At 39.7% G+C, this 120,591-nt stretch overlaps 3 protein-coding genes and 1 non-coding gene across 7 annotated transcripts; 3 read left to right on the top strand and 1 right to left on the bottom strand.

Annotated features, from left to right (window-relative positions):
- Positions 1 to 3,644: 3,644 nt before the first annotated feature.
- LOC139747627 (c-Myc-binding protein-like) lies at positions 3,645 to 45,717 on the bottom strand. Of its 3 annotated transcripts, none has more exons than XM_071660116.1 (4): positions 45,614 to 45,714; positions 43,298 to 43,486; positions 40,049 to 40,209; positions 3,645 to 3,784 (listed from the first exon to the last, which is right to left on the bottom strand). In XM_071660116.1, the coding sequence occupies exons 1-3, from the start codon at positions 45,635 to 45,637 to the stop codon at positions 40,060 to 40,062; spliced, it is 363 nt and encodes a 120-aa protein (XP_071516217.1). In that variant the 5' UTR covers positions 45,638 to 45,714; the 3' UTR covers positions 3,645 to 3,784; positions 40,049 to 40,059. The 3 variants fall into 3 exon arrangements, with proteins under 3 accessions (XP_071516217.1, XP_071516218.1, XP_071516216.1); XM_071660117.1 differs by lacking the exon at positions 3,645 to 3,784 and adding an exon at positions 8,777 to 10,262 and having other exon boundaries at positions 45,669 to 45,717; XM_071660115.1 differs by lacking the exon at positions 3,645 to 3,784 and adding an exon at positions 8,777 to 10,262.
- Positions 45,718 to 49,589: 3,872 nt separating this feature from the next.
- Positions 49,590 to 60,718, top strand: Bin1 (histone deacetylase complex subunit SAP18). Its single transcript, XM_071660301.1, has 4 exons — positions 49,590 to 49,741; positions 52,619 to 52,725; positions 55,783 to 55,977; positions 58,709 to 60,718. Exons 1-4 carry the CDS (start codon positions 49,670 to 49,672, stop codon positions 58,788 to 58,790), a joined length of 456 nt encoding a protein of 151 aa, XP_071516402.1. The 5' UTR covers positions 49,590 to 49,669; the 3' UTR covers positions 58,791 to 60,718.
- LOC139747722 (small Cajal body-specific RNA 8) lies at positions 57,187 to 57,313 on the top strand. The gene has a single exon (XR_011712447.1). It is a non-coding gene; the product is annotated as a small Cajal body-specific RNA 8 (non-coding RNA).
- Positions 60,719 to 75,038: 14,320 nt separating the features above from the next.
- LOC139747671 (uncharacterized) lies at positions 75,039 to 113,019 on the top strand. 2 transcript variants are annotated; one of them, XM_071660245.1, is made up of 9 exons: positions 75,039 to 75,251; positions 78,979 to 79,148; positions 80,256 to 80,345; positions 80,886 to 81,029; positions 87,818 to 87,925; positions 91,539 to 91,703; positions 98,440 to 98,548; positions 104,435 to 104,667; positions 110,798 to 113,019. In XM_071660245.1, the coding sequence occupies exons 1-9, from the start codon at positions 75,092 to 75,094 to the stop codon at positions 112,094 to 112,096; spliced, it is 2,478 nt and encodes an 825-aa protein (XP_071516346.1). In that variant the 5' UTR covers positions 75,039 to 75,091; the 3' UTR covers positions 112,097 to 113,019. The 2 variants fall into 2 exon arrangements, with proteins under 2 accessions (XP_071516346.1, XP_071516347.1); XM_071660246.1 differs by lacking the exon at positions 78,979 to 79,148 and having other exon boundaries at positions 75,113 to 75,251; positions 110,798 to 112,757.
- Positions 113,020 to 120,591: the final 7,572 nt, after the last annotated feature.

Below are 120,591 nucleotides of genomic sequence, written 5' to 3'. Positions count from 1 at the left end.
CTAACACAAACAGTGAAAAGTGATAGCACAAAATTTCTTACCAATTTCAAATATATGGGACAAATGCAATAGCAACCTCAAATGTCTAAAAGCATTGCCAGAATGATGTCACACACTATTATTTATAAAAGTGGTATAAAAAAGTGCATTCTGAAAAAGTTGAGGTAAAGTCATTTTAACTGCATGGGCCCGCTTGCACCAATTTTATTAGTGGGCACTATATTTACATATGGACTAATACATTTCATTTTCCCCTGCTATGCTGAGGGATGGGTTATTTCCTCCTCTCTGTGGTAAGAGTTAACTTCTACAAGTTTTCTATGTTCAGTGGAGCCAGACACACAAGTCCCAGAATCAGAAGATAACCTAAACTGATCTCATCACATAAGGGAAACAGTTGAAAAAGACAGGTTTCCAAAGCAGTAGAGTTTCTTTAAGAAGAAAGCCTGGTAGGCTGAAAATGCCATGATACATCTGATTTTGCAAAAAAAAAAATGATGCAGGCAGCCTGTCCTTATGTCCTTTGAGTCAATACTGGAAATGAAGCAGACGTCATTTCCTGGAAAGGACCATCAATGAGAAGAGAGAAACTATTGTCAACTGCATTTGGAAAAGTGTGTGAAAGGAGAAAGTTGAGAGTAAATGTGAATAAGAGCATGGTTATTAGGTTCAGTAGGGTTAAGGGACAAGTTAATTGGGAGGTAAGTTTGAATGGAGAAAAAATGGAGGAAGTGAAATGTTTTAGATATCTGGTTGTGGACTTAGCAGCGGATGGAACAATGTAAGTGGAAGTGAGTCACAGGGTTGGGTAGGGGGTGAAGGTTCTTGGAGTGATGAATAATGTGTAGCAGAGGACGTTATCTTGGAGAGCAAAAATGGGTATGTCTGAAGGAATAGTAGTTCCAACAATCTTTTATGGCTGCAAGGCATGGGTTATAGTTAGGGTTGTACAGAGGAGGGTGGATGTATTGGAAATGAAATGTTTAAGGACAATATGTCGTAAGAGGTGGTTAGATTAAGTAATGTAAGGGTAAGAGAGATGTGTGGAAATAAAAAGAGTAAGGTTGAGAAAGCAGAAGAGGGTGTGTTGAAATGGTTTGGACATATGGATTGAATAAGTGAGGAAAGATTGATAAAGAGGATATATGTGTCAGAGGTGGAGGGAACAAGGAGAAGCATGAAACCAAATTGGAGGTGGAAGGATGGAGTGAAAAAGATTTTGAGTGATTGGGGTCTGAACATACAGGAGGGTGAGAGGCATGCAAAGAATAGAAAGAATTGGAAAAATGTGGTATACCAGGATCGACATGCTGTCCATGGACTGACCCAGGGCATATGAAGTGTCTGGGATAAACCATGGAAAGGTCTGTGGGGCCTGGATGTGTATAGATAGCTGTGGTTTAGGTGCATTACACACGACAGCTAGAGACTGTGTGTGAACGAATGGGGCCTTTTGGCTGTACTCCTGGCACTAACTACTGAAGCAGGAGATAGCAATGCTGTTTTCCTTTGGAGCGGGGTAGCGACAGGGATGGATAAAGGCAAGCAAGTATGAATATGTACATGTGTTTGTTTGTAACATCTGCGTATGTTACATATATGTGTGTATGTGGGCACTGATATACATATATGTGTGTATATGAGTGAATGGGTCATTCTTCATCTGTTTCCTGGCGCTACCTCACTGACACGGGAAACCGATTATGTATTATAAATTATAAATAATTTGTTTATGGATGGGGTTGTTACATAGGTGAATGGAAGAGTTTTGGAGAGAGAGGCAAGTATGCAGTCTGTTGTGGATGAGAAAGCTTGGGAAGTGAGTCAGTTGTTGTTCGCTGATGATACAGCACTGGTGGCTGATTCGGGTGAGAAACTGCAGAAGCTGGTGACTGAGTTTGGTAAAGTGTGTGAAAGAAGAAAGCTGAGAGTAAATGTGAATAAGAGCAAGGTTAATAGGTACAGTAGGTACAGTAGGGAGGTAAGTTTGAATAGAGGAAAACTGGAGGAAGTGAAGTGTATTAGATATCTGGGAGTAGATTTGGCAGCAGATGTTGAAATGTGTAGGTATGTATATGTGCGTGTGTGGACATGTATGTACATACATGTGTATGTGGGTGGATTGGGCCATTCTTTCGTCTGTTTCCTTGCACTACCTCACTAACGCGGGAGACATCAACAAAGCAAAATATATAAAATAATAAATATATATACATGATTTTTTCATTATACTTAATCATTTTTTCCTGCGTCAGTGAGGTAGTGCCAGGAAACAGACAAAGAATGGCTCATCCACTCATAGGGACATATATATACATAAATGCCCATAAACACACATATACATACATTAACACACACATACATTTACATATATACACATGTACATATTCATACTTTCTTGCCTTCATCCATTCCTACCACTGCCCTGCCAGACTGAAAATAGAGTCGCTACCCCTGCTTGAGTGAGGTAGCGCCAGGAAAACAGAAAATGAAGGCAACATTCTTTCACACTCAGTCTCTAGCTGTCATGTGTAATGCTTTGAAACCACAGCTCCCTATCCACATCCAGGAACCACAGACATTTCCATGCTTCACCCTAGATGCTTCGCATGCAGTGGTTTAGTCCACTGACAGCATGTTGACCCAAATATACCACACCGTTTTAATTCACTTTGTTCCTTGCATGCCTTTCACCCTCCTGTATGTTCAGGCCCCAATCACTCAAAATCTTTTTAACTCCATCTTTCCACCTCCAATTTAGTCTCCTGCTTCTCCTTGTTCCCTTCACCTCTGACACATATATCCTCTTTGTCAATCTTTCCTCACTCATTCTCTCCATACATCCAAACCATTCCAATATACCCTCTTTTGCTCTCTCAACCACACTCTTTTTATTTCCACACATCTCTCTTACCCTTTCATTACTTACTTGATCAAACCACCTCACACCAAATAACGTCCTCAAACATTTAATTTCCAACACATCCCCACTCCTCCGTACAACCCTATCTATAGCCCATGGCTCGCAACCATATAACACTGTTGGAACTACCATTCCTTCAAACATACCTATTTTTGCTCTTCAAGATAACATTCTCTCCCTCCATATATTCTTCATTGCTCCCAGAACCTTCACCTCCTCCCACACCCTGTGACTCAATTCCACTTCCATGGTTCCATCTGCTGCTAAGCTCACTCCCAGATATCTAAAACACTTCACTTCCTCCAATTTTTCTCCATTCATACTTACATCCCAGTGGTGCTAGCAAAATTAGCATTAGAAAATAAGTGTCAAGCTAAGTCTCAGTAACATTTGAAATAGTGTTATAAATAACTTTATCAGTATTGTGGTCATAAAACATCCAAAGATGAACACAGTCAACTATTTTTATTTCATATTTAAATACAAAAATATTTTTTCAACTGATTTAATAACTTTAGACAACTCTAGCAAACAATGAGGTGGTGACTGTCTGAGGAATGATGATTTCAAATTTATGAAAAAATTAAATGGCCATGTCCTATTACAGAATACACGAAAGTTTCTGATTGACTGATCTTTTCCTTTGTAGCTATTCTTTTTAATTACTCTTGCAATAAATCCATTAATATGCATTCCATCATCTTAAGCAGTCCAGTGTTAGATTACTTAGCATTTGGTACATAACTGTATATCAAGGGTAGTATCACCTAGTTACATTCATATCAAATACACCTCCTCTGCTAAACACACAGTAGTTCTTGCAGAATCTCCTAAGACTTCCCTGTTCTTGTATAACCCCATCTGTAATCATTGGCATCAACTGAACTTTAACAAGTTTATAAAGTATACTTAAACATAAATCAAAAATGCCTAAAAGAAAAAGTGTGTTGATGAAGAACTTACATCTGCACCATAACAGCATGCAATTCTAGGGAACTTTTATCTTAAAATGCAAGCTACTCTCGTAAGTTTTAAACAATATAAATTGGTTGAGCCATGAAAAGCAAAAACCTGGACTTGTGTATCACTCCCCCTATCCTCTACCCAGAACACAGAACAATAGTTATTCAAAGTGAAATCCAATATATTCTTTCCAAGAAGGGAGTGGAATGGCTGGGAAACATCTCTTTTACCGAGCTCACACATTATTACCAGTGAAGTACATAGTTCTCACATCAATTCCATATATTTCACAAGACATGAGAGCCTGGGAACTAGCAAATCACTAATATAATGGGAAGACAGTGCTTAATAACCTTATCATATAAAATACCACTAGCAAAATCTCACCCTCATTAAGATTCTAAATCCAGGAAAATAAGATATTCAAGGACATCAGTCCCAAAACCATTCAGTATTTGAACTCTTACAGTATGTAAACAAACTGAGGAATATAAACCTAAACCTGGAGGCAACCCAAAATATGCATGTCAAGCTGGAAACAAAATCCAGTGAAGAGATTAGGAAATGAATCATAGTACTCTGTAAAATCAAAGCCAACAAACAAAGTGCCTGTACTACACAAAACAGCACCAATTTCTAAACCAGCTTACAGTTCAATGAGTACAGCATTCATCAGAAGACAGCAATAAAACATCACAGTTATAACACAGACCCTACATAATGCAACATTATGCCTTTTCTTTTTTTGCAGATTCATATCAAAATCAAAACTGTTGGTTCAAAAGATATTAAAGAATTCTTCAATCTACTTAATTTTGAGGTAATAATAAACAAACAGAATTACTGACTGTGTGACATGAGGTGTTTAACAAGCAAGCGGAATAACAGCTCCTCTCACATCTCAGCTTTGCAGACCATATGAAATACCTTGAAGTCCTTTAATAAGTTGGAAAGACCTAGTCAACTTCATCAAACAGGATAAAATTTCAGAATGTATATGAATGAGTATGAGGCTGTATGAAATTTATTCATCCCATGTAAATAAAAAAGAGGAAGATATTTGTATTACCGTAATAACAATACAAAGCTAACGCCGCCATGGCAGAGATGCAAGCAAGTAACATATAATTAGCTACATCTTTCTAGTCTGTCCTAACACCTAGCTGCTACATTAGCATGTCTTACTTAGTGCAGGAGAAAATATACTCTGCTTCACTAGAGTTAAAATCTGGACAAATCTAAACAGGATCAAGAAACTGCAAACTGACTGACTGACCACAGTACTCTCATACAAATGACCCTTAAAGGTATGTTGACAATTACATAAGTCTTAGCCCTTTCAACAGAAGGCAAGTGATACAACTGCTCTAATATACAGTCAAGATAGGAAGCAGAAGAATACAGTACAAGAAAGTAGAAGAATACAGTACAAAGATTGTTTACAGCAACATTAATGGGCTCATCCTTTTCTTGCATTCTCATCTCTTCCTCAGACTAACTTATCAGACACTGGAATGTGCCAGTGCTTAAAGAATAATGGTGAGAAGTAAAAATAAGATTACGATCCCATGACTATTTGGAAACCCAACTCTTATCTCACGTCACAATAGCTCATATATGAGTGGAAAAGCAGTAAAAAGATCAAGATATGCTCTTCATAACCAAACATTTACAGAAAAGAGTATAACCTATTTATCTATCTCATCAATTTCCCGAAGGTGGGTCAAAGGAAGATTGTCACGGATTATGAAACCTTTACAACTATCAACTTAAAATATGATACTATGATACTCTCTCCTAAAGAAATGAGAATAAAAGGCATGTATGATTTCAGCTAATTTTGAGCAAAATAAAAAATCCTGAACAGGAATTCTATAATCTTTTAAAAATATACTCCAGTGCATGTTTATGGAGAAAGTGATGAGACCAATTTGATGACTCCCTCACCATGCCATGTTCAGGGATATCTATTTTCTTATAGAGAATCTCTTGCTGCACAAAATACATAACATCTTCTGTTCAATGCCACTAAACTGAGTATAAGACTGTATATATATATATATATATATATATATATGAGTCAAATGACGTTTTGTCTTAGCCCAATATGGACATTCTTATCAATATCAGTTTCATTAAACAAACATGATGATTATGACCACTTCAAGAAAACACTTAAATCACTATAAAGAGACAGATACACATAGGCCTCAATTTAAGCAATTTTTGACACTAAGTAACCCACAATACCCATTCAAGCCACCTAGTTCAAGTTATTCGTAACACCTGGACAATTCATGGTTGACACGATACAAAGAGGTAGTTCAGGACTCCACCCGGATGTAATTACGCAGTGTATGAGAGATCAACTCTGGCGAGGCTATATCACATCACTGGAGAAATAGGTGTAAAAATTTCATCAAAGAATTTCTCATTCCAGAAGGATTCCATCATTTCCCAGCTCCTGATTGGAGAAGTTTTGAAGGTACATGAGTCCTACAAAAGGCATCCTAAGGTTGCATGATCAATTACGCTAAGAAGGAGCAAAAATTGCAAAGCTTGATTAAAAACACAGGACAAGATTTATGAATAATGTGTTGAAAGACACAACACTATTTGGGAGGGCAAAAATGGGTATGTTTGAAGGAACATATGGATGCAAAACATGGGCTATAGATAAGGCTGTGCGGAGGAGGTTGGATATGTCGGAAATTAAATGTTCAAGGACAATTTGTGGTGTGAGGAGGTTTGATTAAGTAAGTATTGAGAGGGAGGAGAGACGTGTGATAACAAAAAGTGTGGTTAAGACAGCGAAAAAGGGTGTGCTGAAATGGTTTGGTCATATGGAGAGAATGATTGGAGAAAGGTTGACAAAGAGTATATATGTCAGAAGTGAAGGGGAAAAGGAGAATGGGGATACCATACTGGAGATGGAAGGATGAAGTGAGAGAGATTTTGAGTGACTGGGGCCTGAACATGTTGGAGGATGAAAGGCATGCATGGGATAGAGCTATATTGGAATGATGTGGTGTCACTGGACTGAAACAAGGAATGTTAGGTGTCTGGAAAGGTCAGTGGAGTCTGGTTGTGAATAGGGAGCTGTGGTTTTGGTGCATTACACATGACAGTTAGAGAATGGATACAAGTAGTTGTGCCTTTCTTTGTCTGTTCTTGGTGCTACTCATTAATGCAGGAAACGGCAGTCAAGTACAGAAAAATTATCCTTTTTGTCCCTAATGAGTTTATAATGACTGCTAACAAAACTTTCAATCAGTCTGGGACTTCTTTATGCCATTGCTAACAAGAGTATAGTACAGTCCAACATCATCCAAATACCCCTTCTTATACAACTTGTAACTTAGTTTCCACTCACAGAAAACAGAACTGAGCTCTGGAAATTAAACAAAAACTCAAAGCTAAAAGAGGACTTCTTCAAAACATCAAATATTTGCTTCTAAAGTGAGAAACATTATAACACATCACTATTAGTTTGCAGTATGAGTTAACTGCATTAAGGAAACCAAACAACTCTGCTGGAAAAACAGTAATTAATGCTGTCTCCAAAAGTAACACACATAACTTGTATGTTATAATCATCCACATGTGAGATGCATAAAAATGCTTATCTATTATCTATTCAAGGAACCTTCAGTTCAGATGATATTTCTTTCAAGGAAATAACAGGGTGTACACCATCAAGAGCTAAAAATCAGCCAAGCGTTTAAAAGATACGTTTCACCCTTTAAGGATAAATCATGGAAATTCAGGTTGGTCTCCAAAGTGTAAGTTTATCAAAAAATTCAAAAAATACTTTAGGAAATATAAAGTACAAAACAAATCTAGTAAATAAACCATATTTGTCATTGTACAGCCATTTAAATTTGGCATGAGCTCCAGGGCCATACCTTTACCCATCACGTTATAAGGGTAAATAGTACTCAAGGATTCTTTCCTTGTTCTAACTGTAGCTTCCTGTGACATAAGGCATCTCTTCATAATAATAAAGCTCGCTTTCCTATATAAATGGTACTGGAATAAGCAACCCTTAAAAATACCTGTACAGCTAGAGTCCTGACACTGTCAACCATAATAAATTAATAATGATATATAGGTAACTAACACTAGGATTTTTTCCCCCGCTAATCACAGTTACTTTCGACATTAAACAAACCTTCACTTCGATAAAGCACAGCTGGTTTACATATGAGTAGGGGAGGCAATCCATTCAAGTAGGCTGGAGTCCCAACACCCAAAAGTGTAAAAGCAGAGGCCCTAGTGGGTTAAAGATTCCTTCACAAGAAAAAGTACAGTAAATCACCTTAATACTCTCAACTACAAAAGAAACATATTTCTTTATATATGGATGATGGAATAATATGCTTATATAAAGGTGAAAATGAAGAAGAAACAAGTCACTTTCTTGACAAACAAGCCAACACTAAAACTGTCTGGAAGTACTCTTTTCCAGCATTTTATAAATTTTCAAAAATTATAAGTAAGTAGTTAAGAGCAGTCTTGAAAATCTCAAAGTATAATCAGAATCTAATATGATGATTAAATCAGAGACTAGCCGAGAATGGAATGCCTTCATGAGAGGTCTCAACATCAATAAATACATAATCACTCAAAAAATCCAGCTCATACAATAACATCCTATTTCAAGAATCTTAGGTTAGGCCATGCAAATTTCAAGTTGAATCTCCTTTCATTATTGTGAATTAACATTTGAATTTACAGTAGTTAGGTTCAAAATACTTGACTCCAAAACCTCTGGAGCAAAAAAACTTTTAAGCACTGTTGCATAAGCAGCTGGTTTGGATAATGGCTCGGACAATAAACCCAATAAATCTTAGGCATGCAACCCTAGCAAGGGGAACAAATCAAATGAACTTTCAGTTTAAGACTTTAATTTTCATACATAAAAAAAAGTCTTACCCTTGCATGACTTGTGGCATTGATACCTGTAACCTGTTTATAACCTATGATGTAATGCATCTCTCTTAATAAAAAAAAAAACATCGAAAAGAAGGCAGATACAAACATGAAACATTTCATTCGACTGTGAGTGTGAAGGTCATATGTTCAATCATTCCATAAACAGTTACATTATAACAATGAAAATCTATCTAAATGCTTATTCTAAAATATTCCTCTAGGTAAGGAAACCAAAAAGGAATGATTCATTGGAAAGGACTAAAACATGAGATCAAAATTATTTCAGTCAAAGACTGTCAAGAAAAAGATTAAAGGTCAAGCCATGAGTAAATGATGGCCTGTACGAGACTACATGCTTCTTTAATCATAGACGGATGGAGTGGAAGACCCACTAAAGAACATAACTGGCTGTGAAGTCTACAAAACTGCATGGCAGCCAGAAATGACATAATTACAGTGAAGTATACAGGCTATTAGGAGACCTGTATCAACCTCAATTCTATTCAATGTGATAAACATGTCCTATGTTATTTTCAAAGGACCAACACTATATTCTGAATCAGGTATGTTGGGCTAGTCATAAGAAGCCAAAGTTCCATGTGCAGCAACAAAATCTGCAACCAATGAAGACACAGTTTTGACATGAGACTTTTCACAATACATCCATTTATATCTATCACATGACTTTGCCTCTCATTACATCTATCACATGACTGCTTCTCATTATATCTATCACTTGATTTTGCCTCTCTGTTGAATAATAAGACTTGGAATAACATTGAAGAATATCACAAAACATTGGCATATGCCAAGGGGTGATTTCCTTGTTTTCTAGGTAAACATTTTCTTATATTGTAATGACGACCCATCATGTTTGCCTCACAATTTGGCATCTTAAGCCTTTTAAGGCCTTGTACAATATGAATCACCAATATTATGAATTCTGGGCAGAGATCAGGTGTGGTGACTTAAGCATAACTGTCAAACATTTTCCACTAGTTCAACCTTCAGACTGGTTAAATCTTAATTGGTAGAGTATATCCCATTCAGAACTTCTCATATAAACTTCTTTTCTTTTTTCCAGCTAATATCCTTGGATTGGGCAGTAAATTATATCTTACCCAATAATTCAGTACTGCATGTAAAACCAATCATAAGCCTTGTATGGAAAAAAAAATCCCAAAAGCATAAGGCTGCCCTTATCCTTGAATGCTAGCTTTGAAAATATTACCTAATACAAACCCAAATACTCAGTCCAAAATCAACTTAAGTCAATATAACACTTTACAATCAAAATAATTACTTAATGAAATAGAAGCACCCAATTTCAATACTGTATTGCAATCAAGGCAGATTTTGTTAATCTAATTCACCTAAAATCTGATGACTGTCCAATTCCATCACACAGCTTAAGGTAAGTCACGTTACAGCAATGGTGAACCTGTAATATAGAAAGATTCTCATTAAATCCTTGCTTTAAGGGAAGCCTGACTGGATATTTACCATATTCAAAACTGATGATCAAGCAGATTATCACTAGCATAATTTGGGCAATAAACCTTTCTAAAGTTTATCCACATCCCGGAGGCTGGATATGACACTATATCTTCCTTGATTGCTGACTGGAAGGACGCTCAAGAATTAGGACCAGCATATGTTTATGGGTTCTTGGAGATGCAACGAGGAAGAAAATGGGAGGAAAACAGAAGGATATGAGGGTCACAAGTCCTAGGGCTAACATAAGTGCTCTAACTATCACACTCCTATTAGGAAAATAGTGTCCACAAAAGCCTTCTCTGCTCCCATAAATTTATACAGGCGAACATGGCTATGGTTTACTGTGGATACAAGCATATGATGCTCTCAGGGTGAAATCATCATCTGGTCACTGAGATTATAATGTTTCTAATGGTGTGAGCACCGTAACATGCCTCAGATCTATCTTGAAGGTAGGATGTTCTTTCTTTATGCCTCATTCTATCCTGAAGGAAGGATGTTCTTTCTTTAATCTTCCAAGCTGCCACTTCATTTTGAGAAATCTGCTTCTGGGCACTGTATTTCAACCTGTCCTTCAAGGTGGTTGCCTCTTACTTCTATAAGTAGGAGAAAACCAGATCAGGTGGCTGCTTTCTGCAACATCTTATCAGTGCCTCACCTTATTCAGAAGATCAAGACCCTGTGGAACCAAAACATGGGCCTAGAAAAATTCACAGACCTTACTAGATCCATGTCCAGACATTGGCATATGGTAATCAAGGACAAAAGAGAAATGACCTGGTAATAATATGTAAGTGTGACATCACCATTAAAAATGTATGGAGAAGCAGACAAGGATTTTTTTGAGAACACTATCTACATTAAGTGAATCCTTAAGTAAATGCTGTTTCTCTTATACATGACTATGCAAATTACAAATATACACTTACGACTGAAAGAAAGATGTGGTAAAAAAAAATGAAACAAGTAAAAGTACCAAACAAGATGACTAATTTCAATTCAAATGACAAGCCTGACAAAGATCCCAGCTCATTAGCAGCTAATACCAATACTGCCCATGACAAATTACCACGCTACAGGCAGATAAATCTAAACAATCATGTTTCTACAGTTTGCTCAATCTTTTGTCGTTCACTTAAAGAAAAAATATTTTGGCCAACAAGGGCGAGATGTAGGTACAGCACAAGAACTTTATGAAAAACATTTTTCTAAAATATACTTTGGAGATGCCAGCACAAATGTATGCTTCCCAGTCACATAAACCCTCAATACTTATGTCCTAAAAACAAGCAAAAAAAAATGGTAGTGTATGCAAGAAAAAAATTCAGTACAGTGCCAATTCTATATAACTAACAAGCAAGCTATGGGTAGAGTCACATGGTGACAAGGTAATCAGTCATAAAAAACAATGACACTACAAATTCATTCTTTTAAATAACTGCATATTTTATCTAAAGAAGCTGTTCAAAAAATCACCAACCTGTCACCCATGTCATCATTCAATTAATGCAAACATTTCCTGTGAAAAAACTGACCCTTTTGACAAATCAAAAGAATCATTAAACCCAAAAGAAGGTTACAGGAGCCTTCAAATTCCATAACTTAAAAGACCAAAATAAAAGTCTACAGTAACCATTTTGCTGAACTATTTATATCTATTTATCTATACTTTGTCGCTGTCTCCCGCATTAGTGAGGCAGCGCAAGGAAACAGACGAAAGAATGGCCCAACCCACCCAAATACAAATGTATATACATACACGTCCATACAAGCACATATACATACCTATACATTTCAACGTATACATACATATACATACAAAGACATATACATATATACATATGTACATAATTCATACTTGCTGCCCTTATTCATTCCTGCTGCCACCTCGTCACACATGAAATGACAACCCCCCCCCCCCCCCACACACACACACACACACACACACACACACACACACACACACACACACACACACATGAGGTAACGCTAGGAAAAGACAACAAAGGCCACATTCGTTCACAATCTCTAGCTGTCATACAGAATGCACTGAAACCACAGCTCCCTTTCCTCATCCAGGCCCCACAAAACTTTCCAGTGTAAAACATATCTTACACTGCATCTGCAGCAATGGACATACATAAATTAGACTGCATATTACTCATCTATACCAGGTTCACAAAGAAACTCGTAATATGGTACAGGTTCAATTACACAAATTAATTTTTTCTTGAAAAAAGCCACACATATCTTGCATATTCTATCATTCCTATTGAAACTGGATACATCAATTGCTTGAAGCACTCACATTTCTCAAAAACACCTAAAACCTGTGTTCAGAGTGTTAAAATGAACACAGCTATCATCAGTGAAACTTAATTCTATATTTTGCACACTGGTGGTATGTTTAGTAAAACTAACATATCCATGGTCAACTCCAGCTTCATACACAAGATTACTTCACTGCCCTGTATATAAAAAACGATCTTACCGGCATCTTCTTTTGAAATATTTCTAGTCCTAAACAATTCACTAATTATAAATAAAGACCTCTTATCCTTGTACCTTCAATTACTTTACCGTGTATCCTCATCAACCAATCATTTGAAGGCATTCTGTAATGCTATACAATCATAAAATCTTCATGCATGCATCTTCCTATGTCTTTCAATAACCACAAATCTTTCTCCTCTTCATTCTCTAGTTATTCTCTTCACAGTAACCATACTATGGAGGGACTGAAGTTTCAGGCAGGTGTATGTCTTTGCAGAAGAGTGTTTAAGCCCAGACTGAGAGTGTGATTGTTTGGTGCTTGTCGGGTCATTAAGACATGCAAGTGTTTTTTCAAAGTCATGTTCGCTGGAAGAGGGGTATCTGTAAGTATAGGCAGCTAAAGTGAAAATCATTGGAAAGCACTGTATTTCTATATGAGGAATAGTGGCTGGTTAAGATGTGGTTTCAGTGAGAGGGGTCACATGCTGTTGTAAAGACATAAGTACTGAGAATGTTGACATGGGATTATACTACAAGTATTCTTATTACACTGTGCAAAGGTTAAGGGTTTGTGATTATAAAACAACCTTGGATGGTTCTCTGTGCTCCATTCTGTATGGTTTGTAGTTTTGTTATGTATAGATTTGTGAGGGTGGATGACCAGACATGTAATATGAACTTTAGGGTGAACTGTCTGCAGAGGATATGTAAGAACTCTTACTTTTCTAAAGATGGTGCTGATACGTGTTCTGAGGGTGTTTTGTTTTTTATGGCCTATATTGTGATGTTTATAATGTTAAGAGTGAATGTTATGTGCATTGTATGTGATATCTATTACAAGCAGAGACAGTTTTGAATCTTCATAATACGAGAAACAAAATAAATGGCACTTGATAGAAAGATTAGTTCAACATCAGAGCTTGAATAAGAAATTTTGATATTGCAGTTTAATATTTTCAGTGATGAGACTTATGCTGTGGCGACCCCCTTGTTTACGGAGGGGTGGTTAGGGACGTAAATATAAGAGCTAAGGAGAGAGGGGCAAGTATGCAGTCTGTTAGGGATGAGAGGGCCCGGGAAGTGAGTCAGCTGTTGTTAGCTGATGATAAAGCTCTTGCTTGCCTTCAACCATTCCTGTCGCTACCCCACCCCACAAGAAACAGCATCACTACCCCCTGCTTCAAGCGTAGCACCAGGAACACAGACAAAAAAAAGGCAACATTCACTCACACTCATTCTCTAGCTGTATATGTAATGCAACAAAACCACAGCTCCATATCCATATCCAAGCCCCACAGACCTTTCCATGTTTTACCCCAGATATTTCATATGTCCTGTTTCAGTCCATTGAAAGCACGTAAACCCTGGTACACCACATCCTTCTAATTCACTCTATTCCTTGCACACCTCTCACCCTCCTGTATGTTCAGGCCCCGATCACTCAAAATCTTTTTCACTCCATCCTTTCACGCCCAATTTGGTCTCCCACTTTTCCTTGTTCCCTCTACCTCCTGACATATATATCCTCTTTGTCAATCTTTCCTCACTCATTCTCTCCATATGTCCAAACCATTTCAACACACTCTCTTCTGCTCTCTTAACCACACTTTTTATTACCACACATCTCTCTTATCCTTTCATTACTTACTTGATCAAACCACCTCACACCACATGTCCTCAAACATTTCATTTCTAACACATCCACCCTCCTCCATACAACCCTAACTAAAGCTCATGCCTCACAACCATATAACAATGCTGGAGCTACTATTCCTTCAAACACACCCATTTTTGCTCTCCGAGATAATGTTCTCTCCTTTCACACAGTCTTCATCACTCCCAGAACCTTTGCCCCCTCCACCACCTTATGACTCACTTCCGCTTCCATAGTTCCATTCACTGCTAAGTCGACTCCCAGATATCTAAAACACTTCACTTCCTCCAATTTTTCTCCATTCAAACGTACACCCCAATTAACTTGTCCCTCACCCCTACTGAACCTTATAACCTTGCTTTTATTCACATTTACTCTCAATTTTCTCCTTTCACATATTTTTTCCAAACACAGTCATCAAATTCTGCAGTTTCTCACATGAATCAGCCACCTGAGCTGTATCCTCAGCAAACAAGTCCTCTCATCCCCAACAGACTGCATACTCGCCCCTTTTTCCAAAACTCTTGCACTTACCTCCCTAACCACCCCATCAATACACAAGTCAAACAACAATGGAGACATCATACATCCCTGCCACAAACTGACATTCAGTGGTAACCAATCACTATCCTCTCTTCCTATTCGTACACATCCTTGGTAAAAACTTTTCACTGCTTCTAGCAACTTACCTCCCACTCCATATACTCTAAAAACCTTCCTGATGAAGATACAAAATGGTCAAGGCTTGTTGCATATGCAGAAAAGCTTCCCTAAACAATTTGGCAAAAAAATGGAAATTGTCTCTTCTAACGAACACCAATGATCCACCATTCAAAAACTTACTCGCATATGATTTGCAAACATAAGTATACGAAATGGGAAGGGTGTGTCTACTTTGAAAACAAACATGATTATATCCCAAAGAGAGGACTGCTGCATTTCTAACAGGAGTCAAAACAGTGATACTAGGGAGAATACTAAGAGGATCAAGGGGTTCAACATCTTAAGTGATGAAAACTTCCAAAACGTATAACACTGATAGAGGAATGGAGGATATGTTGCAGAAAAACAAAAATACAGAACTTGAGTCAGCCTAGAGACGTAAACATAACTAGAATCTGTACAGCACATTCTAATACATATTAGTAAAATGTTAAGTTTAGAACAAATAAGGAAAAAGTGCAGCAAGTATATTCCAAGCAACTGGGCACCTGCCCTTCGCATGACCAGGGTTGGGAACCCAAATTCTTAACGATGAATTCCCATGAAAGGTGCATGTGACCTCAACTATAAAAGACATGCTAGCAACCATCTACAACTAGATATACCAACTTTTATGTCTAAACAAATTGGAAAGAGGGTAAATGATAACTGGAAGGATTTATTTATTCATCTATCATACCTGATCGCCATTTCCCACATCAGCGAGGTGGTGCCAGGAAACAGACAAAGAATGACCCATCCACTCATTATCTATTTATCTATCTATTTATTTTGCTTTGTCTCTGTCTCCCGTGTTAGTGAAGTAGCGCAAGGGAACAGACGAAAGAAGTGGCCCAACCCACCCACATACACATGTATATACACATACATGTACTACATATACATATCAACACATACACATACAGATACATATTCATATATACACATGTACATATTCACACTTACCTGCTTTCAATCCATTCTCGGCACCACCCTGCCCTACAGGAAATAGCATTGCTGCCCCCACTTCAGTGAGATAGTGCCAAGAAAAATGACAAAAATGGCTACATTTGTTCACACTTCACTTCCTCCAGCTTTTCTGCATTCAAACTTACCTCCCAACTGACTTGTCCCTCAACCCTACCGTACCTAATAACCTTGCTCTTATTCACATTTACTCTCAGCTTTCTTCTTTCACACACTTTACCAAACTCAGTCACCAGCTTCTGCAGTTTCTCACCTGAATCAGCCAGCAGCCCTGTATCATCAGCGAACAACAACTGACTCACTTCCCAAGCTCTCTCATCCACAACAGACTGCATACTTGCCCCTCTTTCCAAAACTCTTGCATTTACCTCCCTAACAATCCACTCATATACACACATATATACATAAATGCCTATACACATACATGTACATACATATACATATCAACATATACACATACAGATACATATTCATATATACACATGTACATATTCACACTTACCTGCTTTCAATCCATTCTCGGCACCACCCTGCCCTACAGGAAATAGCATTGCTGCCCCCACTTCAGTGAGGTAGTGCCAAGAAAAATGACAAAAATGGCTACATTTGTTCACATACAGTCTCAAGCTGTCATGTGTAAAGCACCAAAACCACAGCACCCTATCCACATCCAAGCCCCATAGACCTTTCCGTGGTTTACCCCAGACGTTTCACATGCCCTGGTTCAGTCCACTGACAACAAGTCAACCCCAGTATACCACATAGTTCCAATTTACTCTTTTCTTTGCACGCCTCTCACCCTCCTGTATGTTCAGGTTCCGATCACCCAAAATCTTTTTCACTCCAACCTTTCACACCCAGTTTGGTCTCCTGCTTCTCCTTTTTCCCTCCACCTCTGCCACATAAATCCTATTTGTCAACCTTTCCTCACTCATTCTCCCCATATGTACAAACTATTTCAACACACTCTTCTGCTCTCTCAACCACACTCTTTTTACTACCGGACATCTCTCTTATCCTTCCATTACTTACTTGATCAAACCACCTCACACCACACACAGTCCTCAAACGTTTAATTTCCAACACATCCACCCTCCTCCGCACAACTCAATCTATATAGCCCATGCCTTGCAACCATGTAATATTGTTGGAACTAATGTTCCTTCAAACATACCCATTTTTTGCTCTCAGAGATAACATTCTCAACTGGAAGGAATCTTGGCATTTATTTCAAAAATGCAAAACTTTATCATTTCGCTCTGATGGAGTGAGAGATATGATAACAGGATTATCAGACTGCAAATATGGATATGCAAGGAGAGGTATGGGAAATTATAAAAAAAATTTGCAGTTTTGATGATCATTTTCACATGTGTAAGCACTAATGGATGATAATTTGCAAATATATATGCAGTAAGACACAGCATTCATGCAAAATATATTCATAATAACTGTAATAAGATCGTGCATATGTACCATGCAATATAAGGGATGAAAAACTGAAGGATACTTTTAGGGGTGGATTTGAAAGTAGATGAAAAAGTAGATCTAAAGGAGAAACTTACTGTGATGAGTGATATAGATGGATGGGTGAGGAACAGAATAGAAGGGAAGACAGGATTGTATGAGACCACACATGGTGTGAGAGAGCAGTCTGAAATAAATGTGGAAGTGCATAAGGCTGTACAATGTAACCATGACTGACAGTTTAACATTCAAATTAATAAGGCATGATGTACCATGAGAGCACTGTGGGGTGATCGTGATATCCAAATGAACTATAGAAGTGGATGGAAGCTATCACAGATGTTGTACACAAAATGATGCTTTCCTAACAGATGAAACATGAGGTGCTGGTTTGAATAGTAGATCACTTAAACTGTGTGTGAAAGGAGGGAATGGTGAAAATAAAAAGTAGGAGCAAGAGGAAACAAGACAAGAGTTATCATAGTTTAACAAGATATGGACAGCAGAGTTCAACATTAGTCTGGATAAGAAAGAATTACAAGCTGTTCATGATATCATGTGTCTGAGCCTGATAATCATTAAGGACTGTATTGGGAATGATAAAGTTGAGAAGGGGGGAAGAATTGGAGATGCAATAAGAGCCCCAGTGAATAGAAGGATATGTATTATGAGCAACAACTCAGATGATAGAATGCTTGTTCCATTTTTAATATAAAGCAGTTAAAGGTCTTGTTTTTGAAGGTCTAGATAAAAAAAAGGCATTGTATTTGGAAGATCAACATACTGTGGTGGTGATTCAAAATAAAGACGTGGCAAAGAAAGGTGGGAAGAAGAAATCAATAGAAGAAACCATGGATGAAAGCCTTTCAAAATGACAAGCCATATAAGACGTAAGGCACAAAATAAGCTGATAAAGATCTAAATATGGTTGCAGGTACAAAAAGAAAGGTAGACCAAACAGATGCAGATACTGAATTGTTAATAGTAAGAAATATATACTTGGATGGCACAGATAATTTTTGATTGTTATGTCCTGGAGGCAAGTTATGTTTACATAAATTGAGAGTATGAATGAGTGAACTGAAAGACAGTATGCACTTGACTAATCTTGTGCAAATGGAACTGAGTGAAGTCTACCATGATATAGACAAACATATAAAACAAAATGTCATCTAGCAAAATGAAGGACATTAACCCTTTGGCCATGAATTACACCTACAACACAAATCCACAATTTTCCTTCTCACTACAGAATGTGACTACAGTCCACAGACATATGGAAACAATTTGTATGACCTTAGTGGTTTGTTGACCCTTCCTCAACCAGGATATGGAGCCAGGGCCCCATGAGGTGCTGCCCCAACTCAGAGGTTAATTCAAACCATCCACATAAATAACGACTCAATCAACTGACCACTGCCAACAATTTCAGGGAAAATCTATGAATCTTATGACATGTATTTCCCACGCATCACAGAAGGCAAAGAAGGCTGTAAAGCCTCCCCACCTTCTATTCAAATTTCTAAAAGTGGAAACAGAAGGAATCAAGTGGAAAGTGCTCATCCTCCTTGAAGGCTCAGATTGGTGGTGGTGGTGGTGGTGGTGGGGGGCTCTGAATGTGTGTGGACGTAAAAAGATGAGAAGAAAGGAGAGATAGGTACTACGTTTGTAGAAAGAACCCTAGACATTCTGGCTCTGAGTGAAACGAAGCTCTAGGGTAAAGGGAAAGAGTGGTTTGGAAAAGTCTTGGGAGTAAAGTCAGGGGTTGGTGAAAGGGCAAGAGCTAAGATAGGAGTAGCTCTACTGAAGCAGGAGTTATGGGAGTCTGTGACAGAGTGTAAGAAAGTAAATTCTAGATTGATGCGGATAAAACTAAAAGTGGATGGAGAACAACGTATGATTATTGGTGCTTATGCACGTGGTCATGAGAAGAAAGATCATGAAAAGCAAGTATTTCGGGAGAAGCAGTGCGAGTGTGTCAGCAGCTTTGGTGCAAGGGACCAGGTACCAGTGATGGGGGATCTAAATGCAAAGGTGATTAACGCAGCAGCTGAGGGTATGATTGGTGTACATGGGGTATTCAATACCGTAAATGGAAATGGTGAAGAGCTTGTGGATTTGTGTGCCAAAAAAGGACTGGTGATTGTGAATACCTGGTTTAAAAAGACAGAAAAATAAGTACACATATGTGAGTAAAAGAGATTGTCAAAGAGCATTATTAGATTACGAGTTAATTGATAGGAGTGTAAAACAGACTTCTGAATGTTAATGTGCTGAGAGGGGCAGCTGGTGGGAAGTCTGATCACTATCTTGTGGAAAAGAAGATAAAGATTTGTAGAGATTTTCAAAAAAGAAGAGAAAATGTTGGGGAGAAGAAAGTGGTGAGAGTAGGTGAGCTTGGAAAGGACACTTGTGTGAGGAAGTACTAGGAGAGACCGAGAGTAGAATGGCAAAAGATGAGAGCAAATGACATGAGGGGAGTGAGTGAGGAATGGGATGTATCTAGGGAATCAGTGATGCCAGGTGCAAAAGATGCATGTGGCATGAGAGAGGTGGGAGGTGGGCAGATTAGAAAGGGTTGTGAGTGGTGGGATGACGTTGTTAGTGAGAGAGAAAACAGAGGTGTTTCGATGATACTTACAAGGAAGGAGTGCAAATGACTGGGAGATGTATAAAAGAAAGCAGCAGGTCAAGAAGAAGCTGCAAGGGTTTAAAGACAAGGCAAGTGAGTGTTGAAGTGAGAGAGTATCATTAAACTTTAGGAAGAATAACAAGATGTTTTGAAAGGAGGTAAATAATGTACATAAGACAAGAGAACAAATTGGAACATAGGTGAAGGGGGCAAGAAGGAAATAATGACAGATAGTGAAGAGAAGGAGATGGAGTGAGTATTTTGAAGGTTTCTTGAATGAGCTCCATGATAGAAGGGCAGATGTAGGGTGTTTTGGTCAGGATGGTGTGCGAAGTGAGAGAGAGTCAGGGAGAATGGTTTGGATAAGAGAGAAGAGAAGTGAAAGCTTTTAGATGAAATCCAGCAAATCAGTGGGTTTGGACGGTATTGCAGTTGAATTTATTAAGAAAGGGTGTGACTGTGTTGTTAGTTGGTTGGTAAGGATATTCAATGTATGTGTGGATGATGGTGAAGTGCCTGAGGATTGGCGGAATGCATGCAGTGTCACTGTACAACGGCAAAGGGGATAAAGGTGAGTGTTCAAACTACACAGGAATAAGCTTGTCAAGTATTCCTAGGAAATTGCACATGAAGATACTGATTGAGAGGGTGAAGGCATGTAGAGAGCATCAGATTGGGAAAAAGCAGTGTGAATTTAGAAGTGGTAAAGGATGTGTGGATCAGGTGTTTGCTTTAAGAATGTGTGTGAAAAATACTTAGAAAAACATATGGATTTGTATGTAGGATTTATGGATCTGGAGAAGGGATATGATAGGGTTGATAGAGATACTTTGAGGAAGGTCTTAAGAGTATATGGTGTGGGAGATAAGCTGCTAGAAGCAGTGAGAATTTTCATCAAGGATGTAAGGCATGTGTACAAGTAGAAAGGGAGGAGAGTGACTGGTTCCCAGTGAAGGCCTGTCTGCGGGAGAGGTGTATGATGTCCACATGATTGTTTAATTTATGGATGGGGTGGTTTTGGAGATAAATGCAAGAGTTTTGAGGAAAGAGAGAGAGAGAGGGGGGGGGGGGGGGAGAGAGAGTAAGTATGCAGTCTGTTGGGGATAAGAGGGCCTGGGAAGCAAGTCAGTTGCTGTTCGCCAATGATACAGCACTGGTGGCTGATTCAAAAGAGTAAACTGCAGAGTTGGTGACTGAGTTTGGAAGAGTGTAAGAAAGGAAAAAGTTGAGAGTAAATGTGATGCACTGTACATGCCTTCACCCTTTTGGATGTTAATGTGCTGAGACGTGCAACTGGAGGGATGTCTGATCATTATCTTGTAGAGGCAAAGGTGAAGATTTGTAGAGGTTTTCAGAAAAGAAGAGAGAATGTTGGGGTAAAGAGAGTGGTGAGAGTAAGTGAGCTTGGGAAGGAGACGTGTGTGAAGAAGTACCAGGAGAGACTGAGTACAGAATGGAAAAAGGTGAGAACAAAGGACGTAAGGGGAGTGGGGAAGGAATGGGATGTATTCAGGGAAGCAGTGATGGCTTGTGCAAAAGATGCTTGTGGCATGAGAAGCGTGGGAGGTGGGCAGTTTAGAAAGGGTAGTGAGTGGTGGGATGAAGAAGTAAGATTATTGGTGAAAGAGAAGAGAGAGGCATTTGGACAATTTTTACTGGGAAATAATGCAAATGACTGGGAGATGTATAATAGAAAGAGGCAAAAGGTCAAAAGAAAGGTGCAAGAGGCAAAAAAGAGGGCAAATGAGAGTTGGGGTGAGAATCATTAAATTCTAGGGAGAATAAAAAGATGTTTTTGTTCGCTGATGATACAGCACTGGTAACTGATTCATGTGAGAAACTGCAGAAGCTGGTGACTGAGTTTGGTAAAGTGTGTGAAAGAAGAAAGTTAAATAAGAGCAAGGTTATTAGGTACAGTAGGGTTGAGGGTCAAGTCAATTGGGAGGTAAGTTTGAAAGGAGAAAAACTGGAGGAAGTAAAGTGTTTTAGATATCTGGGAGTGGATCTGGCAGCAGATGGAACCATGGAAGCAGAAGTGAATCATAGGGTGGGGGAGGGGGTGAAAATTCTGGGAGCCTTGAAGAACGTTTGGAAGTCAAGAACATTACCTCGGAAAGCAAAAATGGGCATGTTTGAAGGAATAGTGGTCCCAACGATGCTGTATGGCTGCGAGGTGTGGGCTATGGGTAGAGTTGTGTGCAGGAGGGTGGATGTGCTGGAAATGAGATGTTTGAGGACAATATGTGGTGTGAGGTGGTTTGATCGAGTAAGTAATATGAGGGTAAGAGAGATGTGTGGTAATAAAAAGAGTGTGGTTGAGAGAGCAGAAGAGGGTGTTTTGAAATGGTTAGGTCACATGGAGAGAACAAGTGAGGAAAGATTGACCAAGAGGATATATGTGTCAGAGGTGGAGGGAACGAGGAGAAGTGGGAGACCAAACTGGAGGTGGAAAGATGGAGTGAAAAAGATTTTGAGTGATCGGGGCCTGAACATGCAAGAGGGTGAAAGGCGTGCAAGGAATAGAGTGAATTGGAACGATGTGGTATACCAGGGTTGGCATACTGTCAATGGATTGAACCAGGGCATATGAAGCGTCTGGGGTTAACCATGGAAAGTTGTGTGGGGCCTGGATGTGAAAAGGGATCTGTGGTTTCGGTGCATTATTACATGACAGCTAGAGACTGAGTGTGAACGAATGGGGCCTTTGTTGTCTTTTCCTAGCGCTACCTCACACACATGAGGGGGGAGGGGGTTGTTATTCCATGTGTGGCAAGGTGGCGATGGGAATAAAAAAAAGGCAGACAGTATGACTTATGTACATGTGTATATATGTATATGTCTGTGTATGTATATATATATGTGTACATTGAGATGTATAAGTATGTATATTTGCGTGTGTGGACATGTATGTATATACATGTGTATGTGGGTGGGTTGGGCCATTCTTTTGTCTGTTTCCATGTGCTACCTCGCTAATGCAGGAGACAGCGACAAAGCAAAATAATAATAATAATAAAAGAAAAGATGTTTTGGAAGGAGGTAAATAAAGTGCATAAGACAAGGGAACAAATGGGAACTTCAGTGAAGGGGCTAATGGGGAGGTGATAACAAGTAGTGATGATGTGAGAAGGAGATGGAGTGAGTATTTTGAAGGTTTGTTAAATGTGTTTGATGATAGAGTGGCAGATATAGGGTGTTTTGGTCGAGGTGGTGTGCAAAGTCAGAGGGTTAGGGAGAATGATTTGGTAAACAGAGAAGAGGTAGTAAAAGCTTTGCGGAAGATGAAAGCTGGCAAGACAGTGGGTTTGGATGGTACCGCAGCGGAATTTATTAAAAAAGGGGGTGACTGTATTGTTGGCTGGTTGGTGAGGTTATTCAATGTATGCATGACTCATGGTGAGGTGTCTGAGGATTTGGCGGAATGCTTGCATAGTGCCATTGTACAAAGGCAAAGGGGATAAAAGCGAGTGCTCAAATTATACAGGTATAAGTTTGTTGAGTATTCCTGGGAAATTATATGGGAGGGTATTGACTGGTTGATTGAGATACACTTATGTATATCTCTCGTTTTAAACCAGCTATTCCCAATCACCAGTCCTTTTTCAGCACATAAATCTACAAGCTCTTCACCATTTCCATTTACAACACTGACCACCCCATCTACGTCAATTATTCCCTCAACTGCCACATTACTCACCTTTGCATTCAAATCACCCATCACTATAACCCGGTCTTGTGCATCAAAGCTACTAACACAATCACTCAGCTGCTCCCAAATCACTTGCCTCTCGTGATCTTTCTTCTCATGCCCAGGTGCATATGCACCAATAATCACCCATCTCTCTCCATCCACTTTCAGTTTTACCCATATCAATCTAGAGTTTACTTTCTTACACTCTATCACATACTCCCACCACTCCTGTTTCAGGAGTAGCGCTACTCCTTGCCTTGCTCTCGTCCTCTCACTAACCCCTGACTTTACTCCCAAGACATTCCCAAACCACTCTTCCCCTTTACCCTTGAGCTTCGTTTCACTCAGAGCCAAAACATCCAGGTTCCTTTCCTCAAACATACTACCTATCTCTCCTTTTTTCTCATCTTGGTTACATCCACACACATTTAGATACACCAATCTGAGCCTTTGAGGAGGATGAGCACTCCCTGCGTGACTCCTTCTTCTGTTTCCCCTTTTAGAAAGTTAACATACAAGGAGGGGAGGGTTTCTAGCCCCCCCATCCCCTTTAGTTGCCTTCTATGACACGTGAGGAATGCGTAGGAAGTATCTTTTTACCCTATCCCCAGGGATATACATTTATTCTTTTTTTTTTTTTGCCGGTCTCCCACGTTTGCGAGGTAGCGCAAGGATACAGACGAAAGAAATGGCCCAACCCACCCCCATACACATGCCTTGATTCAATCCACTGACAGCACGTCAACCCCGGTATACCACATCGCTCCAATTCACTCTATTCTTTGCCCTCCTTTCACCCTCCTGCATGTTCAGGCCCCAATCACACAAAATCTTTTTCACTCCATCTTTCCACCTCCAATTTGGTCTCCCTCTTCTCCTCGTTCCCTCCATCTCCGACACATATATCCTCTTGGTCAATCTTTCCTCACTCATTCTCTCCATGTGACCAAACCATTTCAAAACACCCTCTTCTGCTCTCTCAACCACGCTCTTTTTATTTCCACACATCTCTCTTACCCTTACGTTACTTACTCGATCAAACCACCTCACACCACACATTGTCCTCAAACATCTCATTTCCAGCACATCCAACCTCCTGCACACAACTCTATCCATAGTCCACGCCTCGCAACCATACAACATTGTTGGAACCACTATTCCTTCAAACATACCCATTTTTGCTTTCCGAGATAATGTTCTCGACTTCCACACATTCTTCAAGGCTCCAAGAATTTTCGCCCCCTCCCCCACCCTATGATCCACTTCCGCTTCCATGGTTCCATCCGCTACCAGATCCACTCTCAGATATCTAAAACACTTCACTTCCTCCAGTTTTTCTCCATTCAAACTCACCTCCCAATTGAATTGACCCTCAACCCTACTGTACCTAATAACCTTGCTCTTATTCACATTTACTCTTAACTTTCTTCTTTCACACACTTTACCAAAGTCAGTCACCAGCTTCTGCAGTTTCTCACATGAATCAGCCACCAGCGCTGTATCATCAGCGAACAACAACTGACTCACTTCCCAAGCTCTCTCATCCCCAACAGACTTCATACTTGCCCCTCTTTCCAAAACTCTTGCATTCACCTCCCTAACAACCCCATCCATAAAGAAATTAAACAACCATGGAGACATCACACACCCCTGCCGCAAACCTACATTCACTGAGAACCAATCACTTTCCTCTCTTCCTACACGTACACATGCTTACATCCTCGATAAAAACTTTTCACTGCTTCTAACAACTTGCCTCCCACACCATATATTCTTAATACCTTCCACAGAGCATCTCTATCAACTCTATCATATGCCTTCTCCAGATCCATAAATGCTACATACAAATCCATTTGCTTTTCTAAGTATTTCTCACATATATTATTCAAAGCAAACACCTGATCCACACATCCTCTACCACTTCTGAAACCACACTGCTCTTCCCCAATCTGATGCTCTGTACATGCCTTCACCCTCTCAATCAATACCCTCCCATATAATTTGCCAGGAATACTCAACAAACTTATACCTCTGTAATTTGAGCACTCACTCTTATCCCCTTTGCCTTTGTACAATGGCACTATGCACGCATTCCGCCAATCCTCAGGCACCTCACCATGAGTCATACATACATTAAATAACCTTACCAACCAGTCAACAATACAATCACCCCCTTTTTTAATAAATTCCACTGCAATACCATCCAAACCTGCTGCCTTGCCGGCTTTCATCTTCCGCAAAGCTTTTACTACCTCTTCTCTGTTTACCAACTCATTTTCCCTAACCCTCGCACTTTGCACACCACCTCAACCAAAACACACTATATCTGCCACTCTATCATCAAACACATTCAACAAACCTTCAAAATACTCACTCCATCTCCTTCTCACATCACCACTACTTGTTATCACCTCCCCATTTGCCCCTTCACTGAAGTTCCCATTTGCTCCCTTGTCTTATGCACTTTATTTACCTCCTTCCAGAACATCTTTTTATTCTCCCTAAAATTTAATGATACTCTCTCACCCCAACTCTCATTTGCCCTTTTTTTCACCTCTTGCACCTTTCTCTTGACCTCCTGTCTCTTTCTTTTATACGTCTCCCACTCAATAATAATAATAATAATAATTTTTTTTTCTTTTCTTTTATACTTTGTCGCTGTCTCCCGCGTTTGCGAGGTAGCGCAAGGAAACAGACGAAAGAAATGGCCCCCCCCCCATACACATGTACATACACACGTCCATACACGCAAATATACATACCTACACAGCTTTCCATGGTTTACCCCAGACGCTTCACATGCCTTGATTCAATCCACTGACAGCACGTCAACCCCTGTATACCACATCGCTCCAATTCACTCTATTCCTTGCCCTCCTTTCACCCTCCTGCATGTTCAGGCCCCGATCACACAAAATCTTTTCCACTCCATCTTTCCACCTCCAATTTGGTCTCCCTCTTCTCCTCGTTCCCTCCATCTCCGACACATATATCCTCTTGGTCAATCTTTCCTCACTCATTCTCTCCATGTGCCCAAACCATTTCAAAACACCCTCTTCTGCTCTCTCAACCACGCTCTTTTTATTTCCACACATCTCTCTTACCCTTACGTTACTTACTCGATCAAACCACCTCACACCACACATTGTCCTCAAACATCTCATTTCCAGCACATCCACCCTCCTGCGCACAACTCTATCCATAGCCCATGCCTCGCAACCATACAACATTGTTGGAACCACTATTCCTTCAAATATACCCATTTTTGCTTTCCGAGATAATGTTCTCGACTTCCACACATTTTTCAAGGCTCCCAAAATTTTCGCCCCCTCCCCCACCCTATGATCCACTTCCGCTTCCATGGTTCCATCCGCTGACAGATCCACTCCCAGATATCTAAAACACTTCACTTCCTCCAGTTTTTCTCCATTCAAACTCACCTCCCAATTGACTTGACCCTCAACCCTACTGTACCTAATAACCTTGCTCTTATTCACATTTACTCTTAACTTTCTTCTTCCACACACTTTACCAAACTCAGTCACCAGCTTCTGCAGTTTCTCACATGAATCAGCCACCAGCGCTGTATCATCAGCGAACAACAACTGACTCACTTCCCAAGCTCTCTCATCCCCAACAGACTTCATACTTGCCCCTCTTTCCAGGACTCTTGCATTTACCTCCCTAACAACCCCATCCATAAACAAATTAAACAACCATGGAGACATCACACACCCCTGCCGCAAACCTACATTCACTGAGAACCAATCACTTTCCTCTCTTCCTACACGTACACATGCCTTACATCCTCGATAAAAACTTTTCACTGCTTCTAACAACTTGCCTCCCACACCATATATTCTTAATACCTTCCACAGAGCATCTCTATCAACTCTATCATATGCCTTCTCCAGATCCATAAATGCTACATACAAATCCATTTGCTTTTCTAAGTATTTCTCACATACATTCTTCAAAGCAAACACCTGATCCACACATCCTCTACCACTTCTGAAACCGCACTGCTCTTCCCCAATCTGATGCTCTGTACATGCCTTCACCCTCTCAATCAATACCCTCCCATATAATTTACCAGGAATACTCAACAAACTTATACCTCTGTAATTTGAGCACTCACTCTTATCCCCTTTGCCTTTGTACAATGGCACTATGCACGCATTCCGCCAATCCTCAGGCACCTCACCATGAGTCATACAAACATTAAATAACCTTACCAACCAGTCAACAATACAGTCACCACCTTTTTTAATAGATTCCACTGCAATACCATCCAAACCTGCTGCCTTGCCGGCTTTCATCTTCCGCAAAGCTTTTACTACCTCTTCTCTGTTTACCAACTCATTTTCCCTAACCCTCTCACTTTGCACACCACCTCGACCAAAACACCCTATATCTACCACTCTGTCATCAGACACATTCAACAAACCTTCAAAATACTCATTCCATCTCCTTCTCACATCACCACTACTTGTTATCACCTCCCCATTTACGCCCTTCATAATAATAATAATAATAATAATAATAATAATAATAATAATAATGGACGATTTTTGCAGGGTAAAATGCAATTGAGTGGGAGATGTATAAAAGAGAGAGACAGGAGGTCAAGAGAAAGGTGCAAGAGGTGAAAAAGAGGGCAAATGAGAGTTGGGGTGAGAGAGTATCATTAAATTTTAGGAAGAATAAAAAGATGTTCTGGAAAGAGGTAAATAAAGTGCGTAAGACAAGGGAGCAAATGGGAACGTCAGTGAAGGGCGCTAATGAGGAGGTGCTAATAAGTAGTGGTGATGTGAGAAGGAGATGGAGTGAGTATTTTGAAGGTTTGTTGAATGTGTTTGATGATAGAGTGGCAGATATAGGGTGTTTTGGTCGAGGTGGTGTGCAAAGTGAGAGGGTTAGGGAAAATGAGTTGGTAAACAGAGAAGAGGTAGTAAAAGCTTTGCGGAAGATGAAAGCCGGCAAGGCAGCAGGTTTGGATGGTATTGCAGTGGAATCTATTAAAAAAGGTGGTGACTGTATTGTTGACTGGTTGGTAAGGTTATTTAATGTTTGTATGACTCATGGTGAGGTGCCTGAGGATTGGCGGAATGCGTGCATAGTGCCATTGTACAAAGGCAAAGGGGATAAGAGTGAGTGCTCAAATTACAGAGGTATAAGTTTGTTGAGTATTCCTGGTAGATTATATGGGAGGGTATTGATTGAGAGGGTGAAGGCATGTACAGAGCATCAGATTGGGGAAGAGCAGTGTGGTTTCAGAAGTGGTAGAGGGTGTGTGGATCAGGTGTTTGCTTTGAAGAATGTATGCGAGAAATACTTAGAAAAGCAAATGGATTTGTATGTAGCATTTATGGATCTGGAAAAGGCTTATGATAGAGTTGATAGAGATGCTCTGTGGAAGGTATTAAGAATATATGGTGTGGGAGGCAAGTTGTTAGAAGCAGTGAAAAGTTTTTATCGAGGATGTAAGGCATGTGTACGTGTAGGAAGAGAGGAAAGTGATTGGTTCTCAGTGAATGTAGGCTTGCGGCAGGGGTAAGTGATGTCTCCATGGTTGTCTAATTTGTTTATGGATGGGGTTGTTAGGGAGGTGAATGCAAGAGTTTTAGAAAGAGGGGCAAGTATGAAGTCTGTTGTGGATGAGAGAGCTTGGGAAGTGAGTCAGTTGTTGTTCACTGATGATACAGGCCTGGTGGCTGATTCATGTGAGAAACTGCAGAAGCTGGTGACTGAGTTTGGTAAAGTGTGTGAAAGAAGAAAGTTAAATAAGAGCAAGGTTATTAGGTACAGTAGGGTTGAGGGTCAAGTCAATTGGGAGGTAAGTTTGAAAGGAGAAAAACTGGAGGAAGTAAAGTGTTTTAGATATCTGGGAGTGGATCTGGCAGCAGATGGAACCATGGAAGCGGAAGTGAATCATAGGGTGGGGGAGGGGGTGAAAATTCTGGGAGCCTTGAAGAACGTTTGGAAGTCAAGAACATTACCTCGGAAAGCAAAAATGGGTATGTTTGAAGGAATAGTGGTCCCAACGATGCTGTATGGCTGCGAGGTGTGGGCTATGGGTAGAGTTGTGTGCAGGAGGGTGGATGTACTGGAAATGAGATGTTTGAGGACAATATGTGGTGTGAGGTGGTTTGATCGAGTAAGTAATATGAGGGTAAGAGAGATGTGTGGTAATAAAAAGAGTGTGGTTGAGAGAGCAGAAGAGGGTGTTTTGAAATGGTTAGGTCACATGGAGAGAACAAGTGAGGAAAGATTGACCAAGAGGATATATGTGTCAGAGGTGGAGGGAACGAGGAGAAGTGGGAGACCAAACTGGAGGTGGAAAGATGGAGTGAAAAAGATTTTGAGTGATCGGGGCCTGAACATGCAAGAGGGTGAAAGGCGTGCAAGGAATAGAGTGAATTGGAACGATGTGGTATACCAGGGTTGACATACTGTCAATGGATTGAACCAGGGCATATGAAGCGTCTGGGGTTAACCATGGAAAGTTGTGTGGGGCCTGGATGTGAAAAGGGATCTGTGGTTTCGGTGCATTATTACATGACAGCTAGAGACTGAGTGTGAACGAATGGGGCCTTTGTTGTCTTTTCCTAGCGCTACCTCACACACATGAGGGGGGAGGGGGTTGTTATTCCATGTGTGGCAAGGTGGCGATGGGAATAAAAAAAAGGCAGACAGTATGACTTATGTACATATGTATATATGTATATGTCTGTGTATGTATATATATATGTGTACATTGAGATGTATAGGTATGTATATTTGCGTGTGTGGACATGTATGTATATACATGTGTATGTGGGTGGGTTGGGCCATTCTTTTGTCTGTTTCCATGTGCTACCTCGCTAATGCAGGAGACAGCGACAAAGCAAAATAATAATAATAATAAAAGAAAAGATGTTTTGGAAGGAGGTAAATAAAGTGCATAAGACAAGGGAACAAATGGGAACTTCAGTGAAGGGGCTAATGGGGAGGTGATAACAAGTAGTGATGACGTGAGAAGGAGATGGAGTGAGTATTTTGAAGGTTTGTTAAATGTGTTTGATGATAGACTGGCAGATATAGGGTGTTTTGGTCGAGGTGGTGTGCAAAGTCAGAGGGTTAGGGAGAATGATTTGGTAAACAGAGAAGAGGTAGTAAAAGCTTTGCGGAAGATGAAAGCTGGCAAGACAGTGGGTTTGGATGGTACCGCAGCAGAATTTATTAAAAAAGGGGGTGACTGTATTGTTGGCTGGTTGGTGAGGTTATTCAATGTATGCATGACTCATGGTGAGGTGTCTGAGGATTTGGCGGAATGCTTGCATAGTGCCATTGTACAAAGGCAAAGGGGATAAAAGCGAGTGCTCAAATTATACAGGTATAAGTTTGTTGAGTATTCCTGGGAAATTATATGGGAGGGTATTGACTGGTTGATTGAGATATACTCATGTATATCTCTCGTTTTAAACCAGCTATTCCCAATCACCAGTCCTTTTTCAGCACATAAATCTACAAGCTCTTCACCATTTCCATTTACAACACTGACCACCCCATCTACGTCAATTATTCCCTCAACTGCCACATTACTCACCTTTGCATTCAAATCACCCATCACTATAACCCGGTCTTGTGCATCAAAGCTACTAACACAATCACTCAGCTGCTCCCAAATCACTTGCCTCTCGTGATCTTTCTTCTCATGCCCAGGTGCATATGCACCAATAATCACCCATCTCTCTCCATCCACTTTCAGTTTTACCCATATCAATCTAGAGTTTACTTTCTTACACTCTATCACATACTCCCACCACTCCTGTTTCAGGAGTAGCGCTACTCCTTCCCTTGCTCTCGTCCTCTCACTAACCCCTGACTTTACTCCCAAGACATTCCCAAACCACTCTTCCCCTTTACCCTTGAGCTTCGTTTCACTCAGAGCCAAAACATCCAGGTTCCTTTCCTCAAACATACTACCTATCTCTCCTTTTTTCTCATCTTGGTTACATCCACACACATTTAGATACACCAATCTGAGCCTTTGAGGAGGATGAGCACTCCCTGCGTGACTCCTTCTTCTGTTTCCCCTTTTAGAAAGTTAACATACAAGGAGGGGAGGGTTTCTAGCCCCCCCATCCCCTTTAGTTGCCTTCTATGACACGTGAGGAATGCGTAGGAAGTATCTTTTTACCCTATCCCCAGGGATATACATTTCTTTTTTTTTTTTTTGCCGGTCTCCCACGTTTGCGAGGTAGCGCAAGGATACAGACGAAAGAAATGGCCCAACCCACCCCCATACACATGCCTTGATTCAATCCACTGACAGCACGTCAACCCCGGTATACCACATCGCTCCAATTCACTCTATTCTTTGCCCTCCTTTCACCCTCCTGCATGTTCAGGCCCCGATCACACAAAATCTTTTTCACTCCATCTTTCCACCTCCAATTTGGTCTCCCTCTTCTCCTCGTTCCCTCCATCTCCGACACATATATCCTCTTGGTCAATCTTTCCTCACTCATTCTCTCCATGTGACCAAACCATTTCAAAACACCCTCTTCTGCTCTCTCAACCACGCTCTTTTTATTTCCACACATCTCTCTTACCCTTACGTTACTTACTCGATCAAACCACCTCACACCACACATTGTCCTCAAACATCTCATTTCCAGCACATCCATCCTCCTGCACACAACTCTATCCATAGTCCACGCCTCGCAACCATACAACATTGTTGGAACCACTATTCCTTCAAACATACCCATTTTTGCTTTCCGAGATAATGTTCTCGACTTCCACACATTCTTCAAGGCTCCCAGAATTTCCGCCCCCTCCCCCACCCTATGATCCACTTCCGCTTCCATGGTTCCATCCGCTACCAGATCCACTCCCAGATATCTAAAACACTTCACTTCCTCCAGTTTTTCTCCATTCAAACTCACCTCCCAATTGAATTGACCCTCAACCTTACTGTACCTAATAACCTTGCTCTTATTCACACTTACTCTTAACTTTCTTCTTTCACACACTTTACCAAACTCAGTCACCAGCTTCTGCAGTTTCTCACATGAATCAGCCACCAGCGCTGTATCATCAGCGAACAACAACTGACTCACTTCCCAAGCTCTCTCATCCCCAACAGACTTCATACTTGCCCCTCTTTCCAAAACTCTTGCATTCACCTCCCTAACAACCCCATCCATAAACAAATTAAACAACCATGGAGACATCACACACCCCTGCCGCAAACCTACATTCACTGAGAACCAATCACTTTCCTCTCTTCCTACACGTACACATGCTTACATCCTCGATAAAAACTTTTCACTGCTTCTAACAACTTGCCTCCCACACCATATATTCTTAATACCTTCCACAGAGCATCTCTATCAACTCTATCATATGCCTTCTCCAGATCCATAAATGCTACATACAAATCCATTTGCTTTTCTAAGTATTTCTCACATATATTATTTAAAGCAAACACCTGATCCACACATCCTCTACCACTTCTGAAACCACACTGCTCTTCCCCAATCTGATGCTCTGTACATGCCTTCACCCTCTCAATCAATACCCTCCCATATAATTTGCCAGGAATACTCAATAAACTTATACCTCTGTAATTTGAGCACTCACTCTTATCCCCTTTGCCTTTGTACAATGGCACTATGCACGCATTCCGCCAATCCTCAGGCACCTCACCATGAGTCATACATACATTAAATAACCTTACCAACCAGTCAACAATACAATCACCCCCTTTTTTAATAAATTCCACTGCAATACCATCCAAACCTGCTGCCTTGCCGGCTTTCATCTTCCGCAAAGCTTTTACTACCTCCTCTCTGTTTACCAACTCATTTTCCCTAACCCTCGCACTTTGCACACCACCTCAACCAAAACACACTATATCTGCCACTCTATCATCAAACACATTCAACAAACCTTCAAAATACTCACTCCATCTCCTTCTCACATCACCACTACTTGTTATCACCTCCCCATTTGCCCCTTCACTGAAGTTCCCATTTGCTCCCTTGTCTTATGCACTTTATTTACCTCCTTCCAGAACATCTTTTTATTCTCCCTAAAATTTAATGATACTCTCTCACCCCAACTCTCATTTGCCCTTTTTTTCACCTCTTGCACCTTTCTCTTGACCTCCTGTCTCTTTCTTTTATACGTCTCCCACTCAATAATAATAATAATAATAATAATAATAATAATAATGGACGATTTTTGCAGGGTAAAATGCAATTGAGTGGGAGATGTATAAAAGAGAGAGACAGGAGGTCAAGAGAAAGGTGCAAGAGGTGAAAAAGAGGGCAAATGAGAGTTGGGGTGAGAGAGTATCATTAAATTTTAGGAAGAATAAAAAGATGTTCTGGAAAGAGGTAAATAAAGTGCGTAAGACAAGGGAGCAAATGGGAACGTCAGTGAAGGGCGCTAATGGGGAGGTGCTAACAAGTAGTGGTGATGTGAGAAGGAGATGGAGTTAGTATTTTGAAGGTTTGTTGAATGTGTTTGATGATAGAGTGGCAGATATAGTGTGTTTTGGTTGAGGTGGTGTGCAAAGTGCGAGGGTTAGGGAAAATGAGTTGGTAAACAGAGAGGAGGTAGTAAAAGCTTTGCGGAAGATGAAAGCCGGCAAGGCAGCAGGTTTGGATGGTATTGCAGTGGAATCTATTAAAAAAGGTGGTGACTGTATTGTTGACTGGTTGGTAAGGTTATTTAATGTTTGTATGACTCATGGTGAGGTGCCTGAGGATTGGTGGAATGCGTGCATAGTGCCATTGTACAAAGGCAAAGGGGATAAGAGTGAGTGCTCAAATTACAGAGGTATAAGTTTGTTGAGTATTCCTGGTAGATTATATGGGAGGGTATTGATTGAGAGGGTGAAGGCATGTACAGAGCATCAGATTGGGGAAGAGCAGTGTGGTTTCAGAAGTGGTAGAGGGTGTGTGGATCAGGTGTTTGCTTTGAAGAATGTATGTGAGAAATACTTAGAAAAGCAAATGGATTTGTATGTAGCATTTATGGATCTGGAAAAGGCTTATGATAGAGTTGATAGAGATGCTCTGTGGAAGGTATTAAGAATATATGGTGTGGGAGGCAAGTTGTTAGAAGCAGTGAAAAGTTTTTATCGAGGATGTAAGGCATGTGTACGTGTAGGAAGAGAGGAAAGTGATTGGTTCTCAGTGAATGTAGGTTTGCGGCAGGGGTAAGTGATGTCTCCATGGTTGTCTAATTTGTTTATGGATGGGGTTGTTAGGGAGGTGAATGCAAGAGTTTTAGAAAGAGGGGCAAGTATGAAGTCTGTTGTGGATGAGAGAGCTTGGGAAGTGAGTCAGTTGTTGTTCACTGATGATACAGGGCTGGTGGCTGATTCATGTGAGAAACTGCAGAAGCTGGTGACTGAGTTTGGTAAAGTGTGAGAAAGAAGAAAGTTAAGAGTAAATGTGAATAAGAGCAAGGTTATTAGGTACAGTAGGGTTGAGGGTCAAAGTCAATTGGGAGGTAAGTTTGAATAGAGAAAAACTGGAGGAAGTAAAGTGTTTTAGATATCTGGGAGTGGATCTGGCAGCGGATGGAACCATGGAAGCGGAAGTGAATCATAGGGTGGGGGAGGGGGCGAAAATCCTGGGAGCCTTGAAGAATGTTTGGAAGTCAAGAACATTATCTCGGAAAGCAAAAATGGGTATGTTTGAAGGAATAGTGGTTCCAACAATGTTGTATGGTTGCGAGGCGTGGGCTATGGATAGAGTTAAGCGCAGGAGGGTGGATGTGCTGGAAACGAGATGTTTGAGGACAATGTGTGGTGTGAGGTGGTTTGATCGAGTAAGTAATGTAGGGTAAGAGAGATGTGTGGAAATAAAAAGAGTGTGGTTGAGAGAGCAGAAGAGGGTGTTTTGAAATGGTTTGGTCACATGGAGAGAATGAGTGAGGAAAGATTGACCAAGAGGATATATGTGTCGGAGGTGGAGGGAACGAGAAGTGGGAGACCAAAGTGGAGGTGGAAAGATGGAGTGAAAAAGATTTTGAGTGATCGGGGCCTGAACATGCAGGAGGGTGAAAGGCGGGCAAGGAATAGAGTGAATTGGATCGATGTGGTATACCGGGGTTGACGTGCTGTCAGTGGATTGAATCAGGGCATGTGAAGAGTCTGGGGTAAACCATGGAAAGTTGCGTGGGGCCTGGATGTGGAAAGGGAGCTGTGGTTTCGGGCATTATTGCATGACAGCTAGAGACTGAGTGTGAACGAATGGGGCCTTTGTTGTCTTTTCCTAGCACTACCTCGCACATATGAGGGGGGAGGGGGATGGTATTCCATGTGTGGCGAGGTGGCGATGGGAATGAATAAAGGCAGACAGTGTGAATTGTGTGCATGGGTATATATGTATGTGTCTGTGTGTGTATATATATGTGTACATTGAGATGTATAGATATGTATATTTGCATGTGTGGACGTGTATGTATATACATGTGTATGGGGGTGGGTTGGGCCATTTCTTTCGTCTGTTTCCTTGCGCTACCTCACAAACGCGGGAGACAGCGACAAAGCAAAATAATCAATAATAAATAATAATAATAATAATAATAATAATAATAAATACATAAACAAACAATATAATTCATATAATATTAACTTTTGGATGTTGATTTGCTGAGTGGAGCAGCTGGAGGGATGTCTGATCACTATCTTGTGGTGGAGAAGGTGAAGATTTGTAGAGGTTTTCAAAAAAGAAGAGAAAATTTTGGATAGAAGAGAGTGGTGAGAGTAAGTGAGCTTGGAAAGGACACTTGTGTGAAGAAGTAACAGGAGAGATTGAGTACAGAATGGGTAAAAATGTGAGAGCAAATGATGTGAGGGGAGTGGGAGAGGAATGGGATATATTTTGGGAAGAAGTGATGCCATGTGCAAAAGATGCATTTGGCATGAGACAGGCGGGAGGTGGGCAGATAAGAAAGGATAGCAAGTGGTGGGATGAAGAAGTAAAGTTCCTAGTGAAAGAGAAAAAGAGAGACATTTGGAAAATACTTACAAGGAAGGAGTACAAATGATGGGGAGATGTATAAAAGAAAGCAGCAGGAGGTCAAGAGGAAGGTGCAAGGGTCGAAAAAGAGGGCAAATAAGAGAGTATCATTAAACTTTATGGATACTAAAAAGATGTTTTGGAAAGAGGTGAATAACATCCGTAAGACAAGAGAACAAATGGGAACATTGGTAAAGGGGGCAAGGAGGTAAGTAATATCAGGTAGTGATGAAGTGAGAAGGAGATGGAGTGAGTATTTTGAAGGTTTGTTGATGTGTTTTATGATTCGAGTTGCAGATGTAGAGTGTTTTGGTCAGGGTGGTGTGAGAAGTGAGAGGTTGTGAAAACTTTGCAGAAGATGAAATCCTGCAAGGTGGCAGGTTTGGATGGTATTGCAGATGAATTTATTAAGATAAGGGATGACTGTGTTGTCGATTGGTTGGTAAGGATATTCAATATAGGTATGGATCATGATGAAGTGCCTGAGGATTGGCGGAATACATGCTTAATGCCATTGTACAAAGGCAAAGGGGATAAAGGTGAGTGTTCAAGCTATATAGGCATAAGTTTGTTTAGTATTCCTGGGATATTATATTGGAGGTTATTGACTGAGAGGGTGAAAGCATTCACAGAGCATCAGATTGGGGAAGAGCAGTATGGTTTCAGAAGTGGTAGAGGATGTGTGGATCAGCTGTTTGCTTTGAAGAATGTCGGAAATACTTAGAAAAACTGATAAATCTGTATGCAACATTTATGGATCTGGAGAAGGCATATGATATGAGTTGATAGAGATGCTTTTTGGAAGGCATTCAGAGTATATGGTGTGGGAGGTAAGGTGCTAAAGGCAGTAAAAAGTTTTTATCAAGGATGTAAGGCATGTGTACGAGAAGGAAAAGAGAAAAGTGATTGGTTTTCATTGAATGTCAGTTTGCAGCAGAGGTGTGTGATGTCTCCATGGTTGTTTACTTTGTTTATGGATGGGGTTGTTAGAGGTGAATGCAAGAGTTTTGGAGAGAGGAGCAAGTATGCAGACAGTTGTGGATGAGAGGGCTTTGGAAGTGAGTTAGTTGTTGTTTGCTGATGATACAGCACTATTGGCTGATTCAGGTGAGAAACTGTAGACGTTGGAGACTGAGTTTGGTAAAATGTGTGAAAGAGGAGAGCTGAGAGTAAATGTGAATAAGAGCAAGGTTATGAGGTTCCGTGGGGTTGAAGGACAAGCAAAGTGGGAGGTAAGATAGAATGGAGAAAAACTGGAGGAAGTGAAATGTTTTAGATATCTGGGAGTGGATTTAGCAGCGGAAGGAACCATGGAAGTGAAAGTGAGTCACAGGGTGGGGGAGGGGATGAAGGTTCTGGGAGCATTGAAGAATGTGTGGAAGGTGAGAACATTATCTCAGAGTGCAAAAAGGGTATATTTGAAGGAATAGTGGTTCCAACAATGTTATATGGTTGCGAGGCATGGGCTATAGATACCGCTGTTTGAGGACAATATGTGGTGAGGTGGTTTGATCGCCTTCTATGACACCGCAGGGAATATGTGGAAAGTATTCTTTCTCCCCTATCCCTAGAGGTAATGTATGTATGTGTATGTGTGCATGTTTATATGTTTATATGTATGTATATGTATGTGTATGAGATGTTTGAGGACAAAATGTGGTGTGAAGGTGGTTTGATTGAGTAAGTAATAAAAGGGTAAGAGAGATATGCAGTAATAAAAAGAGTGTGGGTGAGAGAGCTGAAGAGGGTGTGTTGAAATGGTTTGGTCACATAGAGAGAATGAGTGAGGAAAGATTGACAAAGAGGATATATGTGTCAGAGGTAGAGGGGACGAGGAGAATTGAAAGACCAAACTGGAGGTGGGAGGATGGATTGAAAAAGATTTTGAGCAATTGGGGCCTGAACATACAGGGGGGTGAAAGGTGTGCAACGAACAGAGTGAATTGGAATGATGTGGTATACTGGGGTCAACATGCTGTCAATGGATTTGAACCAGGGCATGTGAAGTGTCTGGAGTAAACCATGGAAAGTTTGTGGGGCAAGAATGTGGAAAGGGAGCTGTGGTTTCGGTGCATTACACATGACAGTTAGAGACTGAGTGTGAACGAATGTGGCCTTTGTTGTCTTTTCCTAGCTCTACCTAGAGTGCGCGGGGGAGAGGGGTGCTGTTTCATGTGTGGCGGGGTGGCGAAGGGAATGGATGAAGGTAGCAAGTATGAATATGTACATGTGTTTATATGTATATGTCTGTGTATGTATATGTTGAAATGTAAAGGTATGTATATGTGCGTGTGTGGGTGTTTATGTATATGCATGTGTATGTGGGTGGGTTGGGCCATTCTTTCATCTGTTTCCTTGCGCTACCTCGCTAATGTGGGAGACAGTGACTAAGTAAAATAAAAAAAATAAAAATATGTATAGGAGTGGATGGGCCATTCTTTGTCTATTTCCTGGAGCTACCTCACTGATGCGGGAAACAACGATTAAGTATAATAAACATAAATAAATAAATGATGCTTTTCATGAATGTTTAAGTTGGCAGCAAAAGGCTATGTACAATCCCTTTAAATCTGCCCTTTAATGCCTGATATGGAAAATTTATTGTTTTCCCTTCACAGAAAAGTATTAAGAAAAGACCAATTACCATTTTCATATTTTACCAAAGAATTCATACTCCTCAGAAATTTACTTCCATGGCCATGGGGTTAAGATGGACAGAAGTATAAGTAAGTGATACTATAGAAAACTTTAATGATCTCATACAGATATAAAGCAAATAGGTGAATATAGGAAGACTGAAAAAGGAGGTATACAATGTGTAGGTATGAAGCTTATGACAATGTCTCCAAGCAATAGTATATCAACTGTTCAGCATAAAAAGATATATGAAACTGCCAGATAAGAGGCAAATACTCAGTCAGATGAAACTAAAGGCACAAGGACATAGAAGTACATTTGTGACATTCATAAATGCAATGTAATGTAGCAAGTTGGCTTTTCATGGAGTAGCCTCCTTAAGGCAGGAATAAATAATGTATCAAGTCAAAACAATATTCAGCAACAAGGGTTTACTCACACATAAATCCACTAAGCTTGAGTTACTTCCTCTGGTGGTGGTTTTTCTGCATCATTTTTGGCTTCAGTCTGGGCTAAACGCTCCTTGAGGGTAGCAACCTCAGTCTGAAGTGCTTCAATTTTTGCTTTCTGTGATTCAATGGTGACCTGCTGCTCCTTCACCTAAATTAAGAGTACGATATAATACAATCAGCTTCAAAGAAAACTAGCATGCAGCTAAAGCAATAAAATCATGCCTAAATACACTGTTCAGAATAACTGAACATTTTTTCATACTTGTATGGCATTTCCTACTTCAATGTGAAGCAGCACCAAGAGCAGATAAACTGACTCAATTTGCACATATCATTCTTTGGATTTCATGTGCAATGCACTGGAAACAGAGCCCACAATCCACAGCCAAGCCCCACTAATCATTCCATCATTTCCCCCAACAGCCTCTATTCCCTGGTTCTGCCTACTGACAGCGCATTGCAGCTATTGGCAAGGTGCATGACCACGAAGGTAAGGTGCGGTTTAGGGTGAAGCATATGAACTATCAGTAGAAGATACAAAGGGACTCCTATAATTGTCCGACTCTGGCACCAGTAAGTGTTCTAAGTCTTTAGTGTGTCTGTTGCCATTGTGATGATGTCAATTGTGCCATATGTGATGTCCAACATGGTTCGTGGGAGAGGCTGACCATTCAGGAGAGCTTAGAGGCTATAAATTTGTCAACTATGCAAAAAATTAATCACAATCTTCTAATTTCAAAATCAAACATAATGGCAACATTGAAAAGTTCTATGAAACATGAATAAGCAACCACAGGTCATATGAGACATAAATAAGCAACCACGGGTCATATGAGACATGAATAAGCAACCACAGGTCATAAGAGACATGAATAAGCAACCACAGGTCATCACAAGAAATCAAGCAAATACTATCTAAAAAAGATACAAAAATGTACTTCTTTAGCATATGAGTTGTGGGAATATGGAATAAATTAAGCAATCAAACAACTAATACAAACAATGTACCAGGTTTAAGTTATATAACAATAAAGAAAGTAACAAAAGACAGGGACCTCAGGAGTATAAAACTCCTTCCTCATTCTGCAGGAAAATATTTTTTTTTTACTATACTTGATTACCATTTCCCACATCAGCAAGATAGAGCTAAGAAACAGATGAAGACAGACCCATCCCCTCATATAAAAACATACAAAGATACACGTCCATACATGTACATTTATTTATCATATCTTATTATACTTTGTCGCTGTCTCCCACGTCAGCGAGGTAGCGTAAGGAAACAGATGAAAGAATGGCCCAACCCACCCACATACACATGTAGAAGGCGGCTAAAAGGGGAGGGAGCAGGGGGCTGGAAATCCTCCCCTCTTGTTTTTAACTTTCCAAATGAGGGAACAAAGAAGGGGCCAAGTGAAGATATTCCCTCTGTTCTTAATGCTACCTTGCTAACACAGGAAATGGCTGATAGTATGAAGAGAAAAAAATACATACAATCAACATATACACATATACATACACAGGAAGCAGCACTGCCACCCCGAGTCAGCAAGGTAGCACCAGGAAATAGACAAAAAAGGTCACATTCATTCACACTCAGTCTCTAGCTGTCACATGTAAAACACTGAAACCACAACTCCCAACCCACATCTAGGCCCAGATGTTTCACATGCCCTGGTTCACTCCAATGGACAGCACATTGACCCCAGTATATCACATTCTTCAAGTGCTCTATTCCTTGCACACCTCTCATCCTCCTGCATGTTCAGGTCCTGTTGCTCAAAATCTTTTTCACTCCATCCTTCCACTCCCAATTTGGTCTCCTGCTTCTTGTTACCTTCACTTCCAACACATATATACCCTCTGTCAATCTTACCTCACTCATTCTCTCCATATGTCCAAACCATTTCATCACACCCTCTTCTGATCTCTCAACCACACTTCTTTTTATTACATCTCTCTTACCCTTTCAATACTTACTTAATCAAACAACCTCACACCACATATTGTCCTCAAACATTTAATTTCCAACACATCCACCCTCCTCTGTACAACCCTATCTATAGCCCCTGCTTCACAACTATATAATATTGTTGAAACTACTATTTCTTCAAACATACCCATTTTTGTTCTCAAGAAAATGTTCTCTCTCTCCACACATTCTTCATCATTCCCAGACCTTCACCCCCTCCCCCACCCTATGACTCATTTCCATTTCCATGGTTCCATTAACTGCTAAGTCCACTCCCAGATATCTAAAACACTCCACTTCCTCCAATTTTTCTCAAATCCAACCCACATCCCAACTATCTTGTCCCTCAACCCTGCTGAACCTAATAACCTTGCTCTTATTCACATTAACTCTCAAATTTCTCCTTTCACACACTTTTCCAAAGTCACTTGCCAATTTTTGCAGTTTCTCACTCAAATCAGCAACCAGTTCTGTATCAATGGCGAACAAAAACTGACACTTCCCAGGCCCTCTCATCCCCAACAGACTGCTTACTCACTCCTCTCTCCAAAACTCTTACACTTACCTCCCTAACCACTCCATCCATAAACAAATTAAACAACCATGGAGGACATCACACACCCCTGCCACAGACCGACATTCACTGGGAACCAATCACTCTCCTCTCTTCTTACTCGTTCACATGCCTTACACCCTTGAGAAAAACTTCTCACTGCTTCTACCAGCTTACCTACCAAACTGTATACTCTTAAGACCTTTTACAAAGCATCTCTATCCACCCTATCATATGCTTTCTCCAGATCCATGAATGCTACATACAAATCCATCTGTTTCACCAATTACTTCTCACACACATTCTTCAAAGCAAACACCTGATCACACATCCTTTACCACTTCTGAAACCACAATGCCCTTCCCTAATCCAATTCTCTGTACATACCTTTATCCTCTCAATCAATACCCAGAGCAACAAGGGGTCAGAAAAAAATTTAAGAAAGAAGCTTCTTAAAGAGGATTTAAAGAAGTACTTTTTTTAGTATCTTGATGGTGAATGTTTGGATAAACTATGTAATAAATTTGTGAATGCTGGCAGTATATAAATTTTACAGGCTATCAGATTACAAAGAAATTTCAAGTGTTGGATGACATACAACCTTCCCCTTACTGAACAAATAGTCAAATACAAACACATATAATGTAACAATGATTAAAAATTTTGTATGTAGTAGCAAGAAAAACACACCCTCAGAGTGAAAACCATTACCTTTTCCTCAAACATCTGCATACGTTGATTATCAGCAGTCATTGTACCCAAAGTTGTTTTGATGTACTGCAATGCATCACTGGGCCTCTCGGTTTCTTCATACAAATGTACCAGGGCATCAGTTAATGCAGACATCACACCTGATTTCTCAATGTAAGTACGAAACTTCTCTCGCTCGGAATCCATGCTCTGTAACATACAGACTGTGAATATCTACGCCAGAAATATTACTGTGGTAAAGACCTTATATGCATGTGCCTTGTTGAAAATCCCAGATATACAGTATTCTATAAGTGGCCCAGTAAATGTGAAACTTCAAATTGATACCAAAAACAGTACAAGATCAATTCTATAAAACATATCTTTTTTTTATCATTGGTACTACATCGTCATCAGAGTGTGAATCACTTGGATTTTCATAAAGAAACTATGAATTTTTTGTTTCCTAGCAATTCTGTATAAACACTAACCTTATGCTAAGAATCAAATAGTACAATGCAAATTATGTAAGAAAGAAAATATAGCCAACAAACAGTACAGTATTTCAAACAAAATATAGATGCTTATATGGTGTAGCAGTTGGCATCACCATACTCTTTACATCCCCAATAATAGTAAGAGCTCCATCTCCAAACATTTAGAAAATAGACTATATTGTTTCAACATTTTCATAAGTGAATGCAATCTGGATAATTTTTCTTTTTCCTCTGATAATGACAGCAATAGTGGGGAAGGCTATTTTCATGGAAAATGCAAGGTTTCGGTGAATCATTTGTAAAAATTAACAGAACTTTAAAAAACCTTACCCAGCTTCTCCAAGCAACCTAGATTTAGCTTTTTTGATGTTATTTAGGAAAAAATGAGAAAATGTTACGGTCTTTCTGGATTTAGTTGTAGGGAACTTTGTTTTCTTTAATGGCTCGGTTTACTTCTACTATAGCATGCAACCAACACAGATGAAGATAGACAACAAAGTTGCTGGTATATTTTGACATTGCCATAATACTAAAATTTACTGTAAACCTCAGCCTCAAGGTGAGGTTTCCAGAGTTCCTGACCATCAGTTGTACTTCATGTACACTATTCCACATTTTCCTCAATTGTCAGAGCTGTTTCCACTAGTTTTATATTCATATGATAAAAATTAAGAATATGTCTAGTTTAGCTCTACATCACAAAGGTATATGTCTAGTTCACCTCTACATCACTTAAGTATATGTCTAGTTTAGCTCTATATCGCTAAACATTAGCTATTACATGATCTGGTTCTGCAACGCTTGTGCAGTTTAATGAAGAGTCCATTCATAAGTTTCTTTCATATCCATATGGTATTCCCGTAGTGCCCCTAAGACCTTTACTTAGTGATCTTGACCTGGAGAGAATTATGTAGAGCATTAAACTTTCCCTATGGAGTGACACAAACGCCATGCTGATCAGGTAAAAGCTCATGTAAAAAATGTGTCTCAAGTATGAATCTACAGAATCTATGAAAACCTCACTTAAGGACCAGGATCATAGTCAAAATTTATGAAGGACAATGTCATCATCTCTCTTCTCTCATATTAGCTGCAAGCTGTAAGCACACAATGGAAAAACCTAGCAGCTTCAAAATGAAAATGGCGTCACTTAATTCATAAGATTTCAAATTATATAAAAAATATGGTAAAATCAAGGTTGCCTGGGGAAATTTGTTTTCATAGGTTTTAGATACTTTTAAGAGTGATTCCTAACCTATCACTGCATATTTACTCAAATAATCTTAGCCCTCCACACTAATAACAACTTTAGAGAAAACTCATGTCCTCTTATCTCTACTCCTTCCAATAAATATAAATTAAATTTTATGTACTTCTTCCACTTACGTACGATATTTCCGTGGTACCCCTAGCATAGAATTTCCCCTACAGGGAGTCCAATGATATGCATCTCATCCAAATCCATATTGTATGTGGTGCCCGTAAATTAAAGCTTTACCAAAAACGTTTGTCCAACAGGTGCCGACTAGTCGGCAAATTACCAATACGTATAAATAATACAGTAAGGTGCCATGGTATCCATTAGTTCATTCCAGCAACTCATAAGCCCATTGGTTACATATTATGTGGTTTAGGTGACGGACTATTTATTATGACCATGATAACATTTCAATTCCTTTTCCTAAAAAAAGGGTTACTAATATTAATGACAACTTGGGCATTTTACGCAGACACAATTTTAAAGTACAGTATGAGTAATGACATATAACAGTTATGTTCTGCCAACAATATTAACATAACAATTTCTTGACTGTCTCACTTTGGTTCTCTTTACTCCTACCTTTATATTAATACTTCTTTCCATCGTATTTCCCAAAAACAGCGCAAGAAAATACCTTTCTCGACTGTAATGTTTTCCTCTCTCCAGCACACAGGGACCAAATCAGGGATCCTTCGGTTATATAACACGTTCATACAAATTAATATTTTGCCACTCATTATTTATCATTAGTAGTAATTCCTTTAATTACGCAAAATTCGTCATCGTATAAAACCCTTACCTATTTCATTTGATATATTAATTCTATTGTAATGGCAAAACCCAAGGGCACTCTTTATATGCACTATCCCTGAATACATGACGAATACCAGAATAGGATTGGATTACAGAATTTAGGCTTATTATCCGGGTACTGAAGCATCTAAGGCTATAAAGTACTCTAAATACAGTCTAGAATATTCTTAGAAAATTCATGTTAAACAAATGACCAATTTCAGTTTTGATAGAACAAAAAGGGAAGAACGAAAAGTATAGTAAAGTAAATTGGCCTACATGTGTTCGTCTGAGAGCTCAAACTTGACCTTTGCAGCATAGTTAAACCTACCAAGAGAAGAAAAATCCACGCAAACCCCACCACCGCGGTAAGGTCCATGTAGATTAGGGAGACGAATACTAGGTCAAACGAGAAATATATGTACTAAGTAACACATTTCCTAAATCTCGAAATGGATGCTAGGTATTGTTTTCAGATACCCTGGTCTTAAATCATCTATAGTTCCCACAAACTCGAAATTTTGTCTAATCGATTTTGAAGAAATTTAAACCATTCTCGTCCAGCATGGTTGTGATTAAAAGAACATTGATGTCTTAGTCCTAATTCAGCTTTTCTTTATGACTGGATGAGGTTTGCACAGCACCACCTTATATATGGTGCTGACCCCTGGACAACTGGCTCAGGTCAGTGAGATTAGCTCAGCATTGCGTTGCGCAATGACCTATGAAGCAGATACCAAATGATGTACAGAAAAGTAATAAGTCAGTTGAAAAGTTAAAACCTTTCATTGAACATAAAGACCGGGATGCGATTACCATTCATGTGTTACAGGAAGGGAGCTTTACTTCTCTTAATCTTAAATGTTTCCTGATGACCACGAAAAAAAATTTACACGATAAGTCCCATATGCACTTTAGTTTTTATGACATATTCAGGAAGGAGTTATTTCTAAGTCTCCAGTGAAAACGTAACATACATGAAAATGCACTCTGGACATAAATATTATATTTCCTCGTGGTTTTCGCAGAGACCAAATCAAGGACTTCATGCATGCTGGGGTAGTAAGGGGCTTGGAGAAAGACGTCGGCATATCCTGAGTGGACAACAACTGTTGGCCACGGGACCGCATGCAATGGAATCCATGAGAGGACTCAAGACTCCACCTTGAGGGGTGACGAGGTTCATTTCTTAACAGGAGATATAGACTGCGCCAATTCAGCTAAAACGAGGACAGGCTGAGCCATACCAAAGGCATCTTTAATACCAAGAAAGACGGAGAAGAGGGCAGCCTGATTGCAATAAAGGGAAGCAACGGAGTGTGCTGTGCTACGATGTTGTATTATGAAACCACGAGGGAGCTGTGGAAGCCGCCTATGGTGTGAAGAAGGCGACGAAGTATTATTCTCTCCATCATCTTGCAAACACAGGAGGTAGGGCTAGTGGGTCGATATGTCGCAGGATCTCCCGGTTTAGGGATGGGAATAACAGTGGCCTTTTTTTTTTTCCAGTTGGAAGGGAGAGCCCCAAGTTCATATGACATATAGAAGAGAGCGAGCAAGGGACCGTTAGGAATAATAGCACAGATGTTAAGGACGAAGTAAGTTATCTAATCATCCCCAAGAGAGCTGTCTATTATAGCGCGACGAGCAACGTCAAGCTCAAACTGTGTGATGGAATGATCAGTGACGGCAGGGGAGGCAAGACCAGCGCCACGAACAACACGCTAAGACTCATCGATCCGAGCCTCGCCTGCACTGCCTCCTGCAGGGGATCTGGAAGTGCCTCGGAGGAGGAAACTCTTGCCCACTCCTCCATTAAAGAGTAGGCAAGGGAGGCGGGGGGTCAGGATGGGTAGTCGTCCTCCGTCGAGTAACCCGTACAGCATCAATTCGATTCCAGACGACTGCCAGCAGACGCCTCACGAATCCAGCGACGCTCCTGAGTTGCAAAGGAACACCAGTTTTTGAACTCGTCCCACTCCTCTGGAGTCCAAGACCTCCGTATGGCAGAGTGATCACGGGTTACCTGCCGGAGGTATCTCATGGCAGGGAGACGGTACCAGCAGTTGGCGGTACCTCTGGGGTGATGGCGCGGACGTGAAGTGGCAGCACTATTGACAGATTTATGCACAGTATCAACAAAATCAGCGATACAAGAGTCAAGGGACTGAGGGACGACATAGGAACCCGCCCAGGTAGAAAAGAATAAAGGAAGGAACAGCACCTTGTGTGAGACGAAGACGAGAGGACCGATAAGGAGCTAATGTTGGGGCAGAGAAGGCGAGGATGAGATGGGTAGTAACAGCAAGGTAGTCACTATACATAGCAAGCTCAGTGCAGACGGTAGGATTACAGGAGGCTTAGTAACATCAAGAAAACTATGGGGGAGGCGAGTAGGATGGTCAGGCCATAGAAAGCGAATATCACCCCACAAGAAACTGTGAGAGATGTGATCCATTAAAGGTACATGGAGGAAGATAATCTGGAGTAAGTGTGAGATGGTGTGGATTAAAGTCGCGAAGAATAAGAGTAGTAACCCCATTACGGAGGTAGTGAAGAACCTGGGGGTCCAGAGAGTCACTATTGAAATGAACATTTGACAACACGAAGGTCCGGTCACCAAGAGTAAGGGAGAAAGTAATTCAGACGGGAGTCCATGTGAGTCAGATAAAGGAAGACGAATAGATGGAATGGTGTTAATCACGACAGTGAGGAGGCCACGAGCCTGTCTACGGTGCCGAGGCAAAGTGTAAACAGTATAGCCAAGAAGGCGGAGTGGAGGAACCTCATCTATGATGGTTTCCTGGAGTAGAGCGACAGCTATTTGACGGGAGAGCATAAACTGGGCGAGTTCTGTCCGTCGAAGTCCAAGTCCCTGGATGTTCCATTGTAAAAAGAGGAGAGAGCAGCCTCTAGTGTGAGGGGAAGAGTCGCTGGGTTCAGACTGCACTCCGGAGGAGGTACCAAAATCTGTCGAGAGTGATGAAGAGGGAGGAGTAGGAGAGCGAGAGATGGATCCTCCATCTCGGGAGAAGGAAGGAGGCGGGTCACCAGGGCTTGCAAAGTGCGCTCATGTTGGGTCAAGGTAAGTTTTCCCTGGGCGAGTGCCAGAACGCTGCGCACAGTTGACACCGTGGAACACAGGGGGATTTTGTTCTGAATTTTCGATTTGCATTCCATGTCGTGATGGCCTGCACAGAAACCGCAGGTGACCCTCCTCGTGCACTTCCAGGTGCGGTGTTGTCACGATTGGCAACGACCACAGATTTTCGAGGTTCTTGATAAATCGGTCGAGAGGAAGTTGAGAATAGGTCCTACATTCACCTTCCAAGGGAGAGGGGACGTTGGCTCATCCAGGCCCACCCACTAGCCTATGAGTTCATTGGATGGATGGACATTGGAGACCGGGTTGATGCGGCACTTCGAAGTAGACTGAGTATCAAAAGCTTAAATGCAATACTATCAAATATGGACTAAGAAGAAATGGTAACTGTCTAAGGAAATACTGAAAAACATTGGGCCATTGAAAGCTTACGAGTCGTCGCAACCGCAGCCATGACCCTCACATAAATTACCACAACCAACCCAGGACACAGAAGACGTGAAGAAATTGCGGATTGGAAACTAGCAGATCTGGAATAATGGTGAGCATTTTAATATAAGGCAGTCAGTTGCACCTGTTTTTGATAATTTAGCACGTCAAAGAGCAGAAGTAATTCGAAGTTTTTCGTAAGTTTAGCGCTTTTCGGGAGTGAATGTAGCGCCATTTGAAATTCTGAGTTGGCTACTCTGAGTCCTCAAAGCCAAAACAGCGTAGTCGCTGCAACGCTGCGTCCGTTAACCATGGCGTCAACACTTGAGAGTAAGGTGGAAGAGAGAAAAGACACCAAGGAGAAAAACGTTGACCGAGAAAAGGTAGAGGATAAGATACATGCTTTATTCTTTCGTTCAGTGTTAACTTTACCGAGGCAAGGAATTTAACATATAAGACGTGGACGAAAGTGATGTTAATGTAATCGTTGTTCGACTGGTTATTCTGCCGACTAGTTGACTCCGATGGAAAAGCCGATGTTTTGCCTATTTGATTATTGGTAATTGATCAAGTTAGATCAACTTTTTTTTTTTATCAACTAACTGCTTAATTTGTCGACTATGATTCCCATTAGCAGGTGACTCATGCTCTCATATATTTATCATGGCTTGTAGGTGAGGTTCTTAAAGGTTCTCGTATGGCTTCCATGTGTATTACCAGATTGTACATTAATTCAGCCCAGATTTTCCTTATATATATATATATATATATATATATATATATATATATATATATATATATATATATGTGTGTGTGTGTGTGTGTGTGTATGTAAACATGACCATGCTACTTTATTTAATGCTGATATTTTCCATACTTAATTGCTGTTTTTTCGTTTACTAAGTAGCCCCAGGAATAGATGTAGAAGGCCATATTAGCTCAAGTCCATTCTCTAATGTTATGTTCAGTAAATGATACTGCTCTGAATCATATTCTGCAACTGATATTGTATTTTCTAAACTCTAGTTTAGCAGAACAAAATAATTCAGTATGCATAGTTATTAATATTATGGAGATAAATGATAAATCAACATTAGTAAAATTCAGTTTAGCTTTGAATCTTTATTAGTTGTGGGTATTTAGTCATACTGCTCTGCGTGCTAGAGTGGATGTGAGCAATTGAGGCCATTCGTTCATCTGTCCCTGGCACTGCTGTGAACAAGTATGAAAATAGTGTGATTGTATACTCTAGAATAGGGAAATAGAGTGGTTCGAATTGAAAACCACAGTCAGACTAGGAGAAGTACTATTCGCTCTTTTATTTTTCATTTATCAAGATAAATGTCAGAGAGTAATATGAATAAATGAAAATAGAAAGATAATGTTTGCAGGTCATAACTACTGTAGTATAACTGAAAAAGAGATGGAGGATCCTGTGGTTAGATTGTTTGGACAGAAACAATATGAAAATCGGTAAAACGAAATTGGTGAGTATTACAAAGCAGAGAGGAGTGTAACTTTTGTATAGATCACTAGCGCCAATAAGTGAAAAATAGTAGGTACTTGGAAGAATGAAAATCTCCAGCAAAAGGAAATTATTAACAGAATTACGAAATACAATGTAAACTTCATTATGCTGTGCCCTTTTTTGAAAGATGAATATGTACCATTTTTTGAAGTGCAAAACTAATATATACCACCATTCTAAGACCCATTTTAATAAGTTCACAAGCATAATTACACCCAAAACAAGTTCACATATCCAGGCTTCTGAATAGAGAGCACTGAGACTAATGAGAGAAGTTACAAGAATGGATAAAATGGAAAATAATATGAGATGACTTTTATGTTGAACCAGGGCATGTGAAGCATCTGGGGTAAACCATGGAAAGTTCTGTGGGGCCTGGATGTGGAAAGGGAGCTGTGGTTTTGGTGCATTATTACATGACAGCTAGACACTGAGTGTGAACGAATGGGGCCTTTGTCGTCTTTACCTAGTGCTACCTCGCACACATGAGGGGGGAGGGGGTTGTTATTTCATGTGTGGCGAGGTGGCGATGGGAATGAATAAAGGCAGACAGTATGAATTATGTACATGTGTATATATGTATATGTCTGTGTGTGTGTATATATATGTATATGTTGAGATGTATAGGTATGTATATTTGCATGTGTGGACATGTATGTATATACATGTGTATGTGGGCGGGTTGGGCCATTCTTTCATCCGTTTCCTTGCGCTACCTCGCTAACATGGGAGACAGCGATAAAGCAAAATAGATATAAAAAAATACTTTTATGTTACATCTGTGATGGGAATAATTGAAAAGAACAAGCTAAGATGGTGTGGCCTTGTACAAAGAATGTAAGACATAAGATATGACAGAAACTGTTTGAATTGGATCCCTGAAAGAGTAAGTCCAACAAGGTGTCCTTGAATAAGATAGGTTGAAGGTGTCATGAACCTGCTGAAAAGAAGGGAAAGACACTAGAAAAAGATGAAGAAAACAGAACATACAAGGACAGGAAAAGGTGAAAATTGATTGGGAGGCTGGCAGCTGACAGACATTGTCTACATAGTATTTAGCAAGAAATTTGAAAAAAGTGCCAGGGTATCCATCAGCAAAATAATTACTTTTTTTTTTTTGTGCTTTCCCCTTAACTTTTAGCAGACTTCACATCCTAGTGGTAACAGTACAGATGATAAATTACCTTCAATAGAACTGAATCATCAGCAGACTGTAAAGAGTACATAATTTTCATGGACTTTCTTGCCCTAGAGGAGCTAACTTTACCCTATTTCTGCATGATGTATGGCTTTAGAACTGCAAGAGCCCTATAAGAGGGGTCTTAGGGTTACAAACAGGGAATTGCTGTTTCGTAATTTGCTGTATCTTTCATCACAGTACGCATTTTAACAATAATGGTTCCATTAAAGCTTTATTCTTAACATGCTGGCATTTGTTATTTTGCTGTTTAACATCACCACTAAGTCGAGTAATATTAAGCTTTTAAATGCCCTAATCAGTCATTATGAGATGGCAGTGGGTGGCAAATTATGTTTAGTTGTTAAGCCCAAAAAAGTAGCTTAGTAAGAGAAGAAAGGATGCATGTATTAGAAAAGACATCCATCCAACAACCTTACAACTGAACTGTTTAGTTACTACAGTCCATTGATTTTTTGAGAGTAGTAGGATGCTGTGCTTCAAAATTATATTAACTTTACATGTTTTGGTGGTACTTATTGAAATTGTTTTCAGACCTGCCCATTATTGCTGCGAGTATTCTGTTCAAATGGACGGCATAATAATTTAGCAGAGTACAGACGAGGCAATACTCCCCCAAATGAATTACAGATATACACCTGGTAAGTATATGACTTGTAAATTGCTTTTATTGTATGTTTTAATTTAATCTAGTATTTGAATTGCATTGCTTCTACATTGTACAATTCTTGATGTGCTTTTGGGTGGGAGCCATTGGCATGAAGTATGAGTTTTTTCATTTTTGTTATTTCTTGACAGTGAGTCACTTTTATTACTTGAAATAACTCTTACTCCTGAACAGCTCCCATTGTCATCTGACAGTTTAATTGAGGACAGGTTCGACAGTCACATAACATCAGTTTTTCCACATCTGTTTAAATATCCATCTTACTTATTGAGGTATATATAGGGTGGTGGATGTGGTGTATTTGGGAAACAGAGGTATGTGAAGTGAGAGTCATGGAGGTGGATCATTGAAAAGAGAAGTAGTGAATACATCGCATAAGATGATGTGTGGCTAAGCAGAGAAAGTAGATTGGATAGCAATTGAGTTCCTCAAGAAAGGGGGCGGCAGCATTGTTGATTGGTTAGTTAGGATATTCAGTGCATGCATTGTTCAAGGTGAGGTGCCCAAGAATTGCCAAACCAATTAATGATATTTTGTGCTAATATGGCTGATTATGCAAAGCCTATAAGAGACATTGAGAAAAGATGTAGAGTGGTGCTGGGGTCCACCACAAAATGAGTCTTTTAGAAAGATCAAAGAAGACTTGTCATCTGACGAAGTTTTGGCAATGTATGATGCCCTTAGAGAAACAACTGTTTCTGTAGATGCAAGTAGTTATGGGCTTGGAGCTGTTCTTCAGAAGCAGGCACCTAGGAAGGATCGCCCAGCAGGTCAATGACCAACACAGAGCAAAGATATGCTCAAATAGAGAAGGAAACATTAGCTATTACATGGGCCATGGAACATTTGAGAGACCTGATGGGGATAGAGAGTATTAAAATCAAGACAGACCACAAACCACTGATTCAGTTGCTCTCCACAAAGGTGATTGATGAATTGCTTTTACATGTGCAGAGGTTGAGATTGAGACTTATGAGATATAATTGCACAATTAAGCATGTGCCTGGAAAACTTTTATATACTGCTGATGCTCTATCCAGAAACCCTTTAAATGCCAGAGATGACTGTGGTGACCTTCAAGCAGATACTGAATTGTATGTTAACACAATTTTTGTTAATTTGCCTGCATTAGACTTTCAACTGGATAAGATAAGTCTGTAGCTACAGAAAGATGATACATTAAAGATAGTCATATGTTATGTATCACATGGATGGCCAGAACAGAAGCATAAATTATTTGGTCCTATCAGTAAATACTGGTCTGAGAAGGGCAGCTTGATGGTGCATAAGAATCTGCTTCCAAAAGGAAATACACTGGTTATTCTGGAAGCAATGAGATTCAGTACCTTTTACTACCTCAATGATGGTCATCAAGGGATCTCCAAAACCAGAAATAATGCTGCAGGATCTGTCTAGTGGCCAGGTCTGTCATGGGACAGAAAAAATGGTTATAGATTGTGGACAGTGTTCTAAGTACTGCAAGGCTAGAGTTGAACCAATGAAAAGTATGGATTTTTCAACAAGTTAGTAGTTGGGTAGATTTTTTTTTTTTTTTCAGTATAAAAGTTCAAACTGTTTGTTGACAGTAGACTATTATTCTCGGGTTGTGGAAATTTGTAAGGCTTCTAGGGGAGCCAACATAGCTGAGACCATAATCAAATTAAAATGAATTTTTAGTAGACATGGACTTTGGTGACATTTTATTTTCATAATGGCCCAAAGTTAATTTTGTTGAGTTTCAGAAACTTACGGAATCCTGGAATTTTCAATGTCACAACATCCCCAAGGTACTCACAGTCCAACAATGAAGTTAAAAGAGCAGTACAGACAATGAAATCAATTCTAGATAAATGTGATGATGAGAATCTTGCACTTTTGAACAACAGAAATATCCCATTACATAATGGATTTTCTCCCTCTCAACTAAGTATGGGATGCAAGCTGAAGACCAGAATTCCTTGCCAACTAGATGACTGATCCCATGCTTTGTAAATCCTAAGAAGGTGGCCAAGAAGGAGAAGGAATATAAATAGAAGATGATTTCCAATCATGATATGAGACAGTGTTGTAAAACCTGAGCATATTGAGCCAGGAGATAAAGTTTGGGTGCCAGACATAAAGACAGAAGGCAGTTATAAAGTTTGGGGAAGCACCCAGTTCTGTTTACATCCAGACTCCCTCCCAATAGTGCTACCAGAAAAAATAGAAGAATGACGCAGAAATAGGGTGAGCAGATACCGAACAATGAGCTTCAATCAAATCATGAAAATCATATGGATATTCCAAATTGCCCTGCTGGGGGACAACCTCTAAATCACAATGGGACAAAATATTACAGTCAACCATTCCTTCTCCCTCAGATGAACGAAGATTGCTTAGAGGTCAATGCATGAAGATGGCCCAGGTGCAGTACCATTTAACGTGACATTACAAAAGTCAGGAAGGAGTCACAAGGCTCCAAACATATAATGAGAAGTGCTGAGAAAGCTATTTGAAAAACAGTATTAGTGTTTTTCAACTATATATTCTACAGTGATCTTTGTTTTTTATTACTGCTATTTATGAAATGTGAAATTATGCATTCTGTTGCCATTGTTTACTTTGTTTAGCTCATATGCATAGCACACTGTACCTTGTTATGGACTTTAGTGCAGTTCACAAAATGCGTTCATTGTTTTTTAGTGGTATCCAAGGAGAATGTTGTGTCTGCTATATACTGGCTATGTTTTGTTAGAATTATGCAGTACCAGGAATTGATAAACAATTTTTTTAGTTTTTTCCTTAAGAGATGTGATATAAGCTATGATGTGGCAATGTGACATGAGACATGGTGGAATAAAGAGACAAGCTAACTGCCCCCTGTATTATTTATCCAGACCCTGCAGATATATGACATAACACAGCCTGTTAGAAATTTTTCCAAACTTTTGTGTATGATCATTGTAAAGGGGCTTTTTTCACTATGTTATTAAATTACTTGCTTTTGTTAAGGGTTTTTATTATTCCATCACTTTTATTCACTTTTTATTAGGATGGATGCAACGTTAAAGGAGATTGGTGATTTGGTCCTGGAAGTAAACCCAGATACACGAAGGCGTGGGACAGTGTTTGAGTTTCGACTAGTTTATCCAGAATTGACCAAGCCTATTCCTCGTATGAAAGAACTGGGTTCAATAGTCATTGGACAAAAAGGCTTTGATGACAATAAGACTCTGGCTCAGTTGGGGTAAGGCTTTTATGTAGCTAGTAGATTATATTTTGTTAATGTTTCTGTGTAGTGGTATGCCTTTTTTTTTTAAGAGATTTGGCTGCTTATGTGCAATGTAATTTGAAATCTGTTTCCATATTTCCATTGTACAGTAGATGGATCTGATCCTGCAGTTCTCACCTCAATGGCTCTTTCTCAAACTCTTTCAGTTTCTAGCATGTGTCAGTAGAGGTGATTTACTCCCATACTCCTACATTAAGTAACTTTGCAGTGATAGGATTCACGTCTCTGTGTGTAAGTCATGTTTGAATGCATCCTGTTATTGTTTTGAGACTTTTCTGGAGTTTTTGTGAGTTGGTTTTGGATATGGTGTGGACCAGGCTGGAGAGGTTAAGTATATAGCTGACCATATGAACTGGTTTCAGGGGACGGAAAGGATATCTTTTTTTAGCAACATTTTTTTTTACATGAAAGGGTCCTGAGAGTGTTTATTTTTCATAATTCCTTTGTGTTAATGTGAGAAGTAAATAAATTATGTGTGAGGCCCACTACTTTTTGTTCAGGAAGAGGAATTGGTTGAGGATAATGAAATGTAGGTATGTGTTTGATTTTTGTTTGTCAGGTATCAGTAGGGGATACTGTCATGTGGTTTCAGAGGAGCCAGTGTTTCAAGAATTGTGAGGCAGTGCTTTAGGTTATTAGTGGCATGTGGTTGTGATGTATTGGTAAAGTTATATGCCTAGGAGAGGATGAGGATGTTACAAGTTGTGGAGATGGTGGATGGTCATGTTGGAAGAGGTTGAAAAAAGTTGGGGTTAGAATGGCAGTATGGAGTTTCCTTTGGAATTTTACATGTTATACAGTTGGTAGCACAATGTATTAGGTAATGGATGTTTGACAACTGCTATTTGTCATTGTTCTGTCTTATGGTGGTGAGTATTTTTTACAAAAACAAGTATTAAGGGCTTCGTGTGTATGTGGTAATCACTATACTTTGGGATGGAGATTTGAGGAGCTGGAAGCTATCTGTTATGTGTGGCTAGATTATGATGTGAATTATTTGGGATGGATTCTATGTTATGGGGAGTGGGAATGTCAAGGCTGATTCCTTTAAGAATCATCCCTTCAGAAATATAGAGATGGTGAAAAGATGGGAAATCATTCTAGAGATGATGTAAATTAGAAAAAGCATTAATTTATATTATGCTTTTCATGAATTATGGGTTACTGGGCATGATACATAGCTATGATTTAAGTTTATCATAGCTGTCACAAATGCCCAAAGAAAATTTTGCCTTCTGATGACTATGCAGTTTCAAGGCCACCTGCCTGGACAGATACGGGGTGCACATGTAAATTTCTTTCATCTATACTCAGTGAATGTAGGTTTGCGGCAGGGGTGTGTGATGTCTCCATGGTTGTTTAATTTGTTTATGGATGGGGTTGTTAGGGAGGTAAATGCAAGAGTCTTGGAAAGAGGGGCAAGTATGAAGTCTGTTGGGGATGAGAGAGCTTGGGAAGTGAGTCAGTTGTTGTTCGCTGATGATACAGCGCTGGTGGCGGATTCATGTGAGAAACTGCAGAAGCTGGTGACGGAGTTTGGTAAAGTGTGTGGAAGAAGAAAGTTAAGAGTAAATGTGAATAAGAGCAAGGTTATTAGGTACAGTAGGGTTGAGGGTCAAGTCAATTGGGAGGTGAGTTTGAATGGTGAAAAACTGGAGGAAGTGAAGTGTCTTAGATATCTGGGAGTGGATCTGTCAGCGGATGGAACCATGGAAGCGGAAGTGGATCATAGGGTGGGGGAGGGGGCGAAAATTTTGGGAGCCTTGAAAAATGTGTGGAAGTCGAGAACATTATCCCGGAAAGCAAAAATGGGTATGTTTGAAGGAATAGTAGTTCCAACAATGTTGTATGGTTGCGAGGCGTGGGCTATGGATAGAGTTGTGCGCAGGAGGATGGATGTGCTGGAAATGAGATGTTTGAGGACAATGTGTGGTGTGAGGTGGTTTGATCGAGTAAGTAACGTAAGGGTAAGAGAGATGTGTGGAAATAAAAAGAGCGTGGTTGAGAGAGCAGAAGAGGGTGTTTTAAAATGGTTTGGGCACATGGAGAGAATGAGTGAGGAAAGATTGACCAAGAGGATATATGTGTCGGAGGTGGAGGGAACGAGGAGAAGAGGGAGACCAAATTGGAGGTGGAAAGATGGAGTGAAAAAGATTTTGTGTGATCGGGGCCTGAACATGCAGGAGGGTGAAAGGAGGGCAAGGAATAGAGTGAATTGGAGCGATGTGGTATACAGGGGTTGACGTGCTGTCAGTGGATTGAATCAAGGCATGTGAAGCGTCCGGGGTAAACCATGGAAAGCTGTGTAGGTATGTATATTTGTGTGTGTGGACGTGTGTATGTACATGTGTATGGGGGGGGTTGGGCCATTTCTTTCGTCTGTTTCCTTGCGCTACCTCGCAAACGCGGGAGACAGCGACAAAGTATTAAAAAAAAAAAACTCTTTTCAGATTCAGGGAATGGCATGTGGAAAACAATTGTAGAATGTTGTGATGCACTGTGGCAGCCATATATTCTAAACAGAAATATACTTTTTAGGCACCTAAATTGAATATAAAACATGAGATTGATACACATTGAAGTCAGTATTTTAGAGGCCTTATAACATCTGTTTTACTATTAATTAATTAGCATGCATATTTGAGAAATAAAGGATATCAATAATTACAAAATCTCTTTTTTACAGATTTGTAATTGGTGATTTCTTGGACATTGCCATTACCAACCCAGGCCGGGGACCACCACAACGACGTATGCGTCCATATTAGTAAAGCATGAGAAAGATTTTGGGGCCATGAAGAGTGTATTTTTCACTCAAAACAGATGATGGTGTATATGATATGTGTAGTTTGTATACTTTGAAAATAACAATTTACTTTTTAAGTTTTTACCGAATTATGTACTACCCTGTGACAGGAAGCTTACAGAAAATTTATGGAACATCTATGATGATGTGATGAATTTGCTCAGCTGGAACATCAGGGTTTTATTGTAAGAGGAGTTAAATGAATATTTCCAAATTCTTTTTACACTATTTTCCTCTGCCCAATAGTCTCTTTCATGGAAATAGCATCGATATCAAGGGAGAATGATAAAATATTTTACTCGTAAGTTCAAATGGCACATGTAGTGAGCCTAGCCTTGTGAGTAGGGTTTATTCATGAAAACATGTCATTCGTACGTTCATAATTTTTATTTAATTTTTTCTTGTAGAGCCTGATTTTAAGACATATAACAGTAACCCTACATTATATACGGAATGGTATTTAAACCTAAGCACAACATTTTCCCCGCATCCTTGAGATTTTGATATTACCCATTACCGCATCATATCTTATTTACTCTTTTCATATGAAATGTATGACTGCAATGAATAATGTTTTATTCATTAATGGCAGTCGTTTTAAGTACATATGAAATATGAAGTTCTTATGTTTGTTGTATTTTCTGCAATTATACCAGTTTTAGACAAAAAAATGTGCCTCATATTGAATTATATTATAATGAAACCACATTCTTCATTATACCAAAAAAGAAAAAAAAGCAAATGGAAAGGATGTCAGAAAAATGATTGAGGAAAAGTAAAAGTGCTTTTTCTATATTTTGAAATGCCTTTCCTATTTAAAAGGGTATCTCAGGAACAAACAAATAAAGGCCTTATTAATACTGTGCAGTTTACCTTGACTGCGTGCTTCATATAACCTGATTCAGCTCACTGACGGCATGCTCCCACCAACCATATGATATTCACATCAATTCAGTGCATTCTATCTCATGGGTGCCTGTCATTCTTGAGAATATTCAGGAGCGGATACCCCAAAGCCTCCTCAAGCCACCATCCTTGCATCTCCTTGGTTTCCCCGTCTTTGCTTATTCTGCTTATGTCCCTCAGTTACACATAGTCAGGCTCTCATTCCTTACCCTTGGCTACATGCATAGTAAGAGTGTATGTGGTCTCGGTGACAAAACTGCTAAACATTTTGAAAGCGTGTTTACTGGGGAGCAGTAGGAATACCATGGTGAGGTTATGTGATTCAGTTAGTAGATTGAAATTGGATTATGATGCCAGATATATTTATCTGCCACTGGTAACATCCTGAATGTGGTTGACATTATCCATACTATTAGGGCAGTGTCAGAATGTGTACAGGAGCATTTAGATCCTCTTAAGTCTGTGTGCAGATTCTGGCAAGCTCTCAAAGAATTTATGACAGAGAACTTGACTTACATTGTCTCTGTGCTTAAACATACACCACCTAATCCAACATCCCTACATGTAAGTGTTTTACCTCTTGAGAGGACTGAAGTATTTCATTAGCATCCAAAATTCTTAACTTTTTGACGTAACAATTAAAAATGTTATTAATGAGAGTGGTTTGGACTTCAGTTTATGATGTAGATTTTGCTTGACTTCCTCCTTGGAAGGTTCCCAAGGTCAAATTTTTTTTAGGAATAGATGAAAGCAACCAAAAGCAAATCTGCCTTGGTAATAACAAAATCTAAATTCTTTCAGCATGACTATCTATGCAAACAGGACAAAAAGATATTTACTGATGTCTCAAGTTTGGTGAAAGTGTAGATTTTGCCAGTTGTTGAAGAATTGTCTGATGTAACAAAACTACAAAAGCTATCTTCCATATATACAACAGAACTGTAAGGTAGGCTACACTTAATAAAGCAATCTCCTAATAAGAAATTTACAGTCTACTTCACTTCCCAGAGTTCACAACAAGCCATGTCACACTGCTCCAATGCATTCCATAGTTTAAAAAGCTTTAGACTGAATTGTAAAAATACATACACTCAAAACGTGAGAGTGTAGAATTTTGCTGATGTCATGGACATGTTGGTATAATTGGGAGCAAGTAGCAGATACAGGGGCTAAAGCAGCTATATCAAGGAACCTATATATGAAAGTTATACCTCCTAATGATTTCTTAAGCAAAGTGAGAAATAATTTTAGATGTAAATGGCAAGCCAAATGGGACTTGAAAGCTCCGAAAATAACAAACTAAAGAGAAAGAAAAAATTTTAACTGGTATTCTTCCTTCAATAGAATTTGCTATTTTGAGAGAATTCTTTTTAATCTGTGAACAATTAGTACTACATTGACCAGCATATCCTTAATGGTAGGGAGACCTGTTCCAGTGTGTGATGCTTGCAATTACAGTTTTGATGTGGAACAAGCATTAATGGAATGCCTAAAATGGAGGAGTCTTGGAATCAAATATGAATTGTATAAATGGGCTCCTAATCATGATAAACCCAATATGAATGTGGTTTATACATAAATGACTTTTAAGTTTATTCATCTTCTGCAAAGCTTTTACTACCTCTTCTCTGCTTACCAAATCATTTTCTCTAACCCTCTCACTTTGCACACCACCTTGACCAAAACACCCTATATCTGCCACTCTATCATCAAACACATTCAACACACCAACAAAATACTCACTCCATCTCCTCACTTCATCACTACCTGTTATTACCTACCCACTTGCCCCCTCTGCCAATGCTCTCATTTGTTCTTGTCTTACGCATGTTATTTACCTTCCTCAAAAACTTTTTTATTCTCCCAAAAGTTTAATGATACTCTCTCACTTGTTTTTCAACCCTTGCATCTTTCTCTTGACCTCCTGTCGCTTTATTTTATACCTCTCCTATTCATTTGCACTACTTTCCTGCAAGTACTGTCCAAACACCTTTCTTTTTTCTTTCACTAACAACCTTACTTCTCCATCCCATCTCTCACTACCCTTTCTAATCTGCCCACTTCCTACCTTTCTCATGCATCTTTTGTGCAAGGCACCACTGCTTCTCTAAATGCATCCCATTCCTCCCACTCCTCTCACATCATTTGCTCTCACCTTTTGCCATTCTACTCTCAATCTCTCCTGGTACTTCCTCACACAAGTCTCCTTTCCAAGCTCACTCTCACCACTTCTCTTTTTTGAAAACTTCTACAAATCTTCCCCTTTGCCTCCACAAGATAATGATCAGTCATCCCTCCAGCTGCCCATCTCAGCACATTAGCATCCAAAAGTCTCTTTTACACACTTATCAATTAACTTTTAATCCAATAATGCCCTTTGATCAACTCCTCTACTCTTAGTCTCATACAAATACTTATGTATATCTCATTTTAAACCAGATATTCCCAATCACCAGTCTTTTTTCAGCACACATAATCCACAAGCTCTTCACCATTTCCATTTACAACACTGAACACTCCATGTACACCAATTATACCCTCAACTGCCACATTACTCACCTTCGCATTTAAATCACCCATCCACTAATTGGTGTGCATGATCTCGTATATGCAAAACACCACGAGAAATGAAACATGATAAGTTCTCAAGTGCACTTTTGTGTAATGACTATATCGTCAGGGGAGATACAAGAATGAGATAGAGGACACAGAATAGTCAGTTGATATACAACGACGAGATGTAGCTAAGATACCATTGGTATACAAATGTTACCAAATGGTGGTGTTTGGGTTGATGGGTTCTGGTCTGGCAACATGCCTATCATAAAATTTTCATTATGTAGACGAGAAAGGGAAATGTTTACAAATTTTGCTCACAATAAAGCTATCCAATTTGTATAGATCTTCACTAATATCAATGTTACAATTCTTTGTGAATTTAATAATAGAGGATTCAGTGATATTTCTCATGGTAAAGGAGTTGTAGTCAATGACTGAATTGGCATTACTCCAGTCAATTCAGTGGTCTTAAGTTTTAACATGAGTAAACAAGGAATTTAATTCTTATCCTGTTCTTATACTATATTCTATCTATCTATATCTCTGATGCTGTTCTCTCTGGGAACTCCTATCAGTAGGTGGCCATGGCAAAAGAGTCTCCACTTATCTCTGTCCTTATATACCTCTCATGCATACACCATTCCATGCATTCTTTCACATTTCTCTCCCTCCAGTATTCCTCCACTTTATTTGCCCATGTCACAGGTGGTCTTCCACTGACACCAACCCCTTTGATTGTACTATCACACACTTGTAAACTCCCTCAAAGTATTATGTTTCACCCATTCTGCCACTCCACAATTTATTGCCTTTGCATTCCCAGCCATACCACATCTCTTATACACCGTTTCACTTCTTTCTTCATTCCGTCACACCACATGCTCTTCTCAAATAGCTCATTTCCACAGCCTGGATTCTTGACCTCTGTGCCTTATTCCATATCCATGTTTTGGTTGCATAGGTCAGGGTTGGGAGGACTATGCTGTTCCTTAATCCTCTCTTCACTTCCATACTTGTACCAATACCCTTCATTATCCTATTAAAGGACCCAATGACTCTCTACCCTGTACTGCTTTCTCCCTTATCTCTCCTTCCATATCACCACACTTACCCAAGAGAGCTCCCAGATGCTTAAATTTCCTCACTTCCAGTCTTTTCCCCTAATATCCACAGCACAACTTAGTAGTCTTTCTTCTTTCACTCTTTATGGTTTTACAAAATCTATACTTTCGCTCTTGGTTCCTTTCAAACACCATTACTTTACTTTTACTTGCATTTACCTTCAGTCTCAACTGCTTACACACATCATAAAACACAATTACAACTTTCTGGAACTCCTCTTCACTCTCAGCAAACAACACAGTATCATCCGCAAACAGGCATGCCACTAGACACCGTATCTCACCACCACACTCCATCTTTACATCCCTTTTTCCTAGTTTTGCTTTCACCTCTCTTAACATTGTGGAAGATGAAAGCCAGCAAGGCGGCAGGTTTGGATGGTATTGCAGTGGCATTTATTAAAAAAGGGGGTGACTGTGTTGTTGACTGGTTGGTAAGGATATTCAATGTATGTATGGTTCATGGTGAAGTGCCTGAGGATTGGCAGAATGCATGCATAGTGCCACTGTACAAAAGCAAAAGGGACAAAGGTGAGTGTTCAAATTACAGAGGTGTAAGTTTGTTGAGTATTCCTGGGAAATTATATAGGAGGGTATTGATTGAGAGGGTACAGGCATGTATAGAGCATCAGATTGGGGAAGAGCAGTGTGTTTCAAAAGTGGTAGAGGATGTGTGGATCAGGTGTTTGCTTTAAAGAATGTGTTTGAGAAATACTTAGAAAAACAGATGGATTTGTATGCAGCATTTATGGATCTGGAGAAGGCATATGATAGAGTTAACAGAGATGCTTTGTGGAAGATATTAAGAGTATATGGTGTGGGAGGTAAGTTGCTAGAATCGGTGAAAATTTTTATCAAGGATGTAAGGCATGTGTACGAGTAGGAGAAGAGGAAAGTGATTGGTTCCCGGTGAATGTCGGTTTGCAGCAGGGGTGTGCGATGTCTCCATGCCTGTTTAATTTGTTTATGGATGGGGTTGTTAGGGAGGTGAATGCAAGAGTTTTGGATGAGAGGGCTTGGGAAGTGAGTCAGTTGTTGTTCACTGATGATACAGCACTGTTGGCTGATTCGGGTGAGAAACTGCAGAAGTTGGTGACTGAGTTTGGTAAAGTGTGTGAAGGAAGAAAGCTGAGAGTAAATGTGAATAAGAGCAAGGTAATTAGGTTCAGTAGGGTTGAGGGACAAGTTAATTGGGAGGTAAGTTTGAATGGAAAAAAACTGGAGGGAGTGAAGTGTTTTAAATATCTGGGAGTGGATTTAGCAGCGGATGGAACCATGAAAGTGGAAGTGAGTCACAGGGTGGGGGAGGGGGCGAAGGTTCTGGAAGCATTGATGAATGTGTGGAAGGAGAGACCGTTATTTCGGAGTGCAAAAATGGGTATGTTTGAAGGAACAGAAGTTCCAACAATGTTATATGGTTGCGAGGCATGGGATTTAGATAGGGTTGTGCGGAGGAGGGTGGATGTGTGGGAAATGAAATGTTTGAGGACAATATGTGGTGTGAGGTGGTTTGATCAAGTAAGTAATGAAAGGGAAAGAGAGATGTATAGTAATAAAAAGAGTGGTTGAGAGAGCAGAAGAGGGTGTATTGAAACAGTTTGTTCACATGGAGAGAATGAGTGAGGAAAGATTGACATAGAGGACATATGTGTCAGAGGAGGAGGGAAGGAGAAGTGGGAGACCAAATTGGACGTAGAATAATGGAGTGAAAAAGATTTTGAGCGATCGGGGCCTGAACATGCAGGAGGGTGAGAAGCATGCAAGGAATAGAGTGAATTGGAATGATGTGGTATACTGGGGTTGACGTGCTGTCAATGGATTGAACCAGGGCATGTAAAGCGTCTCGGGTAAGCTATGGAAAATTTTGTGGGGCCTGGATGTGGAAAGGGCGCTGTAGTTTCGGTGCATGCATGCGCGTGGGGGGTTGCTGTTTTTCATGTGTGGCGGGGTGGCAATGGGAATGGATGAAGGCAGCAAGTATGAATATGTACATGTGTATATATGTTTATGTCTTGTGTATATATATCTATGTATGCACCCTTCTCTTGACCTCCTGCCTCTTTCTTTTATACATCTCCCAGTCATTTGCATTATTTCCCTGCAAAAATCGTCCAAATGCCTCTCTCTTCTCTTTCACTAATAATCTTACTTTTTCAAAAACAATAAAAAAATTAGTACATTACAAAGACATTTATGAAATTCTGAGGCATCTAATGAGGTTAACTACAAAATTCCATCAGAAAAAGGAGCAATACAGAAGTTGGACAAAGGTGGAATCTTGGATCAGGTTTTATAAGAAAGATAAAACTGAAAAAACTAATGGAGCTATTTCTGAAGGTGTCTTGTCAGGTATACTATGAGGAACAGTACTAGGCTCATTATCACCCAAATAATGACATTTTTTTTTTTTTTTTTTTTTTATACTTTGTCGCTGTCTCCCGCGTTTGCGAGGTAGCGCAAGGAAACAGACGAAAGAAATGGCCCAACCCCCCCCATACACATGTACATACACACGTCCACACACGCAAATATACATACCTACACAGCTTTCCTTGGTTTACCCCGGACGCTTCACATGCCTTGATTCAATCCACTGACAGCACGTCAACCCCTGTATACCACATCGCTCCAATTCACTCTATTCCTTGCCCTCCTTTCACCCTCCTGCATGTTCAGGCCCCGATCACACAAAATCTTTTTCACTCCATCTTTCCACCTCCAATTTGGTCTCCCTCTTCTCCTCGTTCCCTCCACCTCCGACACATATATCCTCTTGGTCAATCTTTCCTCACTCATTCTCTCCATGTGCCCAAACCATTTCAAAACACCCTCTTCTGCTCTCTCAACCACGCTCTTTTTATTTCCACACATCTCTCTTACCCTTACGTTACTTACTCGATCAAACCACCTCACACCACACATTGTCCTCAAACATCTCATTTCCAGCACATCCATCCTCCTGCGCACAACTCTATCCATAGCCCACGCCTCGCAACCATACAACATTGTTGGAACTACTATTCCTTCAAACATACCCATTTTTGCTTTCCGGGATAATGTTCTCGACTTCCACACATTTTTCAAGGCTCCCAAAATTTTCGCCCCCTCCCCCACCCTATGATCCACTTCCGCTTCCATGGTTCCATCCGCTGACAGATCCACTCCCAGATATCTAAAACACTTCACTTCCTCCAGTTTTTCTCCATTCAAACTCACCTCCCAATTGACTTGACCCTCAACCCTACTGTACCTAATAACCTTGCTCTTATTCACATTTACTCTTAACTTTCTTCTTCCACACACTTTACCAAACTCCGTCACCAGCTTCTGCAGTTTCTCACATGAATCCGCCACCAGCGCTGTATCATCAGCGAACAACAACTGACTCACTTCCCAAGCTCTCTCATCCCCAACAGACTTCATACTTGCCCCTCTTTCCAAGACTCTTGCATTTACCTCCCTAACAACCCCATCCATAAACAAATTAAACAACCATGGAGACATCACACACCCCTGCCGCAAACCTACATTCACTGAGAACCAATCACTTTCCTCTCTTCCCACACGTACACATGCCTTACATCCTCGATAAAAACTTTTCACTGCTTCTAACAACTTGCCTCCCACACCATATATTCTTAATACCTTCCACAGAGCATCTCTATCAACTCTATCATATGCCTTCTCCAGATCCATAAATGCTACATACAAATCCGTTTGCTTTTCTAAGTATTTCTCACATACATTCTTCAAAGCAAACACCTGATCCACACATCCTCTACCACTTCTGAAACCACACTGCTCTTCCCCAATCTGATGCTCTGTACATGCCTTCACCCTCTCAATCAATACCTTCCCATATAATTTACCAGGAATACTCAACAAACTTATACCTCTGTAATTTGAGCACTCACTCTTATCCCCTTTGCCTTTGTACAATGGCACTATGCACGCATTCCGCCAATCCTCAGGCACCTCACCATGAGTCATACATACATTAAATAACCTTACCAACCAGTCAACAATACAGTCACCCCCTTTTTTAATAAATTCCACTGCAATACCATCCAAACCTGCTGCCTTGCCGGCTTTCATCTTCCGCAAAGCTTTTACTACCTCTTCTCTGTTTACCAAATCATTTTCCCTAACCCTCTCACTTTGCACACCACCTCGACCCAAACACCCTATATCTGCCACTCTGTCATCAGACACATTCAACAAACCTTCAAAATACTCATTCCATCTCCTTCTCACATCACCACTACTTGTTATCACCTCCCCATTTACGCCTTTCACTGAAGTTCCCATTTGCTCCCTTGTCTTACGCACCCTATTTACCTCCTTCCAGAACATCTTTTTATTCTCCCTAAAATTTACTGATAGTCTCTCACCCCAACTCTCATTTGCCCTTTTTTTCACCTCTTGCACCTTTCTCTTGACCTCCTGTCTCTTTCTTTTATACTTCTCCCACTCAATTGCATTTTTTCCCTGCAAAAATCGTCCAAATGCCTCTCTCTTCTCTTTCACTAATACTCTTACTTCTTCATCCCACCACTCACTACCCTTTCTAAACAGCCCACCTCCCACTCTTCTCATGCCACAAGCATCTTTTGCGCAATCCATCACTGATTCCCTAAATACATCCCATTCCTCCCCCACTCCCCTTACTTCCATTGTTCTCACCTTTTTCCATTCTGTACACAGTCTCTCCTGATACTTCTTCACACAGGTCTCCTTCCCAAGCTCACTTACTCTCACCACCTTCTTCACCCCAACATTCACTCTTCTTTTCTGAAAACCCATACTAATCTTCACCTTAGCCTCCACAAGATAATGATCAGACATCCCTCCAGTTGCACCTCTCATCACATTGACATCCACAAGTCTCTCTTTCGCACGCCTGTCAATTAACACGTAATCCAATAACGCTCTCTGGCCATCTCTCCTACTTACATAAGTATACTTATGTATATCTCGCTTTTTAAACCAGGTATTCCCAATCATCAGTCCTTTTTCAGCACATAAATCTACAAGCTCTTCACCATTTCCATTTACAACACTGAACACCCCATGCATACCAATTATTCCCTCAACTGCCACATTACTCACCTTTGCATTCAAATCACCCATCACTATAACCCGGTCTCGTGCATCAAAACCGCTAACACACTCATTTAGCTGCTCCGAAAACACTTGCCTCTCATGATCTTTCTTCTCATGCCCAGGTGCATATGCACCAATAATCACCCACTTCTCTCCATCAACTTTCAATTTTACCCATATGATATCTACCATAAAGTAAACAATAAAAAACTAGGAACACCTAAAGATGAGGAATGCATAAGTGTTTACATATAAAAGCGTAAAAAAGTCGATGAGTGATCAGTTATCAAACTGCCAGGAGTACCTGGTGTTTCCTGTTGTGTGCTAAGAGAATAGGAAGAGGATGAGTGGTTCAGTAGAAGGTGGGTCCTCTTCAAAGGTGGATGATACTACTATGGCTCTGATGTGTTTACAGATAGGATGGTGAGGGTCATAAATGTACTGTCTTGGAGAAAGGAGCAGGTTGGTAGTATAGGGGATGGGGGTGACCAAGTAGGTGATCAGTGACTGTTTACTGATCACACAGCTCTGGAGGTAGGGTCGACTGAAAAACTGCAGGTGCTGGTGTCTGAAAGAGTGTGTGAAAGGAGGAAGGTGAGGATTAATGTGAATAAAAGTTGAAGTATTTAGCCAGGAGGAGGGTCTAATTGGTGTGTGTGTTAGTTAACTGGCAGATGAAGGAGGTTACTTTGGTGCCAGTGAACCCCCCCATTATTGGCAATACTGGCTAAAAGGCAAATGACCATGATATACTGAAGAATGTATTTTCCTTTTCCTTGTGTTCAGTCTACAGATACTTTGACTGAAGAGGAATTTGTCTAATTTGGTATGAAATAATGCTCCTAGCATTTGTATTCATTGAGATGATTTTGCTGTGCGATGTATAAGAGTCTTGGAAATCAGTTGTCCAGGTCCATTTCACAAATTTTTTTTTATTGTATATGTGTTTGAAACTTTGCTAGTACGTGTGTGTGTGTGTGTGTGTGTGTGTGCGTGTGTGTGTGTGTGTGTGTGTGTGTGTGTTTGTGTGAGTGTGCAGCAGTGGGAATGAGAAGTCTCTACTTTCACTTGATACGCAAACTTGACTGGACCTGCTCTGCCGTTCCCTACCTGCCTTGTTCGCTGCTTCTACTTGGGAAGTATCCTCAAGGTATTCTATTTTGCCTTTTTTTCCTAATATGCCTCATTTCTAACCTGTGATAGATGATAGTCCCTGCCATATTCCCTCTGCATCTACTTTTTTCTTACTAAATTCAAGACAAGCCACATACCTTTGCCAAAGATTTACGTGTTCTACAAGTCATTCTGGGGATAGGGGAGAAAGAATACTTCCCACGTATTCCCTGCATTTCGTAGAAGGCGACTAAAAGGGGAGGGAGCGGGGGGCTGGAAATCCTCCCCTCTCACTTTTTTTTTTTTTTAATTTTCCAAAAGAGGGAACAGAGAAGGGGCCCAGGTGAGGATATTCCCTCAAGGGCCTAGTCCTCTGTTCTCAACGCTACCTCGCTAATGCGGGAAATGGCGAATAGTATGAAAGAAAGAAAGACAAGTCATTCTGGGCCTTGCAGACCCTGAAAAGGTCCAGCCCATGTACTTCCCATGGTCCTACCTAGGTCTTTCCCAGGTCCTCCCAATGTCTTCATAGCTTCCCTCCATTCCAACCCCCTCACACTGTCATCCTGTTTCCCTGATATCAATTATTTTCAGGCTTTGAATCTTTTCTCAGCTACGTCAATTCCTGCTCATGTTTTCCCCAGCTCTGCCCAGGGACGTTTGAAATGCTAAGCTGGGTATTGAGAAAAAGACGTATTATCAACCCACGGAAATTCTGGTGATGTATGGCTATTTATGTTGCTGTGCTGGATATAGGAGGGTGGCATAGTGTCCTCTAGCTGGTTGTCGATATATCCATCTCTGGTACTTTATGGTGGAGGCAGTTCGTCCACACTTTGCTAAAGGCCTTACTGTATGTCCAATTGCATATGTGCTGCATAAATCCTAAACCTTTGAGTATTTTCCTAGTACTTCTAAGAACAAAATGGGCCGGTAGCTTTTTGGGTCGGTTCCTGCATTATTGGTGTTGGTATCATTGTTCTGGTTTCTGTAAATCTCCAAGTAAACCATCTGTTGAGCATTGCCCTGTAGATAGTGAAGTCCTACACTATTTTGCTGGTGAGGTGGTGTTTCATTTCTAATACACAAGTTCCTGTATTGGAAGATGGTATGGCAGTGTTTTGTAAGTGCAAATGGTTTTCTTTTTTTTTTTCGAAATCATTCATCACATTTCACGGTGCCCCTATTCCGTAGGTGATAATTTCTATCTGCGTCAAGAAAGGATATGAAAACCATGTTTTTTTTTTGGTAACCTGCTACATTTTGCTTGCGTCAAAGAATTAAACGTTTTCCATATAAGGTATTGCAAATGAGTAAGGAAATAAAAGAATAATCTTGAATATAAGTTATAAAGTATTTTTTTCGGTAAACTGCTTAGGAAAACAAAATGTAGAGTAGAAACTAATTTGAAAGATTTTTCTTGTTCTGAGCAGGACACTTGGGTTTGGCTAGATTTACAAATCTATGTTATACGAAAAGGAACGACAGACAAACACCTTTTTCTTTTGATAATGCAACTAAGGTGTGGATGAACTTTGCCAAAGTAGCACCTCGGTGCGATCATTGTCTCTTTATGAATCTCATGATTATCATATATTTCCATAGAAAACAGCGTTAATCAAGGAAACCATACAGTCTTTGACTGCCTGTACAGGAGAGAAGCCACATGAATGCTCACAATGCCAAAAGACTTACTAAAGGAGTGGTGTAGTAAGGTGCACGACTTTATATAAGAAAGAAGCTACATCAATGTTCACATTGCCAAAAGGTCTTTTCCCAGAAGACTGATTTGTGAGGAACTTGAATACTCATAGAGGAGAATAGCCATACAAATGTTTACAGAGCTAAAAGGCCTCATTCCTGAAAATTGATTTATAGCAGCACTTGAATGTTCAAAAAAGGGAAGAAGCCACTTAAATTGTCAGAAGTCTTACCAGAGAAACACTAATGAGACATAATTATTCATACAGGAGAAAAACCATATAAATGTTCATTATGCCAAAAGACCTCCCAGATGGAAAAGTGCTGTACAAGTGAGATGCCATATGCATGTTCACATTACCAAATACTCTAAAAAAGCCCTTTTGTGACATGAATACCCATTTAAATAAGAAAATATATTAATAATCAAATTGCCAAGGATCTTCCACAGACGAAATTTTGAGGAGCACACAATTATTCATACTGGAAAGAAGTCATATTCATTAATGTTCATAGTGTTAAAAGGCATTCTCCTATTGGAGTAGTTTATTGTAGCACATGCCTGTTCATACAGGTGAGATGCCATATGAATCTTCCCAGTGCCTGGCAGCCTATGACCCCATGAATAATATTGTGAAACAGCACGAATTGAACATGAAATAATCCAAAACAATGCTCACAGTGCCAAAAGACTTTTAGGCAGATAAGTTGTCTAGTTCAACACATGAAAGTTCACATAGGTGAGAAGCCATTGATTGCTCTGGTCATGACTTCTACTACAGAGCTGGTCATGTATGTCACAGTCCCTTCCATGTCACACATCAGTGTTTTTTTTTTTAGGTTTTTTAGGTTAGCCGAGCGCATACAAGATTCCCGAAAATTGTTGCTAGGCTTTAGCATTTTATCAGAGAAACCTTTGGTATACGATCGGAGAAACAATCAAATTCCGAGAAGTAACTAGTCGAAGAGAAGGGTGGGTCTAGACTAGTTTAAACAATGGGAGAGATCCAAAACGGGTAGGAGACCAGTTGGATGAAGAACGATAAAATAAGCATGTCTTTATCAAATTGCATACATGATACAGAATGAAATTCTTTATGGCTCGAAGCTCAAATTAAGGTTAAAAAGTATGAGAATTATAAAATGAAATATAAAATAATGTAAGGTTGGTGCCTCCGTGATGTTATCCTACTTGAGGAAGACATTGTGTCAAAACTTCTAGAAAAGTTTCTGCTCTAACCACGTGTATCTCCATCACCTTATTTCCTCCACATGACACAATGGATCTGATATATATATATATATATATATATATATATATATATATATATATATATATATATATATATATATGTATATATATATATATATATATATATATATATATATATATATATATATATATATATGTATATATATATATATATATATATATATATATATATATATATATATATATATATATATATATATATATATATTTTCTTTTCTTTCAAACTATTTGCCATTTCCCGCATTAGCGAGGTAGCGTTCAGAACAGAGGACTGGGCCTTGAGGGAATACCCTCACCTGGCCCAATTCTCTGTTCCTTCTTTTGGAAAATTAAAAAAAAAACGAGAGGGGAGGATTTCCAGCCCCCCGCTCCCTCCCCTTTTAGTCGCCTTCTACGACACGCAGGGAATACGTGGGAAGTATTCTTTCTCCCCTATCCCCAGGGATAATATACATATATATATACATGCACACACATATATATATATATATATATGTCAATTGGGAGGTGAGTTTGAATGGAGAAAATATATATATATATATATATATATATATATATATATATATATATATATATATATATATATATATATATATATATATATAATTACTTAACCGCCGTCTCCCGCGTTAGCGAGGTAGCGCAAGGAAACAGATGAAGAATGGCCCACACACGCACATATACATACATATACATTTCAACGTATACATACACAGACATATACACATGTACATATCCATTTTTGCTGCCTTCATCCATTTTCGTCGCCACCCATGAAATAACATCCCCCCCCCCCCCTTCAGCTTCATATGGATGGGTGAGCCATATCTTTAAAATGAACGCTGCTTTTCTTCCGGTTCCCCAAGTGAGAGAAATGAACTTCAAAGAATTTCCTTCCACCTTCTTGGTCGACCAGTAACTGAGCAGCTTCTACAGGCAAACATCTGTAGAGCTTCATAACCGCTCAGTCGGCTGTGCAGCCGGGAACATTTCATGAAGCAGGAAGGATTGAAAGCTATTGAAGAATGAAGAATGTCTTCGGACCTCAGCAGATACATCTCTCTCTCTCTCTCTCTCTCTCTCTCTCTCTCTCTCTCTCTCTCTCTCTCTCTCTCTCTCTCTCTCTCAAGTTGGTTGGTTGGTTAACTAGTTTGGTTATTTAGTCTATTGACAACGTCAGCGTCAAGCTATGTCCATCAACCGAAGAAAAAAAATATTAAACATCTTCAGGTGTTAACGGGTATTTCTTAAAGACCCCATACACTGTCACCGTATGCATAGAGAGCCCTTGTCTGAGACAGGTTGACATTTATCAACTATGATATTTTTGGCAATACTAAACAGCTTCAAGGAAAACCCACTGAAGGGCTATCTTATTCTTCCTGATATCATAGTAGAGAAACATGGAATTAGAACAGGAAACACGAATTAGAACTCCCTGCCATGTAACCAAAGAGTACAAGTATATGCGAAGTTCAGGTGACCCCCAACTGATAAGAAATGCAGTGTGGTTCTAAAAACAAAATCCCTTTCAGTTCCAACTTCAGATCCATTGTGTCAAGTGGAGGAAATAAGGTGATGGAGATACAAGAGGTTAGAGGAGAAACTTTCATCAAAGCAATGGTACTCAGTGATGCAGACCAACATGGAGATAACTTTGTTTTTATTTTTTTAAGTAAAAGACATTTGTCAAGCCTTGTTCCAACTTCCGAAATATATGAAGCATACAAGAAAGTCACCGAAGACTGTACAATTCAATGATGTAGGTAAATTCCCACGTACCTCTGGTTAAATGAGGACTTCATACGTAATTTCAGAAATCTATGCACCATATTTCTGTGAATGCATGCAACGCTTATTATGGTCGTATCTTGGATTAATTGTCATAGTATGAATATATGAATTATTACCTACCATAGTGGAATTAAGTCAACATAGATATAGCATGAATCAGAAAACAAAACTGAAAATAGTATTTTAAAAGTACCTGCCACCTGACCTCATTCAAGAACAAAATTAATCTTTTCTGGTCATAATTACCTATAATGACACACCAAGCATTACGTAACGAAAAGAAAGGTCTCAAATAACTGACTTTTTTTCTTTCGTTCCATTCACATTGTTAAGGTATAATAACTGCACTAGCAATGCAGATAAGCCAAGATAGGCCTACCAGAATCCGAATACCATCAAAAGCATTACAGGATCTTGGCAATATTGTACAAAGTACAGTGTTGCCAAAGGATCGTGTCGGGAATGTTTAATTTTAGTTTAGATGTTAAACTAGATCGGATGTATAAATATCACTTTTACCTTCCAGTTACATTTCGATATATATTTCATCTCTAGTGACGTCAATATAGCCACTAAATATTTTGGATTGAGGTCAAAGGAAGGTTTGTTTTAAGGTATCCTGCGCTTTACGCTGCTACGCTCTTCTGGTGTTGTTGTTGGAGTAGGGGTGGTGTGCGCTGTTACCAAGCAAAGATGGCTGACACCATCCATGAAGATGATTTCCAAGACGTTAAACCCAACTTTGGATATTGGTTTGATGTTGAAGAAGCTATGAAACAAGTCACTATTCACGAAGAAAAGACTGGCACAAGATACGGATTCCTGAGGGCGGACCCAAACTTTGGTGCGGCAAGTGAGTCATATCCTGCAGTTTGTCCTTGGATCATATAAATGAAAACCCGTGCATACCAGTATATTCACGCGTCTACTGTAATTTAAGACATGATTTATAGGAGTATATATTGATATAGTAAGAAATAGTTGTATAGATTGTTGTGTAACAGTTTGTAGAGTGAGATATCGTTACGAAGGCGAAAATAATGAGATGAATAATGGAAGGAAGAGGTTGCTCGGCTGAGGTGTGGTGTGGGAACACTGTTTTCCTCATAGTAAGGAAAACTTGCAGGAATTTGCTCCCATATTTCGGGCAGTTTGCTCTCATGTACGTGATAGGGAAGGGTGTTATATGAATATATATACGACGACATGAGTGTCTCATGTTCATACAAGCGACTCAGCCATGTATGAAGTCAATAAAGAATGTAAACTTGTTAAATCCTATCTTTTCTCCAACCCATTTCAGTGTTTCAGTACCTACTGAATATTCTTACCCCTCACCATAGATATGCACTTAAAGGACTTCATGTCATTATATGTTGTGGTTCTTTCATTTCTAGAGATAGTTCGTGGAAAAGATACATTGGTTTAAGACTCGAGAATCTGATGAGATAACGTTTTGGTGGATATATGACCTTAATCCTTAAGAAAAAAAAACTTGAAAGAACGAGACTGAGGTAATGTTACTTAGCACATTACATGGAGAAAATTTTACGTAAATTCAACCCTAGTCTCTTAATGTCTAGTAGATTTTGAAAGATTAAGATGGTAATTGACTAAGAACAATAGTAACATGTTGGGGATACAGAGAAAATGCAGATATAAGAAACACTAGGTCATTTATGAAACTTTTAAAATATCTAAAGTTAAGTCTTGAAAGAAAGTTTGTACAGGAACATTATGAGATAGAAAAGGTGCATCAGTACTGTATCTTTCTAGGTCAAAGTATATACTGTTGAGTAAGGTAATGGGGATCTAAGAGGAACATTTAAGCATTGAAAGGCATATTTCAGCAGAAGTTACTTGCTGTGTTAGGTAAGAGCACTGCCCTATGGAAACAAAAAAGAAGTAATTGCTCTTGGCAGAACATTGTTAAAGATTTTGTTTCAGGGGCTTAACTTACAAGAATTATAAGTAAATGTAAAGTCATCCAAGTGAGTGTGCTGCTGAAAGACCACCTTTAAGTAAAGCCTTTATTGACTGTTCTCAGAGCATGATTTTTTTTTTTTTTCAAATATGGGAGACAGATTATGGTTTTTGTTGGCCCAAAGCATCTTCATGTGCAATACAGCTACATATCTTGTTACACCAGCTAAGGAATCTTGTATGTATTACTGAATTTCAGTTGGAGCATTGAACTGTCAGTAAATTACAGCAGTTCAATTGGACTCTAAGGCTGTAGATAAGTCAAAATTCTTTTAAGCTATGCACTATTCCATGTTATGTTTATCTGCCTGGTGGACATCATTGGAATTATATTTTTGGGGTTACTAGTGGGAGAGAGTTTTAGGGAATAAGAAAATCATATACAGTAGCTGAATGATTTATAATAAGTATGGGAACCCAAATTGATTTTGTCAATATTTGCCAGTCACTTCAAGCATACATTTTATTTTAAACAAAAAAAAAAAAAATATATATATATATATATATATATATATATATATATATATATATATATATATATATATATATATATATATTTGCTTTGTCGCTGTCTCCCGCGTTTGCGAGGTAGCGCAAGGAAACAGACGAAAGAAATGGCCCAACCCACCCCCATACACATGTATATACATACGTCCACACACACAAATATACATACCTACACAGCTTTCCATGGTTTACCCCAGACGCTTCACATATATGTCATTCTAAAAAACACAGCTAAAAAAGGAATTTGATGGTTTCTGATAAGGATGGGGAACCCAAATTGATTTTGTCAATATTTGCCAGTCATTACAAGCATAGATTTTATTCTGAACAAAAAATATATCATTTTAAAAGACACAGCTGCTATAGGAATTTGATGATTGTCCCTTAATTCAGTCTCCTGTACGGACTTTCTCTCGGGAAAACCATTTTATGTTTACTTGGTAAACATAAAATGGTAATCGTAATAACATCTGACCACTTGTAAAAACTGTAGATGTGCATCATTTGCATGGGTACACTTTATTCAAAGTTACTGGATCTTTGTGTAGTTCATATTTCCAGAGAGTAAAGTTGAATGCACTGTGATCTAACTTATTACTCAAATGTGATCTGGCTTATTTTGGTTTGTAAGCAAAACTTAATATTTGGCAATTCAGATCTATAAGTATTTTCTTTTATTTTTGATGCGTCAGACAGAATGAGGTTAGTGTCCCAATTTATTTCTCTACAAGGACACTCAGTTTGTAAGTCTCTCATCATTCTGGATTTATCCAAAATTCATTGTTGAAAGCTATATGCAGTCATAACAGGGTTTAAAAGAAATGTTTAAAGAATCAATTTAGGACAGGCTTACTATGAGGAAGTCAGGTGGACAGCAGTTAGTGATATTGAGTATTAGAAATATAGTGTGGTTGAGTACAAGCTGTAGAAGTAAGATTCATGGAATGATTTGGAGTAATGTGGTTTCAAGGGCACCTTAGATGTAACTTATTGATGTGAGAGAAATGCATGTCAATGGGCTTCATTGTGGCATATTAATATACCATGGTGGAGCATTTTTTTTTATCTTAGAGTAATAACTTTTGATAATGCAAAGATCAGGGGAAAAATGGGGTTAGATTAAGTGTTGTAGCCCCTTTAAATTTTGGCTAACAGAACCTACAAAAAACTCACCTAACTTTCCCAAGCAGTTTGAATTATTTTTTGATATTTGAAGAATACATGGTCATTGTATTATGTTTATATTTTTTGACATCCAAATCTTTGCACATTCTGTGTCTGCTGTATTCCATTGCACACATAGTCTTCCTGCAAATGTCCTTCACCTTGTGGAAGGAGAAATAAGACAGCAATCATGTAGGTGTCTTTTAACTGTTGTACTGAAATTAAGGTAAATCCCAACTCCTAGAGAGTAGGTGAGGTTTTCATACATTCTGTTGATGTTTAAATTTTTTTTTTGTAATAAATCCCATGTACCCATTCTTAGTGTCAATTCCTTTCATCAAGTGTTAGGAATACAGTGATATATTTCTCTTGCACTTCCTTGAATTGATTCTTGATATCCTAGAACTAGATAATTACTGAGTTAATTGGAATTTCACATTATGATTTTAGTTTGAAAATATGTTAAGTGGGAAAAGTGGTATATGCAGCATTATTGATCTGGTAAATGCATGTGGTACAATTAATGGGGCAGGATTGTAGTAAAGTTTACGGTGTGGAACGAGAGCTGCTAGAGACAATGAAGTCATCTCAGAACAGGTTAGTGTGTCTGGATAAACATTTGATTAAGGGACAAAGGGTAAGTTTAGATAATGAAGTGTCATATCTGTGACTTTTATACACTGAAAGGGCAAAGGGAGGAGGAAAGGCTAACTGCAATGGTGTTCATTTGAGATATAGATGATTGAACAGTAAAGTTAGGGATTTTACAGTGAAATTTGTTTGGATACACTAGTAAAGAAATATGGCAAGTGTTCATATTTAGATATTTAAACACCATGGGAGAAACTCACTGAAATATGAATGTGATTATTGATTAAGAACCCCCCCAAAATCTTTTATGGTGACCATGCTCAGTTGACTTTCAGCCTGGAACAATGAAGATTGCCGGATACAGTGGGAAGAAAGTGAAAAGTACCAAGGAAAGAGGCTGATTTTTGATGGTGTCCCATTCCTTGTTTTGGGAACAAAATATCTAGGCTGTCAGTATGGTCTACGAAACCCAGGCAAGAAGGGCAAATATTTAGAATGGAGAAAGGTTAGTTCATTAATTCACTTATAAAAAATAAACTTTTTTATTCACTTGTCTGCCACCATTCCCCATAAACTAAACACTGCATCTGACTATAGCCTACTTACATTCTGGGGAAAAATGAATTAATGATGTCACAGTTTGCTTGATATTAAGGCTCTTTCCTAGAAACTTAAAGTGTCTGTTATTTCATTTACAATATCAGTAATTCCTGTCTTTCCCCATATGGAGAAAGAAACAAGAGGCAGTGAAAGGATCTGAACAGTGAGTTGGACTTGCCTCTTAAAGTTTAGAAGGAAGGCTTGTTTGATCTATAAATCACATGTTATTTTCTGGATTTTTCGTGTTTTTAAAAGATCAACTGTAAAGGGATTTGGTTGGAAGTTTAGGAGAATTTGAGGTGGTATCTGCTGGAAAGAAGATTAAGAAATCTGATTTGTGCAAATGCAAGTGTTACTAATGACTGAGGTATTCAAGACAGAAGTAAGATATTCCATGACCTTATAGCTGATTAGAGTGAAATTCATACTGATTGCAAATGAAAGTATGGTGATAAATGAGTGTTAAAGGAAATATGAATTGTAGTTAACTGAAGATGAAGATTACCTGTTACTTTGTTACTTCATATGTAATGTGTTGATAGGTAAATGAATGTAAGGGAAGCATTTGATATGGAAAGAATGTAATAACATGCTAGATTTTATAAAATCAGGTGGACAAGCAAGTTCCTGTTTAGTTTCAAAGTGATAGTGGAATAGGCTGCTGAGAACAAATGAGAAAGATTGATGTTTTGAAAATATTAGTAGAATATAAGAGAATGGATAGAGTAGGGGGAAAATTAGATACTAAGAACATTTGTTACTTCCTTTAAAAAGTCAGAACTAGGTTATATAATCGAGGGGAAAGTGGTTATAGAAGAATGATTTATGATACTTTAAGGAAAATGTACATGGATAAAGCTACAGGTATGGTCATAGGATTAGTAGTTGGGTATTTAAATTAGTATATGGAGATATTGCACGTCACTGTTGAAAATTGGAAGTAGTACATTCATTTTACATTGAAGGTTATTAGAATTGCCATGTCATTCTCATCCTCATATTTTTCTAACAGGAACAGGGTGGACAAACAACTCCTGCAAGGAGAGGAAGCTGTCCTGCTAAGGTTGTGCTGAAGGAAGTCATAAAATTTCCTGATTACAAGGTAGATTTACTTTTTTTTTTCATCCCCCTCTCCAGGGTTAGTTTGTCCCAGGAGACTTGAGAGATCTTTAGGATCTCCAAGGTTAGGAATCTCTTAACCCCTTGACTTTGGGTGAGATGAGTGCCCCTCACCCTTCCTTTTATTGAAATAATATATATCTTTTTTCCAAGTGAAATTTTGGTACAAATTATATTCACAGTTTGGTAGTTTTTGTAATGCTGGTAGACCCCAATTGGGACAAACAGCTTTGGTGCCAAAGACTCCTTGAGCTATGCTATGTTCTTTGGGTGATATCTCTGACTATCTTAAAGATCTTCTCAGCTTATTTTCAAGGACCCGTTGGCCACTTCAAAGGCCATGGTTCTAGAATTTACCTGTGGACATCTAACCAGAACACAAATTGGGATCGGAGGGACCTAACCTCAATTTTCTTTATCATTATCTCATGCTTATAGAAGAGGTTTTGGAAAGGAAAGGTTGTCCAAATTTCATGTCCTTCATTTCTTGTATAAATTGTGATAGTAAGAGATTTTTTTTCAGATTGACACCAACACAAGCTATGAAAAAAAGAAGTGGTCAAAAATGCTGCGAGATGATCTTTGCAGTGGCACTGCACGTCCTCAACGAAGAATTTATGTTGACCTTCCCAACAGTGAAGCTCATGTTCACACTGTTTTAGTAAAGGTATTGTATATAGGAGGTACATTAGTATCTATGATAAGCTGAAATCATAGAATCCTTTTTGTACATCCATTGAAATGTTCCCCAAAAGATGTCAAGGAATTTAGATTGAAATATTTCATGCATATTTCCAAAGTACAACCATAAGTTTTCTTATTGTGAATTTTATTTCTCCATGTGGTTTTGAATTTTGCCTCCCCATGCTTTAATTGGCTTGTAATTTTTTTTATCTCATGTCCTAGTTTTTGCATGCTTATATTAGTAATATCTCTCCAGGTATGACCCTTTTATGTATAATATTAATGTCTGATTTAATCAAGGGTCTCTTGTCCCTTCAGATGATCAAAAAGTGAGAAAATGTGGTAACAAAAATTTTTGGGTTTCATCCCAATTTTTTCCAAGTTATCTTATGATATTCCTTATGTTCAAATAGCCTCAGTTTGAATATCTCTTTGTCTTGTTAATGTAAATGTCATTCCAATTTTAAGCCTTGTTTTTTGGAAATATGAGTGGTGGGATGAAGAAGTAAGAGTATTAGTGAAAGAGAAGAGAGAGGCATTTGGACGATTTTTGCAGGGAAAAAATGCAATTGAGTGGGAGAAGTATAAAAGAAAGAGACAGGAGGTCAAGAGAAAGGTGCAAGAGGTGAAAAAAAGGGCAAATGAGAGTTGGGGTGAGAGACTATCAGTAAATTTTAGGGAGAATAAAAAGATGTTCTGGAAGGAGGTAAATAGGGTGCGTAAGACAAGGGAGCAAATGGGAACTTCAGTGAAGGGCGTAAATGGGGAGGTGATAACAAGTAGTGGTGATGTGAGAAGGAGATGGAATGAGTATTTTGAAGGTTTGTTGAATGTGTCTGATGACAGAGTGGCAGATATAGGGTGTTTGGGTCGAGGTGGTGTGCAAAGTGAGAGGGTTAGGGAAAATGATTTGGTAAACAGAGAAGAGGTAGTAAAAGCTTTGCGGAAGATGAAAGCCGGCAAGGCAGCAGGTTTGGATGGTATTGCAGTGGAATTTATTAAAAAAGGGGGTGACTGTATGGTTGACTGGTTGGTAAGGTTATTTAATGTATGTATGACTCATGGTGAGGTGCCTGAGGATTGGCGGAATGCGTGCATAGTGCCATTGTACAAAGGCAAAGGGGATAAGAGTGAGTGCTCAAATTACAGAGGTATAAGTTTGTTGAGTATTCCTGGTAAATTATATGGGAGGGTATTGATTGAGAGGGTGAAGGCATGTACAGAGCATCAGATTGGGGAAGAGCAGTGTGGTTTCAGAAGTGGTAGAGGATGTGTGGATCAGGTGTTTGCTTTGAAGAATGTATGTGAGAAATACTTAGAAAAGCAAATGGATTTGTATGTAGCATTTATGGATCTGGAGAAGGCATATGATAGAGTTGATAGAGATGCTCTGTGGAAGGTATTAAGAATATATGGTGTGGGAGGCAAGTTGTTAGAAGCAGTGAAAAGTTTTTATCGAGGATGTAAGGCATGTGTACGTGTAGGAAGAGAGGAAAGTGATTGGTTCTCAGTGAATGTAGGTTTGCGGCAGGGGTGTGTGATGTCTTCATGGTTGTTTAATTTGTTTATGGATGGGGTTGTTAGGGAGGTAAATGCAAGAGTCTTGGAAAGAGGGGCAAGTATGAAGTCTGTTGGGGATGAGAGAGCTTGGGAAGTGAGTCAGTTGTTGTTCGCTGATGATACAGCGCTGGTGGCGGATTCATGTGAGAAACTGCAGAAGCTGGTGACGGAGTTTGGTAAAGTGTGTGGAAGAAGAAAGTTAAGAGTAAATGTGAATAAGAGCAAGGTTATTAGGTACAGTAGGGTTGAGGGTCAAGTCAATTGGGAGGTGAGTTTGAATGGTGAAAAACTGGAGGAAGTGAAGTGTTTTAGATATCTGGGAGTGGATCTGTCAGCGGATGGAACCATGGAAGCGGAAGTGGATCATAGGGTGGGGGAGGGGGCGAAAATTTTGGGAGCCTTGAAAAATGTGTGGAAGTCGAGAACATTATCCCGGAAAGCAAAAATGGGTATGTTTGAAGGAATAGTAGTTCCAACAATGTTGTATGGTTGCGAGGCGTGGGCTATGGATAGAGTTGTGCGCAGGAGGATGGATGTGCTGGAAATGAGATGTTTGAGGACAATGTGTGGTGTGAGGTGGTTTGATCGAGTAAGTAACGTAAGGGTAAGAGAGATGTGTGGAAATAAAAAGAGCGTGGTTGAGAGAGCAGAAGAGGGTGTTTTAAAATGGTTTGGGCACATGGAGAGAATGAGTGAGGAAAGATTGACCAAGAGGATATATGTGTCGGAGGTGGAGGGAACGAGGAGAAGAGGGAGACCAAATTGGAGGTGGAAAGATGGAGTGAAAAAGATTTTGTGTGATCGGGGCCTGAACATGCAGGAGGGTGAAAGGAGGGCAAGGAATAGAGTGAATTGGAGCGATGTGGTATACAGGGGTTGACGTGCTGTCAGTGGATTGAATCAAGGCATGTGAAGCGTCCGGGGTAAACCATGGAAAGCTGTGTAGGTATGTATATTTGTGTGTGTGGACGTGTGTATGTACATGTGTATGGGGGGGGTTGGGCCATTTCTTTCGTCTGTTTCCTTGCGCTACCTCGCAAACGCGGGAGACAGCGACAAAGTATAAAAAAAAAAAAAAAAAAAAAAAAATTGTACCCTGTATATAGTTTGTATCACAACTAATAAACTTAGTAACTCATTTATATGATGATCATTAAAGCAGAATTAAATGAAATATAAACAGAAAAAAGTATAACTCAAACACCGTATGACTGAAAAGTGCTCAAGTGAGTCTTGTGTTTGTGGGAAGAAGGGCATCAACTTGGAGATAAAGTTAGGCATTTTGAAGGACTGTGATGTTGGTCAATGTGGTGATAATATTGTTAGAGCTCTTGGCTTTCCCACTTCCTTAGTGAGAACAATTCTTGAACATGCAGATAAAGTGAGGCAGCATGGCTCAAATGTAACACCTCTTGGTGCAATTAAGATCACTTATACCAGAGATGAAGTAAGTGAGAACATGGAGCAAATGATGAGTGCTGGGTTTGCAGATCAAAATCTGTATAACATGACTGTACTTTGTGGAATGTATGCTTACATTGAAAAAAAAATGTTAAGCAGTATTTCTTATTTAGATATTTAAGTTAATGATGTACCCATATTACACTGGATGTTTCTTGGTGTTTTATTCATATTTTTGCGTGAAAATTAGGTTGAGAAATCTCCTCCAGGAATTTGACTCTTCATTATCCCATTGAATTCTGTGGTATAATGGGATTCTACTCCTGGTGATTCTGCTAAGTTGTGTTTTCCGGGAATGCATCTCCAATATTGAATGGGGAGCAAGTGTGATTATCAAATACTGCACAGTTATTGTAGTTTATAAGATCTTGGGAGTTAGAAACCTCTTAACTCCCTGCCTTTTGATGTGGTAAATTAGTCTTAAACCTCTCTAACCATTTGTTCAGTGCTAGTGGTCTATGGCTCATTTAGGGTCCTCCCACTGATCAATCATCAGCCTCCACTTGATGGTCCCCTATCTTTTGGTACTGATCTGCCTCATAGTTCTCGGGATCTTGGACATTTATAGATGTTTTATTCCAGCCTTTTTTTTTTTTTTTTCATTTTTTTATTTGGCTTCTTTCACTCTACTAAGGGTTAGTATCGTTTTCTGACATGGTTAGGGGTTGGTCTATTACTTAATTAAATTGATTTATTGCTGTGCACTTATTAATTTGATTACTTAGTTAATATGACTTTTCTGATAAAAAATATATAGAGGAACTTTCACCTCCATCCTTCTTTTCTTTTTTCATGGTTCTGTTTTCTTTTTCCCAAGCCTTACAGGGGTAATATGTGTAGGAATTATATTGGTGTTGCCCCAGAGTAATGACACTGATTCAGACCCTGGGTTTGTTCCACTTAGATTTGGACGTCAGTCAATCAAGCTTCCACTTTGATTGTTCTATCCATTTGACCTTGACTGATGTGTCAGTGGACAAGGAACTCCCATAGCTTGATCCTAGACGAAGATAGTATTCTTTTTCATAGAGACTCTGTTCATGGTTTGCAGCATTGAGAACAACTAATGGATGAAGATCACTCCCTAAATCATGGCAAATTAATTTGAAGAACTTGGCCTGTGCAGTCTGACAGTTCCACAACTCGCCTATTTCTGCACATTGAAACACTTGGGTACCAGGGCAGGAAGTGAAGTTAACCCCTAGCAAGGTCAGCGTTTTTCATATAAAACTAAGATTAGTATTATTTAGAAGGGCTTTGCTCTCCTGGGTTACCTTTACTTATAGCTTTTGTACCTTTTCAGGTTTTCTTGTGTCAGCCAAGACCATTTACTTTTCCTGTGTGTAATTATGGTGTTCTGAGATGTGATCGGAGTCAAAAGTCTTTTTTTTTTTCTAGGCCCAGCTAGTATAATGGAGTAATTGCAGGCTGAACCTTTATTGGTACCAGTCCACCTTAGGAGTATTTTATTCTTGTTAGGGTTTATGCTCAGTTATTGAGCTGCTACCTAATCAGGTAACCTACAGTACATCCAAACCACAGCTCCTATTATAGTAAGAGGATCTTGTTAAAACATAATCTCTTTCAATCCCTGAGTCATTATTCGAGGTGATTTGATAGGTGTACCGATGATATACCAGTTGATCTCATTAATGATAGCTGAACCACTGAGTCATTATTTGAGGTGATTTGATAGGTGTACTGGTGATATACCAGTTGATCTCATTAATGATGGTAGAACCATGTCAACATAATGACATGATGCCAAGCAAGGATAACCATCATTACTGAAACAGAAGGAAGTTCATGATGAGAACTTATCCTTAGTAATAAGGTAGGATAACATCACTCAATATCCTCGAGTTGTCATTGAGATATACAAGGATATATCAGTGTTTCTCTAGTATCTGCCTATCCGTAAGACATGTTGGGTACATGTGGAAGAGTTTACAGTATCATAGTTTGTTTCTTTCAGTAAATGCATGAAAGAGGGCCTCTATGTAGAGAACTGAATATAAACTGTACACGTAACCACCACTTTGCATTAGAGTTGCACTCCTGGAAAACACAACTTAGCAGAAACACCATTATGCAGAACACATTTTGCCTTAGAATTTTGTTGGGTAAAAGGGGCTATGTTCTAGGGGAGATTTCCGGTCCAAATTTCCACACAAAAAGTCATTAACATGTTAAGAAACATACATATAATACTGGTACATTATTAGTTAAATGATTGTAAAATAAAGCACAAAAATTTGTATTCAAGTACATGTATGTAACTTGTAAGAAATGGGGAGACAGTATGTTCCTGAATCTGGACTCATCCATTCTCAAGCCCATGACATTAACAAGAGGAAAATTCATCATTTCACCTAATTATGCAGACATTGTTCACTGTAAATGTATAAGTGTACTCTATGAAAACAAAACTAAAGCTGACACGAGCATTCACCAGTAGAGATAGACATGGAAGCACAGGTGGATGTTGTGGTGAAGGGTAGTGGTTTAATTCAAGTTGGAATGTGGAGTAGGTAGTATGCGAGTTAAAAAAAGAAAAAAAAAAAGGCCAAATTTGCTTGCATCCTCTCTGTAGCTGTAATATACAATACACTGACACCAAGGCCCCCACATCCACAAGCATAGACTTTTCCTTGGTTTCCCCTGACTGCTTCATATGCCTTAATTCAGTTCATTGACAGCATGTCAACTCCTGTATATCATCACTCCAAATCCCTCCATCCCATGCACACCTTACACTCTCCTGTATATTCAGGCCCTGAGCACTCAAAACCTTTCATGCCATCATTTCATCTAAATTTAATGTCTCCTCCTCCTCTTTATCCATTCCTCTTCTGAAACATATACCATCAGTCATCCTCTCCTCACTCATTTTTATCTTTTTGCTGGTACCTCCCAACTTAATAGGGAACCTCTGGTGTTCTCCACCCTCAAGGGTATTTCTCAACCTCAATGAGGTAGCATCAGGAACTGATGACTAAGCCTTTGAGAGGAAATCCTTGCTTGGGACCTTCTTCTGTGTACTTTTAGAAATTTGATACCGGAAGGAAGGATTTCATACTCCCTACTCCCACCTCTCTTAGCTGCTTTTTGCTGCATGCATGAGATACTTAGGTAGTGATCTTTTCCTCCTGGTCTAAGAAAATAAGGTAAAGGAAAATATTTTCTGAGATGATTTGGAATATTGGCAAATTGTTTTCCATCTTTCTTTATTTCATATACTGTGATTTTAGAAGGTACAAAATTAATGAATTGACAAACCATACACAGCCATTGGTCAGATTGATTAACAAATATAAAATGAAGAGTAATAGATAAAGGTGGATTTCAGGGATTTGGAGGTGACCTAAATGCTGAAAAGAAGTGGATACAATGACCAGAAGTTGATTTACGTCATCTTAGAAAAAAAAATATTCTTTCATCTTAGAAAACATTCTTTCCTTTATAGAAATTACTTTTGTTTCATTTTTACAGTTTATAATACATGTGCCATCGGTTGCTTACATGCTTTGTTTATGTTACCTATTAAGTTTCATGGTACTGAGCCTGATTCATTTGGAAACCTCATTAGGATTGTAAAAGTTAATGAAATTTTTGTGTTACTGGATACCCATCAATAAACACTATTTGTATTACATGGAGCAACTCATTATGTGTGTATTGATTTTTTTCATCGTGAATATCAGAAGTAAGACTGGAAAGAAGGAACTGCATTATTTTCTTGAATTACAGAAAGTAAATGAGGCTACAGTTGGAAAACTTAACCCTCCACACTGTTTGATCTGCAGTGCCAAGCTTTCAACATCTACAAGATCTGCTATAGCTCTGTTTTCAGGAGAGGTGAGTCTTTCAAGTTTTGATTGTGTGATTCTGTGGAAAGATTTAAATGTGAGGAATAACTGACTATATAGTGGGATCCAACTTAGGCCCATTAGGAACAGCAATTAAAACTGAATTTTTTTTTAAAGACGCAGTTATCATGAAGAGAGAGCCAGAGTTTGGAGAGCCAGAGTTTGTGTATATATGTCTGTGGATATGAGTGGATGGGCCATTCTTCATCTGTTTCTTGGCGTTACCTCACTGACATGGGAAATGGTGATTTAGTATAATAAATAAATTGGAGGTGGAGGGATGGAGTGAAAATGATTTTGAGTGATCGGGGCCTGAATATACAGGAGGATGAGAGGTTTGCAAGGAACAGAGTGAATTGGAGCGATTTGGTACACTGGGGTCAATGTGCTTTCAGTGGACTGAACCTGGGCATGTGAAGCGTCTAGGGTAAACCATGGAAAGTTCTGTGCACCCTGAATGTGGGTAGGGAGCTGTGGTTTTGGTACATTACACATGACAGCTAGAGACTGAGTGTGAACAAATATGACCTTTTTTTGTCTGTGTTCCTGGCACTACTTTGCTGAAGTGGGGGTAACGATGCTACTTCCTGTGGGGTGATAGCGACAGTAATGGATGAAGGCAAGCAAATATGAATATATAAATGTGTATACATGTATATGTGTGTGTATGGGTGTTTATGTATATATATGTGTACATGAGTGGATGGGCCATTCTTCGTTTGTTTCCTGGTCCTACCTCTCTGACATGGGAAACAGTGATTAAGTATATTTATTATTTAAAAATGAATATTTATTTATTATACTTAGTTGCTGTCTTCTGCATTAGCGAGGTAGCGCAAGGAAACAGATGAAAGAATGGCCCAACCCACCCACATACACATGTATATACATACACGTCCACACACGCACATATACATACCTATACATTTCAACATATATATATATACACATACATAGACATATACATATATACATATGTACATAATTCGTATACTTGCTGCCTTTATTCATTCCTGTCACCACCCTGCCACACATGAAATGACAACCCCCTACCCCCCGTATGCGCGCGAGGTAGCGCTAGAAAAAGACATCAAAGGCCACATTCATTCACACTCAGTCTCTAGCTGTCATGTATAATGCACTGAAACCACAGCTCCCTTTCCACATCCAGGCCCCACTAAACTTTCCATGGTTTACCCCAGACGCTTTACATGCCTGGTTCAATCCATTGACAGCACGTTGACCCCAGTATACCACATCGTTCCAATTCACTCTATTCCTTGCACGCCTTTCACCCTCCTGTATGTTCAGGCCCCAATCGCTCAAAATCTTTTTCACCCCATCTTTCCATCTCCAATTTGGTCTCCCACTTCTCCTCGTTCCCTCCACCTCTGACACATATGTCCTCTTTGTCAATCTATCCTTACTCATTCTCTCCATGTGACCAAACCATTTCAAAACACCCTCTTCTGCTCTCTCAACCACACTCTTTTTATTACCACACATCTCTCTTACTCTTTCATTACTTACTCGATCAAACCACCTCACACCACATATTGTCCTCAAACATCACATTTGCAATACATCCACCCTCCTCCGCACAACTCTATCTATAGCCCATGCCTCGCAACCATATAACATTGTTGGAACCACTATTCCTTCAAACATACCCATTTTTGTTTTCCAATGGCCCAACCCACCCACATACACATGTATATACATACACGTCCACACACGCACATATACATACCTATACATCTCAACGTATACATATATATACACACACAGACATATACATATATACACATGTACATAATTCATACTGTCTGCCTTTATTCATTCCCGTCGCCACCCCTTACATGAAATGCCAACCCCCTCTCCTTGCACGTTGGAAATGAGATGGTTGAGGACAATGTGTGGTGTGAGGTGGTTTGATTGAGTAAGTAATGTAAGGGTAAGAGAGATGCGTGGTAATAAAAAGAGTGTGGTTGAGAGAGCAGAAGAGGGTGTTTTGAAGTGGTTTGGTCACGTGGAGAGAATGAGTGTGGAAAGATTGACGAAGAGGATATATGTGTCAGAGGTGGAGGGAACGAGAAGTGGGAGACCAAATTGGATGTGGAAAGATGGAGTGAAAAAGATTTTGAGTGATCAGGGCCTGAACATGCAGGAGGGTGAAAGGTGTGCAAGGAATAGAGTGAATTGGAACGATGTGGTATACCAGGGTCGACGTGCTGTCAATGGATTGAACTAGGGCATGTGAAGTGTCTGGGGTAAACCATGGAGAGTTCTGTGGGGCTTGGATGTGGAAAGGGAGCTGAGGTTTCGGTGCATTATGTCATGTGTAATGCACCGAAACCACAGCACCCTTTCCACATTCAGGCCCCACAAAACTTTCCATGGTTTACCCTAGATGCTTTACATGCATGCAAAGAATAGAGTGAATTGGAACAATGTAGAATACCAGTGTGCTGTCAATGGACTGAACGAGGGCATGTGAAATGTTTAGGGTAAACCATGGAAAGGGGCCTGGATGTGGATAGGGAGCTGTGGTTTCAGTGCACTGCACATGACAGAGACTGAGTGTGAATGAATGTAGCTTTTTTGTCTGTTTTCCTGGTGCTGCCTCACTGAAGCAGGGGGTAGTAATGCTGTTTCCTGTGAGGCAGGACAGCACCAGGAATGGATGAAGAAATATGTACATGTGTGTATACATGTATGTATATGTATGTATATGTGTATATGTTGTTTAGTATATGGATATGTATGTATATGTGCATGTATGGGCATTTATATATATATATATATATATATATATATATATATATATATATATATATATATATATATATGTGTGTGTGTATGAGTAGATGGGTAATTTTTGTCCATTTCCTGGTGCTACCTCGCTGACGCGGGAAATGGCGATCAAGTATAATGGTAAAAAGATAGTTCTGAAAATCTTCAGTGCACATAAGAAGCAAAATTAAATACTGTTATACTGTATTCTCACCAACAAAGCAAGAAGATATTGAATTGGAAAGAATTCAGAAACACTTTGAAAGTAAAATTAAAATTGAGTGAATAGAAAAAGTTGAATTATATATCATAGAGAGATGAGAAGAATGTAAAAGATTTATACATGACAACAGATTACATTAAATTACTTTTCTAGGACTAAAAACTTCCCAGAATGGAGGCAACAGATTAGTTAAATCCAAAACAATATCTTGGAAAACACCAAAAATGTACCAAACTTGAATATATGAGAGTTTAGCAAAAACAGTATATAGACTTTTTGATGCCTGTCAAAGCAAAACAAAATATTGCACCTGTAAAGAATAAACACAGTTGCCTCAAAGGAAAAAAATGAGATAAACTGTTAAGAACAATTTCAGAAGGTAGAGAATAGATAATGAACAAGGGGTATGTGCAATGAGCTATGCATTTACCTAGCCACATGGCAAGAATTCCGTTATAGGTATTCGTAGGAAGATACTGTCTCCCACTCTCTCTCATTCCATCCTTCTCATATTTTCTCCCACTATTTACAAAACTGTGAATAATTATTTTTAGTAGAAGATATTACATCACTCTTTTTACCCTAGGCACGAACATCTCACCGCCAGTTAGAGGTGCACTCTGTCCTGAGCAACATTATTGATCAAGATTTGGAGAAAGCCATGTTACACTCCAGCATTATTTGCAGCAAATGTTTCAACCTTATAGATGATATTGATTCTCTTGAGGAACAACTGATTAATAAGAAGCAGGTAAGTTGCAAGTAAGGAGAGGATGAGTGAAAGAAGAATGGCTAAGATGATATATGTTTCAGAAGTGGAGGAAACAGTGAGGAAGGGGATACTGAATGATGTAATGAAAGAGGCTTTGAGTTATTAGGTCCTGAACATGCAGGAGGGTGAGAGGTATGCAAGGGAGAGAACAAATTAGAATGATGAGAGACAATGGGAGAAATGTACTATCAGTGGACTGAACCAGGACATGCAAAATGGTCAGGAGAAACCATAGCTAAACAGCAGAAGTGAGCAAATAAAGTTGCTCTGCAGGAAATGACAATTTAGTATAAAACAATAATATATACTTACACGTGTATTTATTCTATTATACATAATCACTGTTTCCCATGTTGGCGAGGTAGTGCCAGGAAACAGATGAAGAATGGCCCATCCACTCATACTCACCTACATATACATAAATGCCCACATACACACACACACATATATATATATATATATATATATATACATATCAATATATGCAGACATTACATACATACACATGTACATATACATACTTGCTTGCCTTCATCCATTACTGTTGCTCTCCTGTCCCACAGGAAAACAGCATCGTTATCCTCTGCCTCTGCGAGGTAGTGCCAGGAATGCAGACAAAAAGGCCATATTCGATTACACTTAGTCTCTAGCTGTCATGTGTAAGGCCTTACAGACCTTTCCATGGTTTACCCCAGATATTTCACACTCCCTTGTTCAGTCCATTAACAGCACATCGACCCTGATATACCACATCGTTCCAATTAAGTCTGTTCCTTGCATACTCCTGGGAAAAGGGAGAAAGAATACTTCTTATTTATTCCCTTCATGTTTTAGAAGGCAACTAAAAGGGGGAGGGAGCGAGGGGCTGGAAATCCTCCTCTCCCGTTTTTAATTTTCTAAAAGAAGGAACAGAGAAGAGGCCAAGTGAGGATATTTCCTCTAAACTTTAGTCCTCTGTTCTTAACGCTACCTCACTGATGCTGGAAATGACGAATATGTATGAAAAAAATATATACATAGGTGTTTGTGTATATATATCTGTGTATGTGTGTTTATGAATGTGTGTATATGTTGATATGTATATATGTTGTATATATGAATGGATGGGTCTTTCTTGGTCTGTTTCCTGGTGCTACCCTGCTGATGCAGGGAACTGTGATCAAGTATAAGAATAATGATAATGATAAAGTATGTTTATAGATATGGATATGTATATGGAGAAAGATAAGGAGGGGAATTGCATTGACAAATCTTTGCCTGTATGTGGTTATAATGCAATTGGAGAGCCACTTTTGGTGAGGTTGTACCATCGTAAGTTAACAAAAGGGAGTACCATCTTGTTGTTGAAGAACTTCTCACTCTAAAGGAAACCAATACTCCCCTGTTTGTGATTGGAGTGTAGCCTTGTAGCTGTAGGATTTCCACAAACAAAGTCTTTTACTCCGAAGTTAAAATTTATGGGTGGTAATGGTTCATATGTATTTGAAAAGTTAAAGAGGCTCATTGCGAGTTAATCCAAAATTACTTATACTTGCAGACTTTGGAAGATAATGCTTATTGTATTATTTATATTATTCTATATTTATTTTGCTTTGTCGCTGTCTCCTGCGTTTGCGAGGTAGCGCAAGGAAACAGACGAAAGAAATGGCCCAACCCACCCCCATACACATGTATGTACATACACGTCCCCACACACAAATATACATACCCATACATCTCAATGTACACATATATATACACACACAGACATATACATATATACACATGCACACAATTCACATTGTCTGCCTTTATTCATTCCCATCGCCACCTCGCCACACATGGAATAACATCCCCCTCCCCCCTCATATGTGCGAGGTAGCGCTAGGAAAAGACAACAAAGGCCCCATTTGTTCACACTCAGTCTCTAGCTGTCATGCAATAATGCCTGAAACCACAGCTCCCTTTCCACATCCAGGCCCCTCAGAACTTTCCATGGTTTACCCCAGACCCTTCACATGCCCTGATTCAATCCATTGACAGCACATCGACCCCAGTATACCACATCGATCCAATTCGCTCTATTCCTTGCCCGCCTTTCACCCTCCTGCATGTTCAGGCCCCAATCACTTAAAATCTTTTTCACTCCATCTTTCCACCTCCAATTTGGTCTCCCACTTCTTGTTCCCTCCACCTCTTGGTCAATCTTTCCTCACTCATTCTCTCCATGTGCCCAAACCATTTCAAAACACCTTCCTCTGCTCTCTCAACCACGCTCTTCTTATTTCCACACATCTCTCTTACCCTTACATTACTTACTCGATCAAACCACCTCACACCACATATTGTCCTCAAACATCTCATTTCCAGCACATCCACCCTCCTGCGCACTACTCTATCCATAGCCCACGCCTTGCAACCATACAACATTGTTGGAACCACTATTCCTTCAAACATACCCATTTTTGCTTTCCGAGATAATGTTCTCAACTTCCACACATTCTTCAAGGCTCCCAGGATTTTTGCCCCCTCCCCCACCCTATGATTCATTTCCGCTACCATTGTTCCATTCGCTGCCAGATCCACTCCCAGATATCTAAAACACTTTACTTCCTCCAGTTTTTCTCCATTCAAACTTACCTCCCAACTGACTTGACCCTAAACCCTGCTGTACCTAATAATCTTGCTCTTATTCACATTTACTCTTAACTTTCTTCTTTCACGCACTTTACCAAACTCAGTCACCAGCTTCTGCAGTTTCTCACATGAATCAGCCACCAGCGCTGTATCATCAGCGAACAACAACTGACTCACTTCCCAAGCTCTCTCATCTCCAACAGACTGCATACTTGCCCCTCTTTCCAAAGCCCTTGCACTCACCTCCCTAACAACCCCATCCATAAACAAAGTAAACAACCATGGAGACATCACACACCCATGCCGCAAACCTACATTCACTGAGAACTAATCACTTTCCTCTCTTCCTACACGTACACATGCCTTACATCCTCGATAAAAACTTTTCACTGCTTCTAACAACTTGCTTCCCACACCATATATTCTTAGTACCTTCCACAGAGCATCTCTATCAACTGTATCATATGCCTTCTCCAGATCCATAAATGCTACATACAAATCCATTTGCTTTTCTAAGTATTTCTCACATACATTCTTCAAAGCAAACACCTGATCCACACATCCTCTACCTCTTCTGAAACCACACTGCTCTTCCCCAATCTGATGCTCTGTACATGCCTTCACCCTCTCAATCAATACCCTCTCATATAATTTACCAGGAATACTCAACAAACTTATACCTCTGTAATTTGAGCTCTCACTCTTATCCCCTTTGCCTTTATACAATGGCACTATGCATGCATTCCGTCAATCCTCAGGCACCTCACCATGAATCATACATACATTAAATAACCATACCAACCAGTCAACAATACAGTCACCCCCTTTTTTAATAAATTCTACTGCAATACCATCCAAACCTGCTGCCTTGCCGGCTTTCATCTTCCGCAAAGCTTTTACTACCTCTTCTCTGTTTACCAAATCATTTTCCCTAACCCCCTCACTTTGCACACCACCTCGACCAAAACACCCTATATCTGCCACTCTATCATCAAACACATTCAACAAACCTTCAAAATACTCACTCCATCTCCTCACATCACCACTACTTGTTATCACCTCCCCATTAGCCCCCTTCACTGAAGTTCCCATTTGCTCCCTTGTCTTATGCACTTTATTTACCTCCTTCCAGAACATCTTTTTATTCTCCCTAAAATTTAATGATACTCTCTCACCACAACTTATTGTATTATACATGCATATATTCAAATGGAAATGGTAAAGAACTTGTAGATTTGTATGCTGAAAAAAATGACTGGCGATTGGGAATACCTGGTTTAAAAAGAGAGATATACATAAGTATACGTATGTAAGTAGGAGAGATGGCCAGAGAGTGTTATTGGATTGTGTGTTAATTGATAGCCGCGTAAAAGAGACTTTTTGGATGTTAATGTGCTGAGAGGGACAACTGATGGGATGTCTGATCATTATCTTGTGGAGGTGAAGAAGATTTGTAGAGGTTTTTAGAAAAGAAGAGAATGTTGGGGTGAAGAGAGTGGTGAGAGTAAGTGAACTTGGAAAGGAGACTTGTGTGAGGAAGTACCTGGAGAGATTGAGTGCAGAATGGAAAAAGGTGAGAGCAAATGACGTAAGGGGAGTGGGGGAGGAATTTAGGGAAGCAGTGATGGCTTGTGCAAAAGATGGCAGTGGCATGAGAAAGGTGGGAGGTGGGCATATTAGAAAAGGTAGTGAGTGGTGGGATGAAGAAGTAAGATTGTTAGTGAAAGAGAAGAGAGAGGCGTTTGGACGATTTTTTAGGGAAGTAGTGTGAATGATTGGGAGATGTATAAAAGAAAGAGGCAGGAGGTCAAGAGAAAGGTGCAAAAGGTGAAAAAGAGGGCAAATGAGATGGGGTGAGAGAGTATCATTAAATTTTATGGAGAATAAAAAGATGTTTTGAAGGCGGTAAATAAAGTGTGAAATACAAGAGAACAAATGGGATCATCGGTGAAGGGGGCCAATGGGGAGGTAATAACAAGTAGTGGTGAAGTGAGAAGGAGATGGAGTGAGCATTTTGAAGGTATGTTAAATGTGTCTGATGATAGATTGGCAAACATAGGGTGTTTTGGTCAAGGTGGTGTGCAAAATGAGAGGGTAAGGGTGAATGGTTTGGTAAATAGAGAAGAGGTAGTGAAAGCTTTGCGGAAGATGAAAGCCGGCAAGGCAGTGGTTTTGGATGGTACTGCAGTGGAATTTATTAGAAATGGTGGTTACTGTGTTGTTGACTGGTTGGTAAGGATATTCAGTGTATGTATGGTTCATGGTGAAGTGCCTGAGGATTGGCAGAATGCATGCATAGCACCACTGTACAAAGCCAAAGGGGATGAAGGCGAGTGTTCAAATTACAGAGGTATAAGTTTGTTGAGTATTCCTGGGAAATTATACAGGAGGGTATTGATTGAAATGGTAAAGGCATGTACAGAGCATCAGACTGGGGAAGGGCAGTGTGGTTTCAGAAGTAGTTGAGGGAATCAGGTGTTTGCTTTGAAGAATGTATGTGAGAAATACTTAGAAAAACAGATGGATTTTTATGTAGCATTTATGGATCTGGAGAAGGCATATGATAGAATTGATAAAGATGCTCTCTCGAAGATATTAAGAGTGTATGGTGTGGGAGGTAAGCTGCTTGAAGCAGTGAAAAGTTTTTATCCATCTGTAAGGCATGTGTACGAGTAGGAAGAGAGGAAAGTGATTGGTTCCCAGTGAATGTAGGTTTGCGGCAGGGGTGCGTGATTTCTCCATGGATGTTTAATTTGTTTATGGATGGGGTTCTTAGGGAGGTGAATGCAAGAGTTTTGGAGAGCGTGGCAAGTATGCAGTCTGTTGTGGATGAGAGGGCTTGGGAAGTGAGTCAGTTGTTGTTTGCTGATGATACAGCACTGGTGGCTGATTCGGGTAAGAAACTGCAGAGGTTGGTGACTGAGTGGTAAAATGTGTGAAAGAAGAAAGCTGAGAGTAAGTATGAATAAGAGCAAGGTTATTAGGGTCAGTCGGGTTAAGGGACAAGTTAATTGGGAGGTAAGTTTGAATTGAGGAATACTGGAGGAAGTGAAGTGTTTAAATATCTGGGAGTGGATTTAGCTGCGAATGGAACCATGGAAGCGGAAGTGAGTCACAAGGTGGGGTGAGAGGGGCGAAGGTACTGGGAGCGTTGAAGAATGTGTGGAAGGCGAGAACATTATCTGGAAAAGCAAAAATGGGTATGTTTGAAAGAATAGTGGTTCCAACAATGTTATATGGTTGTGAGGCATGGGCTATAGATAGGGTTGTGGGGAGGAGGGTGGATGTGTTGGAAATGAAATGTTCGAGGACAATATGTGGTGTGAGGTGGTTTGATCAAATAAGTAATGAAAGGGTGAGAGAGATGTGTTGTAATAAAAAGAGTGTGGTTGATAGAGCAGAAGAGGGTGTATTGAAATGGTTTGGCCAAATGAAGAGATTAAGTGAGGAAAGATTGACAAAGAGGATGTATGTGACAGAGGTGGAGGGAACGAGAAGTGGGAAATCAAATTGGAGGTGGAAGGATGGAGTGAAAAAGATTTTGAGCAATCGGGGCCTGAATATACAGGAGGGTGAAAGGCGTGCAAGGAATAGAGTGAATTGGAACGATGTGGTTTACTGGGGTCGACGTGCAGTCAATGACTGAACCAAGGCATGTGAAGCGTTTGGGGTAAACCATGGAAAGTTTTGTGGGGCCTGGATATGGAAAGGGAGCTGTGGTTCTGTGCATTACACATGACTGCTAGAGACTGAGTGTGAACGTGTGGCCTTTGTTGTCTTTCCTGGTGCTACCTCATGCGTGCGTGCGAGGGGAGGGGGGTGCTGTTTCATGTGTGGCGGGGTGGCGACGGGAATGGATGGGGGCAGCAAGTACGAGTGTGTACATGTGTATATATCTGTGTATGTATATGTGTGTGTGTGGATGTTTATGTTTATACATGTGTATATGGGTGGGTTGGGCCATTCTTCGTCTGTTTCCTTGTGCTACTTCACAAACGCAGGAGTGAATAAGTATAATGAATAAATAAAATATTCAAATATATATCATTTATACTGTTATTTTGAATATAGTTATATTTATGTAATTCCTCTTTCTTAGGTGGTTGCTAACAGATACAAGAGAACATTGACTGAACTGAACCAGAGCCCTGACTCCCCAAGTAATTTCACGTTAGATGAAGATGAATTTACTGATCCAGAACAGTTTGGTATGAATAACAGCATGTAAATGTATGAAACATAACCTTAAAATTTCCACTTTTTTTGTATTCATCTGTATATTTATCCTATTTTGACACACTGTTGTTTTATTGGCAATATTGAACAGTCAGATATTGATCACCCATTGTAATATCTGTAGAGCTCTGAATTCCCATTTTTCTTTTAAATTTAGCACATAAGATTGCTAGTTATTGTCATAGCATGAGGTGTTGTCATTGCTTGGAGATAAGTTGCACTACACCTAGGTGGGTAATGTTGCCAGAATGCCTCAATTCGTCAAATAAATTATGGAGTGAGGAGGAATGACATGAAGAGTGAAGAAATTATGTAAATGATTTAAGAATACAGCTCTGATGATACAAATACCTCTGATTTACAAATCAGTGATGAAGATTCAGATGCCTTCTAACTCTCATGATTTCACTGAATGATAATAAAAAAGTGTTTGGATTCCTGTACTGGTCATGACTTGATTTACTTTTGTGCTTTCTCAGTACCAAACTGGTTGTAGCTGTGGAACTAAGAAAAGACAATCAGAAAATATGTAATGTATGTTGTAAGTTTGAATGAAGAAAAATTGGAGGAAGTGAAGCTTTTTAGATATCGGGGAGTGGACTTAGCAGTGGATGGCACCATGGAAGCAGAAGTGAGTCACAGGGTGGGGGTGGGGGCGAAGGATCTGGGAGCATTGAATGTGTGGAAGGAGAGAATATTATTTTGGAGAGCAAAAATGGGTAAGTTTGAAGGAATAATATTTCCAACAGTGTTATATAGTTGTGAGGCATGGGCTATAGATAGGATTGTATAAAGGAGGGTGGATGTGTTGGAAATGAAATGTTCGAGGACAATATATGGTGTGAGGTGGTTTGATCGAGTAAGTAATGAAAGGGCAAGAGAGATGTGTGGAAATAAAAAGAGTGTGGTTGAGAGAGCAGAAAAGGGTGTGTTGAAATGGTTTGGATATATGGAGAGAATGAGTGGGGAAAGACTGACAAACAGGATATGTGTGTCAGAGGTGAAGGGAAGGAGAAGCAGGAGACCAAATTGGAGGTGGAAGGATGGAGGGAAAAAGATTTTTAGTGATCGGGGCCTGAACATGCAGGAGGGTGAGAGGCATGTAAGGAATAGAGTGAATTGGAACAATGTGATATACTGGGGTCGATGTGCTATGAATGGACTGAACCTGGGCATGTGAAGCATCTGGGGTAAACCATGGAAAGTTTTGTGGGGCCTGGATGTGGACAGGGAGTTGTGGTTTCAGTATATGTTGATATGTAGTTATGTATATGTGTGTGTATGGATGTTTATGTATATATATGTGTATGTAAGTGGATTGGCCATTCTTCCATCTGTTTCTTGGTGCTACCTTGCTGATGTGGGAAACAGCGATTAAGTATAATGAATATATTTATTTGCTTTGTCGCTGTCTCCCACGTTAGCAAGGTAGCACAAGGAAACAGATGAAAGAATGGCCCAACCCAGCCACATACACATGTATACACATACACGTCCACACACACAAATATACATACCTATACATCTCAACGTATACATATATATATACACACACAGACATATACATATATCCACATGTATGTAGTTCATACTGTCTGCCTTTATTCATTCCCATCACCACCCCGCCATACATGAAATAACAACCCCCTCCCCCGTCATGTGTGCGAGGTAGCACTAGAAAAAGACAATAAAGGCCACATTTGTTCACACTCAGTCTCTAGCTGTCATGTAATAATGCACTGAAACCACAGCTCCCTTTCCACATCCAGGCCCCACAGAACTTTCTATGCCTTGGTTCAATCCATTGACAGCATGTCGACCCCGGTATACCACATCATTCCAATTCACTCTATTCCTTGCATGCCTTTCACCCTCCTGCATGTTCAGGCCACAATCACTCAAAATCTTTTTCACTTCATCTTTCCACCTCCAATTTGGTCTCCCACTTCTCCTCGTTCCCTCCACCTCTGACACATATATCCTCTTGGTCAATCTTTCCTCACCCATTCTCTCCATGTGACCAAACCATTTCAAAACACCCTCTTCTGTTCTCTCAACCACACTCATTTTATTACCACATATCTCTCTTATCCTATTATTACTTACTCGATCAAACCACCTCACACCACATATTGTCCTCAAACATCTCATTTCCAGCACATCCACCCTCCTCCGCACAACTCTATCTATAGCCCACGCCTCGCAACCATATAGTATTGTTGGAACCAATATTCCTTCAAACACACCCATTTTTGCTTTCTGAGATAATGTTCTCGACTTCCACACATTCTTCAATGCTCCCAGAACTTTTGCCCCCTCCCCCACCCTATGATTCACTTCTGCTTCCATGGTTCCATCCACTGCCAAATCCACACCCAGATATCTAAAAATATAATGAATATAATAAATAAATGATATGAAAAAAAAAAGAAAATGAAAAATGGAAAATTAGTTAAGACTATGTTAAATTACAAATATCATGATGCAGTGAATGAAATACTTAAGACTTACTCTGAGCTATGGCCAACCATTCATCATAAAGTTATTGGCTGTCAGTGTATACAGGGGAATAGGACAAGAGGGAGACGAAACTGGACATGGAAGGATAGAGTAAAAAAGATTTTGAATGCCCAAGCACTGAACATAAGGAGGGTGAATGGTGTGTACAGGATAGAGTGAATTAGAGCAATGTGGTGTACAGGGGGCAATGTGCTGTTAATGGAGTGAACCGGAGCATGTGAAGCTACGAGGGGAACCTGTAGTTTAGGTCCATCACTCTTGATAGCTAGGGAATGGATGTAGGCAAAAGAGGCCTTTTTTTTTTTTTTCCTGTGTGCTTGACATTATCTTTGTAACTATGAAAAAAATAGATATATTACAATTGACTGCTTCATGGTGGTGATGTTGGTCTTGCAAAAGATTAATTATTTTCTGAATAGAATATTATTGTACAAGACAATCATTTATGAACAAATTCACATAGAAAAAGATCATGTTAGACCAAAAGTGCATCATAGATAGATGACGTGCTGAGAGGTGCAACTGGAGGGATGTCTGATCATTATCTTGTGGAGGCGAAGGTGAAGATTTGTAAAGGTTTTCAGAAACGAAGAGAGAATGTTGGGGTGAAGAGAGTGGTGAGAGTAAGTGAACTTGGGAAGGAGACTTGTGTGAGGAAGTACAAAGAGAGACTGAGTACAGAATGGAGAAAGGTGAGAACAAAGGACATGAGGGGAGTGGGGGAGGAATGGGATGTATTTAGGGAAGCAGTGATGGCTTGTGCAAAAGATGCTTCTGGCATGAGAAGTGTGGGAGGTGGGCAGATTAGAAAGGGTAGGTGAGTGGTGGGATGAAGAAATAAGATTATTAGTGAAAGAGAAGAGAGAGACATTTGGACGAGTTTTGCAGGGAAATAGTGCAAATGACTGGGAGATGTATAAAGGAAAGAGGCAGGAGGTCAAGAGAAAGGTGCAAGAGGTGAAAAAGAGGGCAAAAGAGAGTTGGGGTGAGAATCATTAAATTTTGGGGAGAATGAAAAGATGTTTTGGAAGGAGGTAAATAAAGTGCGTAAGACAAGAGATCAAATGGGAACATCGGTGAAGGGGGCTAATGGAGAGCTGATAAGAAGTAGTGGTGATGTGAGAAGGAGATGGAGTGAGTATTTTGAAGGTTTGTTGAATGTGTTAGACGATAGAATGGCAGATATAGGGTGTTTTGGTCGAGGTGGTGTGCGAAGTGAGAGGGTTAGGGAGAATGATTAGGTAAACAGAGAAGGGGTAATAAAAGCTTTGTGAAAGATGAAAGCTGGCAAGGCAGCAGGTTTGGATGGTATTGCAGTGGAATTTATTACAAAAGGGGGTGACTGTGTTGTTGACTGGTTGGTAAGGATATTTAATGTATGTATGACTCATGGTGAGGTGCCTGAGGGTTGACGGAATGCATGCATAGTGCCATTGTACAAAAGCAAAAGGGACAAAGGTGAGTGCTCAAATTACAGAGGTATAAGTTTGTTGAGTATTCCTGGGAAATTATATGGGAGGGTATTGATTGAGAGGGTGAAGGCATGTACTGAGCATCAGATTGGGGAAGAGCAGTGTGGTTTCAGAAGTGGTAGAGGATATGTGGATCAGGTGTTTGCTTTGAAGAATGTATGTAAGAAATCCTTAGAAAGCAAATGGATTTGTATGTAGCATTTATGGATCTGGAGAAGGCATATGATAAGAGTTGATAGAGATGCTCTGTAAAAGGTATTAAAAATATATGGTGTAGAAGGCAAGTTGTTAGAAGCAGTGAAAAGTTTTTATCGAGGATGTAAGGCATGTGTACGAGTAGGAAGAGAGGAAAGTGATTGGTTCTCAGTAAATGTCGGTTTGCGGCATGGGTGCGTGATTTCTCCATGGTCGTTAAATTTGTTTATGGATGGGGTTGTTAAGGAGGTGAATGCAAGAGTTTTGGAGAGAGGGGCAAGTATGCAGTCTGTTGTGGATAAGAGAGCTTGGGAAGTGGTCAATTGTTGTTTCGCTGAAGAGACAGCACTGGTGGCTGATTCGGGTGAGAAACTGCAGAAGCTGGTGACTGAGTTAGGTAAAGTGTGTGAAAGAAGAAAGCTGAGAGTAAATGTGAATAAGAGCAAGGTTATTAGGTACAGTAGGGTTGAGGGATAAGTTAATCAGGAGGTAAGTTTGAATCAAGAAAAAGTGGAGGAAGTGAAGTGTTTTAGATATCTGGGAGTGGATTTGGCAGCGGATAGAACCATGGAAGCGGAAGTGAATCATAGGGTGGGGGAGGGGGCGAAGGTTCTGGGAGCGTTGAAAAATGTGTGGAAGGCAAGAACATTATCTTGGAAAGCAAAAATGGGCATGTCTGAAGGAATAGTGGTTCCAACAATGTTATATGGTTGCGAGGCATGGGCTATAGATAAAGTTGTGTGGAGGAGGGTGGATGTGTTGGAAATGAGATGTTTGAGGACAATATGTGGTGTGAGGTGGTTTGATCGAGTAAGTAATGAAAGAGTAAGAGAGATGTGTGGTCATGAAAAGAGTGTGGTTGAGAGACCAGAAGAGGGTGTTTTGAAATGGTTTGGTCACATGGAGAGAATGAGTAAGGAAAGATTGACAGAGAGGATATAAGTGTCAAAGGTAGAGGGAACGAGGAGAAATGGAGAAAAGGGAGACCAAATTAGAGGTGGAAAGATGAGTGAAAAAGATTTTGAGCGATTGGGGTCTGAACATGCAGGAGGGTGAAAGACGTGCAAGGAATAGAGTTTATTGGAATGATGTGGTATACTGGGGTTGACGTGCTGTCACTGGATTGAACCAGGGCATGTGAAGCATCTACGGTAAACCATGGAAAGTTTTGTGGGGCCTGGTGCATTATTACATGACAGCTAGAGACCGAGTGTGAACGAATGTGGCCTTTGTTGTCTTTTCCTAGTGCTACCTCGTGTGCATGCAGGGGGAGGGAGGGTTGTCATTTCATGTGTGGTGGGGTGGTGATGGGAATGAATAAAGGCAGCAAGTATGAATTATGTACATGTGTATATATGTATATGCCTGTGTATGTACATATATGTATATGTTGAAATGTCTAGGTATGTATATGTGCATGTGTGGACGTGTATGTATATACATGCGTATGTGGGTGGGTTGGGCCATTCTTTCGTCTGTTGCCTTGCATTACATTGTTAACGCGGTAGACAGCGAAAAAGTATAATAAGTAAATAGAGAGAGAGAGAGAGAGAGAGAGAGAGAGAGAGAGAGAGAGAGAGAGAGTTAATGAGATGGCCTTGATTAGGGCATTTAGTTGTCCATGCCATCAAAGCCAACATAAAAAAAATTGAAATATGATCTCATATTAAGGTAAAAGACATGGTCGGGGACGAGGGCGTGGAAGACCCCCAGGTCGGCCTCGTGGGAGAGGAAGGGGACGTCCTCGTGGAAGACCAAGAGGAAGCAGTCCTCGTAAATCTCCAGGAAGATGTGTTGTGAAGTTAGAATTAGAACAAGCAGATGAGGAACTCGAGAATGTCTCATTCTTTCCAGCTTTAAAATCCCCTCCATCTTTGAAGACTATTAAGAAGGAGGATATAATGGTAAGTTAAAGGGGCTTTAAAACAGCAGGAAATCAATAAGATATAAATCTTTCTATAATATTTGATTTCATGTAACCAACAGTAGAGCTTCTTCTGTGCACTTGGAGGGTTGTTCTGTATTTTGCTTATCTACATGAGATGGATTAAGTGCATACAACTTTTCAGTTCCCTGTTTATGTTTTGGGAGCTAAAGTAAATAAAAGTATCAATGCAAAAATAGTATATCTTAATGTTTCACTCTGATCAAGTTGATATGTCGAGTGAAACTGAAAGTTCCATTCACACAACCCTCACTCACAAAATGACTCCACTGCTCATGATTAAAATCATATCATCTTTCTTTCTTGTCTAAGGTAACTCTAGCACTCCTTAAAAATCATGCAATAGATCTTTTAAGTTCTGTTTATTCTGCTTGTTCATTAACCTTCTACTGAACTATGCTATATGTTTGTCACCAAGCTATTATTTGACATGTTTGCATTTTCCTACCCTAATGAAGTATTAAAAAAAAAATGTTTTGAAATTAAAAATCTTCATTTGGGTCCTCCCTCTGTCCCTTTTAGTCACTTTCTATGACACACAGATGTGTGGGAGGTATTCTTATTCCCTTCCCCAGTGATATGTTCCATATCCCCACTATCACTTTCTGCCACTAGAAATCCTTGATCCCCAAGTTTCAGATTTATGAATGAAATAACATCAAGACCGCGTGAACTTGTACAGCATGATACAGTAGGCTCATCTAAACCTCATTGAACATTAGATATAGTAAGTTGAATGTCACCCTAGTGTTTGTGTTACAACTCTAATCCTTCGTCCCACTCCTTGTTGAAGCCCAAATGTTTGTATTGTGGGAGATGAATAACACCATTTGGCTTTGATATTGTGAAATACATGACTAAAAGATGTTAGAATATCTGTATATACCTTGATATCACTGTTGAAGGAACTGAATACCAATACATCATAATTGTTGAAAAAATGAATAAAGCAGGCTCATATTTTTTATTACTTATAGAATGTGTGGATGTAACCAAGATGAGAAAAAAGGAGAGATAGGAAGTATGTTTGAGGAAAGGAACCTGGATGTTTTGGCTCTGAGTGAAACGAAGCTCAAGGGTAAAGGGGAAGAGTGGTTTGGAAATGTCTTGGGAGTAAAGTCAGGGGTTAGGGAGAGGACAAGAGCAAGGAAAGGAGTAGCACTACTGAAACAGGAGTGGTGGAAGTATGTGATAGAGTGTAAGAAAGTAAACTCTAGATTGATATGGGTAAAACTGGAAGTGGATGGAGAGAGATGGGTGATTATTGGTGCATATGCACCTGGGCATGAGAAGAAAGATCATGAGAGGCAAGTGTTTTGGGAGCAGCTGAGTGAGTGTGTTAGTAGTTTTGATGCACGAGACCAGGTTATAGCGATGGGTGATTTGAATGCAAAGGTGAGTAATGTGGCAGTTGAGGGAATAATTGGTGTACATGGGGTGTTCAGTGTTGTAAATGGAAATGGTGAAGAGCTTGTAGATTTATGTGCTAAAAAGGACTGGTGTTTGGGAATACCTGGTTTAAAAAGAGAGATATACATAAGTATACGTATATGTAAGTAGGAGAGAGCGTTATAGGATTACGTGTTAATTGATAGGTGCATGAAAGAGAGACTTTTGGATGTTAATATGCTGAGAGGTGCAACTGGAGGGATGTCTGATCATTATCTTGTGGAGGCAAAGGTGAAGATTTGTAGAGGATTTTAGAAAAGAAGAGAGAATGTTGGGGTGAAGAGAGTGAGTGAGCTTGGGGAGACTTGTGTGAGGAAGTACCAGGAGAGACTGAGTACAGAATGGAAAAAGGTGAGAACAAAGGATGTAAGGAGAGTGGGGGAGGAATGGGATGTATTTAGGGAAGCAGTGATGGCTTGTGCAAAAGATGCTTGTGGCATGAGAAGCGTGGGAGGTGGGCAGATTAGAAAGGGTAGTGAGTGGTGAGATGAAGTAAGATTATTAGTTCAAGAGAAGAAAGAGGCATTTGGATGATTTTTGCAGGGAAATAAAGCATATGACTGGAAGATGTATAAAAGAAAGAGGCAGGAGGTCAAGAGAAAGGTGCAAGAGGCAAAAAAGAGGGCAAATAAGAGTAGGGGTGTGAGAGTATCATTAAATTTTAGGGAGAATAAAAAGATGTTTTGGAAGGAGGTAAATAAAGTGTGTAAGACAAGGGAACAAATGGGAACATCAGTGAAGGGTGATGTGAGAAGGAGATGGAGGAGTATTCTGAAGGTTTGTTGAATGTGTTTGATGATAGAGTGGCAGATATAGGGTGTTGTGGTCGAGGTGGTGTGCAAAGTGAGAGGGTTTGGGAGAATGATTTGGTAAACAGTGAGGAGGAAGTAAAAGCTTTTCGGAAGATGAAAGCCTGGCAAGGCAGCGGGTTTGGATGGTATTGCAGTGGAATTTATGAAAAAAAAAGGGGTGATTGTATTGTTGACTGGTTGGTAAGGTTATTTAATGTATGTATGACTCATGGTGAGGTGCCTGAGGACTGGCAGAATGCTTGCATAGTGCCATTGCACAAAGGCAAAGGGGATAAGAGTGAGTGCTCAAATTACAGAGGTTTAAGTTTGTTGAGTATTCCTGGGAAATCATATGGGAGGGTGTTGATTGAGAGGGTGAAGGATATGTACAGAGCATCAGATTGGGGGAGAGCAGTGTGGTTTCAGAAGTAGCAGAAGATGTGTGGATCAGGTGTTTGCTTTTAAATCTGTGTGCGAGAAATACTGAGAAAAGCAAATGGATTTGTATGTAGCATTTATGGATCTGGAGAAGGCATATGATAGAGTTGATAGAGATGCTCTGTGGAAGGTATGAAGAATATATGGTGTGGGAGGTAAGTTGCCAGAAGCAGTGAAAAGTTTTTATCGAGGATGTAAGGCATGTGTACGTATAGGAGAGAGGAAAGTGATTGGTTCTCAGTGAATGTTGGTTTGCGGCAGGGGTGCCAGACGTCTCCATGGTTGTTTAATTTGTTTATGGATGGGGTTGTTAGGGAGGTGAATTCAAGAGTTTTGGAAAGAGTGGCAAGTATGCAGTCTGTTGTGGATGAGTGAACTTGGGAAGTGAGTCAGTTGTTGTTCGCTGATGACACAGCGCTAGTGGCTGATTTTGGTGAGAAACTGCAGAAGCTGGTGACTGAGTTTGGTAAAGTGTGTGAAAGGAGAAAGCTGAGAGTAAATGTGAATAAGAGCAAAGTTATTAGGTACAGTAGGATTGAGGGACAAGTCAATTGGGAGGTAAGTTTGAATGGAGAAAAACTGGAGGAAGTGAAGTGTTTTAGATATCTGGGAGTGGATTTGGCAGCGGAAGTGAATCATAGGATGGGGAATCATGGTGAATCATAGGGGACGAATGTTCTGGGAGCATTGAAAAATGTGTGGAAGTCGAGAACATTATCTTGGAAAGCAAAAATGGGTATGTTTGAAGGAATAGTGGTTCCAACAATGTTATAAGGTTGCGAGGCATGGGCTGTAGATGGAGTTGTGCGGAGGAGGTTGAATGTGCTGGAAATGAGATGTTTTAGGACAATATTTGGTGTGAGGTGGTTTGATCGAGTAAGTAATGAAAGGGTAATAGAGATGTGTGGTAATAAAAAGTGTTGTTGAGAGAGCAGAAGAGAGTGTTTTGAAATGGTTTGGTCACATGGAGAGAATGAGTGAGGAAAGATTGACAAAGAGGATATATGTGTCAGAGGTGGAGGGAACGAGGAGAAGTGGGAGACCAAATTGGAGGTGGAAAAATGGAGTGAAAAAGATTTTGAGTGATCGGGGCCTGAACATGCACGAGGGTGAAAGGCGTGCAAGGAATAGAGTGAATTGGAATGATGTGGTATACTGGGTTGACGTGCTGTCAGTGGATTGAACCAGGGCATGTGAAGCGTCTGGGGTAAACCATGGAAAATTTTGTGGGGCCTGTATGTGGAAAGGGAGCTGTGGTTTTGGTGCATTATACATGACAGCTAGAGACTGAGTGTGAACGAATGGGGCCTTTGTTGTCTTTTCCTAGCGCTACTTCACAGACATGTGGGGGGGGAGGGGGTTGTCATATCATGTGTGGCAGGGTGGCAACTGGAATGAATAAGGGCAGACAGTATGAATTATGTAAATGTGTATATATGTATATGTCTGTGTGTATATATATGTATATACGTTGAGATGTATTGGTATGTATATGTGCTGTGTGTGGACGTGTATGTATATACATGTGTATGTGGGTGGGTTGGGCCATTCTTTTTGTCTGTTTCCTTGCGCTACCTCGCTAATGTGGCAGATGGCGACAGAGTGTAATAAAAAAAATAGAAATAAAATACCTTGAACAAAGCTGGTTCATATTTATAATTCCCTGTTTAAGATACTTAGCATTCCTTTCTTTTGACATTGAAATGATTAAAGAGGGTATTTAAATTGTTTCATTCATGTATTTCATAATGATGGCAGAGTAAAATAATTACAGTTTATTTCCCACTTATGGGAATGTCATGGCTTGTAAATAGAGAGCTTTTTTCAGTTCTCCACAGTGGTACAATTCAACTTGCTTCATCTATGGTGAACAAGTAAGTTTATCAATTTTGGTACTTGGTATTGAGAATTACCTTGTGTAATAGCATTTCATTGTGTGAAAACATGATGTTCTTCACAAGATGTTTAATGACTGAAATGTGATTCTAAAAGATTTTAATAGAATATTCACATGTCATCATTCATGGGATTGACTGATTACTCTTCCTCTAATAACAAAATTACCATTATTTCAAGGTTTGGTAAAGTTCAGCGAGTGCAAACATTGTAGCTTTCGCACACCCATGCATCCAGATTTAAAATAAACAAATAAGAAAGTGTGACAGTCTCTTGTTCTCTTTCATATGTTGCTTTAGAGCTCCATTGTGGAAGATTTTCTTCTTTAAAACTGTATTACAACCCTGCTAGAATGAGTAAGAAATGCCTACAGTCTACTCTCTGTGCCAGTAACATGAAACAACATAAAAGTGACTTCTATTTTCACACAATTCTGTGCCAGGACCTTCTTTCCCTCATCCACCCTGTGGCTCAATTCAGCTCCCATAGTTTCATTTGGTGTCATGTCTACTCCCAGGTAACTAAAAGTTTTCACTTCCATGTTCCATTAACTGCTATTTCCTCTCCCAAGTATCTACAGCACATCACTTCCTTCAGGTTCTCCCCTTCAAACTCTTACTCCAACAAATCCATTTCTCACCACTGCATTAAATCTCAACTCTCTCCTTTCACACAATCTCCAAACTCATGAATCCACTTTTGCAGTTTTTCACGTGACTCTGCAACCAGTGCTGTGTCATCAGCAAACATTAACTGAATCACCTCTCAGCCCCCTCAACAGATGGTAAATCTGCCCTTCTCTCCAAGACCTTCCAATTCACCTCCCTCATCTTTCCATCTATACACATTAAATAGCCATGGTGACATGACACACCCCTGCTGCAGACCCATATTCACCTATAACCATGCTGTCTCCCATCTTCCTACTCACACGGATCCCTTACCTCTTGTTAGATACTCCTCTCTGCTTCTAGTAGCTTTCCTTTCACATCATATATTTGTAATACCTTCCTCAAAGCATCTCTTATGAACTCATACACTTTCTCCAGGTCCATTAATGCTATACATCCTCTATTTTGCACACAAATTCTTCAGTGCAAAAACCTGATCCACACATCCTTACACACTTGGTCATATGCCTTCTCAAAACAAACAAAAAACTACAATCCACAGAAATCAAGTCCTTCTGATCAATTAATGTGACTATTTCTACATTTAGGAGCTGTTCTACCTTTCTGCCTAATTTTTTGGTATGTTTATCAGTGTATCACTTCTACATTAAATGAATCATTTCCCAGCTTATATGGAAATTGTACCAAACCAGAAGATCTAAAGATCTTGAATCAATTGAACTTTGAGATCAGTATCTTTTTTCATGCCTGATTGTAACAAACCTGCAGATCCTGAACATAAAGATCACTACATACCTCACTATTATATAGTCCTTTGTGCTTCTGTTTTATCTTACACCAATATCATATATTTGTTTTTTATTGTTGAATTTGTCCTTTACAGAGTGACCTAGAAGTAGCAGATCACCAGCAAAATATAGAAAATCTTGAGCAGTTGCAAGAAAATGAAAATCATGTACCTGTAGATGATATTGGAGGAGCAGACATGCCAATAGTGGATGGAGATGTTGCTATGGAAATCCAGGGTGATGTTTTGGAAGTTGTAGAGGAAGTGCTGGAAGAAGAGGTGAAGTGTGGCAAGATGTTTTCTTGCTCAGATTGTGAGAAGCAATTCCTTACAAAGGCAGCCGTCAGAAACCACATCAAAGTTCACAGCCGTTTAGATTCATATGACTGTGAGGAATGTGAAAAGTCATTTGCAACAAAATATCGTCTTAAAGCTCACTTAAAGACCCATGTAGACAGAGATAGGCCACACAACTGTCGAGTTTGCAATAAGGCCTTTTATACACGTTATCATTTGAACACCCACATGAAATCCCACGAAGGAGTTAGAAATTTTGTATGTGAGCTTTGTGGGAAGGCTCTGTCAACACAGAAAATGCTGGAGATTCATGGACTGACACATACTGGTGAGAAACCATTTCAATGTGAAATCTGTGGTTCAACTTTCAGACAAAGAAGTAATCTGCTGACTCACATCAAAGCAACACATTATCAAGAAAAAAATTTTCATTGTACGTTGTGTCAAAAATCTTTTGTAAGAAAGAGGCTTTTAGTTTACCATATGAATAGTGTTCACACAGGCCAAAGGCCATACAAGTGTGAATTGTGTAATGCTAGCTTTGTGTACCCACATTATTTTAAAAGACATTTAAGAAAACACACTGGTGATAAACCACACAAATGCCATGTTTGTAATAAGACCTTTGCTTCAAGAGAAAATCGAAATGCACACATGTTCATACACTCCGACAAGAAGCCATATGAATGCAAGCTCTGTGGTGCAGGTTTCATGCGAAAACCATTATGTGCATCGCATCTGGCTGTTCATGGCCACACTGAAAATGCTGAGGCCTATATAATTTTTAATTCTCCAAGCTTACTGTTCAGTGGCCAAGAGGATGTAATGGTACCTGATGAAGAGGAAGCAGCTCGTGCTGTTCATGCGGTAAGGATGGCTGAAGAAACTAGTACACATGAAGCCATTGCAGAGCCAGCACAGTTAATGCGCGATGGAAAAGTAGTAAAAGTAATGTCCAGACCTGTACACATTATTGAGGCTGATGATAGTACTCGATATGTCATTCACTCAACAGACCGTGTCAGAGATGAAAACGTGGAACACTTTTTTGCAACATTACAAGGCCAAGTTGTCGAGGTGCGTTCACAAGATTTTTAACATATTTGCAATGCTTGTTTTCCAATATGTTTATTTTTAGATAAAAGTTAACGTGATTCCTCTGTATCTTCTGTACTATATGTACAACCATTCTTGCACTGAGAAATAAGGTGGCTTGTGCAGAACATTGTCCATAGGCCATGATATGGCATATTTAAGGAGATTCTTCTTTTGTAACAGGATATCTATTTAACCTACATACTGTCTCATTCTGCACTTCCACCTTCATATCTGTTTTGTCCATCTCATATCTTTGTTATACTGTAATTGTGTAGCCATTCTGTGTACACATCCAAAACACCTCCAGTACTCCATCTTTATGATTTACATACTACTTTTTTTTTCTAATTTCATATTTTCTACTCTGTCTAGTGTCTGTGCTTCATGCTTATTCCTTTGAAAATCATTCTCTTATTTTGCTACTCAATTTGCAGTTACAGATCAGATTTTCACAATTTACATATGAAGATTGCAGTACACTTGAGTATCCCAGATCTGAAATGGCTGGAACCAAGAGGTCTTCAGAAAATCAATCATTCTAGGAACTCATATAATAAACTGTATCGTTTTTAGTATACTCCAAATTGCAGGATGTTATTGTGTCTGCATATAAACCTATTTCATCATTCTCTTACACTCACACTGCTATTATGTTCCCAAATAACCTTCAGAAATTCTCTATATTTGCACCATGTGCTGTAATTATCATCTTTTGAGTGCTGATCAGCCAGCAGGTACCAAATATAACTGTAAATATAGCCACCCAAACTGCCATGCTTTGCCAGTCTTTCCTTTGCCAGTTTGATCCATTTTCCATGTTTACTCTGATCATTTTGTAGAAAACAAAAAACATGAAAATTATTGTGTTCTTTTCCTTTTTTTGTATATGTTAATAACATTAAATAATAAAGTTACAGAAATCATCAGAACCTATGGAAACTTTACTTAAGCAAATCCAGTTTTGGTCTTATATATTTTGTAAATAGGGATAGGGGAGAAAGAATACTTCCCACAGATTCCCTGTGTGTCGTAGAAGGCAACTAAAAGGGGAAGGAGCGGGAAATCCTCCCCTCTTTGTTTTTTTTTTTTTTTTTTTTAATTTTCCAAAAGGAACAGAGAAGGGGGCCAGTGAGGATATTCCCTCAAAGGCTCAGTCTTCTGTTCTTAACGCTACCTCGCTAACGCGGGAAATGGCAAATAGTATGAAAGAAAGAAAGAAGTTCACCAAATATTTATCTGTGTACTTACATGCAATTCTTATATTTGCCAGCACAAAGATTGCTTTCCCTAGTAATTCTCCTTGAAGCTCTGGCGACAAGGTAAACATAATGTTGAGCCCTGGGTATCTATCACATACAGATTCTTGTAGCTCATTTACCAGTAAGTAATGATCCTGCTGAGACTTTCTTCCTTTGCATCCCATCCTGCCTATATACACCCTGTGTGTATTAATACTGTATGTGTGTTATGGAGAGTCTTATACACTCGTGTTGCCCATTCTGTGAACTTTGTATATGTACCACGTCTTCCCTTCTATTATGGGTGTGTGTGTGTATACATGTTTTTCCAGACCTCTGTCTGTCTATCTTTCAGTCTGTGTACATTCACCTACTCTTCACTCATTTGAATAGTATGGAGAGGGAGCTCCACTTTTACAGGGTTCCCATGTCTTGAACTCTCCCATCACACAACCCTTCAAACCACTGTTTACCATCATTATTAACAATTTAATCACTTAGCTCACTATAAAAGTACATCTTTACATTGTTTACAACAAGTTCCCTGCTCGGCTTCCTGAGGCCACAGTAAGAAACTAAGCAAAAAACTTGTTAGAAAAGATGATCAGATGTCAGAGAAATGTTAGATTAGTGGATAAAGAAAGGAACAAGCCAAGAAATATAACTGCAAATACTGACATCTTACAAATGTTTAAAAAGTTGTGTAAAAGCAGAATTAAAGAGACAAGGCCCCATGAATACAGAACCGTCACCTTACAGCACAATTAGGTAAAATTAAACAGCTATTCACAGAGACAGGCCAGGTAAAAATAGACATCTACTCGCAAAGAGACAGACCATCAAAAATTAGTCATTAAGTACTTGTAAAGTGCTATTTAATTCTTGTGTAATTATTCATTAGTGTTATTCATGTTAGGAATGTTTATTCTGAAATCCAAAGAATATTTCAAATACAGTATCAAACTGTGTTCAGCTTTCTGAAAACATTACAGTCCAAATTTATTCATATTTATGGGACTACACTTTACGTACTATAGGGTATATTAAAATGGTTAGGACATATGGAGAGAATGAGTGAGGAAAGGTTGACAAAGAGAATATATGTGTCAGAGGTGGAGGGAACAAGGAGAAGCAAGAGACCAAATTGGAGGTGGAAGGGTGAAGTGAAAAAGATTATGAGCAATAGGGGCCTGAATATGCAAGAGGGTTAAAATTGTACATGGAATTGAGTGAATTGGAACGATGTGGTATACTGAGGTCAATGTGCAGTCAATGGACTGAGCCAGGGCATGTGAAATGTCCGTGGTAATCCATGGAAAGTTCTGTGGGGCCTGGATGTGGATATGGAGTTGTGGCTTTGGTCCATTACACATGACAGCTAGAGAATGGGTGTGAGTGGATGTAGTCTTTTTCACCTGATTCCTGGTGCTATCTCACTGATGCAGGAGGTGGCAATGCTATTTCCTGTGGGGTGGGGTGGCTCTGGGAATTGGATGAAGGGGAGCAGGAGTGTGTGATGTCCCCATGGTTGTTTAATTTGTTTATGGATGGAGTGGTTAGGGAAGTAAATGCAAAAGCTTTGGAGAGAGGGGCAAGTATGCAGTCTATTGGGATGAGAGGGCCTGGGAAGTGAGTCAGTTGTTGTTTGCTGATGATACAACTCTAGTGGCTGATTCAAGTGAGAAACTGAAGAAGCTGGTGACTCAGTTTGGAAAGGTGTTTGAAAGGAGAAAGTTGAGAGTGAATGTGAATAAATACCTTGAAAATGTGTTTCATACTACAGTGATGAAATATAACAATCCTGGAGGAAGTGAAGTGTTTTAGATATCTGGGAATGGACTTAGCAGCGAATGGAACCATCGAAGTGAAAGTGAGTCACAGGGTGGGGAAGGGGGCAAAAGTTCTGGGAGCGTTGAAGAATGTGTAGAAGTCAAGAACGTTATCTCGGAAAGCAAAAATGGGTATGTTTGAAGGGATAGTGGTTCCAACAATGTTATATGGTTGCGAGGCGTGGGCTATATATAGAGTTGTGCGCAGGAGGGTGGATGTGCTGGAAATGAGATGTTTGAGGACAATATGTGGTGTGAGGTGGTTTGATCGAGTAAGTAATAATAGGGTAAGAGAGATGTGTGGTAATAAAAAGAGTGTGGTTGAGAGAGCAGAAGAGGGTGTTTTGAAATGGTTTGGTCACATGGATAGAATGAGTGAGGAAAGATTGACAAAGAGGATATATGTGTCAGAGGTGGAGAGAAGAAGGAGAAACAGGAGACCAAATTGGAGGTGGAAGGATGGAGTGAAAAAGCTTTTGAATGATTGGGGCCTGAACATACAGGAGGGTGAAAGGCATGCAAGGAATAGGGTGAAATGGAATGATGTGATATACCGGGGTCGATGTGCTGTCAAAGGACTGAACCAGGGTATGTGAAGTGTATGGGGTAAACCATGGAAAGGTCTGTGTGACCTGGATGTGGAAAGGGAGCTGTGGTTTTGGTGCATTACACAACAGCTAGAGACTGAATGTGAACAAATGTGGCCTTTTTTGTCTGTTCCTGGCACTGCATCGCTGGAGGTGTGTGTGTGTGATGCTATATTGTGTGTGGTGGGGTGGCAATGAGAATGGATGAAGGCAGTAAGTATGGATATGTACATGTGTATATATGTATATGTCTGTGTTTGTATATGTATGTATACGGTGAAATGTATAGGTATGTATATGTGTGTGTGAGGGCGTTTATCTATATGCATTTGTATGTGGATGGGTTGGGCTATTCCTCGTCTGTTTCCTTGTGCTACCTCACTGACGCCAGAGACGGCAGTTAGATATCATAAATATAAATATGTATATGTGTATATGTTGCTTTGTATATGCATGTATATGTATATATCTGCTTTGCTTTGTTAATGTCTCCCGCGTTAGCGAGGTAGCGCAAGGAAACAGACGAAAGAATGGCCCAACCCACCCTCATACACATGCATACACATACACGTCCACAAATGTAAATATACATATCTATACATCTCAACATATATATATATATATATATATATATATATATATATATATATATATATATATATATATATATATATATATATATATTTTTTTTTTATACTTTGTCGCTGTCTCCCGCGTTTGCGAGGTAGCGCAAGGAAACAGACGAAAGAAATGGCCCAACCCCCCCCCATACACATGTATATACATACGTCCATACACGCAAATATACATACCTACACAGCTTTCCATGGTTTACCCCAGACGCTTCACATGCCTTGCTTCAATCCACTGACAGCACGTCAACCCCGGTATACCACATCGCTCCAATTCACTCTATTCCTTGCCCTCCTTTCACCCTCCTGCATGTTCAGGCCCCGATCACACAAAATCTTTTTGACTCCATCTTTCCACCTCCAATTTGGTCTCCCTCTTCTCCTTGTTCCCTCCACCTCCGACACATATATCCTCTTGGTCAATCTTTCCTCACTCATCCTCTCCATGTGCCCAAACCACTTCAAAACACCCTCTTCTGCTCTCTCAACCACGCTCTTTTTATTTCCACACATCTCTCTTACCCTTACGTTACTCACTCGATCAAACCACCTCACACCACACATTGTCCTCAAACATCTCATTTCCAGCACATCCATCCTCCTGCGCACAACTCTATCCATAGCCCACGCCTCGCAACCATACAACATTGTTGGAACCACTATTCCCTCAAAAATACCCATTTTTGCTTTCCGAGATAATGTTCTCGACTTCCACACATTCTTCAAGGCCCCCAGGATTTTCGCCCCCTCCCCCACCCTATGATCCACTTCCGCTTCCATGGTTCCATCCGCTGCCAGATCCACTCCCAGATATCTAAAACACTTCACTTCCTCCAGTTTTTCTCCATTCAAACTCACCTCCCAATTGACTTGACCCTCAACCCTACTGTACCTGATAACCTTGCTCTTATTCACATATATATATATATATATATATATATATATATATATATATATATATAAGGAACAGAGAAGAGGTCCAGGTGAGGATATTCCCTCAAAGGCCCAGTCCTCTGTTCTAAACGCTACCTCGCTATCGCGGGAAATAGCGAATAGTATGAAAAAAAAAAACAAAAAACATATATATATATATATATATATATATATATATATATATATATATATATATATATATATATATATATATATATATATTTCTTCTTTCTTCTTTTATACTATTCGCCATTTCCCGCATTAGCGAGGTAGCGTTAAGAACAGAGGACTGGGCCTTTGAGAGAATATCCTCACGTGGCCCCTTCTCTGTTCCTTCTTTTGGAAAATTAAAAAAAAAAAATGAGAGGGGAGGATTTCCAGCCCAGACATATACATATATACACATGTACATAATTCATACTGTCTGCCTCTATTCATTCCCATCACCACCTCGCCACACATGAAATAACAACCCCCTCCCCCCCTCATATGTGCGAGGTAGCGCTAGGAAAAGACAACAAAGGCCACATTCGTTTACACTCAGTCTCTAGCTGTCATGTAATAATGCACTGAAACCACAGCTCCCTTTCCACATACAGGCCCCACAGAACTTACCATGGTTTACCCCAGACGCTTCACATGCCCTGGTTCAATCCATTGACAGCACGTCGACCCCGGTATACCACATTGTTCCAATTCATTCTATTCCTTGCACGCCTTTCACCCTCCTGCATGTTCAGGCCCCGATCACTCAAAATCTTTTGCACTCCATCTTTCCACCTCCAATTTGGTCTCCCATTTCTCCTCGTTCCCTCCACCTCTGACACATATATCCTCTTTGTCAATCTTTCCTCACTCATTCTCTCCATGTGACCAAACCATTTCAAAACACCCTCTTCTGCTCTCTCAACCACACTCTTTTTATTACCACACATCTCTCTTACCCTATTATTACCTACTCGATCAAACCACCTCACACCACATATTGTCCTCAAACATCTCATTTCCAGCACATCCACCCTCCTGCACACAACTCTATCCATAGCCCACGCCTCGCAACCATACAACATTGTTGGAACCACTATTCCTTCAAACATGCCCATTTTTGCTTTCTGAGATAATGTTCTCAACTTCCACACATTCTTCAAGGCTCCCAGAATTTTCGCCCCCTCCCCCACCCTATGATTCACTTCCACTTACATGGTTCCATCCGCTGCCAAATCCACTCCCAGATATCTAAAACACTTAACTTCCTCCAGTTTTTCTCCATTCAAACTTACCTCCCAATTGACTTGACCCTCAACCCTACTGTACCTAATAATCTTGCTCTTATTCACATTTACTCTCAACTTTCTTCTTTCACACACTTTACCAAACTCAGTCACCAGCTTCTGCAGCTTCTCACATGAATGAGCCACCAGTGCTGTATCATCAGCGAACAACAACATGTATATGTATGTTTATGTATATATGTGTGTATATGAGTGGATGGGTCTTTCTTTGTCTGTTTCCTGGTGCTACCTCGCTAATGCGGGAAGCAGTGCTCAAGTATAATAAATAAACAGCTTGTTCTGTGTTGTGAAATTTGTTGAACTTTATAATAGGGTAGTTCTATTAAAAAATGTGGAGAAGAACTAATGCTAATATGTTTCATATCTTCCAATACATTATAAATGATCTTCCCAGGCAAGAAGGGTTGACTAAACTGGAAGCTTGAACGTGGGAGAATGGCCAATTCTACTAATCAAACAGCAACTAATACCTTTTTAAAACCATGCATCCTACAGTTTGTAGTGAGATCTCATTGGGTGTAATATCAGGCAGTACCTGCATACTGTGTTCCTACCTCAAAACACAACATACCCAGAGCTATCATCCTAGAAACAAGACTTACACCAAGATACAATCTCCCTACCTAGCATACCTAGCATAAGACACAACCCTGTGTATAGAAAGACAGCAAGGATAAGGGGATGACTCATAGCAATTATAAAGCACAACAACGATGTGGACATGCTGAATGTGATTACTTCTTGGTGGAGGTAAGTGTGAGAGTTTGTAGTAACTTTAGTTAAAATTATGATGTGTTTGAAAGAAGTGGTGAAAATGAGTCTGGAAAAGTGGCTAAAGTGTAAAGATACTAAGAGAGATGAGTAACAAATAACAAAGGGTGAGAATAAATGAATCTAGGGAAGTGGAAGAGCAGTGAAGGGTACTTAGGGAAGAAATGTTTGAATCTGTAGTTGAAGTGCATGGTGTATGACGATGAGATGTGGACTTATGAGAAAGAGGACCAAGATAAAGAATGAAAAAGTTTAATAGCCAGTGGAAGAGGAAAGGGAAGTGCATAGACAGTGTCTGCGGGGAAAAATGCAAGTGTTTGGAAAAAGTAAAAGAAAAAGCAGATCAAGAAAAAGGTGTGTGTTCAAAAAGAGAGCAACTGAGAGATGGGTAAGAGAGGATAAGTGAACTTTAGAAATAAAAAAAAATTTGGAAGTAAATATAGTTTGAAGAGAAAAAACATAGCAAAAGGAGCAACAGTAAACACAGTAAATGGGGAAACTGTAGCAAGAAAAGATGTAAAGAAGGGAGCAAATATTTTGAAGGACTGTAAAATGTGTTTGATGGTAGAGAAGCAGATGTGTGTGAAGAATGGAGTGGCATGCTGAATGTATCATGGTAAACTGTATGGAGGAAAGAGATGAGACATCAAAATCCTAATACAAGATGAAGGGTGGCAAAGAAGCTGGGGCACATGGGGTCAAGGCTGCTTAGCATTTATATGAACCAAAGTCAGGTGCCAGAGGGCTGAAAGAAAGCATATGTAAGTCTGCATAATGTCATGGAGGAGAAAAATAAATGTTTCTTTTACAGAAGCATAAACATTCTCAAAACAAATAGTACAATGTCTGGGAGTGTTGATTAAGTGTGATGTTATGCACGGTGCAACTGATTGGGCAGAAGCAATGTGGTTTCTGGTGAGGTAAGGGCTGTATGGACTAAGTGTCTGCTGAGCAGAAATTATATGAAATAATTGAAGAGAGTAAATTATACTTGGCATGTATGTATCTGAATAAAGCATGTGATAGAACTGACAAAAAGACATTATGGATGGAATAGTGAGGGAGGTAAATGCAAAGTTCATGGAGCAATTCTACAGTATGCTGGTGGTAGTTAGGCATCTGTTTTTAAATAAAACTCTAGAAGCTGAGGATGTGAAAAAAGAATTTTGAGAATAAAAACTAAAAAGAGTAAAGTAATGAGGTATAAGAGATA

Source organism: Panulirus ornatus, chromosome 69 (assembly GCF_036320965.1).
Source record: "Panulirus ornatus isolate Po-2019 chromosome 69, ASM3632096v1, whole genome shotgun sequence".
Lineage (NCBI taxonomy): Eukaryota > Metazoa > Arthropoda > Malacostraca > Decapoda > Palinuridae > Panulirus > Panulirus ornatus.
The sequence above is the reverse complement of the archived record's forward strand: the minus strand, read 5'-3'. Positions and strand labels throughout refer to the sequence as shown.

Excerpts from the sequence above, each read along its gene's own strand:
- LOC139747627 (XM_071660116.1), bottom strand. The coding sequence starts at position 45,637 with ATGGAAAGAAGTATTAATATAAAG. Across the intron at positions 43,487-45,613 it reads AAAGAAGTATTAATATAAAG|AGCATGGATTCCGAGCGAGA; the intron begins GTAGGAGTAAAG and ends TGTATGTTACAG. Across the intron at positions 40,210-43,297 it reads TGCAGATGTTTGAGGAAAAG|GTGAAGGAGCAGCAGGTCAC; the intron begins GTAATGGTTTTC and ends CTCTTAATTTAG.
- Bin1 (XM_071660301.1), top strand. The coding sequence starts at position 49,670 with ATGGCGTCAACACTTGAGAGTAAGGTGGAAGAGAGAAAAGACACCAAG. Across the intron at positions 49,742-52,618 it reads AAAACGTTGACCGAGAAAAG|ACCTGCCCATTATTGCTGCG; the intron begins GTAGAGGATAAG and ends AATTGTTTTCAG. Across the intron at positions 52,726-55,782 it reads GAATTACAGATATACACCTG|GATGGATGCAACGTTAAAGG; the intron begins GTAAGTATATGA and ends ACTTTTTATTAG.
- LOC139747671 (XM_071660245.1), top strand. The coding sequence starts at position 75,092 with ATGGCTGACACCATCCATGAAGATGATTTCCAAGACGTTAAACCCAAC. Across the intron at positions 79,149-80,255 it reads AATATTTAGAATGGAGAAAG|GAACAGGGTGGACAAACAAC; the intron begins GTTAGTTCATTA and ends TTTTTCTAACAG. Across the intron at positions 81,030-87,817 it reads TTCACACTGTTTTAGTAAAG|AAAGTAAATGAGGCTACAGT; the intron begins GTATTGTATATA and ends CTTGAATTACAG.